Source organism: Eucyclogobius newberryi, unplaced genomic scaffold (genome assembly GCF_026437365.1).
Source record: "Eucyclogobius newberryi isolate DKJ021-1_F unplaced genomic scaffold, fEucNew1.0.hap1 SCAF_10, whole genome shotgun sequence".
In the NCBI taxonomy this organism is placed as follows: Eukaryota; Metazoa; Chordata; class Actinopteri; order Gobiiformes; family Gobiidae; genus Eucyclogobius; species Eucyclogobius newberryi.
The window spans coordinates 32,796,024-32,938,866 of NW_027315724.1; the positions used below are offsets into that span (position 1 = coordinate 32,796,024).

The 142,843-nt window shown below is 40.2% G+C and overlaps 9 protein-coding genes across 12 annotated transcripts in view; 5 read left to right on the plus strand and 4 right to left on the minus strand.

Moving 5' to 3' along the window:
* Window positions 1–84, minus strand: part of LOC140368244 (eukaryotic translation initiation factor 4 gamma 1-like) — a 44,930-nt gene extending 44,846 nt beyond the window's left edge. The window contains exon 1 of one of the 2 annotated variants that reach the window (XM_072455217.1): window positions 39–84. The gene's annotated coding sequence lies outside the window, so the exon portion shown is untranslated. The remainder of the gene's footprint in view (window positions 1–38) is intronic. The other variant, XM_072455223.1, reaches the window with a different exon arrangement.
* Window positions 85–6,518: 6,434 nt separating this feature from the next.
* psmd2 (proteasome 26S subunit ubiquitin receptor, non-ATPase 2) lies at window positions 6,519–15,808 on the minus strand. Its single transcript, XM_072455261.1, has 21 exons — window positions 15,596–15,808; window positions 14,973–15,029; window positions 14,709–14,873; window positions 14,464–14,585; window positions 14,102–14,326; window positions 13,851–14,009; window positions 13,626–13,770; window positions 13,487–13,547; window positions 13,230–13,376; window positions 13,045–13,151; window positions 12,846–12,973; window positions 12,669–12,756; window positions 10,909–11,071; window positions 10,192–10,293; window positions 9,957–10,108; window positions 9,516–9,599; window positions 8,607–8,775; window positions 7,974–8,068; window positions 7,732–7,858; window positions 7,234–7,352; window positions 6,519–6,981 (listed from the first exon to the last, which is right to left on the minus strand). The coding sequence occupies exons 1-21, from the start codon at window positions 15,716–15,718 to the stop codon at window positions 6,799–6,801; spliced, it is 2,721 nt and encodes a 906-aa protein (XP_072311362.1). The 5' UTR covers window positions 15,719–15,808; the 3' UTR covers window positions 6,519–6,798.
* A 522-nt stretch (window positions 15,809–16,330) lies between these two features.
* Window positions 16,331–32,048, plus strand: prss59 (serine protease 59, putative). The gene is made up of 9 exons (XM_072455459.1): window positions 16,331–16,570; window positions 18,046–18,227; window positions 18,879–19,111; window positions 21,592–21,727; window positions 24,587–24,701; window positions 27,927–28,128; window positions 29,285–29,375; window positions 30,142–30,344; window positions 31,759–32,048. The coding sequence occupies exons 1-9, from the start codon at window positions 16,367–16,369 to the stop codon at window positions 31,866–31,868; spliced, it is 1,476 nt and encodes a 491-aa protein (XP_072311560.1). The 5' UTR covers window positions 16,331–16,366; the 3' UTR covers window positions 31,869–32,048.
* Window positions 32,049–35,416: 3,368 nt separating this feature from the next.
* On the plus strand, window positions 35,417–42,828 carry serpine2 (serpin peptidase inhibitor, clade E (nexin, plasminogen activator inhibitor type 1), member 2). Its single transcript, XM_072455274.1, has 8 exons — window positions 35,417–35,681; window positions 36,302–36,529; window positions 38,142–38,339; window positions 40,508–40,706; window positions 41,478–41,575; window positions 41,833–41,919; window positions 42,024–42,107; window positions 42,781–42,828. Exons 1-8 carry the CDS (start codon window positions 35,423–35,425, stop codon window positions 42,816–42,818), a joined length of 1,191 nt encoding a protein of 396 aa, XP_072311375.1. The 5' UTR covers window positions 35,417–35,422; the 3' UTR covers window positions 42,819–42,828.
* Window positions 42,829–43,903: 1,075 nt separating this feature from the next.
* On the minus strand, window positions 43,904–84,670 carry ngef (neuronal guanine nucleotide exchange factor). Its single transcript, XM_072455385.1, has 17 exons — window positions 84,599–84,670; window positions 82,218–82,314; window positions 79,424–79,693; window positions 74,012–74,096; window positions 67,307–67,522; window positions 64,835–64,890; window positions 60,638–60,885; window positions 59,283–59,443; window positions 58,433–58,585; window positions 50,045–50,174; window positions 48,788–48,862; window positions 48,627–48,716; window positions 47,848–48,011; window positions 47,378–47,536; window positions 47,047–47,129; window positions 46,865–46,969; window positions 43,904–46,254 (listed from the first exon to the last, which is right to left on the minus strand). Exons 3-17 carry the CDS (start codon window positions 79,641–79,643, stop codon window positions 46,025–46,027), a joined length of 2,175 nt encoding a protein of 724 aa, XP_072311486.1. The 5' UTR covers window positions 79,644–79,693; window positions 82,218–82,314; window positions 84,599–84,670; the 3' UTR covers window positions 43,904–46,024.
* Window positions 84,671–84,907: 237 nt separating this feature from the next.
* Window positions 84,908–87,435, plus strand: mrps23 (mitochondrial ribosomal protein S23). Of its 2 annotated transcripts, none has more exons than XM_072455494.1 (5): window positions 84,908–85,021; window positions 85,611–85,796; window positions 86,470–86,547; window positions 86,768–86,895; window positions 87,069–87,435. In XM_072455494.1, the coding sequence occupies exons 1-5, from the start codon at window positions 84,978–84,980 to the stop codon at window positions 87,188–87,190; spliced, it is 558 nt and encodes a 185-aa protein (XP_072311595.1). In that variant the 5' UTR covers window positions 84,908–84,977; the 3' UTR covers window positions 87,191–87,435. The 2 variants fall into 2 exon arrangements, with proteins under 2 accessions (XP_072311595.1, XP_072311593.1); XM_072455492.1 differs by having other exon boundaries at window positions 86,768–86,891; window positions 87,044–87,435.
* A 285-nt stretch (window positions 87,436–87,720) lies between these two features.
* On the minus strand, window positions 87,721–91,151 carry LOC140368305 (gap junction delta-2 protein). 2 transcript variants are annotated; one of them, XM_072455293.1, is made up of 3 exons: window positions 91,061–91,151; window positions 89,361–89,887; window positions 87,721–88,592 (listed from the first exon to the last, which is right to left on the minus strand). In XM_072455293.1, the coding sequence occupies exons 2-3, from the start codon at window positions 89,877–89,879 to the stop codon at window positions 88,032–88,034; spliced, it is 1,080 nt and encodes a 359-aa protein (XP_072311394.1). In that variant the 5' UTR covers window positions 89,880–89,887; window positions 91,061–91,151; the 3' UTR covers window positions 87,721–88,031. The 2 variants fall into 2 exon arrangements, with proteins under 2 accessions (XP_072311394.1, XP_072311386.1); XM_072455285.1 differs by lacking the exon at window positions 91,061–91,151 and having other exon boundaries at window positions 89,361–89,907.
* Window positions 91,152–98,477: 7,326 nt separating this feature from the next.
* LOC140368321 (von Willebrand factor A domain-containing protein 5A-like) lies at window positions 98,478–106,102 on the plus strand. Its single transcript, XM_072455304.1, has 13 exons — window positions 98,478–98,532; window positions 99,069–99,271; window positions 99,634–99,856; window positions 100,308–100,471; window positions 100,667–100,781; window positions 101,265–101,440; window positions 101,507–101,595; window positions 101,679–101,823; window positions 102,371–102,450; window positions 102,514–102,628; window positions 105,339–105,497; window positions 105,569–105,672; window positions 105,866–106,102. Exons 1-13 carry the CDS (start codon window positions 98,487–98,489, stop codon window positions 106,089–106,091), a joined length of 1,845 nt encoding a protein of 614 aa, XP_072311405.1. The 5' UTR covers window positions 98,478–98,486; the 3' UTR covers window positions 106,092–106,102.
* Window positions 106,103–109,198: 3,096 nt separating this feature from the next.
* LOC140370057 (von Willebrand factor A domain-containing protein 5A-like) lies at window positions 109,199–112,697 on the plus strand. The gene is made up of 4 exons (XM_072456999.1): window positions 109,199–109,238; window positions 110,929–111,104; window positions 111,568–111,691; window positions 112,551–112,697. The coding sequence occupies exons 1-4, from the start codon at window positions 109,199–109,201 to the stop codon at window positions 112,628–112,630; spliced, it is 420 nt and encodes a 139-aa protein (XP_072313100.1). The 3' UTR covers window positions 112,631–112,697.
* Window positions 112,698–142,843: the final 30,146 nt, after the last annotated feature.

Here is a 142,843-nt window from a genome sequence, read left to right on the forward strand (position 1 = left end):
ACTGCGTTTGTGCAATAAATGGAAGAGCTAATACTTACAATTAGGACTTTGTAGGTCCAGGTGCTGTTACGCAGAGACGTTTTCCTAAAAAAAAAAAACACTAATGCACAGTATTGTTATTATTAGCAGCAGTACATAATACATTATATTAAAAAGCAGTTAACGGATGGCTCTTGTATAACAGCTATAGACGTTATTCTTGTGCATTGAAAAACACCATGAACAAATATGGCTCTAATCACTGTTTGCTTTCCACACTGAGGGCGTAGTGTCAATAACATGTCCAGTGATTTTTCCAGACGCCATCAGTACAGACCAAGACTTTTATTTCCTTGTGAGGATTTGAGTAGCAGTTAGCAGATTAATCTAAAAAAAAAATGAGCCCTGAGAGGCATAGTGCAAATATACTCAGTTAGGGCCAATATTGTAACGAAATTGAACTTAAAATCAATGCATGAAATTAATCCCGTTTACTGTGCCTTGCAAACTCATCTGAGGCGTTGTTTGAATCTAACTTGGCAGGCTTTTTTGGACATGCCTGGCTTAACATAATGAGATTGCCTTGAGCTAAACCTTCATAATGCAGTCAATGGGTTAAACGAGGACAGTGCAGATGAGGAGGAGCTCAGTTTATTGACATGACTGAATCGTTTCATTAAACTGTGACCAATTCCCCAGCTCAACGCTCAAGACGCATAAAGTTAAGAAAAAAGTAGCATTTTACTGGGCCGTTACCCTACTGATAAAGTACAGTGAATCATGTTTTAAGTGGTGAATCAAAAGTCTCCAAACTGTGCAACACTGATTATCAACACGCCAGACCATTTCCTGATCCAAGGTATTATCGTTACGCAGCAGTTTCTCAATCGTCCTGTTGAAATAGTGACACAGTATTTATAGCATTAGCTCTGGGCCTGACACTGTCCCGGTCCGGTCTTTTCCTGTGACCCACAGAGCGGCCGCAGCGCTGCCAGAAAAAACACTGAGTCATGATGAATTGGGAAATAATCTCGTTTCAAAAGGAGGAGGAAATAAGGCTTTTGGACATGGCTGTAACTGATTCCGAAGAGACAAATTAAGGGTAACTGGAAACCCACAATGCCTTATGAGGGAGAACTGTTGACACTAGGGCAAGGCAAAATGGTGATAAAATGGAACTCATAATCTCATTCCTGTCACAATTTGCTATTCTGAAAGAATGACCATATTGTGATTCACAGATTTCTCTTGTGAATGCTCTATGCGTCAACAAAGTCACCTTTCCTCACTACCATCTCCTATTGATAAAAGGAGTTACAGTTGGATTTAACCCATCACAGTGTAGTCTGAATGGTCAAAAGAAGGATGTTATCAAGAGTTCAGACATTTTTGTAGTATAAATTTGACTATTCTTTGTGTAAAATGGCAACAGAGTCTGTATTGTTGACATAAATATTGAATGTCATAATTTTTATTTAGTAAGAAAAAAAGTTGGTGACTGAGCGGAACTTGTTTTTAATTTAAGTTATGTAGAGAGCCTCCTATAGCATTATTGCAGCACACTGCCTTCTTGCTGAATGAGTGTTAACAGTAGTTGTGTTGATTGTGTTAACTGCTGCAGTTAAATCTGACAAGCAGATATCGAAGGGGCAAATGTCTCTTGTTAAAATGAACTGAAATATTCAGAGTGGTAAAATACTTCATGTAGCTTTAAAGACAGTCACAGGCTCATGAGCCACTGACAGGAGCTATGGCAGTGGCACTGTGCTGCGGCAGAAGTGCTGAGTGCACAAGCTCAAGGCTAAAAGAGGGTCCTGGCCTCACAGCCTGCACTCCCTACAATGACGGCCCAAAGAGACACTGTGAAAAATTACGAGGTGTAGTTAGGGAACACACTGAGAGTATATGTGGATTTTTAAAGCACTGGATCAGTGAGATGAGCATAACTCTGCTTCACTAAACTCTGCACACGTTAAAGGAACAAGCCATCAGCACAAATCAGACACGGCACTGCAGAGTTTCCAAAGGAGCACTCCAGGGGCCCCCGGTGTTTTTAGCTACAAAAGTGGAGGTAAAGAGGCGCTTCAATCTAACACGCTAATCACACACAGGCTGATCATTCAAGCCTGTGTGACATGAAGCACAGAGGAGACCTCGCACTCACACGTACAGCTCCCGTGTGCACTTGTGACCCGCTCGGAGTGAGAGGCGAGAACATTTTCAAGTCTGCAGAAACACGGGGTATCGGGTCACTTCTTGATGATCTGTACTGTACAAATATACTGTAGGACGACATCGTACTAAAACAAATAGTGCTGCCAAAAGTGTGATATATTGAGATAAACAATAATATTGAAATTTCTTTATGCCACTAAAACAATAACCTTAAATGTACAGTATTGCCACAATGAGCTGCAACAAATAAACAATAGAATTAAATAACAATAACAAGCCACAGTTACTTGTCACTCAACAGATTTGTATTTAATGTCGCCATTTTCCCTCTACAGCGTGAATCTTAAAATTGAATAAAAGAAATATCCCTGCTATTGCAATAAATATTATGTTTCAAAATATATGGTTCCATCTATTGAACAATAAGTCATGATAGGCCTAAAAACACAACTTTGTTTCTCAAATTAACTGTAAATCTCAACAACTGATTCAAACTGCATCTGTTAAGGTAATCTGGCCTTCGTTTGATTGCCTTGTGGTCCATGTTTACTTCAGTAAGAGCATCGCTTTGAAAAATTTCAATAAGACTTAAAATTCACAGTTTTAACATCTTAAAATATCCGTTTGATAATTGAACAAACCATCTCAAAATGTAAACTTTAATTTGTTACGGTTAACTTTATTCTCCAGCAGAAAAGCCTGTCCTGTCACACAGACACGGATCAAACTCTGGTGAGCGTTTTGCCAAATCACTAGCACTATGTACATAACACGCTAGGACTTTGAGGTAAAAGTATTTCAAGTCACACTGGTATACAATTAGATCACTGTTTTTGCTCTCTTTTTATTGGTAATGTACTTACTGGTAATAGTACACAAACGACTGTAAGTGATGGCAGATCACAATATGAACATTTCTAACTTGAACTTTAATACTAATGAAAAGGCTCAAAATGTGATACATATTTTGATACCCTGATGACAATAAAAACACTTTTTGCATGGTAATATTTACCATGTGCACTTATACTTGTTCTGATATATTCTGGAAAGTGAAAATGTGTAATATTTGTTTCGATGTTGTTTTCTTTTAGTATTGCACAAATTAGCATCTAGTTTTGGTTGATGTGCTGCCAAAATCTTACTCAAAAACGTAATTGCATTGTTTTATGCCGGTTTCATGTCACATTAAGACAGTAGAGATTTGACAGTATAAAAATAGGTGTAAATAATGCCACCGATTCCACAGCTTTGCTATAGATCTACGAACGCGCTCTAAAATAAACAAACATGATGATGCAATGTTGTAATCATGCAGAAAAAACAGGCACGTCTTCTATGTAATGTGTGAAGAGCAGCACCCATTTTGCGTCCATTCCACAGAGCAGGTCACATGGGTGCTGTCCTCCACAGCAGCAGCACCCCTCAAACACATACGACACTGGCGTCACATGCTACACAAACTGAGGCTCTCCGGCGTGTTCACAGAGCAGCTTCTGCGCTAACACCCCATAAATCACGCATGACACCGGTGTTACGCACGCGCGCCTCGAGTGTGGGTCACTGTGACACAGGGGCGTGTCTGAGCTCGCGCATTTTAAACCGACAAACAACCTCGAGCAAAGCACAAACACGCGTCAGTACATTTAACTCACTTGGTTTGGGCGTAAAGCTGTGCGTCGCTGTGTTAGCCGCGATGCTAACTTTCCTAGGCCCAATCCGGAATAACCACGTGGTGTGTACCGCTCTGGGCGCGATGTGCTCAGCTGCCGGCTTCATGCAGCCACACCTCACCACAAGCGCAACGTGACAACTACACGTCCATGTACAACAAACCCGAACGTGACGACACACACCACACACACTGACGCTTTAAATAGCATTCAAGGGTGAGCTGTAAAGCGTGTGTTGCCAAACTGGCCCTCGGCATCTTAAAAAGCGCAGCTCTCCCGTATGTGACACACGCTGACGGTGAGATCATGACTCTTACGTCATAAAGTCTACATCATAAATTAGATGGCGGTAAATGCACATTGGCAACAACAACAACAACACCACCACCAATATGCGTCGTAATTACACGGATCACGCACAAATATGAGATTATAACATGGAATAAAATGCACATACTTAGCACCTGATCATCAGTGCCACTGGAGCCAGCGTGACAGCTCTTCCAGCACGTGTGACATGTGGCACAGGGGAGACCAGCCCTCTCCCTCCCGTGTATTTAAGAAGATATCCAAACAAGACACGCGGCACTACAATCCACAGTCAAATGCACTAAAGCTATTTGCGCACCAAAATGTCAAAGTATATCTAAAAGCTGCACATGAGCTAACCACATATTTGCCACAAAAAAAAAGAACGATGTCTCACATATGCATTAGTGAGACACATTTCTTTTCATCATCACTAAATTTACATGTATTAGGTTAAATCTTTCTCAATAGAAGGGCTTTGTACAGTCACCTTAACAACCTTTACATACCACAGGTTTCACAAAGGTAATCATAAGGTCACATCAGATGAGGAGTGTGGCGATTCTTCTTCTGTGGCGTTCTGTGGTGGTTGGAATCAGCGTTGTATTACCTTTGTTCTTTAGGCTTCTACCCTTTGGTCTTCTACCCTTTGGTCTTCTACCCTCTACCCTTAAGAGTCTTCTACCCTTTTAGTATTCAACCCTTTAGTCTTCTATCCTTTTAGTTTTCAACCCTTTAGTCGTCTATCCTTTTAGTATTCAAACCTTTAGTCTTCTATCCTTTAGAATAATTCTTTGACTTTAGACTTCACAATATCATGAGTTGACATATTGTGCGTCATAAAGAAATAGTAAGCGTCACATAGAGACGAATATCCAACAGCAAAAGTCTGGAAAATAAAGTCTAAAGTCTAACTACAGTAGATGGCAGTAATGTAACGCTTGGATACCAACCGCCATAAAACGCGAAAGAAGAAGTGAAACGAGCAACCGCCTGAAGACTACAATGCGTAGACATCATGGATGTAGGTAGACATATGGAGCGGTGCTAGCAACATGCTTTGCAACAACCAACTCCTGTCAAACTAGAGTTTAAGCGCGCTCTGTAGCAAAGGTCTCGTAGCACATATTTTAATAAGCGTCATCTTGCTGTTGATGATACAAGTGCCTGTTTACGCCGGGATAGTGAGTTAGCTAAGCGTGCTAACTGAAGCGAAGAAAGAACACCTACGTCGGTATCGTTGCCTGATCTGCGCCGCTGCCTGATCTGCTTCACGTAGCGCTTTACGCATGTGCAAGCCGGTCTGCCATGTTCAATACGGCATAAACACTTGCACAAATATTTGATCACGCTTGATCTCAAAAGTCACACCGACGGTCTTACAGTTATCTATGGATAATAAACCAAAAGCCTGCTGATTATTAAGGACAAATCTGAATAATGGGGCACCTTCGATGCAAATAAAGGAGCTAGTAGGACAGATAATAAAGTATTATGTGATGGTTTTGACACAATTTAAATAAGCAACAGTTCTGCGTATAACATGTACACTATCCCGAGCTGTTACAACATCGATGTTTAAAAAAAATATAAGGATTCGTGTGACTCAAATCGGGCAGTGACAGTTGTAGCTTGGAGTGCTAATGAGCGGCTAGCGGCTAATCCCTGAAAACACAGCCCGAACCAGTCAGCAGAAACCGCGTTGTAAAGTCCACATATTTGCGGTTATCCTTAATCTAATCATGACAGAACCCACTGGTCTGAAGCCTAACGCGTTTACAGCATAACAACACCACAAATAAATGTCCAGCGTGTAGTTTGGAGGAATTTGGTTGAGGACAGCGGTATTACCTTTCTCTCCTTGAGTCCGCAGAGCCGGACGGACGGAAAGTCTTCCCGGAAGCCGGTAGAGGTAATTCCGGCAAAATCCCATCACGTGAAACTGCCCCAGCGTCCCAGGGTTTGAAGGGGTGTATTTTATGTTTATGAAGGCTACATCAATGACTTTGCGTTTTTGAGAACATATAAATTCACCTTCACTGTCTGTTATCTATGTTTAACGTAATAAAACTGTTACTAAATGGGACTGCACACCACTTTCTTACAAATTTTGGTCCTTCTATTTACTTATGAAGCCACATTTATAGGTTTGAATAACCTTTGTACAGGTTTGCCACTATATGTGTATTATCCTTTGTATTATATTAGATCTAAGCAGTAAATCGGGGCATCCACTTTAGTGAGACCTGTTATGGCTACATGGCTCCCCCTGGTGAGTACAGTGAAAACAATTTTCACATCAGATGGAAATAACTTTTATTATACCGTGTACAGTATTGTAACAAAAAAGCAAAACAGAAAAATGTGAATACGTATTTTATTTTAATAACAAAACATGATCAAGGTTGCAAATGTTTGGGCAGAGCAGAAAAGGCTAATCTTGAAGACAAGATTAGAAAAAGGGAGTTTCCCCAATTCCTCAATTGTTTATTTGAACAAGGAACACAGACAAAGTAATTGCAGAGGGAATGAGGTCATACTGTGCTCTTATTGTACCAAGTCCAATTGTAATGGCCTCAGTTTTTTAAACATACAATAAAAGAGTACAACATCTGGGCTTCTCTTCAAACACAGGGGAGATGCCAGTCAGAAAAAGGAGGGTCTAGGTTTCATAGTTGGGATTCTTGCGGAGGATGACAAAGCCCTCTAGGATGGGGGTGACGGGGAGGTACTCTTCTGTGGCCAGCTCTGCCCTCTCCCCGTGCGCCAGCAGCACCGGCGTGGTGTGCGTCTGGAAACCTGTGATGGCCTTAGGTTTACCGGCCTGGCCCACAACATCTACAGCCTGAAGAGAGACGGACGAAACAAACAAAAACTTATTGATTCTCTCTCCAAAGTTCAAACCTCCAAATGCCGACTTAACGATGGGCTGCGAACCTCTCGATTTAAAAATATCAAAAAGGTCAAATGTATGGAACAAATTGTGCAGATGATCTTAATCTTTCGAATATGGAATTCTACACCCCCAAAATTCTTCCCATTTGAATGACTAAAATACCCAAATGACAAACTGAGGCTAAATACTGCTCGAGTTTACCTGTCCGACTCTGACCGACACGGGGAGCGGCCTAAGGTCCTTGTCGAAGGTAACGAGCATCCGTGGCTGCATCGCTGCCACCAGCCCGTAGAGAATGTAGTGAGACTTCCCCAGAATTACTGCAAGAGACGCATCAAAATAAACATTAGCACTCCATCCATTTATTTCCATCATAGACAGTTACGACTCAAAACTATGCATTATATATTTTTTTGAATAACAGGAAAAAGCAACTGGGGCCACATTTGGGGTACATTAAGGATTATACACGTTCTCAGCAGGGGATATTTTAATCTCATTAATTGTACCTTGTATGAATGGAAAAAAAACAAGTTAGTATATACATTGAAGGAATATATAGTCTTCCTTTTTAACCTGCAACGACTACACTTAAGTCTCAACCGTCCTTATCTTTATCTGACAGGAAAATAATATCCACAGTCGAGTCTCGTTTTAGCTCCTGTGGAAAAAAAAAACAAAAGGTGAAAAATGACTCACTGTTTTTGACGTCAAGGAAAGACACGAGAACGGTGAGGAGTCCGGCCACGGCCACTTGACTCATGAGCTGCCGGTCGCTGTGATACGGGCACAGTGTGAGCGTGCCTTTGCCCAGGTGTGTCAGGCCCTGCACGCAGAGAAGAGCCACTTACCACACAACATCTCACCTACTGGGTTTTAATTGTTCACCTGAGGATAGAGGTTATAGATATAGTGCGTGTGTGTGTGTGAGCGTCACCCACCTGTGCCAGACGGACCATGAACAAGTTGTTGGGGTCTTTGGCGTGATACTGAGCCAGCTGCCTCAACATGGCGGCAAGTCGGGCATTATTTGTACCTATTTAAGAAAAAATGATTGTCAGTTTGAGTGCGATGAAGCGAAACAGTTTCATTTCACGACAGTAATTGAGTAGATAAAGAATGCAAATTATATCCGAGCTAGTTTTACTGGCATCGTTCAAGACATAGGAGGACTCGTTACAAAATTAAGGAAACACAGGAATAGATGTTTTGTGTATTGCATAAACATCTTTGCTGGGACTTTCATAATTACTTTACTTTAGTAGTACTTCACGCTCACGAGGAACAATATTTGGGGATTCTTTTTCTTCTTCTAGTACAATAAGAGTTGAACTGCAGAGGGTTGAATGAGGAACTTACCTTAACTCTAGCATCTATAATTAGTCATAAGTACTTATTAATTCTGACAGTTCTTTATTGTAGCTCATGGTTTTTAAATAATACTCTACATTTAGAAAATGGTTTACTGGAATTATCCTGCTTGTACATCAGTGACATATTTCTAATGAATGTGTATTTTGAAGACAGATTAGTAATTCAATAATCTGCTTTGAACCATGTGACCTTTGACTCACCGCTGCCCACCATGCCCATGGCGAAGATGGAGTTATGGGAGACCTCGGCGTCAGCGTCGTGGGAAAACTTGCTTAGCGTGTCCAGGATGTTGAGCCGAGGATTGGAGACGGAGATAAGAGCCAGGGCTAATGGCACGGCTCGCCTCAGTGTGGGCTCACCATAACGGAGCTGGAACACGCGTGAACAGACTGGGTTAAACACAGTTGCCAAGTCTGCTTCTTCTGTGTGTGTCATAGAAGATCCTTTTTCAATTCTGTTTCATGTTAAAAGATCCAGTAATGCTCATATTTGTTCAATGGGTTGAATTTTTGTCATCTTATTAACAACATTTTTGGGTTTATTTTGGTGCTTGGGTCACTTATTTTGGGCTGTTTTACCCCAAAGGTTTGATCGCTTGTTGCTCTATAAAAATCTGGCATCCCTGAACGGAGGCCAAGCAGTACGTTCGAAAGCCGTGCTAAAACCAGTCATTTTAATGACTGGTTCGCCTCAGTCGGTCCCTCATCTGCCTGAAGAGTGGGTCCAGTTCGCCTCAGTCGGTCCCTCATCTGCCTGAAGAGTGGGTCCAGCTCCAGTCTCCCTCGTGTCCGTCTGTGAGAGTCGGATCTCTCCTTCACTGGAACTCCTCCAGGTTTCTACGCTTTTTTCCCAAAGAGGTTTTTTTTGTTGTTTTTCCTGGCCGAGAAGGAGAGTCTAAGGACAGAGGACCCTGGGACATCGTCCCTCGCCACCACAGACATTGTCTGACTTCATCGCCACCACAGACATTGTTGATTCATTTCTCCCTGTGGCCCTCAGAGGCAACTGTTGTTGTGATTTTGGGCCTTACAAAAATAAATTGATCTGATTTGATTGCGGCGATACGAGTATTAGTCCAATTTATGATGTACAAAATGTCTGTTACTCACCAGATGTCCGAATGTCCGCAGGGCCATTTCAGAACCGATCTCTTCTCCCATTGCAATGAGCGCAATTCCAAGAACAGCCACACCCTGAACATAAAGACAGTTTACGTTTTTCTACCTGCTTTAATAAGTTCATATTTAGGAAAACTAATCTTTTAAATTAAACACAAATAAAAAGCAGGCTACCCTAATACGTATTGCCTTAATGCAGCATTATGATTAAACCTCAAACATTGCCAAAAATTAGGACCTAAATGTGTCCCAAAAGTAGAAAAGGTATATACACCGGTGCTACATAATAAATGAAGCAGACATTGAAATAATCCATCAAAATAAAGTCAAACAAACACTGACTGATAAAAAATGGATCTAAACTAAACAAAACTGCTGAATAAATAGACGCCTTTGTACTACAGTTTAAGAGTTACAGCATATGTCACAAACCTGATGTGAGCCCATGTCCGCCGGCGTCTCCTTTTTGTCTTTGTCCTTCTTGTCCTTTTTGTCCTTGTCGTCCTCCTTGTCCTTCTCTTTAGCTTCATAATGTTCACTGCAGATGTGAAGCAGCTGTTGCACTTTCAGGACATTACCGGAGCCTGATGAAAACATGAAGATGAATATGGGCTAAATTGCAACTCAACATTCAACGCACACAATGGTGAGTGTATTCAAAGCTGACCTGCATATGCACAGATGTCCACTAACGTGTTGGCAAAGCTGCGGAAAGGTTCGGGGACGACTTGTAGAGCTGCAAGAGTCGTCTCAATTGCCTCCCCTTTACCTGATGAAGGTAAAACAATACTTATATTACAAGAAGGTTAACAGTATGCAAAAGCATCCATATTGCAGTAATGAGTAACGTAACAATCAATAGATCACAATAACACCCAAGACCTCCACCCTGACAGAAATTTAACTGTTGAAAAAGGCAGGTTTTTATTCATTATTTGCGTTATCTTTATTCAGTTGACGGCAAATTATCCTTGATTTAGTCTTGGGTTTAAATCGGTCAAGTTCTTTCAAGAGCAATACAAAAAGTATATTTAGATACTGCAATAACACCACTATTGCAGTACGCATCAGCCATAATTTTCCAATATTGTGCAGCCCTTATATTCAATTACCGGTAGTTTAATTTGAAGAATAAGCCATTTCAAACAATACTTTTCTTTTATTCAAGCTTTGAACAGTGTTTTTCCCGAAGACTATTTATGTCGTGGCACTGTTGCTACACTTTAATGTCTATATACACTTTAGTAATTAATTAGATGAGCCTAAATAAATACTGTAAAGGACAAAACAAATGCACACCCGAGCAAACCTAAGAACCTACTACTACTGACCCACCTACACTCTGTCCAGATAAATATGGGGAGCTGGACAAGGTCTTGCTTACCGAGGTGGTTAAGTCCCAGACCCAACGGCAGCCATCGTGCGTAGGTGTCCTTCAGCTCCGTCTCGTTCTTCTCCATAATGGTCTGAACGATGGTGGAGGTCACATCCCCGTTACAGGAGCCCACGGCAATCATACCGCACGCAATTGCAGTCACTCCCACAACCTATAAAAAGGAGACGGATGTTTTAAGACAACAAAAATAAAGCAGCTTAGTATTCTAGTCTGTCGTTATAAACCAAGTTACAGAGCTGGATACGTGACAGGGCTCAGAATAAGCGGTATCGCATCGCAAAATTTATCTCAAATGCAATGCATTTGTCAGAAAAAAGTGTTGTATCACAGCTTTTGCGATACAAAAAGTGTGTTCAATTGTATAATCACAGCGCCTAAAAAGCGCTGATCAACAACTGTGCGTAACACAACGTCTGTGCGCGTTACACAACGTCTGTGCGCGTTACACAACGTCTGTGCGCGTTACACACCGGCTGTGCGCGTTACACACCGGCTGTGCGCGTTACACACCGGCTGTGCGCGTTACACACCGGCTGTGCGCGTTACACACCGGCTGTGCGCGTTACACACCGGCTGTGCGCGTTACACACCGGCTGTGCGCGTTACACACCGGCTGTGCGCGTTACACACCGGCTGTGCTCGTTACACACCAGCTGTGCGTTACACAATAGCTGTGCGTTACACAATAGCTGTGAGTTACACAAAGTGTATTGTCGTGAGATTAGCGAGACGCGGCGCTTGTGAAAGCCCTAATCATCGCTCTCTGCGCGCTCTCCCGTTTTCACTCCGAGAACCCAGAGGATGTCGACTTCAAAAGGGGTCAAATACACTTATGTCCAGGATAAAACCAAGACGTGTTGAGAAAAATCCAAACCCGTGAGAGAAGTCATTCTGATACAAACAGCTCATCATCATCTGATGACGAGTCTGGTGGTGATATGCAACTTGTGAGTGTAAAGACAATTCATGTAAATTAGACTCATGCTAATAGTTATCTGATGATGATGATGTTGAGGAAGAAAGTTGTAAATAAAGGCCATCTGATTTGGTGTTAATTAATTTGTTCAACAACTCATTTTATCAGCACGTTTTATTTTATTTTGCAATTATTTAATTTTTTAAGTGTTTAAAAGGTTAATTTGTTAAGTTTTTATTAAAAAAATATATATTTACAAATACATTTGAAACTAGATAATTTGCATCTGCGTTCTTGCGTAAAAGTACATGTATGTAAGAGTACTACATGTGTAAGTACTAATTTGTTGAAGTGTGAACTTATGTAAAGTAGTTTAATTATGTAAAGAAGTGTAATTGTGCAAAATTTGTGGAAAAAGTACTTTTGTGTGTAAAAGTACTTTTGTGTGTAAAAGTACTGCATGTGTGTAAAAGTACTGCATGTGTGTAAAAGTACTGCATGTGTGTAAAAGTACTGCATGTGTGTAAAAGTACTGCGTTAGGGTTAGGGTTAGCCATGAGGCTATAGCCGTGCCGCGGCTTCCAAAACTGCTGGGCTATTTGACCGCACCGCGGCTCTGCAGCCACGGCCAAAGAATAAAGCCTAAAGAATAAAGTATGAAGAATAAAGTCTATAGTGTCATTACGCAGACACTCAATAAATAATCTTGTTACATCAATTGTAAGTCATTTTTGTGTTTTGCTATACAAATTTGAAAAAATTAACGGATTGTTTAGCAGCACTGCTATACAAGAGAAAACCCTTAATCTGAGCCCTGTGTAATAAACTTTACCTCCATGCTAGATTTGGAGTCTCCCATGACAGGAAGAAGCAGAGAAAGCACATCTTCTCTATTGGATCCAGCATAGGCCAAACCCAGGCTAAATTAAAGAAAGAAAATATGTTACTATTCTGTGCACGCTTCAAGAGACAAGCGGTTGTTGTGGAATTAATTGCAGTTGTTTCTTACCCGAAGATGGCCCCTATCCTCATGGTGTTGCTGTTGTGAAGTACATAATCCGAGAGCAGGGCGAGGGCAGGGTCGCATTCATTTCTTACACCAGAGTTTACAATACCACAGGCCAAGAGGGCACCAGACTACAGGTAACAGGAGAAACATTATTCATATTTTGAAATTGATAAAGAAATCATACCGTTTCGATAACCACCTTAATGTAGTCTTCAGAGGAATACAGATATTTGTCTATTTGGGTCAGACCACCATCCACATCCCACAGAAGGATCATTCCCAGTGACGCTGCAGCACTCAGCATGCCTAGAGACATTGGGCGATAATTGAATTCCTTTCTTAACATGTTTGTTATATCTCAAAATAAATGGGCGTCGACTATACCGTGGTCTTTGTTCTTGTAGAGCCATTTGTTGCCGTCGTCTGTGAGCAGCTTGTCTTGCCCAAAAGCAGCGTTGACAAAGCCGTTGACGAATGAAGAGGCCAAATTCATACGAGCTGAGTCCACCTGAGAGCCACTGCCTCCAAATCCTGACAAACAAATAACAGATTCATGAAACAGGGCAAATTGTTTTATAAAATACTACACGAGACAAACAAGAGATCAGATAATACATTTATAGTCTCAAGCCACAACTCACTGTTGTTTTCCAAATGTGTTTTGTAGATGTCATCAGGGACTTTTGGTTCCATAATGTCCAACTATAAAAGAGCATATGATTTATAATAAATTGTGAATTTAAATCCACTTCACTTTCTACTGGTATTTCCATTTCTTACCTCACGAGCCAAAGCCAGAAAGTTGCTGTTTAGCTGCACATTAGACATAATTTCTGTTAGGTCTTCACAATCCTCCACATCATCGTTCAGCTCCAAGAACATGCCATGACGACCAAGCATGAAGGCCAACTGTTTCTGAATTACACTGAAATAAGCACAACTATTACCCCAAGTCCATTCATGAAAGCACACAAGTACAAAATACAATGGACAAATGACTCTTACAGGTCTTTGCAGGATGTGAAAATGTTTTCTACAAGCTCCACGTCATTGAGCATAAGTGCCAGTCGCAGCGCCTCTGGATAACGGTTGAACTTCCTGAAGATGTTGAGCGCACATCTCAGCAGCGCCGAGTTCTCCGGTTCAGGAACATAACTCACACAGCTGAGCAAACAATTACAACAGCAATTAAATCAAGAGGGGACAAAAATATATTTACCAATTATAGCTGGATTCTGGGTCAGATTTTAAAGTACCTGGTGAGATAGAGACAGACTTTGCCATAAGCGTTCTCATCAATGTAGTTCTCCAGCATTTCCAGCCTCTCGATCTCCATGAGTAGATCACACGCCTCATGTTCAGCATTGTGTGCCATGTTGTAAGGAACAATCTCCTTCACCAGTTTGAGCAGAGTCTCCTGTTGGGTCTTGTCATTTTCCTCTACCTCCTGCCACTCTTTAGCAACTTCACCAGAAAGGTGCCTGAGAAAAGAATGTAGAATCCAAGAATTATGAAACAGACTGAAAACCCTAACTACTTCGGCCAATGATGTAGTAGCTCAGTGCATTTATGAAATACTATTGTTTAGCAAGATGCACCAGAACTGTGCATGTTTTACCTGACGTATTCATGTCCCCACGAAGCCAACTCTTCTTGGGAACCCAATAGTCGGTACTTGAGACACTCTCGCTCACCACTCATGGTCATGGCCAACACAGACACAACATCAGCACAGAACCTCTGAAAATGAAGACATAGTTAGAGACCGATTCACACATCAGAAGCAAAAACATGCAACATTTACGCAGCATAATGACAGCCAGAGTTTTCAGAAGGCAGAGCTATAATTCTTTGGGGCATCACCTTGTTCTCTCCAGCAGCCATGCTGTCATATATTTCTTTGAGTTTGCCATAATGAGGACGAAGGAATTTCAGGGGCTTGGGAACTGAGGTCATGGAGGTGGTCGACGAGCGGATTAATCTGCGCAGCTCCTCCAACGCAGGTTTATACAGGGCTGTATTCTTTTCCTGGGAAATGAAACAAATAAATAATTTGTTTAAATGGCATTTCTAAAAAAAAAAAAAAAAAAAAAAAAAGTGCAATGTTTTGAATATTTTAATACTTACACCCAATCGCTCGACCATCATTTCCAGATCCTCTTGTAACTGCTTGTCCTCTTCAGACTGAAAAAAAATAATTTGTCATGCATTTAGAACACTATTTATAACGTGCTTATAATAGTAGTGTGCATCAGTGCATGACATTGACAGGCACCTAACTAACCGTAATATAACTTATGGACTCTACAAAACAAACATCGTGAGACTCCTCAGTCACCTGACATACATACATCATACATCACATAATAATGATCAGACTGTTAATAATGCAGAGTCACCGTTTTGCTGCCGTGTCATACACTTCTAAAGCTACAATGCTAATAACGCTACCGTTTACCCACTAAAGACAACGGTGACAACAACTAGCATGCTAACGTTAGCACACCGGCTCTGTTAGCATAGTTTAAAGTCAACAACAGCACTCATAACGCACATTTAGAACGTGTTCATAAAGGAAATTAAGAGCGGACATCTAATGCAACTCATAATAACTTTAAAATTGATAAATGTCGGTCAGTAATGCTAAAATGTAAGCTAGATAAAGCTTATGGTGGTGTCAAAGCCGCAGTGACTAAGGCAAATATGACAACAGCCTGCGCTTTTGAAAAGGGAAAAGCGCTTGAATTTACCAGTTCCTGCTCCTCTTTCTTGTCCTTATCCTTTCCAGAGGCCTGTTGCCCCTTTTCCTTCTCCTTGTCTTTTTCATCGGTCTTGTCTGTTGGCTTATTTTCTTTGTTTTTTGCCTCCTCCATAGCTGCAAATGTGTGAAACAATCGGCGAACGGAACAAACTGAGAGGAAACGAGTCTGCTTCACCGACAAAACTTCTTCTTCTTTGATCTTATTGGCGGCCCTCAAGCCAAAAAACATGTATGCTGCCACCTACCGTATGCCCTTAAAAGCGTAAAGAATTATGTTTATGTCCTTTTTGATTTAATTTAGCCTGATAGTCCAACTAACTATGACGGAAATCATCGAACTAGAGTTAGTCAGGATTATTTCGATTGATTATTGCAAAGTTGCTAATATCTAGAGCAGTTTCTGGTTTATTTTATCTATGTTTATTCTAGCGAGGACTGTTGTAACTTGACTTGTTCTGTGGTGTTTTATGGCGGTTGGTATCCATAGTGTTACATTACCGCCCCCTACTGTAGTTTGTGTGCATTTATGCTATAGACAAGTCAGATTATCAAAAAATAAATATGAGTAGAAAAAAAAATAAACGTGTGTATTTCTATCAAATGTTACATGTACACACGATGGATGTGTTAAATTATAGTTCCATGGTGCACACACTATCTTCAAGCAGTCAGAATACCGACTGTCTTTGAAAGCAGCACAACTTGTCATATGACCACTTTTTAAATCACATGCTCTTCTACTAGTTCCTTATTATTCAACATGGCTTTTCACCCGAGATGTTTGTTTCTTTTAAAAATATTGTTTCTATTTTCTGCCGTTGCGGTTGCAGTCGGACATAAAGGGTTTGGAAAGTTTTTTCAGCAAAGACATGATGGACAAATCCACAAACCTGAGGCTGAGGAGCAGTGGTTCATTCAGAAACTGGATCATTTTAATGGCCAGGACAAAACAGTCTGGAAACAAGTAAGAAAACAAATGACAACATAATTGAATCCTGTATTTACTATAAGGCACAAGCTAAATTATTATACATTTGGAGTATGTGTAGATAACCCATCCATATTTTAATTTTTTTATTGGCCCTGTCCTGTTTCTAATTGTTCATGGTTACTCAAGGAAATTTAACATTTTTATTAAATGAGTACTATACATTTGTATAAGGAAATTTCGGACTTTCCTTTTAACTTCATGCCTACATTAAAATATATATTCTAAATTAGATCATGTCAACATTTTATAAACTTGTAAGCTTAGGTTTATGATAGTAGAAAAAGCTTCAGTTGTTGTCATCTGGACTCAGTTAGAAAAAATAGACGTTTCGACTCTCATCCAAGAGTCATTGTCAATAAAAGAATTTAGATCGAGAACTCCGATATTAATACTGTTCTGTGGTAAGACCCGCCCATTGGGCGGAGCCTTCCTGAAGTAGCAAGAGTTGTTTGTTTCAACAGAAACTCCCCCCTTGTAACTACCGAGCTAACCTATTCAGAATCTTAATGGGCTATTAGAATCCTCTTTGTCTTTGTGAGACCCTGGCTCAACCACCCTGAGTACCTGATTAGCATCTAAATGTCCTTGTCCTGGTCCTCTACCTTTCCAGGGGTTCAGTATACCATTATAGATACCAGGAAGATTAAACCTTAGCCCTCCATTTCTGTTTAAAGAAGGTCTTTTTTTTTTAACAAAAATAGCTTCCTTGACTCCTCTTTCAAACCATCTTTTCTCCCTGCTTAAAACCTTCACCTCACCCTCTTCAAACGAGTGATTAGAAGCTTCAAGATGGAGATGCACGGCGCTCTGTGGTCCTGAACTTGTATTTCTTCTGTGCTGATAAAGCCTCTGGGTGGGTGCCCAATGGGTGGGTCTTACCACAGAACAGTATTAATATCGGAGTTCTCGATCTAAATTCTTTTATTGACAATGACTCTTGGATGAGAGTCGAAACGTCTATTTTTTCAAACTGAGTCCAGATGACTACAACTGAAGCTTTTTCTACTATGGAACACGCCTGGACGAATGAGGGATTACACCGACTTAGGTTTATGATGTAGATTTAAGAACTAAAAGTTAGCATTAACGTTAGATGTAATGGTTGTTGTTGTTGTTGTTGTTTCTTTGAAGTATTGTGGGTCTGAAATTAGTTCACTATGCATGTTAATTGCATTAACTTTCCCAGTAGCTAAACAAAATAATGAATGAACAATATTCAAAAAAAGACATTCAATGCACTTTTTATTCTTATTATTTATTTATCTTGCCTTTACTCGTGTTGTTAAACAATTTTACAACACAAAAACGGGTTAGTGTTATATTATGTTTAAATTATCACATATAATATGATCACATTATGTTATAATATATTGCAAATAGATTGACTTGTATGCCTAGTTTTATGTTGTAGATTTAAGCACTTCACGGATGCAATTGTTTCTTTGCAGAGGTATTTTGTGAACGACACATTTGCCCAGCTCGATGGTCCGGTGTTCTTAATGATCGGGGGAGAAGGCCCGGCCAACCCAACCTGGATGGACCATGGCACCTGGCTCACATACGCAGAGAAACTGGGAGCGCTTTGCTTTATGCTGGAGCATCGCTTTTATGGGAAGAGTCACCCAACGCCGTGAGTCTCTTGAATAAAGTATATAGTGTGCTCTAATTGATGCATCGAGAAAAGCTTGTCATAATAATAAACCTTGAGGGAGATATCTACATGGACCTGGTTTGGTGATGGATCTGGTTTGGTAAGTGCCCACAATCATAACCATGGACCAGACGGACTTTTTATCAGTGATCAAATACGTTCGTCCAAAGTCTGAACTGCCCTCCAAACCGCACGCTTCAGCTGAAGGAGGATTGACTGTAGATCTCTCCACTAAAAAGACCCAAGCTGATCATTGATGATGATCATGATGGTAATTTAACTTATTTGGCGTGGAAGCGTGAACACAAATATTATTTTGAAAACGAATGCACTCGCACTGATGTCAAAAAGGTTAAACGCTATAAATGCACTATGATATTTATTGTGAATTAAAGTGTGTTGGCCACTAGATGGAGATATTTTACGGAAATTAAATCACAGCCACCACTGTTATACTTACTGAAACTTACAGGTGTTGTTGTTTATGAAATGTACATGATATATTTGCTCAACATTAAACCCACAGAGGCTCTCTATGATATGATGTGTCCTCCTCAGCATAAGACGGTTAATGGATTAATATTGGATTCCCGGTTCAGTTTTAAAGCAGTTACGCCGTCTCCTTTGCAGTGACTTGAGCACAGACAGCCTGCGTTTCCTGAGCAGCAGACAGGCGCTGGCAGACCTGGCACACTTCAGGACGGTGATGGCCGAGACTTTGGGGCTGAGCGACAGGAAGTGGGTGGCGTTCGGAGGCTCGTACCCGGGGTCCCTGGCTGCCTGGTTCAGACTGAAGTATCCTCACCTTGTCCACGCCTCTGTGGCCACCAGCGCACCAGTCCACGCCCAAGTCAACTTTCCAGGTAATGGGGCCAGTTGTGATCAACAGACAAATGTACCGTAAGGCCAAAGTGACTTATTTATACTCTTACGCTCTTAAGTATCTGGATCGATGATAAACTCTCTTTCAACAAACAAACTCACAAGAACTGACGAATAATCTTACAGCCAGAGTGTCATTCTTTTTAGAAATAAAAAAAATATTACTTTTGATTGTCGAAAACAGTTAATCCAGGCAAAATTTCTCTCAGTTCTAGATTATGGTGATACTATATATATGCATTCTACAGCAACAGTGTTAAAACCTCTGAACTTGGTTTATCATTCAGCTCTGAGGTTCAGCTCTGAGTTTCAGCTCTGAGTTTCAGCTCTGAGTTTCAGCTCTGAGTTTCAGCTCTGAGTTTCAGCTCTGAGTTTCAGCTCTGAGTTTCAGCTCTGAGTTTCAGCTCTGAGTTTCAGCTCTGAGTTTCAGCTCTGAGTTTCACCTCTGAGTTTCAGCTCTGAGTTTCAGCTCTGAGTTTCAGCTCTGAGTTTCAGCTCTGAGTTTCAGCTCTGAGTTTCAGCTCTGAGGTTCAGCTCTGAGGTTCAGCTCTGAGGTTCAGCTCTGAGGTTCAGCTCTGAGGTTCAGCTCTGAGGTTCAGCTCTGAGGTTCAGCTCTGAGGTTCATTACAGGAGAATGATACAGGACTCACCGCTGTGAATTATATTCTGAAGTAGAATGGCAATAATTAGATGCCAGAAGAGAACAGCACCGTCTTTTGTTTGTGTATAACAAACAAAATATATTGTGTTTACAGCCAACACAGAGACAGAAAAATAGGCCTTTAGCAACTTAACTCCCAGTCTGTGGAACAAAACACAGAGACTATTTAAATACATTATTTTATGAACCTTTTAATGATTTTAAAACCCGGTTAAGGAAACAGTGCTGGTGCACTTGTTTTACATGATTTTATCTCATAGTGTACCGGTATGTGCAAGTGTGTTTTAATGTATTTGTTAATATTATTGATTGTTTTATTAGCATTTAATTTAATCTGTATTTTGGGCACCCACAAAAAAGACAGCTTTTCTCATTGGGTTTTCCCTGTGTGAATAAATTATAAATAAGATAATAAGTACAGTGTATCAACGGTTGCTGTGGTCCTATACAGAATACATATACATTAAATGTGCACCTACGTGTTTCCATGGAGATGTACTTGCTTTGCCAGGAGGGTTACTTATCTTGCATTTATCCAATTATAGGTCTTTTTATTGCTCCAAAATGCCATAAAAAAACTTCATTGTTGCTGTGAACTGCTGGCCTATAACATGGCCTTGTCGAAGTTTAATACCAGATATTCCAGATAAATAAATACATTGAATTGAAATCCATTTTGTTATTACAACATTTATACATTTATTTAAAAACAAATTATTATTGCATAATGTTGCTGCCCATATTTTATAAATCCTTCTTTGCACTTTTGCTTTTTTTATTGAGGCTGTATTTGTAATTGACTATGTCTGACTGCCCAGACTTTAGGTTATATTTTCTTTGAATGAACTTTGCTCCTCACTGTTTCTCCCACACGCCTAAAAAACTGTCATAACGTTCACACTGTATTTGACGTTCACTTTTTTCACTAATTTAAGCTTTGGGAGCTGTTAGTCATAAGAATTGCATCATAGACAATAATAGAAATTGTCCATGATTTTGCAAAAGGGAGTTTTTACTTCTGTTAAACTTTCACTGACTCATGCGGTTACAAAATGGCATTACACTTGTTTTTGTTTGTTGAAATTCATTTAAGATTCAGGCTGTGCGGCTCTCGCATTGCACAATGAGTTCACCTGCTGGTAAACAAACGACTGTGGAGTTTGTTCATCGTTTAGCTGTGGTGACTCACCGTATTTTTCGGACTACAAGTCGCTCCGGAATATATGTCGCACCAGCCCAAAAATGCATTATAGAGAAGAAAACAACGTATATAAGTCAATTTTTTTGTGAAATTTATTTGATAAAATCCAAAACCAAGAACAGACATTTAATCTTGAAATGCAATTTAAATAATAACGGATTATAGAACATGTCTGAATAGGTGTACATATGCTAACGTAACACCTTCAGCTACATGACGTACAGACAACGAACTATGGTAAGTGTCTGGCATGTTAATGTAACATATTAACAGTTATTCATAGAACTATAGCATAAAGAACATGCTAACAAGTTTACCAAAGCATCAGTATTACCCCAAATCACTAAATCCATTGAATTCCAATGTGTCACTTCTAAACAACTCCACAAACTCCGTGGAAGTTTGGAAGTGGAAGTGCAGATTCTTCTACTGCGTCGCTCAGAGCCTAGAGCGCCCTCTTGCGGTCGTCAGTGTGAAAATAACGTGATAACGTTATCACATATAAGTCGCTTTTGGAGTAGAAGTCGCGAATTATAATTATTAAACCTTACTTTACATGCTACAGAGGCATTTAGACTGTTAATACATATTTTTTACAGAGTACCTGGAAGTTGTGAGAAGATCTTTGGCCTCAGAGAATGCGGCATGCCCCCTTCTGGTCAGAACGGCCTCAGACACTCTGGTGGAGCTGCTGAAAGACCCCACAACCTACGGCAACATCACCAAAGATTTCAAGTACAGTTTAAACAAAATGGTTAAACACTCAGTTAAGATTGCACCCAAGGCTGAGAAAAGCTGTGTTTACTGTCCTACGACATTCACGCTTTTCGTATCAGACGCCAAATATGCCAACAGCGTCCTTGTTCGTGTAAATATATCTCGGTATAACTCATGAAAAGCTTTTTAAGTGACATGAGATAGTAACTCTAATAGAAAACTGCACTACAATCTGAAATCATGATGTGCAATGTCACTTTTTTATAATTTAGTTTGCAGAAGTTGCTGGTATGCTTTGGAAACTGTTTTTAGCTTATGCATAACTGAGAAAAATACAGTCAAAGCTGCTCTTCTTCCTCATAACACTCTTTGTATATTAAAGTGTAAGTGTCTAAAAACTATTGCTATTAACTATAGTCTACTCTGGCATTTAGGGTTGCTGTTTAGAGCCAGGATTAACATGTTTTTCAGGTCATTTTATTGCAAATTGCAGTATAAAAAACAATTGCACAGCGTTCAACACTAACCACAGACAAACACCACAGGCATCTATAAATGCATATAAATGGTAGCAAAATCGATTGTTTGTAGTTATTGAGGGAAGTCGGAGGGAAATGTCACTGACAGGATGATGCAGTGGGTCATTAATAATCTATAAGGCTCCAGAGAAAATAAGTTTGTGTGTGTGTGTTTTTATAAATCTCCTCCAGGGCCATCCGAGCGGACTGTTCTTTGTCGAGCTCTCTTTTCTTTGGCTTTAGCGTTTCCAAATCGCACTGTTATTGAGCTTGTGAGGACCGTTTCAATAGCACGGCGATAAAAGTTTAAGAAAATCTGTTTGTTTGGAGTAAAAACATGCCATTTACATAAAAAGAAAAGCAGCTGACAATCGCACGTGTATCTGAATGCCAATTAAGGTCATTTGAAAAGGTTACATCATATAATGTACAGTTGCACCTCTGTGGTTTTTTTTAAACTAAAATCAATAAACGGCTCACAGGTTTTTGAAGTATTGAGTTTCAAATTGTTCTTTTCACTCCAACAAAGGACTTTTTTCACCTTCAATCTACAGCGCAAGTCACAGTTTGCATTAATAGTACCAATGAGCGCGGGATCATCTGCATAATTTATGATCAGATTGCTCGGATCAGACGCAGCTACGTTTTTTGTTGCTCATTAGCCACAATCGGTGTAATTAAATGAAAACCATTCAGTTCAGTTTAATTTATTAGTGTTGGTGTAACTGAAGTCAATCTTGGGTCGCTGTTAATTCAAATGAATGAGCTCCATGAACAGAATTTGCGTCTGCACTGTCACAACTACAAAAAGACAAATTACCTTTTATTTTTGTTTCTTTTGAATCATGATACAGACATGTCCGCACTCATAAACCACACTGGTCTGAGAACACAATAACTGCGTCATATACTTAACGGTAAGGAAGTAGTTTTTCTATTCGGAGCTAAACATCTGTCTCAAATGTACGCGAGTTCAAGAGTGCGGCATGACTTGCGCATAATAAGTTATTTTAAGAAGGTTATGGACGGAAGGCATTGCAAAACAAAGCACAAACTTGGGTTGCATTCCTGAATTTGAATAGTTTTGATCTTTACTTCGCTGTATAAGTTTTACTATACCAAAAATCCTTAAAAAAATGCTTAATTTTCTTTCTTTTTTTAATATTTGTTGTATCAAAACTAGTCCTGAGGTAGACCTGGTTTGGTTTCAATAATTTTAGTCCTGGTCTAGTCCAGGTTTAGTTTTGTATTTGCTCCGCCTTTAGGTGTAGTGCGTGTCCAAGTGTGAGTGCATCCTTAGATCTCGACTCCACTGGTCCTTTTGCAATGAAGAAAGTTAAAATCTGAAAGAGCTTCTAGTTCAGTGTAAATTCTCCATTGATCCACAAAGTCTTCAAGATATGCAATATATTACTATTAAGTTTAAGTACATTTGGGGCCTTATCTCAGAATGATAGTGTAAACCTGGATCGTTCCTCCCATTCAGGTGAACCTTCTTCTTCATTGTGCCAGAATGGAAGATGCAGATGATGCATGTGCTAAAATCTTTCTGCAAATGTCATGGTTGAGGTTGAAGTACTAAGTCACAAAAATGTGAATGAATCATAAGATAAGATAAGATAATCCTTTATTGTCCACACATGGGGAAATTTCATTGTTACAACGCAGTAGATACAGAAGGAAAGGACAGATAACTAAATAAAATTAACCACAAAAGGGAAGAAAAATAACGTTGTACCTTTTTGTTTGGGAGATTACACTAGATGTCCCTGTCTCTTTTTGCAGTAATTTTAAAAGTCTTACTTTAGATACGTTAAGATAAAACCTCTACTTTCCCACAATGGAGAAATTTCAATGCAATGTACTGGTAAAGAACAGCAGGAGAATAGAAACATGCAATAAAAGACAATATACTGTATTTTCCGGAATAGTTTTGGCCAAGGTGCGACTTATACTTATATTTATACTTCCATACTTATACTCATACTCTGGAGCGACTTACCGGTATATGTGATATTATTTTTTCTTCTCTGTTATGCATGTTTTGGCTGGTGCAACTTATAGTCCGGAAAATACGGTAATTAATTTAAAAATTGTCTTAAATCTATCACAATGTGCAACAAGCGTAAAAATATATATCATATACATTTATTATAAATGAATAAATAAATAATACATTTAAAAATGATTCAAGTATTGCCTGTGCCACCATAGTCTCGTAAAGCCTGTTGGAAACACGGAGAATATTATTATTGCACTTTGTTAACCACATTTTGACAGTGTACCAATGTTTTCTGTATTTAATAAGTTATGTTTAGGACATTGTGCTCATGCATCTTTTGTAATTTCCTCCCTTCAGCTTGTGCTCCAAACTGCAGATCCAGACAGAAAGCGACTCTGCCTACTTCCTGGAAACACTGGCTGGTAACTTCATGGATGTGGTCCAATACAATCAGGACAACAGGGCGTTTGAGGTAGGAACATTGCTGTTAATTGTTATTTCAAAACAGTCACCCATTTCAGTAACAGTGGAGTTTATATAATGACAGAGCTAAACAACTTTCCCTCATAGTCATAACAAGGCACAACGTACTATAATTATACTTTTAGCTCCATTTTTTTTTTTTTTTAGATTCTACAGTAATAAAAAAATATGTTGTCATCTCTGGTCCAAATGTGTGTAAAGAAAGATGATACATTTTGCACATTTTATAGAACTCAGAAAATGTTGTTTTTCACATGAACGCTCGCACAATTCAGAGAAACGACTGGATCGGGTCAAAAGCGGACTTCTACGATTGACGTCACCTGCACCTCATCGTTTGAGCTCTTTGACGACACGTTTATACTGTTAAAAACTAAATAATCTATCCTTAGAATGGGCAAACGTCCTCAAAATATATCACCTCAAAACGGCTGAAATCCGTGAATATTGCGATTTAAGCAGAATTAGCTGTTTATGGTGGAAATAAGACGACTGAAGGGACATTTTGGGTCTGATTGGGGCCCTTTTATGTGTCTGCTTGGCCCACTATCTGGTCTTGGTTGAGTGGAACTGAGTTATGAGGTGCAGGAGGGTCACAGTCTGCCCTGGTAGTTAAGTGTAACATAATAAACCTCCATTATCAGAGCGAGGGGCCCAGGGACGCTGCCTGCAGAGATGAGTCAGATTCTCTCTTCACCATTTTAACAGCGCAACATGTAACTTCTTTGGAGCGTAAACTACTTCTCCACTGTCTCACCTGTAATGTTCCACAGTTTGTTTATTTTCATGGACTATGACCTGGACTATAGTGGACTTCAGCACACATCATAAAAACATCTACACATTTGCACTAAACTTAAATAAAAATACAGCTCTCTGCACAAATCGGAACGTGCACTGCAAAGTATTTAAAGATTGTCGGTTCCATCCTCTTGCATTACAGGTGTTTAATTGCTCAAAACTACTTCTAAAAAAAAATCATGCATTCTTACTGTGAGCGGAGGCACCTCTCCGCAGATCTGACCTGTAACTTGGCCTACTGCTGTCACCTGTTTGCCGCCGTGGACATAGTTTACGTGTAATTCCACGACACCATCTCCAAAAACAAACAGACCGACAGAAAAGTTACATAGTGCACCTTTTAACTTCATTAAATGTCCATTATATGACTTATATGGCCATTTTAGTTTGAATTAAGAGAGCAAAGTATTAAGATAACGTCATTACCAGACAGTCAAAACATAATAGAAAATAAAAGGTCCAACAAATTTATGTCTGATGTGATTTAGAAAGCACTTGAATTGAATTTGAGCATTGTAAACGGTTATTAAACTTGAAATAAACATTGATTTATTGATTGATTCATTCATTCATTCATTCGGCGAGCTCCTCATAATTCCTCTTCTTGCCGGTCCCACGCCTTGATAAATCGCATTTTACTGATTAGATCCGTCTCAGCCCTAGAAAGAGAAGAACATTTTAATTGATCCAAAGCAGAACTAGGCTCCTTTCCTAGTCGTCCATTTCTTTGTCAAAGCCCTCTCCTCCCAGCGCCTCTCGGTGCCTGCAGGATACGTGAGTCCGGTTACCAATAAGCTCTTGTGAGAAAGTAACAAAAGAGCCTTTGGTCTCTCCGGTTTCCTGTCGCTCGGGCTAAAAAGACCCCTATAAAAGAACCGAGAAACTGTCCAGCCACTATACGTCTCCAGTTCGACAACAAACTACTCGGGTTCAGATACCGCTCCGGAATTTGGGTGAAAACAAGTCGGTGCGAGGTGTAACTCAATGAAAGTGTGAGTGCAACGGCTTCACAGTCGAGAGGTTATCAACGGAGAGCTTTATGAGATGCTGAAAAGGACTTTACGTAACACAGAATGCCAGGAAAACACGCATCCACGCTGCTCGTTTCTACGGCCTCGTGTGCGTTGTAGTTTTAAAAGAGCAGCAACATTTAGGCATGTCCCAGCCTGAACGCGTGGCGAACTCGACACGTGTGATTAGATAAAGATAGACTGAACCATTTTGGCAACTAGAGTCGACTTGTCTGGCCCCCTGACTTCTTCATTTGTATTTCTTTTTGTGTTTTTGCTTTGTTTTGTTTCGCCATTTCCGTGTAATTCTTATTCTGATTCATTGACAGCGAAGACGACGGCGGCCTCTGCCTTCTAACTCACTCCAACTACAAAAAAAATCAACAAGGAATTGCTCACAGATGTGTCTTGCCCTTGTACTATAAACAATTACAAGTAACTAGACTGTTTAGAAAAAAATAAATGACTGCTTCACCTTTTAAAATAGACGAAATAAGTGACATTTCTAAGCCGAAAATTGAATAATATTAGTATTTATGTCATTTATTTAGTTAAACACACTTTTCCTGATCAGAACATGCCATTTTCTCTTTTCAGTTTCTTGCATTGCGTTGTCAAACACTGGATTTTATTATTTTTTTAACAGGAAAGTGTTTACTGCATCTCTTTACAGGAAAGTTTAACCGTAAATCCAAGTAAAAGTTACCCCTGTGTGTCATACGCTTCCATGGACCGATGATTCATCTGTTTGTGTTTAGTGCACTAGCTCCTTGTCTAAACATGAGTGAGTTGTGGCTCAACAGATTTACTTCAATGAACACGGTGAGGATTTGTAATAAAAGCACAACATCATTTCACTATTCGGTTGATAAAGAAGTAATTAGCATCCGTAATAGATTTGTTTTCAGCTGCAAACTTTCTAATCAGATCCTACAATAGTTTTTCTTAGGAAATTGTATTTTGCTCATATTATTCCTTTTTCATCAGATACATTTCTATGACAAATCTTTGTGCATCATTTGTTCACGAGATAAAAACGGCCTTAAAATAACCTGAATCAAACACAACATCTAATTAAAACCGTGTCTTTTGGCCTTTCGTTCAATAAATCATAGACAAAACAGTTTGTTTTTCGGGCTCAGTAGTTATCTTTTTTTTACACTTGTCGGACATTTTGTGTTATTTCTTTGTAATATGAAAAGATTTAAACTGTAGAGGGTTGAATAAGACTCATTATAGACACACATCAACTACAATTTAACTGTTGCAGCATTACATTCAGGAAAGAGTTTACTTGGAATATCCTGCTTTAAGAGTTAATGTATCAGTGGCTTTAGGTAGTTTCAATATTATCGTTTTTATCGTGAAATTAAACTGTGTTATTGTGTCTTTTCTCTTTGCAGGGAGTGATCGGGACCAACATCACGATTGAGGTGCTCTGCGGTGTCATGATGGACGTGTCTCTGGGGGATCCTTATTCCCGTTACGCTGCCGTGGCTCGTCTCATGATGGAGACTTTCTCCATGAAGTGTCTGAACGTCAGCTTCAATAACTACCTAAAGGACATGACTAACACGGCGTGGGACGGTCCGGCTGCAGGAGGAGGTGAGCGCGACTGTGGAGGAAGAGAAGAAGCTGCTGGAAAAATAGTCCCTTTACCAAAATGTACTATTGTGTTATATAAGAGAACCTTTATTTGTCCCACAATGGGGAAATTCCAGAACTCTAATCTTGGACATAACCATATTTAATCTACTAAACTCCACTAGTGTTTAAAGATGGGACCAGGACCGGACCAGGACAAAACCAATACCAAAATTGGGCTAAACCAGGGCTAAGCGAGGGCCAGTTGGTGAGGATGACTAAAGAAAGTAAAAATAAAGCATAGTGTCTATTTTTTTCCCTTTTAGATTTGACAATAAAATTATAGCTTCACACTTAGAAACATGATTTACAGGAAGATCATTTTGAGACTAAAATAGTCTAGACCTCGAGACAACTTGGCATTGTCACAATAATAGAGCAAGGAAACTGTGGGTTCTTAAATATAGAAGAGTTGCTGCAAGTATGTAATCACTTTATTGCCCAAACAACATAAGGTAATATTACACTCTGGACCATGGATCTTTTGTCCTTCTAACAGTCAGTATGAATCTCACTGGAACTGAAATGAGTTTAGTCATCGGGTCAGTTCAAGTTAAAGCAGCCACAGCAAACAACAGCTTTGTATCTTTAACCAGATGTTGTCCTGGTGTCCGTTTGTGGCTCTGTTTCCCAGTGTCAGAGGCAGAAGGGCTGAGCGTGGAGGGAAGTGCACTGAGAGAGTGGCTTTTAAAAACAGTGGGACACATTCATAAACATGGACAATCAAGGTCAAGATGGAGCCACTTTATTTTAATTTGTGTGTACCTCAAATTGCCTGCATGTGATTTATGTAGGGACTGGCTACACTGCTGCTACATTTGAGTTTATTTCACATGTGTTTGTCATATGATATGGTTTGTTGAAGTTGATTCTGACTATTTTACTGTTGTTGTTTTTTTTCAATACTGGGGCTCATGTGTTTTTACTTGCACTACAAATAACTACATGAGACCAATGTTCTGTTTAATGGTTTAGTTGCAGACAAATAGTCACAATATGAAATTGTAATAGTCACAATATGAAATTGTTAAAGTAAAAAGTTTAAATAAAACCTTCAATATTCAATAGAACTCTTGATAAACATTTGAATATTTGAAGTGTGTGTTTCTGCCCTTAGGGAGACAGTGGGTCTACCAGACGTGCACAGAGTTTGGCTTCTATCAAAGCACTGATTCACCCCAACAGCCGTTTGCTGGTTTTCCTCTGGAGTAAGTAGACTAAACACACTAATGTCCGATTCCACTAGATACAAACCTGTCGCTGTTTTGCACAACACTTCATACTTTGTTTTGCTGCAGTGGTGGACTAAAGTCTAACCTCATTTAAGCTTTACACTTTACACATTCCATAGGAACTAAACCCAGAACTAGAACAGGATGAGACTAGGACTAAAACCAGGACCAGAAGAGTCTACATCACAACTAAACTGGGACAAAACCAGGACTAAAACAAGAGGAGTCTGAACACAGCCTTTTGTAGGTCTTTAGTTACTGAATTCATCTGCTTGTTCCATGGAGCTGTTATTGCTCTGATGGGCATTAAACGGGCCGCATTTGCATTTATTCAATCACAGCTATTTTCATCTCTCCAAAATACGTTGGAAAAACGCGCATTCTTACTGTGAGTGGGCTAGCCTCTCCACAGATCTGACCCCTAGCTGTCACCTTCAGCAGAACATTTACAAAGTGCACCTTTTTAAATGTAGACTGAATGTCATTTTTAATATTTGCGAGAGAAATAACACACTTAAAGGCATAACACAAGCAATAAATAAATAGATAGTATAATTAAACACTGTTTTAATTTGTTCACAATGGGATCACAGTGAGATTATGTCATATGAACACAAAGGTTTTAGATGGAGAAGTAAAAATTGTTTGTTTTTTCAGATATTTTGGTCCAATTATTATGTGTTTTATCACTTTATTGCTCTTGTATTTGTCTGTTTGTAAAGCGAGTACTTCTTTTTCACAGTTACCAGGTGAAGCAGTGTGCAGCCTTCTACAATGTGAGCGCGCAGCAGCTGGCTGATGCCGTGGCTCAAACCAACGAGCATTACGGCGGGTACGACGTCCGCTCGTCCAGAATCGTCTTTCCAAACGGCTCCATAGATCCGTGGCACGCTTTGGGAATCACCGTGGACATAACGCCTGATCTCCCGGCAGTTTTCATCAAAGGTAAAAGAAACAAAGCCATTGCTATGGAAGAAACGCATAACTGAAAACTATTATGACTTTAGAAGCTATTCCTGTTTGGAGTGAACAGTACGACATTATAAAATCTGATTTGTCTCTGGTACGAAGTGGTTGTTTATCATAGACATTCATTGTATTTCAAGTTAATGTGGCTCAAGCTCACACATGGCATCTGCTTTTCCCCACATGCTCATTATTTTGGTCAGCTGTGTGGTTTAATTTGGCATATGTCACGCTTTTAATGGAGACATATCATGCAAAAGACTTTTAACCGTGTTATAATGGTTCCCCTTTTCATAGAAAATGTACAAACACAGATTTTTTTAAGGCCGATGCCCATACTGATGTTTAGAATCCAGAGAAACGTTTGGCTAATAAGTCCTGCTGATATTTTTGGGCCAATATGTAAGAATAATTAGATTATTGTATTCCAAATTAAATCATTTTAATTTACTACAAATTTGTCCACAATCATGTTTTACTACAAACTTGATGAGAGAGCCATGTTGTCATGTGTTGCGTCACGCCCTCTTCGAACTTAAAGGTCCCATATCATGCTAAATCAACTTTATGTGCCCAAAGTGTTTTTTTGATTGATTCCTGCAGTCTTTAGCTTGAGAACAGTCTCTATCCTTCCCCTCGGATGAGCAGACGAACAGGGCCTACTCACCAGTCAGCCTGGTGAGTGCTGCAGCACGCTTCCCTGTTTCAGCCCATCCTCCAGGAAGCACTCAGTACCTGTAAATAATCTGCAGGGGGCTTAGATCATAACTAAATACCAGAAACAAAGTGTAAAATGACTTCTTTAAGTGAGTGACACAAAGAACCAATCAAACAAAAGTGTGTGGATGAAGCAGTTGTCTCTGAGTACCTTTTATAGCAGGGCTGTCTTTTGCAGTTTAAGTATTTCTTGTACACAAATCTACTTTTTTGTCCACCTTTGGAATAATCAGATATTGGCTTGGGCAGTAGTCAAAATTGAAAAAGCCTTTCGTCACCACCGCAGCAGATTGTCCCCTTGCTCGCAGGGCCTTTCCTCACATTACTCTCCATTTGTTGGGGTAAAACGGTGTTGGCGATGACGGACAAACTGCAATAAATGATTTACTATTGGGAATTTGGTCCAGGTGCTTTCTATTTCTTGGTTTTATTTGGCCAACAGTTTTCTGTAAACCGACCACTACATCCGTGTGGAATTTATATATATATTTTTGTTCATAAACCCGAACTCCAACATAATCATTACTTACGTCGCTGCCAGGAAACTGAAACAATGCTTGCCTCTAAGACAGCGCTGCTCTTTGTCAACACTGCACTTTATTTAGTGGATAATTGCTCTTGTGACGTGGTATTTTCCCTTTTCTAATATTTATGCATGGCCCTCTTTCCGATTCAGGAACGGCCCACTGCGCCAACATGTACCCGGCGCGGGCCCAGGATCCTGTTGCGCTGGCGATGGCCCGTGACCACGTCTTCTTACTCCTGCAGCAGTGGCTCAAGCAGTGACCGGACTCGCCGTGACACAGCTGTTTGCATGCGGAAAGAAATACTCATTTTGGTGGCAGGCATTGGGACACCGCAAGTGATTTTGTTTTCATGGCCACTTCACGCTAGACAAAGCACATGTGCACTATGAATCTATGAAGTTTGAACAAGGAATCAAGGAATCAAGAGTTTCTTTTTCAAATATGATGATGTTTGGCTGTATATTTTGTTGCAATGGATGAATAAAATAGTTCCTTATGCTTTAAGTATTATTTAAATGTTAGAAATTGTTGCCGGGAGATGTGGCAAAAACATTTCAAAGATTTACTTCATATTGCGCACGTGCAATTCTTATTCAATAAAATGTTTTCCACATATTGATTGATCGTAATTTTCCAGTCAACAGTGTCATTTAACACAAACAAGAGTCAAATGTCTTCCTCCAAAGTCAAGATTTTCCCCAAAAACCGAATGTTTTTACTCTTAACACAAAAAACAAAAAAAGTGATCGTATCATTGACACTTAGACGTGACTGAATCTTGATTTAAAATGCCAAAACCGTTCATCAAATCAACAGAGCTCACAATGCAAATAGACTGTATTGCCCCAAGCTTCTGTATCAGTGTTTACTTTCACCAAGCCTCGGGGCCTTTTCCTGACTCGTGCTTAATCTACACTCTCTAACTACGTGGGCTTAAACGTTTTTGTTGTTGCGTCTTAGCAGTAAAATGCCTAGTACAATAACAAGTCCTTTCATTCTCAGCCCAACACTCTGTAGATTTACAATTGATTTTTACTTGCACATTTGAAAATAGTCGTATAGAGGTTAATCCGTGTAATTTATCCCACCATTACTTCCCTATTTGGCAGGATGGAGTGCAACTTGATCTCTAGCCAAGTGGGTGTTTTGGTTCAACAGCCAAATGTGCCACTTGTAAAGGATAGAGAGGATTACATTTAGTGGAAAAGTGACATTTGACGTTTCAATTTGCTTTGGAGAGGGCATGGGAACTGGCTGCACTCAGAATGACAACAAATCAACACAAAACTCAAAGAAAACATTAAAACGTAAGCTGTGTATGCGTTTAACAAACTTAGGTGGTATGTATACATTTCTGTAGTTCAATTAATTGCTGGTTTTAGTGTGAATTGATTGATACTTTTTTTTTTTTTTATCTCCAAGGCCAGAAAAAGTTTGAGAAGCTCTGGGTTAGTCCTTGTTTAGAATTACTCTAGTCATATTGTTTGCTTTATATCTGGTTTAGCTTGTACGTGACCCAGAATAGTCCTGTTTTTTCCCGATTAAGATCAATTTAATTTGGTGTGAACAACTTGAAAACCACCGATTGCACCATCTTTCCCTCAATGTGTTTTTTCTCCATCAAGTTACCAAACCGGAAATGAGCCAATAAACATGCATTACACTGCCCATTACGCTTTAATAAAAACAATTGAACCAACCGTCTATCGAACCCTTCAGTTCATAATGACGACGGCACAAACATTTGAAAGAAGTAAGAGCGCTTTTTTATTTTTTTTATTTTGAAGCGCTCTGGCGCGTTTTAGTTTGAAGGCCAAGCGGAAGTGCAGTGCGCGTCGTCTTCTGCAACAAGAGGCGGAGTTCATTTCAATAAAGTCTCGCCTGGAACCAGCCGCCGCTCACACTGTGGCGTTTGCGGCAAGTTGACGGAGCTGTGCGCGCTTTCTTTTGCAGAGGACGTATGAACTGCGCATTCGGATAAAAGCCACGGGGATAAACAAAGCATTGCACCAAGGAGAAGAGTGACGGTGAGTGTCAAAACGTCCTCGGCTTTTTAACGTAAAAATGTAAACATGACGCAGGCGCTGGGCTCAATTTACCGCAAGCGAACGTTTTACTTCTGCAAACAAAACTGCATTTGCATTTGGAGCTTTCTACATATATGTCAACAGGGTTATTTTTTTAATTGCAGCACATCTGGTATGAAATAAATAAAACACAATTATACATATTTTAAAACATTTGAGTGGAAAATGGTATTAAATGTAAGTTATTTTTTTCTTTGCAAAGGAACAACACTAGACCCTTCTACAGGACAAAACAGTCCAAATGTATTTCGCGAATTGTGTTTTTACTGCTTAGAAATACCTCAAAACTCCAATGTGCAAGGGTTCTTACTGCTCGCCTCTCCACAGATCTGACCTGTAAGTAACCTGACCTAAACGGATACTTTTAAAGGGGCACTGCGGGGGGTCTGAAATTGACTTTTCTCCACTGATATGTTGCCGTTTTGCACAAAATGTTCTGCAAAATGGTGTTAAATGTAGCGGTCACCATGGAGACGAGCAAACTCCGACAAAGTAAACCAAGTATGTTTTGGCGATAAACATGCCTGTAATCGAATCATTAAAATAAGTTTATTCCATGCGATGTGGGACATTCCTGACGGGTTCATGAGACGAGCAGATGAACAACCCTCCACCAGAAAAGTTGCATTGTGCAGCTTTAAATTAATCTAATCTTTAACTTGAAATCGTATTTTGAAGGATCAACATTTAAGAAAAAAAGGACATTGTGATAATTCTATGGTAAACTGACAACCACACAGTCAAATCCTGTCTTTGCTGTAGACTTCCCAATAAACTTGGCGTCTCAATAGCCTCGATGAGATTATTTAGAGACATCGTTTTATGTAAATTAAACTTATTTTGAAGCTTAATTTCCCCTTTTATCTGCATCAGGAAAACAACAACTCTATTTGTATGAACTTTCTGGTCATATTAAAGCATTTTAGGACCTGTAATATTCTACTGAAGGGCATTTTGCGTTATCCACTGGCGGCTTGAGTGCATCATAGACTGAGTGAATCACTGTAATTGTCAGTCCTTGTAATACTTTGTCATCATGAAAGCGTTTGGAGTTTCAGATGTAGTAATCTGAGATGAATCCCACACCAGGTATTTGCACTGCTCAGAGCCTCTGCTTATTACGAAACGCTCTGGACAAACTGAAATATAAAAGCGGCTATTGTGCTCTTGGAAAGTAGTGTTTACGTTTGCTCCAGTTTTCTGCCTCGCTGCGTTTGATTACATTATATTACCGCTAGATTAATCATTAAATTCACCAAGGGAAGTTGAGATTATTAGGTTAATCGATAATTGTGATTTATTTAGGATGCAATATAATCGTAAAGACAAAACAAAATGATGAAAATTAAGGAAAATTGTGTTTTTTTTCTAATTCAATTGATGGAAAAGTCAACATTTTTAAACCAAATTAGGTCATTTTTAGTTCAATTAAAAGGAATTTGACCATTTTATTTGCAAAATCAAGCAATCCTTTCCTCAAAACAAGCTAAACCTAAAGTGCTTTTTTTTTATCTTGCTGTCTATGTCAAATTGATTAATCAGAAAGTGTGATTTCATAAGAACACATATTGAGGAGCGGTAGGTTAAGAAAAAACAAAAAGGAAAGAACAATTCTGATTTGTATCGTTGTTTCGGTCAAATTATCGTCAAAAAAATCGCGATGTTCATCCTCACGCTGACATGATCCCTAAATCCAGCCCCTCTTTGTGCGCGCGCTCAGGTCGAGATGAAGCGAGCGTCTCTGTGGCTGAGCGCGGCCGTGGCCCTGTGCGGCCTCAGCGCTGTGCTGTGCCAGGCGTCGTCGTACGGAGAGCGCGGGTCAGATTTGGGCATCCAGGTTTTCCAGCAGGTCGCCGGCGCCAACCCCCAGGACAACGTGGTGCTGTCTCCCCACGGCGTGGCCTCCATCCTGGGCATGCTGCTGAGCGGGGCCCACGGGGACACGCGCAAACAGATCATCACCGCCCTGCGCTACAAGAAAAATGGTGACTTGGATGCGTCATTTAGTATTTTTTTATTAGTTTTTTTTATAGCTTGACTTCATGAATAATGCTGTTATTTTAGATCAAGAGTATGGTAAATATAGTAAATTATCTGTAGCAACTATAACCTCAAAACACACAAGATAATCAAGGCATTATAGGTTTTATATTATAATGAACAGATGTAAAATTGGGTTCATATGGGCCTTAAATTATGGAACTGGTACACGATTCTAGAGCTGCAACTAAAGATGAATTAAATTGTTGGAGATTATTATTGTTTGATTAATCAACTAATTATTATGACTTTTTAAATACATTATCAACCAAATAAAGGTTGAAATTATGTGACAAAGCTTTTAGATGGAGAACATTTATGAATAATATGTAAATAGCTCATTCTTTTTGGACATTTTGATTTGATAATGCCACTTTCTTTGTCTTTTATGTGTGTTAGAGTCAGATTACGATGATCAAAATACAGTTACACATTTTTAATAGTCACGCTTACTTGACTAATACATACACTACACACAAGTAATGGATATATAGACATACTGATCCAAATTTCAGCACAGTGGCTATGAGAATGTCACTAATCTGAATCTGGTTTTCCCTTTCAGGCCCTTACAAGATGCTGAGGAAGCTTCACAAAACTCTGACAGCCAAGTCGAACCAGGACGCGGTGGTGATCGCCAATGCCATCTTCGCTCAGGAGGGATTTCCGCTGGAGGAGGACTTCGTGGAGACCAACAGACTCAACTTCCAGACTCTGACCAGCAGCCTGGACTTCAGCGACCCCCAGGGGGCAGCGGACCACATCAACCAATGGGTCAGCAACAACACACAAGGTAAAATAAGTGTGTGGTGTACAGAGGGCAAGATTGTGCTTCATTTCCCTCCTTTTTCTATACAAATATTACTTGTATTTAGTGACCAGAGTGTAGGAATGAATAGACTATAAACTTTATAGTGGACATGAAGTTAATTGGCGCGTGTTCATTTTTGTCAACGCAAATGAGCGAAAAATAAATCCTCTTGAAGTGCCTAGTCTGTTCTCTCCTGTTGACGTTTGACTTCTTCCTAAGTCCATCCATTTTTGAACTCGTGTCTCGAGCTTATTATTATCATTGCAGAAAAAGTTGTTGTTGTTGTTGTTGTTGTTGTTTTATGGCGGTTGGCATCCAAGTGTTGCATTACCGCCAGACTGTAATTGCAGAAAAAGTTTCAGTTGCGTCACCTGGACTTTAAAGAGGGGTTCTCTCTTTCAACAAAGGAACCAAAGAGCAGAATAAAAGGGAAACGGAACCAAGACGAACTGTCATCTTTATTCCTTATGTCTCGGGACTGTCGGAAAAACTGCAACACAAAATTCCTGTTTATTTTAAACCAGGCAACGCTTTAAGACAAAAACTGGTTCACCCTAAGGACAAGATGCTGACACAAAAACAGAGCAATGTAGTTTATCTAATGCAGTGAAGAAGAGTGTCATATGAAGAGACGTTCATAGTGAGACTAAGCAGCCACTGCACAAGAGGCTTTATCAGCACAGAAGACACTTGAGTTCAGGACCACAGAGCGCCGTGCATCTTCATCTTAAAGCCTCTAACAACTCTATTGAAGACAGTGAGGGGAAGATTCTGAGCAGGAGAAAAGATGCTTTGAAAGAGGAATAGGAGGCAATCTTTGTTAAACAGAAATAAAGTTTTAAGATTCAATTTCCCGGTTATGTGTAATTGTGTGTTGAAGCCATGGAGTGGGAGACAAATGAGGGATTACACCGAATTATTATAATTAACCTTTATTCAACCAGGTAACAAACTGTTTGAGATTGAAACCTCTTTTTCAAGGGTGTCCCGACAGTGGGGGACTTGCAGCACACATTTATAAACACATCGACACAATAAAACAAGAAACATTTAAGAAAGTACATTTAAAAACACAAACAATGCTGCAGTTCACACATCCTCAGCTCAGACTGGAGAGAGGTCCAAGCTGACGGAGGGACTGTAAAGAAGGGCGAGTCTACCACAACCTGTTACAAATCTAAAGCACGATGATGCAGAGTTTAGAGACTGAAGACATTTAGCTGCTGCATGAACATAAAGAACATCACCATCATCCAGCAAAGGTGAAAGTGTGTCAGATACCAGACATTTACATAAAAACAGAAATGATCCTTTACATGTTCATTCTTGGTAATTGCTCAGTCTGTGACATTTCATGCGATGGCTCTTCTATTTTCTATTAATAAGAAAAGTGAGAATTGAGAAAATTGCAATATGAGGGAAATCTGTGTTCCTTCTTCTTGCCAGCCCTGCTCCATGTCCTGGATCATTTACCCAGTGACCAAACTGAGCTCCTCTTTGTGTCCTTGTGATCTTGACCTTTCCGGCTTCCGCTCACTTTTGTGAAACTGTGTGCGAAGCGGTGGTTTTATTCTCCCGTTTCACTTCCGCGCAGGCCACATCCCGAGCCTGGTCAAAGCGGAGATGCTGAACTCGGCGCTGACGCGACTCGTGGCGGTCAACTCCATCTACTTCAAAGGCCTCTGGAAAACCCGCTTTCAGCCCGAAAACACGAAGATGAGGCCGTTTAACGCAGGCAACGGCAACGTCTCCAAAGTCCCCATGATGTCCCAGCTGTCGGTCTTCAACATGGGTAAGAGTGTGTTACACAGTATGACTAAAGTAACTGAACTAGCAGCCTGCTTGTGTGTGGGTAAAGTTACTAATTATTATAGTTAATCATACATTTATTCATTTTGTTTTTTAAATTTATTTTATTGTATTATTATTTCATTATATGATTATTTTATTTTTATTATTTGATTAATTTGATTAATTTTATTTATTTTTTTATTTTATTTATTTTATTTCATATTATTTTATGATATTTATCATTTTATAATTGTATTTATTTATTTTTGTATTATTTTATGTATTCATTTATTTAAAAAAAATGCTTGGACCTTATGGAATATAGAGAATGGGATGTGTCGTCAGAGTTTGGACCAAGTTTATTGTTTGGCGAGTCTCAAGTAAATCTAAGGTCCAAGTCCTAATTTTGATTAATTTAGTAAATTAAAGAAAGCCCTGGTCACAAATTGAGACGTGGAGACAATGTTCCAGTTTGTTCCCATAAAACTAAGCTCTGATCAGCCCCGTGACTCGATGACGCGTCGAGTCCAAGCTGTCGTCATCAAAATAGTGACTTTAGTCCGACTCAAGTCCCAGTCTCGACTTGTAAATCCAAACCTCTGCTCGTCTTCACATCATCAGCCTGAAGATTGACCAATAGAGATTTTAAGATGACAAATACCAGACTTGGCGTTTGTTCAAAAGTATTCTGACACTAGTGTGAGACATCGTGTGATAGAAGTATTTACCAGCAGTGACCCGGTGTCTTATTGTGTTGTTCTTTTGTTTGCTTTTCAACATGTTTTTCCAAATCCATCTCTGTGGATGTCTGGAACATCCTGTCAGTAATGTTCAAAAAGTATGTTCAATCCTGAGCTCTTTTGCGATTATACTGTTACAGTCCAATCGCTCAAAAGAGTTGGTCATTTTTCCCCGGCTGGTTTAATTTCGTGTGTTTTTATTTATTGACAATGTAAATACAGTTGTACATTTCCAAAAGCAACACTCTGAAGACCACTGCACAATGGAGTTATTTGAATTTCGTGTGCAGTTTCTGTGGCTTAAAAAAAAAACAACCTGCCCATTTAAGTATATTTTTTTTAGGAGAAGTTATGATCAAATCCTTTCTGCGAGCCGTGTGTGAGAAATAAAAGTCTGCACGTCCGTTCTGCTGGTTATATTTAGAAGACTGAACAGCACGTGGTTCACTTACAGTATTAGATAAGAGGAAATGCCACTTGTTGCATTTCATTTTGCTGTGTATTTCTGTCTAATGCTTTTGTCAGACATTTGTGACGCTGTTTTAATCAAGGTGCACCATGTAACTTTTCCGTCTCCATGGAAACGTTATTGTGTCACTTGTGTTCTTTCTGTGAGCGGAGCTGCCGTTCCACAGATCTGACCTGTGACTTGACCTGGTGGAAATGGATAAACGAAAACGCCACATTATGCAACATTTCATGCAAAGTAATTGGGGCTGCAAGGATTAATGGACTATGAAAAATAATTGTAGTTGTATTGTTTGATAATCAATATCTGGATTATACAGACTTAAAACACACATAAGAAAACAGTGGTATTATTAAATATTACGCTTTATTAAATATTATAAAAAATATCTATCTAGAAGCCTTCAGTCTCCATATTTCAACCTTTTTATTTGGTTTGAAATGTATTTAAAAAGTCTATGTACAAGAAATAATTGTTTAGACAAGTAATTGAACAAATATTGGCTGACTTGTACTTAAAGTGACCTAAAAATAAATACAATACGATTAAAGGGGGTTTTATGGAATGACCTAAATGTCTTGTATTCATTTAGTTTTCTAGTCAGTCCAGTCAGTTAAGAAACTAATAAAAGGTAATTTTATGCCGTTTATGATTTACGGGTGGGCAATCTCCAAAAACGAATATCTTTCTTTCTTCTTTTCATCTGGAAAATGGTATCGGGTCATTATTTGAACAGGAATGTGCTAAAATGTGAATGTAAATGTCTCTGTTGATGTTCAAGTCCAATAATAACAGTGAATGCACCAAAAAAAGAACCACAAACATCACTTCATTATCTTAAATGTTTCGATAATTTTTTAACAGTCAAAAACGACAACATTATGATCTTTTCCCTCTACATCTCCCACCTTTTGTTTGTGAAGCTGCAGATAAGTGTTAAACGTGTGCTTCTGTTCGCAGCCGCAGCCAGCACGCCTCAGGGCCTGAAGTACAAGGTGATCGAGCTGCCGTACCACGGGGCGTCGGTCAGCATGTTGATCGTCCTGCCCAGTGAGGAGAACACGGCGCTGTCCCAGGTCCTGCCCCACATCAGCACGGCAACGGTCCACAGCTGGGACAAGCTCATGCACGCCAGGAAGTTCCGCCTCCTCATCCCCAAGTAAGAAATGTCGACCCTCATGAGTGTGAGATTGGCCATTTATGTTTTAATAATGGGATTCTATTAGTTTTAAACATGTCCAGGAGAATCCACTAAAAGACTGAAATGGACCTTTTTAAATGGAAACTAAAAAAAAGAATCTCAGGAGCAGTTTTTATGAAGAATAAGATGAGATATTTTGTTGTTTGTGGCAGCGCTACAGAAACTAATCTTAGTATTTTAATAATCCTGATCATTCTCTGGACTCTAAAACGCATTGAAATGAACTTTTATATCAAACACTGGTATTATGAAATCAAAATGTCCAAAAACGTATTTAGGATTTTCATCAATAAAGTTAACCATATTATATTTCAACCATTTATTCTGTAAAAAGCCTCAATTCCCAGAAATAATCGCTGACTAGTCGAAATACTGAAATAATTGAGAGATAAAAATTGCAGCCTGTTCAAGTGGAGTTTAGACTGATTATACTGCCTCAATAAACAATAATATGGCTAATTGTGATTTAAAAACTGAGTAAAATGTTTATAATACATTTTAGCTCCAGATATTGCTGTAATACAACTCTGTAATATTGTTCCAACACAGAACCTCTCCATAATAAGAAATGATTCATGTATTTTGGTACTTTTTAAGGATATAACCTCAGCAGCTTCGTCATTTATTACAATATTGTTAATAGTAATGAAATCATTGTTGTCCCGTGCCTTGTAGTATGTAGGAATAACTGACTGTAGTATTGATAATGTGATGTCTTTCGTTTTGTAGGTTCACGGCTGAAGCAGAGGTGGATCTGGAGTCTTCTCTGACAGCTCTCGGGATTAGAGACATGTTTAGTCAGGAAAAAGCTGACTTCAGGCATATAAGTGAGTTTAATATGACTGCAGCACCAGCAGAATTCAGTTTATTCATCTTCAGTGCAGTCTACAGACAATCAGTGCTCTGGCGCCCTCATGTGGTGACATTTAAGACGACTGATTTATATGTATTATATTGTATTACTTCAACAAAAAGCAGCAGCAGAAATCCTACGTAGTGAGCATTAAAAGACATTTAAAGACGACGTAAATGTTCTCTAATGTTAATATTTGGTTTGATTAATGATGTCTTTCGTCGTGAACAGGTTCTGAACCTGTGTACGTGTCCAAAGCGCTCCAGAAAGCCAAAGTTATTGTGAACGAAGACGGGACAAAAGCATCAGCAGCAACCAGTGAGTCTCGTCTGCTGTTCACAATGAAATCATTCCAAGTGAAATGGTTCATCATACAATTTAAAATGTATATCGTGTCGTTAAATCTTTCCGTTCTCGTACAGCGGCCATATTGCTGGCTCGATCCTCTCCTCCGTGGGTCATCGTGGACAGACCTTTCCTCTTCCTCATTCGTCATAACCCAACAGGTAATTTAATTTAAATACATAATTCAATAAAAGCCATTAAAGATAGTTATTCACATGTTTTTTAGCTTGATCAGTCGGTTAATACAATACGACGAATTGTTATAAGTTGACTATAAAAAAAAGAATCTTTGATTATATAAGATGAAAAGACATTTTGATAAGTCAGCAGCATTATTAAATCAAAGCATCAAAAAAGAATCAACCAATTCAGATTTTAGTCAATATTACACTTTATTAGTAAAAAATCTCCATCTAGAAGACCTCAGTCATCATATATCAACCTATTTTATTTAGTCAAATGGATCGTTTGACTAATCAAAAATTAAAATAATCGTTGACTAAATACAAAAATTGTTTAGGTGGTTTTGGAGAAAGTTGTGTTTTTTATTTTGAGACAATTGACTAGAGGAAAATGTTTTATAATCAGTGGTGTCAAACATTAATCTGCTCACCGAACATAATAGCCCTGCTGCTTAATATGTCGTACATAAAAATAAAGCTCCACATAGAACTAGGCTAAATAAAGCCATTTATTTCTACTAGACTTTTATTTTTTACATCATGGTCGGCCCAAAATGAGTTAGACACCCCTGTTTTATATCCTCGAAACAAATAGTTTTCATCCGTCCAATGCATGATGTGATTAATGAACTGTGCCTGTCTTTTCCCTTAGGCACAATCCTCTTCATGGGTCAGATAAACCTGCCTTGAACTCACTTTCGGGCCACGACACAAATGTTCACGTGTAGAGTTGTGTACAATGTTTATATTCTTTTGTTTTAAGTGTTCTTTGGTTGTTTTCTCTCCTGCACGAGAAGCATTGTTTTTTGCCAACTAAATGGTTCAACTTTTTTATTTTTTTTAAACACCATTTGTATGTCTGTGAAAACTGTAGTAGTACAATTGGTTTATTTATCATTTTAAGTTCAGTTTTCTCCTGTGTTTCTCAGACAAAGTGTAAACCCTCTTTTCTGGGCTCTTCTGTTGTCAGACTTTTTCAAATAAATACACATTTGTCGATAAAGGAAGGAAAAATGATTTGTATTCTGTCATAATATTGCTTACAGTGTTAATTATAAGCCTCTCATGTCATTATCAAGAATTACATTTTTCTAATTTTGACTTTTCAGTGTATTTGTAACTGTTGTACATATAAATGATAGTTTTACACCAATCGAGCAGGTATTTGTGGAGAAAAGTTGAAAAATCTTTTTAAAATGACAGGAAGTGACACTCATTCCAGTCAGTTTATGCATCATTTACACAAAATATACTTTGACATTATGAACATTTACTGTAATAAACTGAGCTCTCATACATTATTTGTCAAATAAAAAAAATTGGATAATTTCCTAGTGTGATGTCATCGATTACAAACGAAGTGAAATTATAAACCTAAAAATATACTATTTGTTTTGCAAAATTTTAAATATATAAATTATATATTTCAGTTCAGTTAATCAACATGTCAAAGGCACATCAGTAATTTACATCCTTTTTTTAAACTAGACAATCGGGGCATTATAGGCTATGATTTCACAGTAAATAAATGCATAAATCCTGATTAAAATGATCAGGATGTCGATTTTAGAGCACCAATTAGTCAAGTTTACAGGTCCATGATCAGGAAATGTCTCGCCTTGTTCTCTGTAGTAAATCCTTGTGAAACGCAGTATCACACCTTCGCATCGGTCTGCGTTACATCCCTGCACCGCTCGTCTAAAAAGGTTTTTAAATCTTTCATATCAAAACGTTTCATATCTGATTAATACGATTGTGACAATAAAACACTGCACTACAAAGAAGCGCTGGCTTTATTTCTAATAATTTACATCTTGGCATCATTTCAAACAGATTTTCTGCAGAAGACTATTGTACATGCAGTTTTCAGAGATCGTACTTCATATGCTGCGCTTTACAGAAGTGTGTAAAAGGCATTTTCAAAGAGTTACTGTACAAAAAAAAAAGTACTTTGACTGTGGAAGAAAAAGGTGGAAAAAAAAGGTCGACCTGAGAATAAGCCACGATTTAGTTCATAGTTTACATTACGCTCTGGTTTAGTCCTTTTTTTTTTCGGTCAAAGTTTAATCCAGGAAGATCTGTTTTTGGGCATCAATTTACAGGTATTTCACAATGAATTTCACTTTTCACAGAACACATTTGCGTCGTACGATGTTCTCCGCTCTTGTATTTAAATCAAAAGGTGCACTGCGGAACCTTTCCGGCGCGAAGGGTCCGCCAGACGTTTTTGTTCTTCACAGAATGTTCCACAGCACGGCATTAAACCGGCTCCAGGGAGACGAGCGGGCGACAGGTCAGGCTTCTCTGGTATTTTTCATAGGACAGAGGTTTAACGCCCTTACTGTGACATCCCAGACAACGCGTTTACATCTCCATGGAAACGATCTCACAGACTCGATATAAAACCCTGTGTGTACATGGGCTTCAAGTAATCCAAACATGGGGCATAGCAGGACAAAAAAATACTATTTGAACATTTGTGTTTGAGCTTTTGAGTCACATAAAAGTCCTCAAAATGGCGTCCAAAACGGAAAAGTCGTGCAACCAAAAATGTGTGTATTAAGTCTGAGATTATATATTTTTGTCCTTTTTGTCCAAATCTCGGGACCTTTACGTACAAATTACAAAGTATTTTACAGGACGACTCCGGAGTCACAATTTAAATAGTGCAAAAAGCAATACTTTCAGCGTTCATTCAGTGTCACATTTCATATGATTTATACGTTTGCTTTGGAAATTTGACTTTTTTTTGGTTGTTTTTTTTTGCGTTACAACAATTTAACATTGACTTGAACAATTGTTTTTTTTGTTTTTTTTCATGCAACTGATTTTACAGAACATTATAAAAGCTGACCGTCTTTAAAAAGGTCAGTTTCTTAAATATTAAGTTAAGATTAAGTTAAGTTACCAAGTTAAGAGTCAGCGACCACATTATTGTTAAACGTTTTTGGTCCGATGACTTATTTCATTCAATTAGCAGAAGCGTGATGGTCGTTCTATGACGTGTGGGCCGAGTGTCTTGCCCAAGGACACAACGACTGCGCCCAGAGAATAATAAACCACAGTACAGTTCCAACTTTACTGCAGTGATTTCTGGATAAAAACAATGGAAAATATTAGACCAGTTGTATCTAATAATGTGGCCTGTGACTTTTTGCTTCATTTTTAAAATAACAAATTTGAGGAGAAAAAAAAGTCTGGTTCAAAGACAACTACCGTGTTTTCAGGGCTATAAGTCGCACCTTTTTTCATGACAACTGACAACCACAAGAGGGCGCTCTAGGCTCTAAGCGACGCAGAAGAAGAATCTGCACTTCCTCTACCTCTGGAGTTTGTGGAGTTGTTTAGAAGTGACACAGAGGAAGAAGAATTCAATGGATTTAGTGATTTGGGGTAAAACTGATGCTTTGCTAAACTTGTTAGCATGTTCTTTATGCTATAGTTCTCTGAATAACTGTTCATATGTTACGTTAACATACCAGACACTTACCACAGTTCTGTCTGTGCCTCATGTAGCTGAAGGTGTTAGCGTTAGCATACGTCATGTAGCTGAAGGTGTTAGCGTTAGCATACGTACACCTATTCACCATGTTCTCTAATCTGTTAATTATTTTAAATTGCATTTAAAGATGAAATGTCTGTTCTTGGTTTTTATCAAATAAATCTCTTTTACTCCAGTCCGACTTATATATGTTTTTTTTCTTCTCTATTATGCATTTTTTGGCTGGTGCGACTTATAGTCCGGAAAATACGGTATATGAACAATTAAAACGGCTGAAATATGCTCATTATTTTTGGTTAGTGCAAATCTCAAACCTCTCTGTTAAATCTTCATTTTACAAACGGTAATATATTAATCGTGTCATAATTACAAGTCCATGTTTGATCTTGGCGTTTTACTGATCGTTCCACGTGTTAGAGAAGTCCTTGTTTGGCAGGCGCCGCGTGGCTCGCGGCCCAGTCCTGGCTCCCGTCTGCGGGCCGCCCACGCCCTCCTGCGCCTGGTGGATCCGGAAAGCCTCGCGCAGGTTCTGGATCCGCACGTCTCTGCTCTGGATCTCCTCCACGACGCGGCTCGGGAACCAGCCCCGCTCGCCGTCGTGAAGCCGCTCGCCCATCATCCAGCCTGCAGGACAAAACTCAGGGGTCAAAACACGGGCTGTGAGGATTAAACTAGGACCTGAAGTAGATTGGATTTGGAGGCTGAATATTTAAACAAAGACAAGAAAGAGGTCCTAAGAATCGAGGACCAAAAAAGGACCAAAACCACAGCATCATGGTTTGACATTTTGGCTGAAGTTACAATCATAGTTTTGTCACTAAAGCTATAAAGTACTGGTGAACGCTGCCAAAAGACGCGTCATTGCATATGTCACAAAGGTGCCGGTCCAGCTGGCTGCCCGGTGTAACGCTCCGCTCTTTTCTCACACTTTTTTCACACTTCTTGTGCTTTATCTTTTGTATTTTGTAAATATTTTTTCTACTTTACTTGTACGATAGGGACACGCACTGGAATCGCTTTAATTTAACTTGTTTTGACTTTGTTTGGCTGGATTGAGTGTTTTCGTCGTGTCGTCGCGATGTGCCCTGGCTCCGAGCCCCCCCCCTTTTTTTTTTCAGGTTTCTCATTTTACTTCCTGATCGTAAATCACCTCTTCAACCCACGAAGAAATAACTACAACAGTAGAAGGTCATAAGTGTCATACGCACTTTAGGTAAATGAACAGACTTCTTACCATCGTCCGTCCGCTCCAGTAGATTCAACACGTCGGCCATCTCTATGGACAGCTCGTCCGACTCCTGCGAGGAGTACGACTGGATGCACTGGACCTGAGGGGAATCTGCAACAACACCACACCCTTCAGTTTACTCCCTCATCCCCAAAAAGGACTGATTCTTAGTACTGTCGGTCTCAAACCTGATTGATTGACATGGCTGGTGGACATGAAACGCGTGCGGCGACACGGGGTCAGAGCACACATCCATCGAAGTTTGTCACTCCTACACGGACAAGGAAGGATATTTATTATTAGAAACAACAGTATCGACCGGCAGTTTTCACACCAAGCTCTAAACCTGGACTTTATTATGGCTAAACAAGGGCTAAAACCTAAAATGAGACTAAGGAGAAAGCGTCACACATCAAAATGCACAAGCAGGAGACATTGTACTATCTTTATCTCAAACACTAACTTCTGAACCATCTGAACGTGATCCTCTGGTCGGGCTCAGATACTTCAGATACTCACATACTGGTGGTCTTCAGCATGTAGTTGGCCTCCCGATCCTCTTGGTTTTCCAGAAGCCTGAGGTTGAAGACGTTGGCCAAGAGCTGCCCCTGGTCCTCGAGGTCGTCCGTCCTCAACATGGCTCTGGTGCAGGAGTCCAGCACCTGGAACTTGTCTCCACTGGGAACGGAGAGAGACGACCGTTTATTTTGCATCACTCGAGCTGAACATAACGAGCACCCGGACATTGTGGGTGTAAAATATGCTCGTTGGTGTTTTAAAGAGGCAAAATCTGACGGACAAACTAGGAATGACACACAGACCGGTGCACAACACATGGAGGATGGAAGCTTGGAAGCTAAGCAGGTTTTAAAAGACATTTGTTGGCATTTTTAATCGGTTGTTTACAACAGCATCTTGAGACATTGAGCCTTAACGGTGTTTTAATACTTTAACTGGTACATTTAGCATACTCCTCTCGTCCGCTTTACCTGGAGTGGCGCTTGGTGAGGAGCAGCAGGTTGTTGAAGAGGAATAGGTAGACGGGCTGGTACAGTTTCTTGCCCTTTGTGGTTCTGGTGCTTTTGGGCCCCGACATGAGCTGCACCTCTCCTTTCTTCAGGAGCCAGCGCGAGTGGGAAATGATGGGAATGGACTGGGGAGGGAAAGAGGGCGGGGTCAACACAAGGGCAAATCTGCGGTTCGATACGCACCAAACATCTGATTCACATTATGAGTATCTTATCATGAGAGAAACGTCACATACACGACTGAATCTGATGTGAATAATGTGGTTTTTCTTTGGAAAATACAATTAAATGCAAACTAATGTAGAACAGAAAAAGATTACAGGCAAAATGTGACAGATTTATTGTGTTAATTTAAGAATAATTGTCCTTTGAATTTCAAAAAGCAAACGATTGTCACATCTTATTTGTTTTTTCAGCCATTGTTTACTATTAGGAAGATTATAGAAGCAATAATAAAGATTAATATTGAGACTTTTAAAAACCTATATCAATCAAAATAACTAAGCTAAATTGTATTGCCTAAAAAGTGAAAGACATACTAACAATTTACTCCAGAAATGTAAATCTATATAAAATGTATTAGAATAAGAATGTGGCCAGTGTTTCCATAAATCTACAGAGCTTTTTGTCCAAACTCAATGTATTTTCAGGCGATAAAACAAACATCACAGTCACGGGGCAAATGCTCAGATTGCAACTCCCCCTGTGGGTGAAACGAAGTACTGCAACAACTTCCGTACCTTGGACTTAAACTCAAGTGTTTTCTCGATGTTGATGAGCTCTTCAGTGCGAGCCATTTTACGCACGCCTTCATTACAGTCCTTGACAATCTGCAAGTAGATCGTTAGTCTAAATTACCCAGACAACTAGCTGCAGTTGTCGCTCTGACGTCGATTTTCACCTGTTCGAGTCGCTGATGTGCTTTTATGGCGTTGGCCTCACGCTCTGAGCCTTCTTCGACCTTTTTTAGGATATTCTGTGGGAACAAACACGAGTCAGCGTCTCCGTGTGCGGTAAAGTCAGCGGTTTACGGTCTGCTTAAAGGATCTGCAAAAAATATGAGTTTTAAAGCCCAAGGGCAATAAGAAAGGACGTGTATTAGAGAAGCATGTTGGTCACTTGTTGTACTCCAAAATGAAAATATTAGAAGAGGAAAAATAAGACAAACAGAACGGACAGTCAAAGGCACAATGTGTTTAAAATGTGAACCTAAAGGTGCACTATATATATCGCTTCAAATGTTCCACAGTTTGGCATTAAACATATCCATCTTGCATTATTAAATTACCAGAGTTTCCTTTTTCGCTAAATTAATACCTCGAAAAACTGTGGCGCAAAGCAATGACATCGCCATGGAGAAGAGCGGGTGACATCGTTACATACGCCTTTAAGAGAAGTCGAATATAATAATAATATAAATTTAATCTTTCATTTGTCCAGGCGTGGTGCAGCGTAGAAGAGCATTCAGAGGTGGTTCATCTGGACTTCAGAAATCAAGAAGAACGTTTCATTTCCAATCTGTCACCACTGTCCAGATGACTCCCTCTGCAACCTTTTCTATCATCTTTAAGATACAATACGTACGAAAAATATGAACATTACATTGAAATACATAAAGATACACACTATAACCAGCTGCTTACTACATTTCCCCACAAAGGAAAAACACAAATGCAATGTAGATGTGATGAATGTTTAAGTAACATTATAGATTTAGTCAAGTTCCAGCCCACAAGTCTACAGTGCATCCAGAAATCGGGCACAGCGTGAGGTATTGTTTGTTGAATTGTGAGGCAAATAATGAATTGGATCCTTTTTGGAACAAGGCTGTAAGTAAGAGAATGAAATGTGGAAAAAGTGAAGCGCTTTAAGTCAGTTCTCCGCTTTCAAGTCATTGGAACACACACATTGACAAATACAGCTCATGTTTGTGCAATTCATATGTTTGTGTGTAAAGTCTCATACATAATGTCATCTCAAGTTCGAGGCGAGTCCTAAATCGAGACAACAAAATAAGTCAGTGATAGATATTGCTTTGTGTTCATTTCTACTTTCATATATAATGCATTTGAACACCAACAAACAGAATAATGTCCGTGCATCATTAGCAAATATGTAATGAAAAGTAACGTTTGCAAAAGTAGGTTTGACTTCAGACCTGAACGAGGAGTTTGAGTCGGGTAATCCTCTGAAAAGGCAGGATCAAAAACGAAGTGAAGGACAGGCCTCGGACTCGTGAGTGTTTCTCCAAAGTCTCCATGACGTCCCGAAACGCCTGGTTCCCCTCCCTGCATAGGAGAGAACAGACAGGGGCGGATGGATTAACAACACTGGCTAATTAAACATTACAATTGGCGACTAGTTACCTCAACTTGTTAAATAATGCAATGAGAACTGTGGGATTAAAAGTGCTATTTTATGACGATCTAATTAAAAAGCTTATGAAAATAACTAATTGCAGTAAGTGACTACAATTGCACATCAAAAATGAGACTTAACTTAACCCAAGAACTAAACCTGGACTAGAACTGGACCAAACCAAGTCTACATCAGGACTACAGTTTCCATTTTTTGTTTGCAATGAGCTTTTCTTCAATTCCCAACCACTTTTCCAAACCAAAATAATACAATCACTTGATACATTTGCAGATAATGTTATTTTTAAGGACAACACTGAAACGCCTGATGTATTTATCCTTGGGGAATGATGAATAAACAAAGAAACAAACACAAAAAGTCTCAAGAGCACTAAATGCAGTAGAAGTTGTCGCAGAGTCCGTCACACTGGCCCGACAACCACATACGCCACACGTTTTTCACTTAATAAGCAAAAGCCATTGTGTTTTTATCACTAAGTTAATACGACAGGCCTAGCATTATTAAAACATATTTCTCTACACTGTTTATTTATTCATGATGAACCTAAAGCTAAAACATGAGCTAATGACGGACATAATCTCATATCAAATAATACTTAACTTTATAAAACATCTTGAATTGAGAAGCCATTTATTTAGTTTTGTCACCAATATTATTTTTTATTATAGATTTTAAATTGGGCCATCATTAAAGGTTGAATGGACGAGTTTTTTGGCCCAAATTTGAGTCTTATTTCCTCTTTATCAATCATAAAACACACCTACCGCTCACCTGCAGCCGCGTGCGGCTCGTCCCACATTTCCGCGTGTCTAAGCGCATTGATCTATCATAATATAGTTCCCTCAGTGTACGGGGCAAAATGAAGACGGAGAAAGACAGTTCGAGCTGACTCAGAAGTGGACGGAAATCTACGGGAGACGAGAGATGCGATGCGATCTGTCGCGCTAATAAATAAACGCAGGTGTGTGTTGTATCAGTCCACACGGGGGAGTGCACATGCGCACTTCCGCCCGAGTTCTCAAATCGCCGAAAAATCGTCCATTGCGCCTTTAAGTATTATTTTAGTAGTCGACTAGTCAGCGCTTTTTAAAAATGTATTTTTGTTAGTCGACAAGTCAAAATTATTTCTATTGTACATTTTTAAATTCATTATCAACAAAATAAAGGTAGAAATATGATGACTGAAGAATATTTACGAATAAAGTATTATTAATAAAAAGCATAAATAGTTTTTAATTGTTTGACATTTTGATTTAATAATGCCACCGTCTTTGTTGTAAAAAGGTCTTTTTGCGTATTAAAGTCTCTATAGATTTACAGTTAGATAACTATTACCAAACTACGACCACAATTATTTTTTATAGTCAACTGGGCACACTTTTTCCAAGGCACACAAAAAGTCATAATTTTAATAACCACAGTGTATTTATGAGGCGCTTTTCCACCACTTGCCACATTTAGTCCACTTTCTGTCAAATTTGTCCATTTTCAAGTTGTGTTTTTTTATAGAAGGAATACGTTTTGCCACTCGCCACAATAGCGTCTTCGGCTCTGACTACATCTGCAGAACATTGCGATTATCCACAAAGCGACGATATTTTAATCATCTGTTGTTCTGTGAAATAGCGGAATTCCTGTGACGTCTCTCGAGATGTAATCGGAGAGAAGAGGGCATTATTGTTGGCGCGGTAATCCCACAACAACAGCGTGAATGGGCCTTTGTCAAGAACGGACCAATTACGACGCAATGAAAGAAAACTGCATCACATACAGGTAAAACGGTGGCAGTGGTATTCTTTAAAATGCCTCTTGTACTTGCCTCAATGAAATAACAATAAGCAATTTAGGTTTTATCAATATATTGTTGAGTAAAAGTACATTATTTTGGCTTTAAGTTACTTTAAATCTCAGTAGGTTGTCATTTTGAGTACATTTGGCAACAATATTATTCTTTTTTTGTTCTTTATTTGTAGTTCGTTGAAGGAAAATCGACAATATTGCATCAAATCTGGGATGCATTAACACAATGAGTGGAGAGGAAACTGCATCGCATACAGGTGAAATGGTGGCAATGGTATTCTTTAAAATGCCTCTTATACTCAATTCAAACTATGAAACATTTTAATTAAAAGGTCATGAAAATCCTCCAAACCAACAGTAAGAATGGCATCAATAACAATTTAGGTTTTAAATATATATTGTTGAGTAAAAGCACATTATTTTGGCTTCAAGTTACTAAAAAGCTCAGTAGGTTGACATTTTGAGATACATTTGCAACAATATTATTTTTTATTTTTTTGTCGTTTGTTGAAGCTAGTGAAGAAACTGCACCAAATCTGAGATGCATTCTAAGTTTACTGGGTCATAACAGTGAAGAATCGCATCATAAGCTCACTGTATACACTGCAGCCTATTTGCATAATAAGGAGAAAAAGCAGTGTTAGAGAATGTAAGAAAGAATGGGAAACTGGATCAGCTAATCGTCTTTTCTTTACAATTCTCAAAGTAATCCTTCCTGGAATGAACGGCTCTGAAAGTCTTTGTTCGGCAGACATGGCTCCACTGTAAATGTGTAAAAACAGAGCCGACATGATCAGCCACCAATAAATGCAGCACGAGCGATTGATTAGCGGCAAATGAGGGCTGTAATGATTAATCAGACTCGTTGTGACGAATGCAGTTATAGGAAGAAATAAATTCACTAAAAGAGGAATTTCAACACTGTCGAGCTTGTCATGTGTGTTGTTGATGCCTCCTCCTCCTCCTCCTCCTCCTCCTCCTCCTCCTCCTCCTCCTCCTCCTCCTCCTCCTCCTCCTCCTCCTCCTCCTCCTCCTCCTCCTCCTCCTCCTCCTCCTCCTCCTCCTCCTCCTCCTCCTCCTCCTCCTCCTCCTCCTCCTCCTCCTCCTCCTCCTCCTCCTCCTCCTCCTCCTCGGTCCCTAAGGCCCGGATGTGTCAGTCATGTGAGGTTCCTCCTGGTTATGGACTGAGGTTAGCGGAGTCTGCAGCCAGACACCTCTCAATCAATGCTTTATAAACTGTAACTGTAATAACACAGTCCGGGTTAATACATGAACTCAACTGGATCTTTATTTTGGCTGATTGGGGCACTTTCCTGGTTTGTATTACTTGTTTCGAGTCGTTAATATACTTAAACTATAATCCACTGCTCATTGTTTTTGTGATTTAAAACTAGAACACAGAAACTCTGAGAATACGTCTCTTCAAGGCCCGAGGTCCGAGCTCCGAGGACAAAAAGAACACTGCATTATGACCAAAAACATAAAGCCAAGTGCAACAGTCTCCCAGACGACATTCTTTTGTTCAGCTGTCAATCAAAACACACACAGACACAGGACTATGCGACAGAAAGCAGTGCAGCTCGTCCTCCTGAACTCTTAGAACAAACTAAACTATCAAAGTACTTTCCCTAAATCCCACATAATAAGACAATAAAGTAGTTTGGATCAGGCTTCAACCACGTAAACAAGACTGAACCAGAGCCAGAACTAAACTCCATGGAGACAAGTAGGTCACACCACCAGGCCAGTTACAGGTCAGATCTGTGCAGAACAGTGGTGTGTGGGGCAGGGTCGGGTCAGGGGGGACTGCAGAGGCACGGTCAGCTGTAAAATGAATTATTACGATACGATTTACAGAGAAATTAGAGGCGGTGAACTAAGATGCGGGCAAATGCAAAGACACCTGTGCAGTGACCCTCCTCTGACCACGCCCCCTGCTCGGTCAAAAACAACCCCGTGCATCACTGGTGCAGAGGAAACACAGCTCAGAATCAGAAAAGGTGAATTGCCATTGTCAATGAACGGAATTCACAAACATAGGAACTTGCTTTGGTGATACAGATAGCTCACGTTAAGAATGCATTTCATTTATTCTTTAAAGAAGAAAATATTGAAATAATCAGGCCTGACTTGGTTAAACTGGTTCGCAGGTGGTTCTTGTTACGTTCAGCAGTTCACTGATAATGTCAGGTGTAGTTTTCAGCCTAATGAAGTGTTGTTTTCAATGGACATCTGAGCTCGTTGTCCGCAAATAAACAGGACATCATTCCAAAGTCGTGTGTAGATTAACTAAAAGATGTAATGTTAGATCTTATGCATTATTTCAAAATCAAATAAAAGCAAGATAAATGAGTCAAACGGCTATAAAACTCCAATGTGACACCTTTAAACAACAAAAGACTCCGAGTCCCATAGTCTGAATAAGCCATGCTAATAATTTTGCACTATCAGCAGTTAATTCCACACTTAAATCTGATTTCTGATGTAATCACTATAATCCCAGTGTAAACACAGAGATTCAAAATGGCCGCCGCCGCCGTGTGTGTGGTCCAGTGCATTTCAGTAATGTGTTCAGACTTTATACACGCTTTGACAGCTCAACAGGTTCTGAGAGAAGAGCTCATCCCAAAACCAACAAGGACCAAATCTGAGCTCAAATAACAGACAAGCGCTCGAGTCGAACGTCTGAGGAGCCTCTGTCAACACGGACGCGAGCTCAGGAGGTGGATGTGGGAGTCGCTGGGCTCCTTGGTCCCGGTTCGAGCCCGGTTTAGTTCTGCTGTAGACTCGGTTTGGTTGATGTGGCTTGTGCAAAGGGCCGAACACTAGAGATGCGACAATACAGCTCAGGACAGTGCGTTATCGATGTAATTTAAATACGTTCTAAGCGTCAGAGGAACAACAAGTTTTTTCTAATAATCGATAAACAGCTATTTTATCAAATCACACAACAAATCAAAATTTGTTTGAATACAGCAGCGTTAGGCCTTTATGGAGTGGTTTTCTTACTGTATTTGCAAAGGTATGGCACGATTAACCTTTTTCTCCTGCGACAATGTGACGTATTGAACCATCCATTATGATCGTTACATCTCTAGTGAACTCACCACTCTAACAACGCACGAGGAACAAACTAGACATATTTTGGAGGAGTAAACCTATATTTCTGACAAATCAATAACTGAGGCTCATGTAGAAAAGTGGAAACATAAAAATATAATCCCTAATTTGTACTGGAGCTGTCCATGGAAGATAAAGACTCAACATTTTTGAACAAAACGAGTCTAAAACATGGTTGGCAAGAATGTATTTCTAGCGGAGACACCTAAGAGCTATTACCGTTGCTGTCGATGCAAGAGCAATGGGTATTTTTACCTACGCAGACAGACGACGTGCGAAAATGACTGCGTGACAAAGACGGACGAAAATAGCTCGGGCTTATTTTCTAAAAGGGAACAATTTCACTTAGATACTGCAACAGGAAATGTAATAAAGAAATATGCAACTCTACATCTAGGGCTGGGCAAAAGCATAACAATAAGTGTTATTTTTCTTACATTGATTGTTCTGATGTTTTGTTTCAGTTCTATTTTCTCCCCAAAATTAAAACATGTACATAAAAAACATAATATATCAATTTGGCTATTACAGTTTGTGTATAAAGAAACGTATAAATAATCAAATGTATTCCTTTAAATTCTCAACATTTCCCTGGTTATCGTTTGCTTTATTAAGTGGAAGGTCGCGACAGACTTAAAAAATGTGACATTTATACCAATTTTATACACGCTTTTAGCTTTCAAATGGAATTTTAGGTTTGACATTTGTCTAATTATAGATTTTATTAGAGTCCCGTCATCAAAGTTGTGACGCAAACGATAATGAGAACTTAAAACTCCATTATAAGCACTGCGTTGGCGTTGCATAATGCCTCGTCCCGCGCCTCGTCCCGCGCCTGTTGCAGGGTAAAAACATTAGTCTGTTACTCAGGGCTTTCATGACTCAGAGTAATTTATATCCCATTGTTCGGACGCGGAGTGTTTCTGACGGACGGGCTTTGTCCTCCGCGCTCCCTCCTGTCAAACCACTCCTTCCGCACACACACGAGTACTTTGAGCAGGGAAAACAATGCAACAGAAAGTAGCTGATTGTCAAGAGTTTGCAAAATGGGTGTCAATTTTTGTGGTTTAAGTGTCAAAAAGTCCAAATGTGAAGTATTTTTGTTCATAAAAGCACTTCCGACATTCACTCACATGTTCTGGTGTTAGTATTGTTCTTGTGCGTAAAGCCACAGCTGCCCTGGGACGGACTGAATAAGGCATCGCTGCCGGTCTTACACCAATAGCCTCGCCAATCACAACACAAAAGTATAAATACCCGGATATCAATCAATACTAACTCAAAACTAGATATTGGAGAAATTCATACAGAAAAAAAATCCCATAAAAATAACCAAATTTGACAACAAAAAAAAATCGGTCTTAAACTAAATCAGAGCTAGTATAAGATCACTTGATAATATTTAAGAAACTACAAATATTCTGAGTTGAAAATGACTATGAGTCTATTGTCTAAGAAACTAGGGTTTTATTATTATGATTTCAAAATGGGCATTGACTGTTGAACCTTGTAATATGGAAATCAAGTTCAAAATTGTACTAAACATTAAGCAATATTAATAGCAGGTATCGAACAACAAAACCTATGTTAGTGGGGTTTTATTGCAGTTCAAACACTGATTTTATTAGTGTCAGTTTTATCTTCTTTTTGATCTTGTAGCCCAGACCGTCTCATCTCAAATGCAGGAACACGTTTAAGATTTATATCGATTATACTTTTTTGGTACTTGGACAAATTGCATTGATTTATTACGGGTCCACTTTTGTCCCGCAAGTTTCGACAGTGTGTTGGTTTAAACGTGTGCGTGGGAAATGCTTTCAGGTATGCGCCGAGCGTCAAAAAAAAGGCAAGAATATATTCGAAGTGGAACACACCCTGCACATCACTTTTGTCATGGATTAAACCAAACCTGTTTCTAATTCAACAGGCTGCAATCACAATCGAACAAGGAAGAAAAACAACTATTACCGGTATTCTGAAAGCTGCTCTTCCTGCGATCCAGGTCACTATCAAGACTGATGACATTGTGTGACAGAGACCTGAAACGACTCTTAGGAATGTTCCGGCTCTGTCCTCGTCAAGTGGATCTACGGGTTAGGTTTAATCCCGAACAACGCTCACAGGATGGCCCGGGTTATTAGTCGATAGTGTAAACGCAAAGCTGACGTTTCCAGTCTTTACTCACTAGGGTATTGCCTAGTACCTCACGATACGATACGAATCCCGATACAGGGTCCACGATACGATACGAATCTCGATACAGGGTCCACGATACGATACGAATCTCGATACAGGGTCCACGATACGAATCCCAATACAGGGTCCACGATACGATACGAACCTCGATACAAGGTCCACGATACGATAAGAATCTCGATACAGGGTCCACGATACGAATCCCAATACAGGGTCCACGATACGATACGAATCTCGATACAGGGTCCACGATACGATAAGAATCTCGATACAGGGTCCACGATACGAATCCCAATACAGGGTCCACGATACGAATCTCGATACACGGAACTCGATACGATATGCGTCCTGATTCATGGATATCCCTTAAAACCGGTGTTAAAAGTGTACTAAAATGATGTGTTGATCAATTAAAACAACAAAATGCTTTAGAATGTCATGTTCACAGTGTCCTCAATAATATCTGAATACAACTGTTGTATGATTAAGTCACACTTTCAGCTCCTCAGATTCAGCCTTGATGCATCAGGCTGAAGGTTCAGAAGTGTAGAACTTTGCAATTTCGAATGACTTTACGTTGTTTAAAAGTATCCCGATACGCATCTCTGTATCGATACACGTGTTGCCGAGAAGTCCGTCACGATATATCACGATATCAAATTTTAGAGTTACGATAATTGTGAGATTTTTTTTTTAACGATTATTAGCAATTATTGAGACTGTGACCAAACAACAGTGAAATCTTCAATTTTATTTCATTCTCTTGGCCTGTTTGTGACCGGCTTTATGATATTGAACTTTCTGTATGACAAAATAAAGATAAAAGTGATAAAAACAGCCGGATAAAACATTCTTTACATTTAGGTTGACTTTTTGGACTATATATTAAACAAAATAAGGCTTAATTTTGCATCTAAAATGGGCACGATTATTATTTTTTGGTTCTAACGTTTATACTGTGACTTGAATAATCACGATTATCGGTTAACCTGATAAATCTTGACGTCCCCAATCACAATCTCGATATATTGAGCGCAGCCCCGTTACTCACAGTATGCGCCTGTAGTTCTTCTCCTGGTAGTTCTGGTTGATGACGTAGGAGATGAAGACGCCAAAGTGCTCCGTGGCGTGACTGTAAACTATGTCGCACACGTCGGAGATCCGGAGGTTCTCCTCGATGCGGTGCTCCAGGTCCATCAGGAACCTGCGGGAAAACGGTCGCGTCAACCAGGTCCAGGGCCTTTGTTTACCTGGATGTTTTCCGATTTATCGCCGTCGCCAGGAGTAAACGTCGGGTCAAAAAAGTAGGGTTTCTACGATACACGCATTCGGTTTGGATATGCTCGATGTGTCTGTTGTGAGGTTATTATCGGTGCAGGGGAGAATTCAACACGTTTCTTGATTACGGATTGCAAAAATAACAATTTTTAAGCAATAGCAATAAGGAACCAGCAATAAGGAACCAGCAACTTTTAACGCAACATACAACAACAAATGGACTATTACCATATTTTCCGCACTATAAGGCGGAATTATAAGGCGCACTGTCAACGAATGGTATATTTTTGATCATTTTTCATATATAAAGCACACCGGACTGTTAAGCGAAACAAAACAGTTACATAAGTCAGTCAGTTGAACTTTATTAATGCAGTGTGCGCGGAAAGTGGTCAGCTTTTCTTCGTAATCTAACCCAGCGAGATATTAATTAATTCATATATAAGGTGCACTATATTATACGGCGCACTGTTGTTTTTTGAGAAAATTAAAGGCTTTTAAGTGCGCCTTATAGTCCGGAAAATACGGTATGTCACAAATGAGTGGATATTGAAGGCACAGAGTAAGGGTAAACGTATTAGAGAAGAGCCCTTTTGAATGTTGTTGTCCTGTACTCTCCCTACCGTTCGCTGGCTTTCATGACGTCCTCGATGTTGGAGAACAGGAAGTGCATGTCCGATTGGTTGAGCGTGTTGATGAGGACGGGGTTTCGCAGGAAGTGGGTTTCTAAAATCTCCAGACTCTTGTAGTAGGACGCTTCCGAGGTCACCAGCTCAAACATGGCCTGGAGAGGAGCAAATGGACAAGGACAATGGGGGTTTACACATTTTATTTCATATCATAATGATAATAAGAAACTGTGCTCCACCAACAGGAGACTCAAGGACCTAATATTGAAATCATGCATGACCAGAAATGGAGTATATCCAACGGAAAAAATCCTATGAACAAATTTTGCTGCTTTGAATTTAAATGTATATGTTGTGTAAAGTAAATATGAATTGCATTTTGACTTCAGTGTCAAAGTAAATGGTTCGATTCAAAAGGTCCTGAGTTGGTTCGTGCTAGTAGTTATATTAAATACAGTATATTTATATGGTGTAGAAACTCTGATTCAATACTAAAAAAATATTTATAAGGTTTATAAGTTTATACCGAGATACCAAGATGATGATAATAAAATACACCGGCTGTCCAAAAAAAAAAAAAAGAGTAAACACTTGGATTCAACTAAGCAAATACAGTAGGTCCTCTCCTCCTGCTGGACAACTGCTGCATCGGTGATGGACTTTGATGCAGTGAGCGGCTTTTCATTTCTGAAACAAGCATGTGGAAAGACAAATCCCGTGGTCATGGATGAGATGTCAGTACGTTTGAGATCATGTTTGGCATCGAGCAGAGGAAACATCGAAGGAGAAGCAGAGACTAATGTACTACAGATCTGAACCCCAGTGAGTGTTTGGGACGAGCTGGAGAAGGCTTTGTGCAGCGGTCACTCTCTCACATCGTCAATACAAGATCAACTTATGCTACACTGGATGGAAATAAATCTTTTAATACTGTAGAAACTAATTGAATCTATGCCACAGTGAATGTGTGCTATAAGACATACCAAAATATAAGAGCGTGTGTCCCTTTTTTTTTGGTCAGGCAGTGTATTCTACTGGGACTATAGTATGTAATTTTCAATATGTTTTTTTTTATTAACAAGCTGTCTTATCTTAGTTTGGATATAGTGCAAAATCATTCTAAAACTTGCACCTTTGTCATGTTCGTGTATTTTTTTAGAATACGTTAAAAAACAAACAAAAACAAAACAGAAGTAATAGCTAGTGTGCAGCTGCAAAACGTTTTCGAAGCATTTGTGAAAGTAGATTTCTTTACTTCAGCTTTTGAGAGACTTGAGAGTGTCATGTCATACTCCCCATCCACACCAGAGCTCTCAGAGGCGAGTCTCGGTTAATCTGGACCCGCTCACCTCCTGCATGATGACCTCCTTCTGTGGCAGCGTGTCGAGGAGGCCGCTGTTCTGCACCACCTCCAGGTTCTGCCACAGACTGAGGGAGTGCGTGCCATTTCGGAGCTGGAGCTGGAGCGTGGGAGGGGCCGCGGGGCCGGAGTCCGAGCCGCTGCGCCTCACCTCGCACGGGGACAGAGACTCGGCTTGTCGCCTCTGCTCGATCTCCTGCTGCTTCGAGCTGTCCCGGTACTCCTGGTACAAGAACGCTGCACGGGGGGGCGCAGAGGAGCAGGTGGAAGTCAGTGTTTGAAACTCAATTAGGGAAAAGTATTTAAAAATAAACAAAAAACAAAAAATACAAGCAAAAATGGCTTTCATTATTACTTTCCTGAACATAAACACACCATTTTTAACTAATAAAATGGGGAATAGGTTGATAGCAAAAACACGATTGCAAATTGTTCCGTAAATATTTTTCTTTTTTTCTTTTGGCTCGTTAAAAACAAATAAAAATTGATTTCGCCTTTACGTTCCTAAAGATAAACAATGCATTTAATCCGTGCCATTTAATTCAATTAAATTTATTTTTGTAACACCGGAAATCACGACAGCGGTTGCTTCGAAGGGCGACGCTGACACATTTATAACAAATTTGAACACATTTCTTTGAGACAAATTTCTTCTTCCAAAGTCCTGTCCAAAAACATTATTTTACTGACAGAGGATTGGCTGCGGACCCAAGAAATGAAATGACTGAATCTCGATTAAAATGTGATTAAAATGTGATTAACGGCACAACCATGGTCTAACGGCAGAAGATTCAGAAATGTCTCCTCTCTATTCCGTGCACAAAGGAGATCTAACTATTGATCTATCTGCCGGCATTTAAATATAATGCAGCAAGTTATTATATTTTCTATGTCATTCAGTCCAACACTATTACAAATACGATATATAGAAATGGATATACATTTTTTGTTGTGTTCATTACTTTTGGTCTGAGCAACACTATTCCAGCTACTTCAGGCATAAGATAAGATAAGATAAGATAATCCTTTATTGTCCCACATGGGGAAATTTGAAGATGAGATGTATAGATAATATAGTATATAGTAATGGTAATTGTAGGTTTGGTAGAAGTCAGTGGTGGAAGAAGTACACAATGTTGATAGTGACAGAGGAAAAGAAATACTCAAGTAAACGTAAAAGTAGCGCATTAAAAATCCACCAAAGTAAAAGGAAACATTAAAAAAGAAGACCGAATACATTTCCTGTTAAGGCATTTTATAAATAAATCTTGTTGGTTGCTTTTCAAACCGATATTTATTTTTTCTCGTAAATTTTAACCGTTTATTTTTTGTTTGTTCAAAGCTCGAAACCTTCCAACTGAATGTCACCGTGAACGTGCTAAAAATGACTGCTCAAAACCAAACAGAGAGTACCTTCGACATTTCAGTCCAGACGCGCGCTTTCAAATGTAGTGAAGTCAAAGTAAAAAGTATCCAATCACGGATACCTGAAAATGCTTTTTGTACTTTGTTACTTTCCACCACTGGTAGTAGTAGTTATTGTACCACAATGACTATAGATACACAAACCATTATTGACTAAGGGACAGTAATTGGTCTAAGAAGGACAGTTATTATATTAAACAGCCAATAGTGAAAGTAGTCGTAAAAGCAAAGGTACTTCACTTACTTTTATCGTGAACTATTTTGCACCATGAATTCTACCACGCAAGTAAAAGTAGCACATTAAAAAATCGACTAAAGTAAAAAGAAACGTTAGTGTTAAAAAAGAAGACGATGCAATGCAATGATGCAATTTTGAGAACTGTTAAAGCGTTTTGATAAATAATTGTGTTGGTATTTGCTTTTCCTGGTTTTATTCTGGTTCAGTTCTACACAAGAACTGAACCAGAATAAAGGGGCTTTCAGTCGTGCACACACATTGCCTATTGTTTTCAGAGCTACAGAAGCTCAGAGTTATCGACGCATCCGTAGGCACTAAAGTTTGCACTGGGGGCGGGAGGTGGGCTGAAAGTTTCCTGTTAAAGCTCGATTTTCTTTTTTTTTTTTTTGAAGGAAGCTGCTTTGAGTGGCGAGGAAGGTGACTTTGAAGAGAGAGAGAGAGGCAGGCGGTTGCGTAACGCACCTCGGCCTGACACGAGCGGCAGATTGGTTTGTGGGCGTCTGCTGAAGCGCGAGTTACATAAGGAAGACAGGAGCAGCACACTGTGTCCAAGAAGCACCGCAATGCCCAATATAACATCCAACAGCACATCTCTGCAGCTATAGGTAAGGGCAAAGTCCAAAATACTGCTGAAGGCATGGTTTAGAGCTGGTTTAGAGCTGGTTTAGAGGTAGATTGAGCTTTATATGTGTAAGGTATAGTCACTTCTGTCATATAAGTCATTAAACATATACAAGAGAATGTGAAATCTGCCATAAAAATGCTAATGAATGAGGTTTAGTTAAGGCAGCATATAAGTTCAGTTCTAACCAGGTCTAAACCAGGTCTGTACCAATTCTTAAGCAGTATTGTGGACTTTGCTCTAGATTTATCTTCGTACGGTAACGGTATAGTTTATGTCTCACTAAATATACGATGTGAACAAGAACTGCACATAAATTAAATTAAATGCAAAAAAAATTAGGTTAAGTTAGAGCAGCATACAACAGCATCTCAGCCACCATAGGCAGGAAGCAAAGTCCACAATCCTGGTTTAGACCTGGGTGAGACCTGGTTTAGACCTGGTTTAGACCTGGGTTAGACCTGGTTTTTACCCGGTTTAGACCTAGTTTTGACCTAGTTTTGACCTGGTTTAGACCTAGTTTTGACCTGGTTTAGACCTAGTTTTGACCTGGTTTAGACCTGGGTGCAGCACATATTTCAGGCTCCGTGCCGACCTCAGTGCCAAATATCCTCCAGACTCTTTATCCCATGTCATGCGATACTGACACAATAAAGCCTACGTGCCTAAACAAATATGGAAAAGTTTACCTCTTTAGCCACAATAGTCCTCAATACTGGTTTAGAACTTTGTAACTCTTATTTTTTCGAATCATTTTGGTGAGGCTCATAGTCACCTCTAAACTATTTTGGAATTAATAAAGCAATTAAAAGCCATCTCTGCACACACGAGGCAAAATGCATGAAGAATAGACTTAATTTACAAAATAGTGATTAAAGCAATCTTAATTTAAGGCTCAGTTTTATGTTGGTTTACTTTTTTATATTGAGATTTTGCACTAAAGTTAAGGCTTTCTTATGCTTATGTGGTATTATCTTGTTTAGATTTGCATAAACGGCTTTTGTTACTGCAGCTAATTTGTTAAGTTTAGGTTTAAATTGCAGTGCAAATTTCAATTAGTGACACTTTAGTCAACCATTTCCTCCTCGATAGGCGCTACTGCAAACCTGGGTGTAGTTGTTTACGCTGTATTAATCCTGGTTTAGCTCGTTTACAGTGGTGCTTTGGCGCAGTCGTGGCTTAGTCCTGGGTTGGTCCTGGCCTAGTTCCACTTCTAGTTTAGACTTGATGGTTTTGGCACAGGTAAGTCACACGTCGGGCCTGTTGGGACCATTTCCCCATTCTTGTTTGTGTGTTCTGATAAGCGTTTGATATACAGTGTACAGACAATGGACTAGAGAATGATCCATTGTACTAATCAAAAATATATGAACGTTTCCTCCTTTTACAGTACATAAGTAACCTCACTAAAACAGTACTACGGACAAACATCTTGGTAATACATGTCTCAAGGGTTTTATCTTACTTTTAAACACAGTTACTTAAATATATATGAAGTGCAGTTGTACACTTCATTACTTGCAGACTACTTGATTATGGGTCAAGCTGTCGAGCTGAAATGAGAGTCATTCAGAAATATTCACAGTGCCCTTGATGTCAGTGTTTTTTTATGTACATTTTAATAATAAAATCATCAATTCTGTAAACTCTTAAGAACATTTTTAGGTATACGTATGCATTGGGTTGTGTATTATATCGTGAGGTACTTGGCAATACCCAGTTAGTTATAGTAATAATAATGTTCTTGAGGTCTTTTTTTTACTGTCACCAAAATTTGACTTTTCATTACTTTTACTGGAACTGAAATGCCCCAGACAAATATGCCACACTGTCATATTTCGAGGTCAAACTGGTTTTAATGCAGATTCAGTCCGGCGTGCATTTATTTGTCGTTTACTCACCGATGTTTTTGATAATGTTGAGACCCACGGTGTTGCTCTCTCCATTGTTCTGCGGCCTGGGAACGACACACAACGAACTCGGTCAGAATTAGACACGTCGCGACACTTTCCGAATACGTAATCGTTTTCCCCCCTGTCACAGTCACAGTTTGGAGTCAGAAGCGACGCCTTCGTGCGACGCAAACTTTTTAGCCTTCTAAATATCACAGACGGCCTTTTTGTTTGTCGATCCAACATGTGCCGTCAATCATTTTAGCGGCGCCTTAAATGGTTTCCCGCACGGTCAAACTGAGGACGCAGGGTTTTTTATAGTTCCTGCTGAGACTGTGGTGGCAAGTGAACGCATTTCTATTTTATACAAATGTTGGATTATAAATGTCACTTATTGCCTCCACACTTTGAAGACTGCTATTCAGTCTTCAAAGAACGGTTTGAAGACTGAATAGCTTTTTGTTTAATGCTTTTTAATATAATACAACAAGCAAAATGTATTGTTTGTCATATCAGTTGATTGTTTAGTTTGTTTTAGACCAAGGGGGTAAAATTAGACTATGGGGGCCCACCATAGTCTCCTTTATTAATGGGAAACACTGGGAGGTACATACTATTTAAAAAAAAAACTCTAAAAAGGTGACATAGTGCAATTTTAAAGCTTGGGTACCGGATGTTCAAAAGGTAAGTACTTTTATGTGCATTGATTTTTTAGAAAAAAGCACAGTTTTGTCAGGTTCAGGTGACTTTATTTATACCCACAGGCAGAATCGGTTTGCAGTGTGGATGCTGACAGCGTGGATCATTCTGATTTTGTCACAAACTTGGGGGAAAAATACAAAATTGACGACTTTACAAGAAGATTTTTTTTTGGGTACCCCTGCTCTAGTCATTTTAATATTCCAAACAATTAGTGACTGTATAGTGACTGTATATAGACACGTGTGAGTCTTCTTTGTGGTTCACAGCTGTAAATATTTTACTGTGAACATGTTATCACTTGGGAACGGTCATTAATTAGTAACTTTAGCATGGGGCGTTTCTAAAATGAACCTGAATGTATTACTCCAGTCGTGATGAGAAGCAGGAGTTGGTTAAAAAGTCATTGGATCTGCCTCAACATGAAAATGACTCTCAAAATAAAGATGGACTTTCTGTGTTGATGCTTATTTATTGTGGTAAATTTTAGCATTGTGCCGTTCGAGCCAGGAAAACAAACAAACAAAAATTTTAAAAAATACATAAAAGAAAGAAAGAATTTCCTCAGGTTGTCAAAAAATATATACGCAAATATTAAACCCAGACTCAAGTATCAATGCTATAAATAACATAAATCAAAATGAATCACATAAAAAAGACACAAATGGACCTTTCCTGAATAGGTTTCATATGGTCTTCATCTAATATAAGAGCTAGCAAGACCACATGGTAATTTTTCTTTTCTTTTCTATATATTCATGTTTTCAGTTCCACATGGTAAATTTAAAGAAAAAATATTCACAATGTAATGGTAGTAAATCTAAATCATTCGTTCCTGATGCCATCGCCTCACTGAACAGTAATCGACGAGCCCAAGCCACATAACTCTTATGTGTTGACCTTTCACCTGCTGGTACAGACAATAGTGTATCTACAGTATCTGTCATTATATTCTCTAAAAATAGTGTTTTTATTGTCATCACGGTGTCGAAATTGGTATTGTGTATTGATGTGTTTTCCTGAACATTTCCGTATTGTAACAACACTATAACAAAGACCGACATTTTGACCTTGATCAACAAGCGCTTCTGCAATAATTGAGCTCCCGAAACACTGGCAGCTCTCACTTCCAAAAGGAGAATGAGCATTCACCCTCATGTGTTTTTGGAGAGTAGGAGGAGGATCCAAAACAACAACAACAAAAGAAGCACGAGCACGCACTATCTGTAAATGTTCTTTCTGTGCTTTTTTCTTTTGTTTGCCATCTTTTTAAAATAACTAGTCAACTGGTCCAATGTTTCACCGTCTGTCAATCGGCTCGTCTTTTATTGACCCATGACACTTTCATAGTTTGATTTTCTAACGCTCCGTTGGTCAAATCAAACATTTTGTAAAGCTTTGGTGTGATTTTGGGCTCTGCAAAAACAAAACATTTGCATCGAGTTTTCCCTTACTCATTTTAGATTTGCATAATTTAGTCATAGGTAAAGCACATTCAACTATTAATGACACTGTCCATTTAGTTCAAAATTAGTCAAAATGTATACGATTAAAAATAAATACAAATATAAATGTATAAATAGATAGGACTAAGAGGAGAAAGAAGAAAATGATACATGTTCCTGATCATTCTCCGAGGATTCATTTGTTATTTTCTTACTAAAGTCGTAGGTTTGCTATAGTTTGTTAGTTTTAGTTTGTTGCTATGAATAAGTAAACATCTCCTAAAGTCTCCCATAGCAAAATAAGGTTAATATTTGGTAAGTCTTTGCTTGTACTGACCTGTTGTTGTTGTTGTAGCTGCCCTTCATGCCGCCCTGGACGTACTGGATGGGACTGATCGGGTTCTGGGGGGCGGTCGGGGTGTTGCCGGGGACCTCGAGGCTGGTTCTGTTGTGAGGGCGATAGACGATGGTGGTGTGTTGATCGGAGCTCTGCCGCTGCTCTTTGCTGCCCACTCTCTGTCCGCTGTCGCCAGGCAACGGAGGCAGCTGCATGCTGACAACGCGGAGGAAAATATACTTGAGAATCACAGGCAGCAGTGAACAGAGCAAATCAAGACTCAAATTAGGAAGTAAATGTGGTATGTGTGTGTGTCATTGTGAGACTGTAGGGTTTAATATCAGGGGAACGATAAGGCAATAGTCAAATACAAACATAGATAAGGCTCTAAACTAAATAAATCAGGGTCAAACAAGGACAACCAAAATTCATAAAATCTTAAACGGGCTGCACACATTTTTTTCATGTAATAAGTAGATAGATATATTGTAAAAGTGGCTATTTATTGATTTAACAAGCACTTCTTGTTTGAGGTGGGCCTATTGTACATGGGGGTAATCAGAGCATTCCGCGGAAACCTACAGAAAGGCCCACAACCGCATGGGAATCAAACCCAGGATCTTTTGGCGGTGAGGCGAGAGAGCTAACCACTGTGCCATCGCTTCTTTAGGGTCAGAATCAGATTGCTCTGCGCTGTCTGCATCCGGTTATGGCGTTTAAATATCCGAGAAGCAGGAAGTGCACTGTCTATGAAAGTAGTGTAAAGCGCTTTTAAACTAATCGCAGAGAATAATTGTGATGCTTGGACTGCATTAAGTGAGCAAAACATTTAAATACATCTTGAATTGAAATGGTTTTAGAATAGGATATTTAACAGCAATGGCAATAGTGGGACTAACTGTTAACAGAGATTAATAATAGGAATTATTTAAGTATATTTGTTGATCTACAAAAAGCGTCTGATGTTTTAATCATTCAATTCAATCGTTATGAAATTTCCCCATTTGTGGACAATAAAGGATTATCTTATCTTATCTTAAGATTGCTCAATAAAATGTACAAATATGGAGTTTGAGGCGCAGCTCACAAATGGATTAGGAGTTATTAAAAAACAGAAAGCAATATGTACGGATAAATGACACAGAATCAGAGATATGATATGATATGAAATGGGGTGTGCCTCAAGTCTCAATTCTTGGGCCATAAATTATTTTGTAAATGTATCAGATGATGGGAAAATTATATTTGCTGATGATACAACATTATTTTAATGCTGGAAAAAAGAGGTTGCAAAAATTGTAAATGAGCTCAAAAAAGTTGTGAGCTCAGCAAACAGTGATTTGAGTTTAAATGGATTACTTCTGCACATTAATAAAACAAATGTTATTTTGCTCAATGACAACAACAAATATATATATATAAATATATATATATATACAAATATATATATATATACATATATATATATATATATATATATACACACAAATATATATATATATATATATACACACAAATATATATATATATATATATATATACACACAAATATATATATATATACACACAAATATATATATATATATATATATATATATATATATATATATATATATATATATACAAATATATATATATAAATATATATATAAATATATATATAAATATATATATATATATATATATATATATATATATATATATATATATATATATATATATATATATATAAATAAATTGGAAATTGATGAAGAAATTCAAAGAGTAAAAGAAACAACATTTCTGGGAGTCATAATAGATCTCGCATAAATTGAACAAAAGAAAAAATAAGCTATTGCAATGTGCAATGTTGCATGAAGTACAGTTTTCACTAAATAATACAGCATTATTAAAGTTATACAATTCAATAATTGTTCCATATTTACTATTTATATTAAAAAAAGAACAAGTCACTATAATCTAAAAGGAACAGACATTTTGTGATGAAGTGAATTTATGGAGTGATCTTGACAAATAAAAAAATCAAGAACAATAACTGCATTTAAGAAAGACATGAAACATTATCATAATAAGTAAGTATGGAAAATAAAATGAGGTTGTTGAAAGGACCGGAGATCTGTTTGCAGTGTAATTTTGAATGTAATTTCATAGCAAATATTTGTTGTAATGTGTTTTAAATATCAGCATCAAGTACAAATTGAAAAGGGGCAGATATCATAAGATTGTTCTTCTTTCTGCTCCTTTTCATTCATTCTTTGTGTAACTGTCGATAATGTATGTTGTATATATGTTATGAATTAAATAAATAAATCAAAAAACAAATAAATAATATTAAACAAGTCTGCTTTTCATGTTTATAAGACGGTAAAAGAGAAGATACATGGATGAATATTAAGTTGGGCTCCACATGTCACAAAAGTATTTTATTGGCTGAAGCAATATCACAACCAACTAAATATATCGCTACTATAACACCGAGGTCCTTCATCTGACAGAATCTTTTTGAATGAAAACATTGAAAAGGGCTCATTTTATTCATAATTTGCCTCTACATTATCCTTGAAGTTTTTGTTTTGACAGACTTTGACTAATGCGTTAATGATATATTTAACTTAACTGAAATCAATGTGTCAAAAAGTAGATTAAAATATTTCAATAATTCTATTGAAATAATTTATATTGCTGTACTTAACAGCTGTTTTGCGTATCGCTATACTTTCCAATATTCCAGTATTGTTGTGCATGAAATGTTTACCCCAAAATAAAGATATAACATTTTCCCATTAATGTATTTCATGTTAATCAAAAACAAATGATCTATGAATTTGAATATGCTTTACTTTAAAAGTCTTTTGTCATATAGCTATTTTTAAATCCATCATTTGTGAATCTGCAGGATAAAACTTAAACGCTTAATGTTAAATAAACTTCAGAAAGATCTGAAATAAAATGGGGGAAACATCAAATATATATATATATATATATACACATACATACATACATACATACATACATACACACACTATAGATTATTTAATGTTTCCCCCATTTTATTTCATGACCAGTTTATAGAAAACGTTGATGGGACTAAAACATGCAGTTCAAACAACCATTATTTAAAACAGAAGAAGAAAAAAACATTTAGATCATTAAATACACTGGAGACAGAAGCCAAACTGAGAGTGTAAAAGAAATGTAGAAGAATCAATGTAGAATCTATATGTACAAACCCATAGTAAACAAGCTAAGATTAAAAAAAAAAAAAAAAAAGACATAAAAGACAGAATAACCTTGCAGATAAGTGTTCAGTTTAACATATTTCTTTGGACATTACATTATTGAACTGTCCAATAGGAGTCTTAATTATTTAAATCAAGTTGCACGCTTTCCGGCTACTATCCACTAGCACTAGATCAATACTTCTCACGATCCTCTCGCTCCGGAACTGATGACACTCGATTGTTGTCCGTTTAGCTCATTTCCTGAAAACCGAAAACGCACACACTACCTTTTCTGTTGGTTTGGGCCGTGTGAAGACTTAAAACGGCAGCGGAGAGAGAACCCACACTGGAGCTTTACCTCAGCGCCTCAACCTTCCAGGAACAACCCCTTATCACATGAACGATAAGACATATAAAAGTACAGATCAAGGACCAAACAGAAGATCCTCACGCACAACTCAACTGCAACTAAACTAAAGTAAAAAAAAGAACATTGTATCAAAGCGATAAAAAGCTAATAAAAAAAAAAAGACTAAATCCGTTGCCACCAGTAACAACTGCGCAATTACATAACACAGTACAAAGTGGCAAACAGTAAACGCAGTGAGGCCATGTTGTTCCACGGATCATTTTTTATCTATATGATTGAATCGACCGTAAGAATAAATCGCAATTGAATCAAAATGGCCGCTTGAACAGTCACAATGATCAAATCACAAAGGCTGCAATTACACTATTTACATAATGTCCTCCATAGAGAACATTGTGAATATGAAAATAAAACCTGCCACTCCTGAAGGTTAGATATCTATGTTCTCAAAGCCTTTTGTCCGTTTATTAGTTTTGCAGTTCATATTTCTCTCAAATGCTAACGCTCCTACATATAGATTTTCTTTTGTTTCATTTCCTTTTCAGTTCTTGTAGTTCTTGTTCTTGCCAATGACCATTTTTTCCACCAGCTATGGTAAGGCACAAGAATATAAAAGTTAAAATTGAATTCATCTGGTAGAAAATGCTATTTGTTGTACCACAATACGGATCTATTAATTAAGATATAGAAAATAGCTAGTAATAGTCATGATCTTAGCAATTGAAACGGGTCCATTGACTTGAAAACTGTTATTTTCTGAGTACTCGAGCCTCAGATGCAGGACAATACAAGATTACTCACATAAGGATCTACTGTATTACTCGAAATACAACTCTGAGAAACTCATAACAAAGCTGTACAAGATTGATTGATTGATCCATTTGAACTTAAAAAAAAAGAAAAAGACGCATCTGATGCCAACAAACTGGGAATGACTCACAGAGACTGATTGTCTAATTGTCCATTCCCATTCAGAACTGTAAAATCTATCTTGATTTAAGAAAGACTAATCCCATGAACTTGAAGTGCAATATACAGTATAGCTGGAAAATATCATGATTAATGATAATAATGAAAGGAAAATCCCAGTAGAGCCTTTTCTAAAATGTATACTTTTTTTTTTTTTTTTAATAATTCAAACAAAAAACAACAACAACATGAGCTGCAACAAATAACTGGCATAACGAAACACTTTTAATACTTATTTAGTATCTATAATTACACAGACGTTTCCTATTTGACCCTCTACAGCTAAAATCTTGCCTTATAACAAAAATAAAAACATGTACACGGTAAATAAAAAGTAAATAGCCCCAAAAAAATATAGTTCCACCTTTTATGTATTGACTGATAAGTTGATAAAAGTAAATATCGTGACAGGCCTGAGCAACACTTATCGGGGGAAATTTGACAATTTGACATTTCTCCCTTCGCTCGTCTCGATCGCAGTGCAAAGCGCACATTGGCGACAGTGATCTGACTTTCACTTGGCCTCGGGCACTCGAGTCTGAAGTGTTTGTGCAGCAGGGCGTGCCACAGGCTGAGGGCAGAAAGGCGGCGGCCGCGGGCACTCCTACTTCACACAAAGACGCGTTCCTCCTCCGCGGCGTTCACACGTGCACTTTGGACAGGCTCGGCAACGTTTCCAATGCGTCGATCGACCGCAATCGTGTCACGTACGATCGCTTTAAACGTACAGAACATGTCACGGACGAGGCTGAACTGAACCCAAATCGACAGACTTTCATTTGGACGATTTCACTAGCCTCTACCGCACAATAAATTTAAAAAAAAGCGTATAGAATTCAAATAACTAGCTTTGAGTTTCAGATCACGCCGCCTGACAATTAAACAGAAGTACGTGGCTTGTAAAATGTCTGGCGAATGGGTTGCCAATATTATCAGACAGTTCCCACAAAGAATATGCTGTCACTGCAGTCACTGGATGATCTTTTTAAATGAGAGAAATCGTAAAAGAAAACATGGTCCGTGTTTAATAATTAACCCAAAAATAGACTGTCACAACTTATGAGAAACATCAGAAGATACAGGGCCCGAAGCACAAAAGTAACAGTACTGTAAGTGCATAACGTTTTTAGGTATCTGTAAGTCATTTAGAGTGGATGCTTTTTTTCTTTTACTTCGCCACGTCCGAGAGCAGGAATCTGTGTTTTCTAATGCACTGCACTGAGTATTAAGTACTTTCATGTGATTTAAGGATTTATTTTGAGCATTTTTGTGGCGACATCCTGTGTAAAGCTCTGATACAGCAAAAACACGTTCATAAAAGTCACTAGAAAACATTGATTGACATTGCTGCTGACCAAAAATCACATTTAACGCTTTAACCGTTCTCAAAATCTGTGTAGAATATTTTTACTTTTTACTCTTAAAGTACTTTTCAAACAGGTACTTCAATACATTTACTAAAAGGGCGTATGACAGGTTTTTATGATTTTCCAATGTTGACTTTATTTGGTGTATTTATTCCTGTTGTGCATATAAATGATAGTTTTACACCAATCGAGTGAGTAATTGTGGAGAAAACATTGAAAAATATGTAGAAAATGTCAAACTTTATGCATAAATTACACAAAAGAAAATACTTTTTGGACTCTCTAACCATGAATTCAACTAAATAAAGTCACTCTCATACATTTTGTCAAATAAAAAAATCTGTGACATTAAATTAGTTTTTTTTTCAGTGTTTGCTGGGTAATTCCCTAGTGTGATGTCATCAATTACAAACAGGAAGATAAATTATAAACGTAAAAAAAAGTGCTATTCTGGAATGATATTTTAATAATTGTTTAGCAAAATTCAAACTATATTTATCTTAACTGCATTTTAGTTCAATGAGTCGTCCGACCTGTAGAGGGCAGTTTAAGTACAGTGAGTTTGACAATAAATTTATCTATTTGTTTTATATGCTGATTATTTTTCCCCCTTTATCTGTACTTTTACTCAAAACGCAGTACTTCCACCACTGCATATAACTGCAATGGAAATGAATGAAAAGGAACTCCTGTACATGAACGATGAAGCAGATTAAATAAATAAAGTCTTGCTTATAATACAGATTCTACAGAGTCCTCGCAGACTTCTCTTACTCACCGTTGCGTCCTCAGAGGGGATTTCGAGGGCAAACCGTTGTTCGTGGAGGAGCCCGGTCTGGACGGGCTGTGGTCCAGACGCTGAACTGCAGGACACAAAAACAACACGGAACAAATCAGTACGTATCAGCACCAGGTCTAAAGACGCACAAGTACACACAGAAGGAGACGCGCTTTAACTCACACGGGACGACGAGGATTTGAAGTTATTCTTCTAAATCAGATGTTTAAAGTGCTGACTCATTTTACACAAACTGATCAACAGTTTCCCTTTTTTTCTCCTGACCCGCTTCATCCATTGATACAATCTAATTCAGACCTGGGCATTTGTGGCCCCAGGGGCAAGATTTGGCCCTCGGCATGATTTAATCTGGCCCCTAGAAAGATTTTTGTTTCTATTTTTGAACTGTCTGTAACATCTGTCTGCACTTGTATCCTTAAAAAAGATGAAATGAATTAATTAAATAGATTCAATAGCCTATATTTGACAGAAAAGTGATATTTTATTTGATTTATATATATTTTTTTCACACCAATGATTGCGGGCCGGCCCTCCGCTACTTGCCTGGATTTAAATATGGCACTCGGAGGAAAATAATTGGCCACCTCTGATCTAATTAAAAGCTTAATTAGTATTGTATTTTCTGGACTATAAGTTGCAACTTTTTTCATAGTTTTGGCTGCGGTGCGACTTATGTGATATTATTAGTTATTTTCACACTGGCAACCGCATTTCACATGTTGATAATTTTCACACTGACAACCACAAGAGGGCGCTCTAGGCTCTAAGCGACGCAGAAGAAGAATCTGCACTTCCTCTTCCTCTGGAGTTTGTGGAGTTGTTTAGAAGTGACACAAAGGAAGAATAATTCAATGGATTTAGTGATTTGGGGTAAAACTGATGCTTTGGTAAACTTGTTAGCATGTTCTTTATGCTATAGTTATCTGAATAACTGTTCATATGTTACGTTAACATACCAGACACTTAGCACAGTTCTGTCTGTGCCTCATGTAGCTGAAGGTGTTAGCGTTAGCATACTACACCTATTCACCATGTTCTCTAATCTGTTATTATTTAAATTGCATTTCCAGATGAGATGTTTGTTCGTGGTCTTGGATTTTATCAAATAAAATGACGTACTGTGATGTCCTCTACAGAGATAATATGGCCTGATTGTGTATAAAACCTGTAAATGTTTGGAAGTTTAGACCTCTACAAACATGTTCTGAAGCGCATGTGGGTCTTATTATATTAGTCAAGTTAAAATGTTGACTTTGTTTACTTCCTTTTTGAAGACAGCATATTATGGATAGCTATAAACTGGTATAATCATGTTAAATAAATTAAACGTTTCAAATTTGCTCGATCGCAATCCAATGACATTGCAAGTTGACACGGAGCAGTGCAATTAATTGAATTCTAAACAAGATCGAGATGGGCTTTTCCAATCGTCAGTGTTTATCAGTTTGCGTCTTTTAAAATCCACATCAATCATTTGTCATGTGTTTTTTTTTTTTGTGAAATCTGATCTGGTGAATCAGCCATGGGCATAAACACCGTTACCTGCATTGGATTATTGTTAATCTGTGTCGAAATATGTCCCTGATAAATAAAATAAAATAAAAATAAGCTCTATACAAGACTGATGCATTGTTATTACTTTGTGTGTGAAATGGCAAAGATTAAAAGTCTGTATTGTTCATGTGCAGGCAAATAAAAGTGAATTGTAAACATTTTTTGAATTGTAAATCAAGATCGATCAATGTGATGACAGGAAAAAAGAATTTTGCGCTGTTGTTGTTTTGTAATATCATGTCACCCACACCCAGAAATGTAATTAGACATTTTCACAATTGCTTGGCTCAAACATAAAGTATATTATAAGGATTGTAGTGAGTTACAGCCCTTAACACACTGCCTTGCCTTTGTCACTGTCGTGTTCCGGTGAATTTTATGGTTTTATTCATGAATCCTGCCTTGTGCAAATGAAACTTGCTGTGCCCAGACACAGCTGCAGCCTGGACTTTCACATTGTTATTGCTATTTTATGACTGACATAAAAAGATTACAGATCTATAGGAGACTGATCGATTGAAATTCCTTCCGCCTTTGTTTAACTTATGCAAACTAAACTATCCATCCATCCATCCATTTTCTACCGCTTGTTCCCTTTCGGGGTCGCGGGTGACTGGAGCCTATCCCAGTGACTTCGGGCCTTAGGCGGGGTACACCCTGGACAGTGGCCAACTTGTCGCAGGGCCAACACAGAGACACAGACATTACAGACAGTTCACGCTCACATTCATTCACTAGGGCCAATTTTAGAGTCACCAATTTTTACCTAACACATGCATGTCTTTGGACGGTGGAAGGAGCCGGAGAACCCGGAGAGAACCCACGGTAACAAGGGGAGAACATGCAGACTCCACCCAGAGAGATCATGTGATGTTGGTCTGGTCCGACCCCACGATCTCCTTCTTGGGAGGCAAGAGCGCTAACCGCCTTTGCCACCGTGCACCCCCAAACTAAACTATTAAATGTGCAAAATGGTTTTCTGTGCATTTCAAGAACAGTTCATGTCTAGAATGTTTAGGATGCTGCTCGTTGTTTTTGAAAGAAGAATTGTGTTAAAAACAATAGATAAGAGTTAAGACAAGGTGCTGAAACTGAAAAAAGATTATGTCTTAAATAAGTGAAGCATTTATAAACAGTATCATGGCTGTTCTGATGTGTGATTAGATACAGTCTAAATCTGCAGCTTCTCTTTTGAACTCAAGCATCTCATTCAAGAAGTTACTGCACTTGAACGATTCACAGAGAAATAAAAGCTTTTACGACACTGACAATGTTGTCTTCTATTACGATGTCCACTTTGTTATACAGCATGCCATTTTATTTATTCACAAACAGTGCACAACTATAATTATATCCATAGCACCATGACAACAAAACATTCATAATGATAATTCAAGCTGCTCTTTGAGAAGAAGTTTCTCACAGTAGTCCACAGTCCCATTGGCAGCTCACACAGCTACAGCTGCCCTGGGGCAGACTGATGTAACAGCTGATGTTCAGACTGACTCACTGACACAATAACGTGCAGATCAGAGGCAGAATCTACTGACGGAGCTACTGCTTCTTAATGTGTTTACATTTACTATTATATTCAAGAGCAGGTTAATGCATCTTTAAAACATTTAATGTACAAACAACTCAAAGTCCTTCACAAAGATACTTCACTGCAACGTACAATACGCCAACTACACAACTACATTATGTAAATGTTACGTTGCTTTCGCCGGACCAAAGGCCACAAAGAGCTGGACCTTAGACCGGGTTTGGCCTCGGCAGCTGTAAAATACAACTGCCATAAATGATGAGGCGACTGATAAGACCAGACCAGGACTCGGTCATGAAGCAACTGCAGGACACACAGACTAGTGGAGAAAATCACTGCAGTGGTTTTGGTCATCTGAGGCCAGCATGAGCTCATGCGGTTTGTGCGTTTGTAAAAGTTACTGAAAAAGAAATGACAAGTGCTCGCTTGTGTTTACTGTTGGGAGGGACAGATTGTAGAGTCAGTGAGAGAAAGGCTCACTCTGGAACCAAGATTTGAAAATATCAGCCATGTTTGATATCAATTGCTCTTTAACATTTATATAGAATTGCCTTTGAAATTAATACCCGATTCTATCTGTCGGTCTGTTTGATACGACTGGTGTCATTTTAAATCCAGGTCTCAGCCAATCCTCTGCCAGTGAAAGGATGTGGTTTGGAGTTCTGACTTTAGAGCAACAAATCTGACTTTTTTGTGTCTTATTGTCAATTATTAAAAGTCTATATTGTTTATGTTCAGGGAATTAATATTGAAGGAAACATTGTCATCGTTAAATAGTAATAATTCTACAATTCAATGAGATTTAGACGGAAGTAAACTCCAGTCCAAACGACAACAAAACCAGGAATAATACATCTACAAAAACCCTATGGTGACTATTGAGGTGTAACACTTCCTTCCCTTTGTCGAGCCTTGATCAAATCTAGCACTAAACCAGATGGTGGAGAGTTCATTTCCCAGCTCTCCCCTCTGTGTGTGGGACGACGCTGATGGACTGACGTCGAGTGATTCAGTCAGACACTCGTAATGACGTAGAGCTTTTTACCCCCAAACCGAACTGGTCCATCAGGTTTACATCTGCTCAAAGCTCCACGCCTTTGTCCTGTGTTCAGTGGAACAATAATACACGCTGCGTCCGCTTTTGACATTCGACACAGAGCCATTCATTAGGAATTGCTTTGAAAACTGGTCCGGAGACTGTGGCGGAAATGTCAAAAAGAATCACTGCACGCTTCATAACAATCGCTCTAGACGCCGCAAATATGTGAATATAAGTACAAAATAAATAGGTACTTTGGTATGTTCTATCCAAATGTGTGGGGTTGGATAAGATAACCTTTATAAAGTCCAACAATTCTAGTGTTGCAACATAGAGTAGGTACAGAAGTATAATAATTAAAAACAGGTAACTTATAATCTATTCCACTTGTAATTTCACTTAAATTCCCTTTTCTTTTCATTCTTCTTTTTTAATGTGGAATTTATCAGTGTCAAAATAAGTTTCTTAACTTTCAAACAAGACTATGACTCACTACAAAACTGAGTGTTATCGCTTTTACACAAACAAGATAAATACCGTATTTTCCGGACTATAAGTCATAGTTTTTGCCGAAGTGCGACTTATACTCGACTTATATGTGATATTATTTGTTATTTTCACAAGTTGATTATTTTCACAGTGACAATCATAAGAGGGCGCTCTAGGCTCTAAGAGACGCAGAAGAAGAATCTGCACTTCCTCTTCCTCTGGAGTTTGTAGAGTTATTTAGAAGTGACACAGAGGAAGAAGAATTCAATGGATTTAGTGATTTGGGGTAAAACTGATGCTTTGCTAAACTTGTTAGCATGTTCTTTATGCTATAGTTATCTGAATAACTGTTAATATGTTACGTTAACATACCAGACACTTACCACAGTTTGTCGTCTATGTGTCATGTAGCTGAAGGTGTTACGTTAGCATACGTACACCTATAAATTTCGCCAAAAAATGCAACTTATACTCCAGTGCGACTTATATATGTTTTTATCTTCTCTAATGTGCATTTTTTTGGCTGGTGCGACTTAAACTTTGGAGTGACTTGTAGTCTGGAAAATACGGTACTTCATTAGAGGCCAACTTGTTCAATATTATGAAGCAATCAGGCAAGACAAAACTACACGAGTTGCAGATAACTGTGACTTATGACCAATATTTATCAAGAATTAATCTCGCCTATAAAACATTCAATAAGACCAACTTCCCACAGCGTCTCTCTCGTATTTGTCTTCACGTCTGGATGTTCTGTCGTACTTACGGTCTGTGGGCTGCTGGGGCTCGGGCAGCGGTTGCTTCTTCTTCCTTATGACGGACTTGCGTAACACGGACTTGCGGGGGTTGGCGTCCCGGGTGAACTCGTGGCGGGACTCGTTGTCGTCCTCGTCGTAGTCGTGCACCGGGGGCACGGCGGGCGGGTGCTTGTCCGGGTGGCGGTCCGGGCCCTGCCGCCGGCGGAAGAACAGCGTGATCACGGACATCCTCCTCCGAAAACGGGCCGGTCGGAGGGGAACGAAAACAGACAAAAAAGCTGTGGAGAGAAAGCAACAGAAAGATAAATACATTATAAATAACAAAAAGACAAAATTCTTCATTCTTGGCACGGATGAGGTATGATCAGGCCATGATTGGACTTGCAGAAAGTGAAACATCTACTTTGGTTTGATTGGGGGAAACCCTGGATTTAGTTCATCATGATAATACACCACATATTATACCTGCACTTAAAAAAAATAGATACAATGTCATGTGATTATTTATCTTATTTTAATGTTTTTTATGCACTTACGTTGCAATTTTATATTATATGTCCAAATGCCTGTAAAACATTTTGTAAGAATTGTGCTCTACAAATAACAGTTGACTGAATTATATACCATTTTGATGGAATTACATAATTATACATTTTTCCTATGTCCTCTGCAAGGTTCTGTAAGTTTAGTTTAGTTTTAGTTTAAACTCATGTCAGTATTACGTGGTCCTGCTAACCAATCTGTCAATTTCACGCCAACGTTTGAAGTGTAAATGTGGGTAATAACTTCAGTTCAGGCCTGTGTTTGAAGGCCGAGATCAAAGCCAGAGCATAATCTCCACAGGGACAGTTATCTCCGTGAGCTGATAAAGTTTAAACATTCAACACTTGCTATTTTAAGTCACGTACGTCGTAAGATTGTCTAAAGTCCAATATCGACTTTTCAACCGCTCTGTTTACGCCAATATTTGTTATATTGTGGAATTGTGAACATGATTTTAGATTTGTCTTCTTAAAAACAAATACAATAAAAAGGCTTTAATATGAATTTACTGAACATCAGACTTATAATCAAACCGTCCAAGTTCTTTCACCAAAGTCTGAACTCTAAAATGTTAAATCTAATGACACACTGTTGTAAATTCCCCTCAGGCACACATAAATCAGACTTATGCTCATCACACAGCGGTTTTATCCATTTTTTTGTAATATTGTGTGGCTAATTCCTGCGTGTCCGTGTCCCCCGCAGTCGCAGGCTCGATCCGTGCGTGGCACCAAACACAAAAGCAGTTCAAAAGGACGATCTGTGGACACTCTGTCAAGGCAAAGCAAACAGACACCGCACACCACAACGGAGCCGCACAATAAGAGTTGTCAAGGCCTTTGTACGTTAAAATAAGACATTAAAGTGCTTCAAAGCTGCATCATAACTGTGTAAAATCGGTTTTCTTGTGTATCGTATTTTGTAACCTGCGTAACCGCTGCCTCTTGACCAGATCATGGTCGAAAATGAGAATTAGTTTTCAATCCTAGATAAATAAAGATAAAGGTTGAATTTAAAACAAAATAGTAGTCCTGACTCAACAATATCAGAAAAGCTCAATATCTGGACTTATTTGGCAACGTAAACGGACTAAATTAAACCATCCAGAGAGTTCAGACAAGGCACTACTCAAGTTACTAACCCTTTGTACCTTGTATGTATCATGTAGAACTGCCAATGCCGAAATGGGATTCTTGTATTAATTTATCAGTTCAGTCGCCTATCAAATGTTAACGCTCGTTTAAAATGTCAAATCGCAATTGCAATATTTGAAAAAAAAAAACATTGCACTTGGATATTTTGCAGTAATCATTCAGGCCTACTTTGCTCGTGAATAAACTTACCAGGGAGTTATGTGAAACAAATCTTACAAAACAAATGTAGCTTGTGTATTTGACAAGCTCCGTGTTTTGCGAGGACGCCTTTTGATTAGCTTTATATCCATGTGAAATGCTGAATATAGGGAAAAGCCTTAGTCATTAGTCATTACTCGAGAGGTTGACTCATTTATTCACAATTCAATTTCCAGTGAATTTTAATAAACATTCTTTTTACACTTACTGCATTTTGCTTTAAACAATTAGTGTTACGATAACAGTTTTTGTATATGGAAAAGATGCATATATTTAAAGACAAATCATGTATTTAAATAATATGTTTGCCTTGAATTTGGTTTAGCGCTTTAATCCACGTTTCAAGTTTAGGTTTTAGCACATGGATTATTCCTAAGTGTCATTATTTCATCTTAAACAAATCTTTCAATTAAATTTTCAGTTTATTCTCGTAACGCCCTTGGGATTATTCCTAAGTGTCATTATTTCATCTTAAACAAATCTTTCAATTCAATTTTCAGTTTATTCTCGTAACGCCCTTGGATCGGACTGTATTTACACTTCATATTTAACTCAATTTAAGTTTCATTTTGAGTTTAGAGTCCAAAATTGTAGATACAATTCCTTTTTGCTTTGTAAATCTATCGACCTCATTATCAGTTACTTGCCTTCTCTTGTTTTAGTGATAGTTTAGATACTGACAATGCATTTGGTTGCGTCTAGTGTTATTCTATTTCCTATTTTTAATTAATTTTGCATACTCATTTTAATACACTGTACCAATAATAACAACTGCAACAATAAATAATAATAAAGAAAATTATGATATATACTATAATACACAATAATACGTAATAATTTTCCATTTCTTCAATCTATTTTTAATCCAAAATAAAGTCGTATAAGTTAAGTAAGTTCACGTCCCCACTCACCTTATATGTATTACTGTAAAATATAATCCACTTTAGCCAGAGTCCAGCAGCCAATCCATTCTTAGAAACGATCCACTAAATCCAAAATGAAAACTGAGAATATCACACACAAATATCAATAAAAGAGTTGTGTAGTTGTGGTCAGAGGCGTTATCCTTCTGTTGTTAGGGCCCAGATATGGTTTTGAAATGGCAGTGTAACAGCAGCGCGAGCAGGAGCGCCTTGTGACTGCCTAAGCCGTAATTATGTTCTGTTTATGACTCTCCCTCTCAGAGCTCAGTGCACTTTGGCCCTACCTCCTCGGCACATACCTCAATGGAGCTAGACTTACCAGAACAAAAAAAAACAAAAAAAGAAAAGAAAAACTCACCCAGGGCAACCGGAAAGTTCACTTCATCAGCGGATCAATCTGTGCAGCTATTAGCCCAAGACAAGAAGGAACTCTGTGAGCAAAAGTGGATTTCAGATGAGCGAGATATGACATGGATTTGAGTGGGTCTCAGAGTAATAAAGCAGGTGCACGGCTTTGCATTTGAGCCGCTTGTTCTGCTTTTTATACCAGATTAAATTCAGACTTTAGATGGTTTTGGATCTGGTTTGTTCATAGTTCACATTTTGACCTGATTTGTAATGCATTTCCTTGATGCTGACAATGCTCTACACTCAAAGCAGCTCTGTTTCTGCACTCTTCTCTTTTAATGTAAATTTCATAATGATTTATTTGCTTGTATTGTGATGTGATATTCATCATCTTTTACTGTTCTATAAAAACACTCTGTAGTACCGGTACATGGTATTTTTTTCCTTCTCTAAATCGTGACAAAGGTTTTCTTAATTAATAAACAAAAGCATAAAAACCTGTGAAACAACAACAAAAATCAGTTTAAATCCTATGTTGTGTCTTCACATTATAATACAATGCAACTCAATATGAAAGTCTTCTAAGTATTCAGAGGTATACAGTCCTCTGATTGGACCATTTAACAGAATACATGTCAAAATACATTTTAATGTAGGGATTCAGTATTAATTCAGTAACTAAATATATTTTCACAGTATTCTTCCCATCACTGTTTAAGTGCAAATTCATTCTCATCTTATGTGACATGGTCTAGGGTTGGTTTAGTCTCAGTTTTAGTCTAAAGGGAAGACCCACAAATACAAAAAGCCTCAACAATCGTGCAGGACAAATGAAGAACTGCAGCTCTACATGGATCTACCTTTGTGTTTCAGATGATGCACCTGCTGTAGCTTTAACTTGTCCTGACTCGTTTTATCCTTATATTACTCTTGATGCACAACATCTTAAATTATAATATTACCAGTTCATTAATCCTCATACCATAGCTTAGTTCGTGGCTTAGAGGTTGCACTTAAGCCCCACATGTTGGTTCCTGTCAGCTGATTTAGGTAAACGTTCACTTTCACTGTCCAAGTCCATCGTAAAACATACAGTGTGTGGTGCCAAACTCAACTACTACCTTCTTTTACGGCCTCTCATACTCTAGTCCTTCAACAAAGGCAAGAAAAGAATAATCAATTCAATGATGGCCTAAATGGATTCCAAACGGGCTAAAAATGCTTAAAGTTCATTTTTTAACTTTTGAATGCAGAAAATTTGAGAAAATTTTGATTGGAGGAGACTGGGGTAAGTATAGGCACTGGGTAACTGGAGGCTCCCTTTAAATTCTATTAAAATGTGACATTTTAGTGCTTGCTGGTGGTGCAGTTGGATAAGGCATTGCACACGTGTAGTTTCTACATCCTTTAATCTGGGCAGAGCAATTAATTACGTTTTAACAGGGATCGAGAGTTCAGACTTTTGAGTAAGAAAATCTAGTTGTTTGTTTTAAAAGGCAAGTATTTACATGTAAATGATTAAAGAAAAATTTAATTGGTATTCGTTGGTACGTTATTTTGCAATTTTGCAATTTGTGATTATACACATCTTATAGGTTTAGGTAAATGTAAAAACGATTATCACTCAATGTATCGAGTCCCTGTGGGTTTGGTTGATGCACCTGATTGCCCTGCTCTCTTAAAAAAAATAAAGTCTCCTTTAGAATGTATTTTGCGGAACTGAATTTGCAAGGGAATAAAGGAGAATTGAAATTATAGAATTGTTCTAAAATTTTTGTTACTCTGAGGGTAATTTCTTATGCAAAAGTTTTATTAATAGAAGTCAAAATACCTCGCACCTGGGATAAGTTGAGCCAATTTCTCTCAAACCAATGTGTCACAGAACACTTCATTCAAACAGTTGGGAAACGTCCTAAAATGTATTTAGAGCGTTTGATTTTATTCAGATTGCCATTGTTCAGTCTTAAAATCCCACCAATGCAACTTACCCCAGATCTTTACTTTCATAGTTACTTACCTTTATCTAATCATTTTCTTTAAGATACATCCGCAATAATTTGACTGCAGCCTTCAGCAAATACTGATTTACTGCTTGTCAATTAACACCTGTTGTTCCTCCACGTCAGGGAGTAACTGCGGGAGAAACGCCACAACTAAACATAACAAAACACGAAACAGAACAACAGAATATTGAATTAGGCAAGTCAACCTCACAGCTTAACCTTTCTCACCTTCAAATAGTCAAAAATATTGCACGTGTTTTTCCCCAAAGCGCCATTTTTGGGGATTTTGATCTCATAATTGTGATTAGACGTGACTTGGGTGCAACAGCAGGGGGCGCTCGACTTTTCATGACAAGCCGGAAGTAGAAGCGGTTTCCTTTACATGAGAAAAACATGGCGGGCAGCAGGTTAGAGAAAATCGGGACTGTTTTTACCCGGTAAGATTGTACTTTTATAACAATCTGATGAGTATTTTACTGCTTTGATCAATTCAAATAAACTACATATATTCGTAGTCTCCTGTCAGTGTTGAGAGCGTTGTTGACATTATCTGTAGAAGAGTACTATGGTTCAAAACAGCTAAACATGAGAGTGTTAGCGGTGTATTTTTGATTCAAACTTCAAACGTCCCCTTGATATGCGTAAGTGCAAGTGAAATATTCAAAGTATGAATTATAGAATAAAACTTTGGTCGCATCCGGGCTTATTTTTAAACGTTTTTTCGGACTAATGCAAGTTATGTTGACATGAAGGTCAGCAACACATCAATGACCCCTGCTGAGTCTTAATTGTTTTTTTAAATTCCAATTCCTGATACTTTTCTTTAACCAAACAATCAATCAATCAATGGTTGGCTGTATTATTTGTCCTGATTGATTGGTGTTTATTTGAAAATAAAGCTCCAATCATCTCAGTAAGAAACGACAACATACAAAGATGGCAGAAACATGTATCAGGTATTGTTTATCCCTCAATCATCCAACATATTATGTTTTTTAATTTGCCTTATGCCCTTTGTTGTTTCAGAGTCCGAGACCTGATGCGGTCTGGGGTAATGAAGCCCCACGAGAAGCCTGTTTGGTTTGACGTTTACGCAGCGTTTCCCCCTAAAAGAGACCCCCTGTTTGTGAAACCCGCGTCTCGTCCAAACGCCGGACCGAAAAGACAAGACTCTGTACCTGAGATTTTCTACGCTGAAGACGCCATCAGAGCGTGAGTACAAACTGATGTACTCACGAGCGGATGCTTTGCCGATGTTGTGAGGCCGATGTATGAGACCGATTTAGTTAATGTCCCCCCCCCCCATTATATGATTATGTAATAACAATAAACTGTTCAGTTAAAGGGCATAGCTCTATATAAGAAAAGTAAAACAAAGAAAAACTGTCCCACTGCAAACAGATGTGCGTAAAAGTCAAATTATCAGCCTGAATCAGAAGATAACACAATGTACAGCTGGAGAAGTTTTGGTTTTCAGTTTATTTTTTTCAGATTTTTTGAAATATCAACAGTAAAAAACAAAAATATGAGACAGAGAGAGAACATGCATACGTACACAAAACATCTATAATAATTTCAGCCCAGTCCTTAATCGTCGGTATAATTTGTGTCATCCATGTTTTTGTGAGGGTTTTTTTTCTGCTGCCACGAGTTTGTTCCAAAAATATCTGCTGATAGTGTCCATGGCAGGAGTTCTGAAGCTTGATTACATAGTTCTGAAATCCAGTGGGATGGCAATTTCAAAAACCGTCCGGAGCACTTTATTGATCCTCAATCCCTTTTCAAACTTAAATGAACTTCTCATTTTTTAATGGCCCCATTTTGGTAACGACAATAATTAAACAATTTGTCATGATTTATTTTCTGCTGCTCTTCTGCTTTTCAGAAAATTTTATGAAGTCTATGGAGCTGGACCTCGGTCATTGGATCTGTCCAGATCTAATTTTGTGTCCGTCTCTCAAAGGTACATATTTAAAAGAAAAGCTGTGTTTCTCATGTCTCATGTTTCATATTTAAGACACTGTTCAATCGCTCTGTTTGCAAACTGGTTTCAAGAGACTACCTGTTTGTGTGTGATTTAGTTAAATACTAGCTGAACATCAAAATTACTCTATGTAAAAAAAAAAAAAGCTTATTATACAAGGTCAGATAAAATGGTAATGTGATGTGTTTATTTTATGCAGGTTTGTAGAGCAGTATGAAGAGATAAAGAGCAGCACTGACCTGGATGCAGATACTTTATTTGAAGAAACAGGAAAACGATTACTGGCTCAAGGCGTCGTTTTGAGACGGAGAGGAGCCGTTGCTGTGAGTAACTTTGTCAAACATTTAAAACAAATACTACATAGTTGAATATTGCGATTTATTTTAATGAAATCAACATGTATTTACGTAATGTACACACGCTTTCAGTTTGAGAGTTATAAGAGATGCTAAAAATCTGCTGTTGTGGCCTGCAGGGGGTGCCAGAGAGCAAGGAGTCAGTGCCAGAGCGCAAGGAGTCAGTCCTGGATCTGAAGTTGTCTGATATGTTGGCAGAGCAGCAGTCTCCTGACACAGAAGAGGAAACTACATCCACCAATTCAACTCTACAAACTACTGTATGATCTGAACGAACCACCCTCATGAACTGTACGATATTTCAATCGTTTTATTGCAAAATTGCCACAATACCAGTCGCAATTTGTTCTTCGAAGGCTCAAAATGTCAAGATATTTCCCATGATATGCGCTTTATGCATCCTGATCCAAGCTTTCATAAATAACCAAAACAACACTTTGACAAATTATTTATTTTACTCAGAAGAAACAATTGTGCATCTGTTCTTGTGATAATAAAAAAAAGTGTTGAGCCTATTTGCATTCCTCATTTTTATTTAACATAAACATTAAGCATTAAGCTTAAACTTATGGGGAAAAGACCAAGTCATAATCTTCACAAAAAACACTCCAATCGCTCCCTCTAGTGGCCAATGTTTAAACCTGCTTTATAGACTATTTGTCATTGTTAATTCATTTCATTGACATTCGAAGCAGATAGTGCAAAAAGACAAGCCATGAAAGGGGCTAAAAGAGGTTATTTTAGAATAACATGATCTTTTTTGAGAATTTCTCATTCAAACAACCCCATATCTTAGTATTTCCCTCTGATAGTAGACACCTTCAGTTCTAGAGTTCATCTAGAGTACATTTTATTCACATTTTTGCTTTTCCTTGAGTCATTTATTTGTAAAAACGACTGTGGCAATGGCGTATTCCTACTTAAGACCTGGTTCAGCCTCAATGTAGACCTGGAATAGTTATAGACCTGAAATTGAACTGATGGTTCTCGTCTGGTCGTACGTGGTGGAAAAAAAAAAGTTATTATCTTGGACCATAGACTTCAATGTCAATTAATCAAAAATATACATGCATCACGTCAATGTTTTAATTTTTTCAATAGTCCAATTCAGAGCCATGATTTCTTTATCCGTCCAGTGCGGGCCACGTTGGACAGTTTCACTTTGAGCCTGTCTCGTCTCTCCGGGCTCCGTTTGGACGTGCACTCCACAGTCGAGTCGGTGTGGAAGGAGATGGCCGGAGCGTGGGTTAGCATGCTTTTGTCCGGGACGAGGGCCGGAGTCTGAAGCACCAGCTGTCCTCGCAGTGAATGCTTCAGCTGCAGCATGAGCGGATTGCGGCGGGCGTAAATGTGCCCCTTGTCCCGCTCTTGGCAGCAGCAGGTGGAGCAGGCGGAGCACAGCACCCTGAATATGTAAACCCAACCTAAATAGTGCAACTCGGCCACGTTCAGCACACAACAGCCGAGACTGATGCTGAACATGAAGTTGAGGAAGATGGTTTTCTCCGTGGCGCGGGACACAAAGCAGTCGGTTCGAGTGGGACAGGGGTACGTCTCGCAGCGGAACAGCTGGGGGACCTCGAAACCAAACAGAAAGTACTGCCCGATCAGGAAGGTGATCTCCATGACCGAGCGCAGCAGGACGTGCAGGATGTAGATGAGTAACACCTGGAGACAGACGACAAGTAAACTTTGTGACACGTAACACTTTCATTCGACCAAAAATGTTCCATGGTAGAAAAGTTTCAACGGTAGTCTCTGGACACTGTTTTTGAAATCGAGACGTTTCGACTGCCACCCGGAAGTCATTCTCAATTGTCATTTTGCTCAGATCAGATTGAAATAGTCCAGTTTTTTACCATAATACTTTGGTTTATCCCATAGCATATTTAAATTGTTTCTCTTTTTGACTTATATATAGGTTGTTTTATGTTTGTTCATTGTTTTATGTTGCATCGAATCACCAAAGCAAGTTCCTATGTTTGTGAATTCTGTTCATTGACAATGGAAATAAACCTTTTTCTGATTCTGATTCTGGTTAAAAAACACAAAGAAGAAATAATTAGCTGACATTTATTATTGTAGTTTAGTCAATTATCTTTCATCTTCCCCTGTGTAGCCCAAAACTACTCCCAAACACCAGCTAACTACATTAAAATTAACTTTTAATACCGTCGTCTTAGCTAAGGTGTGCTACTTTCCTGTGTGTTTTGCCTGGAATTTTCCACAGTATGGCATTATTAAGGTCTATCTACCTTTTTTAGCTCAAAACCATGTTCAAACAGTAGTTAAGTACATTTCAAATCTAGTTTCTGGGTAATTAAACGACTGTCCAGTTTGTATTAGGTGTTTTGTGGCACGTTATGACCAAAACAAAGTCATCATTTGATTAATCTCGACCTTCAATTGAGATCGTTCTAGTATTTGTGGTCGGACCTGGTTGGACTGTTGCGTGGGGTCCTCTCCCAGTTCCCCGTAATCCTCCTCCACAAAACTCTGCTCCTCTTTCTCCCTCGTCTCCCAGTACTCATTAAGACACGGGTAATACGGCGACGACACCACCCTCTCCACCTGCCCGCAGCCCTGAGCCGCCACCCTGGCCGCCCTCTCGGCTGTATCGCGAGTCCTTTCCCCGCTCGTCTTCTCGTCCTTGGCGATTTTATGCAGCACGTAAACGATGTAGAAAATGGACGGCGTGGAGACCAGGACGATTTGGAAAACCCAGAATCGGAGGTGGGACACGGGGGCGAAGGTGTCGTAGCAGACGTTGTTGCAGCCCGGTTGTTGGGTGTTGCAGGTGAACTTGGACTGCTCGTCGCTGTACACGGCATCGCCCACCAGCGCCACCAGCAGGATGCGGAAGATGAGCAGCATGGTGAGCCAGATTTTGCCGATGACGGTGGAGTGGTTCTGGACCTCGGATAGAAAGCGGCCCAGGATTGACCAGTCTCCCATCGCCCCGCCTGAGAATCACAGATAGTTAGACAGGAACTCGTGCCTCAATATGTGATATTTTAGCGATCCGGAAGACATTTTCTAAACTGTGTATTTTAAATGTATTTGGTGAGGTTTAAGTATCTGACAAAGGTTAAAAGAAAGTCAAATTAGCCACAAAAATCTGTTCTTTTTGCAACATTTTGAGGTTTTATAAATTGAATTACAACATAAAACATATTGGTGATCATTTGATACTGTTAGGGCTGTTAATAACAATTTATTTTAGTTGTTAAAAGATTATTTTTATTATACATTGATACTTTTTGAAAAGAAGTTTGAAACACGGTGACTGTAGGCTTCGAGATAGAGAATAGTTACACAGTAGCATCCACTTGTATGCAGAATAGATGATGCAACTCTGTACGCCAAGACTTGTGCTTCTAGTGATTCAAAATATTCAAGAGGATTTTCACAACATCCAACAAAACTGTGTTAATTTAAAATCATTAATACATTCAAAAGGAAATGTCCCTATAATGCTTAAGCTGTTGGAAGTATCACATATTATGCACAATCCAATACAATACTTGATCATAACAAAAACTGACCTCCTTTGTGAATTTTAGTGTTTTTAGCCTGTTTATGTATTTTTCTTAATTTATCTATACAAAACCAAAAGGGTTCAAACATGTTTTTAATGCAGATCCTCACAAACCTCCACACATCACATTCAGACCCACTCATACAACATCAAACGATATAGAGCTCAAGCCATATTTAATAACTAAACAGAAGAAAAAGAAGAAAAAAAAAACAATCTCAAAATTCTTTTAATTAAAATATGCTCAAATTCCCTAAATGTTCTTAAGAATCACACCCACATAATCAATTATACTTGTCAAAGCGGTTTAACCCATATTACAATTATCTTAACTATAACTACTTGTCACTGTTTCCCCAATTTCTGAAATATCCTTATAATTTGCATTCTATATGTAATGTCCATATTTTACTGCTAGGGTATTATTTACTCAACTAAATTCTCTTGTATCTTACCAACAAAGTGAGTCGTTGCTGTCATAATGTTGCTGCAAAATGTTACTTTATTATCACAATTTGAAGAGACAGTTTTAGCAGGTCGCACTATTGACACTATCCTTCCGCTCGACCGCTTGACCATAAACGTCATAAAAACCTACCTCGATATGTTCTCAACCTTGCTGGAAAACTCGTCAGAACACGGCCATGTCGTTGTCATTGCTGTCATCAACTCGCTTTTCCTCTAGAACACGTTCTTATTCACCATCAGCAGTAAACACTATTGAGGTAAACGGCTCAAATCCAAACAGCTCTGAGCGGGTACAGTGAGAGAAGGTGACAACACACAAAGACTCTTCCCTGTTCTGCACCAGCGCAAACAATCGGAACAAAAACATTGGAACGAGCTGGAAAGCGGGAACAATGCAGGCCTAGTGTACGCTCACCGCTCACTGACGGGAGGAGCAGAAGTCAAGCCAGGTTTGATACGGTGAGCTTCGAGTCGGGCTTGTTACAGAATAAACCTGTTGAATTACTACTTTATTTATTCTATTAAGTGCAGTAACTTCTCACCACTGGATTGTATTATATACTGTTGCTATAATAAACAACAGAATATTATAGTGATTTGGTATATCGCAAAAACTTCAGGTGCCCCAGCGTCAGTTACCCCAGCTTCAGGTGCCCCAGCTTCAGGTGCCCCAGCGTCAGTTACCCCAGCTTCAGGTGCCCCAGCTTCAGTTACCCCAGCTTCAGTTACCCCAGCTTCAGGTGCCTCAGCTTCAGGTGGTCTAAGTTGCGGCTCTGAGCAGTCGGCCTCAGCGTTGTGAGATTAGAGTGTCCCTCCTCTTCAACCCCATTTCGTGTTACACTGTCCTGTCAATTTTGTCTTTCAACACATTATCTCAAACCGGTTAGAACGTCTCAGTCTGCTAACTGAAATTAACATGCATTAAATCTCTGTCCAACAGTCAATGCACAAATTAACAGATGTTTTCAAAAGGTTTGATTAAAGTATACTTATAGATCAGGGGAAAGCTCTCTTATAAGACCTCTTGAACATGTTCTTTCAAAAAGGTTTAGGTTAGGTCTCTTTGTAACCGAGTCGTGTATGTTTGTTTCACTTGTAGTTGTGTCTTTAGTCAAATGAAGTCCCAAGTATCTAACACAAGATTGAATAGGAATATTGTATGCTTCTGTGAGATCATGTAGGGACATTTTCTGAAACTTTTGGCTGTCATGGTCCGTTGATCTTGTACATTTTGGAGTGCGCTGAATGAATGAATGAATGTGTGTGTGTTTGTGTTACTGTGGCGTAATGAGTAAAATTAATCAAATGTAATAATTCAAATGAACAAACACAGGACTACAACTAATTTACCATTTCTATTGACCCTTTTGGAAATATCTATAATCTGAAAGAATATCTGAGACTAAGCTATGTTGCTTTTTTGAATAGGGCTAATTATTTTCTGTTGTTGTTTGGTTGTTGTTTAGTTGTCTTTGTATGCATTTTAGAGTCTGTATAGTCCAGATAACAATTATGAGTATCAAAAATATAACTATGGTCATGTTTTATAGTCGACTCATTAATCATTGCAGCCCTTTTTAAATGCACTTTAGAGTTTTTGAAAACGTTTGCAAAAATTAAATCAAGTTAACATGTTTCTATGTTCTCAATATTTATTTAAACATTTGTAGAGCTCTTTTTTCCCCCTTCTGTTTCTAAGAAAAACGGTGATGCAAAAAACCCACTTTATCAGCATTAGTAAAACAAATCTTAGTTAAAATGTGTGTTAAAGTTGACAGTTAAAGAGTCATATTCTCATGTTTTCAGTTCTTTTACATGCTGGTCTGTTTATCATATTTCTCCATTATTAAGCCTGAAGAAAGTTCTAAGCTGCATCTCTCATGGACTAAAGTTATGCTTCATTTTCTCAGCAGTGTTACCTGTAGTGAGTGAAACAGTTGTCCCAGACTGTGGCGTGCCCTCTGGTACTCTCTGGCCTTCAGGGAGAGCAGGGTTTGGGTCCACATCTGCCGGAGCGCCGCCACGGCCCCGTCCCACTGCTCCGAGTCAAAGTGGTACACCGGGTCGGACCTGGTGGAGCTCAAGAAGTCCATGGCTGCGTTGGACTTGACCACCTCCCCCACGGCCCTCCAAAACCCCCGACCCAATCTGCTCTGAGGGGGCAGGAACAATGAGGCAATGGTTTGAATCTACAGGTTTCAGAGTGATAAAATTCCAGGTTCAGCAGGAACCCAGAACTGGTCATCCACACTTGAATAAACCACAGTGAAATTTTGGAATAATAAAAAATAAATCTAATTAACCTAATATTTATTAATTTATTTTTATCACTCTTTTTTTTTTAGATCTATTTTGTGACCATGAATTCATCAAAGAACCGCGTGGCTCTTCTCATCACTACTATCACTTTTGTGGATAAGAAGAAAAACAGAACTGAAGCAGAGAAAGATGAAGAGAATATGAAGACATTTCACCCCGGAGAGACGCAGAGACGACGAGAAAGGACTGTTTAGCAAGCTTTATTATAGTTATTATATATATAGTTATTTGGCGCTCAGACCCTGTCGGAAGACGTTGCGATCATGGGCACTCCATGATCTATTTGTATTAGATGTCTCCCCCCGGAGCCTGGAGACTGGTGGTGGTAGATGTGGAGAGAAGGAAGAGGATGAGGGGAATGTAGAGGAGGAGCAGGGGAGGTGGTGGGTCGCAGTACGGTTTGAGCGGTCGAGAGGGATTAAATGCGACCGCCTGGGCGCTGATTGGGAGCGGGGAGGAGTAACTTGAGAGTGTTGATTGGGGATGAGGAGCAGGTGCGAGGGCCATGGTACAGACGCCCCCTGACCTTTCAACCTCCTTCTTGGCCGGGAAAAACTGCATAACCTCTTTGGGATAAGCGCAGAAACCTGGAAGAGTCCATGGTGAAGTGAGGGATCTGACTCTCTCAGACGGACAGGCGGACGCCGCTTGAGTGCGATGATGGCGCTGGGGAGAGGGGTCCTTCCATGGTGGCCGACGCCCGGGCTGGGTGCATTGGTTGAGCTGGGGAGCGGGTGGCCTTGACGTAGATGGGTGGAGTTAGGTCTTCCAGGCTGAATTTACGCAGGCTTCATTACTCACTGATCTGGGATATGACGTGGTCAAGCACACAGACCTCACTGTGAAGTAGTAACTGTGTAAGTAGCAGTAACTCTATATAGAGTATTTATTTAAAAGTATACTTTATTTTTGTTTATAATTATTACTATTTTCAAAGCAATTGAACGAGGCCCTGGTTCAGCATTCTAAGCTCAAAGAGACAGACGGAGTGCTTGTGGTCATCATGTCCCACGGCAAACTAGGCTCTGTCCTCTGTGTCAACTTCAAATCAGACTCTTCTTCAGGAGAGGAACCAGATGAACTGCCCATCGACGACAGGTGAACAACCCAAGATCATCATCATCCAGGCCTGCAGGAGGCGAGTCTAATTCTACAAGACAATACAAGATTCTGTGTGGTTTTCTTATGCAAAATAGACATTATTCCTGTTTCTTTTTTTCATTCACACCTGCTGTTAAATATACTGTAGCTGTCGCAGAAAATGTTTTTATAAAGAATATTATGTGTGTTTGTTTCACCAAAAGGAACGATTATTCTGTGGTCCGCCGCTGACCTCTAGTGGTTTAGTAGGGAAGTGTTTGACACGCTCGTTACGCAGTGACGCACACACGCGGTGGTCAAATAGAGAAAAGGAAACATGTGGCATGGAAACGGAAAATTATCTCTTGCTAAAATCAATGAAAATGCAGAGAAGAAAGACAAACCACTCTTGAATATTTCGGACATAAGGCGGACACGGTCATATTACTTTAGTTTGCTGTATATTTTGATCTGCTTGTTTTGTTTTTCACGCTGATTGTCCGAAGATTCTCACACATCTCAGGTCATCCACACTTAACAAAGTTGGTCCACTTTCACCACCTGTAATGCACATCGGTTTTATTCATTCACTTCATACCAGACGGAAAGCTTAATTATGTGAGTTCGACTGTGGCAGATGAATCTTCTTTTGTAATGCTGATTGATCACACACGCACGCACGCACACACACACACACACACACACACACACACACACAGTTTTTTCTTATTGAAAATGTTTTAAACATAAAAAATTGCAGTTCTTACAAAACAAAAAAATATATTTGACTCAGTTTTGTTCGTGTGAGCATTTGTTTAAAACCTGTTTTTGTCATGTACATCGTTTTTTATTACTGTCTCAGAAAAGCATATGTAAAAGTAACTATTTTGGAAAGTTCTTGTGTCCTTAATAAAAGTATAAAAATGCTGTTTTGCTGAAAAATAAAACAAAAATTGGCACTTTAGATCCACACAGTTATGTTTTTAGAAAAATAAAGGGCATTGTTAAAAAAAAAAAAAAAAAAAAAAAGTGTCTGAGTATTATTCCCCCACTCGTGGCCTGGCCTTGACGTGGTGAGTGGGCTTTAAACTAAGACAGGCCATTTTTTTATGTGAAAAGCTGTATTTGCTGGAAAATATACAAATGGTTTAGTCATTTGGGTAAATGTTAGCATTCAGGTCATTTACTTTAGATTTCAAGGTCATAACAAACTAACATAAGAATTATATATGAAGACACTTGAAATGCAAAAGTAATGACTCACCCACTGTTTACTTTTAGTCAATGCACACAATATTATTAACATATATTTTGTTTGGAATAGTCAGGTGTTTACTTGATGACTCTGTGTCTGCTGTTATCAGGTCTGCAGAGGTCTGTTGTTGTTGTTGTTGTTGTTGTTTTATGGCGGTTGGCATCCAAGTGTTGCATTACCGCCAGACTGTATTCCTCAGACTTTGTCGTAGTCCTCAGACTCTGTCGTAGTCCGTAAAAGTACTCCTTCCATTGCTTTGGTGTTACAAAGCCCATGAGGTCATGATATGTCTTTGTGACTAGAATAGTTGTTGTTGTTTCAGAGACCAACCGGCTTTATTCCAGGGAGACTCTTCTTCATCTTCCTCTCCTTCTTTGACGTTCGGTGCTTCCACCGTACAGCTTTATTCTTTAGGCTTCATTCTATAGGCTTTAATATGTCCACTGATGTCGCTGCTTGGTAGCCGTGCGTCTACGAGACTGGGCGGGTGTCTGCAGATGTCCTTGGCTTAGTGACGCTACATAGCAGCTACATTCCGTCTTTGTTCCTTTGTTGTTGTTGTTGTTTTATGGCGGTTGGCATCCGAGTGTTGCATTACCGCCAGACTTTATTCCTTAGACTGTTGTTGCTGTTGTTATTGTTTTATGGCAGTCGACAGCCGAGTCTTTGTTCCTTTGATCCTGTGGCGAGGTTTATAAGCGGAGACATATGTATGTGTTGTTATGGTGTCTACTTGGCCCGCCATAAAATGGCACAGCACCGTGTGCACTTACGTGCCACCCGCGGAGTGGCTCGAAGAAGGGATCCTGGACAGAGGAAGACGCGTGCCCGCCATGAAACTTCAGAGAGGAGGAAGAAGCATGCCCGGACACCTGCGAGAAGGCTTCGGCTGCGTCGTGTCCAACCGGTTCGACCCGCTATTGGACGATGAGACCGACCCATGTGAGGCCCTGAAGGCGTCGGAAAACAAGAGGGAGGCGGCCGCTGCTGGTCCGGCCGACACCGTTGCTCAAGCCGCTGAGCAGCCGGAGAAGGAGTCTCAGAAACGGAAACGTGACATGTCCTCTAGCTTGTCCGAAGGTTCTGGAAGTGAGAGGCAGGATGAAGCTGTTGATATTGGGGATGAGAGCAAATTGTGTAAGGTGAGCATAAGGCTTGCACAGGATAATGCGTCCTTTAAGGAGTGGAATCCAGTGGGGTTGACAAAGAGCGGAGAGAAGTGAAGCTGTGGGACTGGTCAAGCGTGCAAGTGTCCTCAGGGATGGCTCGCTGCTGGTCGTGTGCAAGGACGCGGCTCAGCAAAGGAAGGCGAATGGAACTGAACGTCTGGGTGGAAAGGACATTCTTGTGTCTGATGCTGAAAGAAACATAGTCAGAGGAGTTATCGTAGGAGTCCCTATGACAATGTCTGTGGATGAAGTAAAGGGGAATTTGACTGGAGCTAAGGTGGTGGACGCTAGGCGGTTGAAGGTGACCCGGTCTGGGGTGAGATGTGACAGCCTGTCGGTAATGGTAACACTTGAAGGGAAGTGCCTGCCTAGTGAGGTGTTCATTGGGTTCATGTGCCATGACGTTAGGCCATATGTTCCGCCCCTGCATTGCGTCAAGTGCCAGCGTTTTGGGCATATTGCAGCGGTCTGCAGAGGGAAGCAAAGATGTGGTAAATGTGCAGGAGATCATGGGTATGGGAAGTGTGACGAAGGGGCAAAACTGAAGTGCTGTCACTGTGGGGAAGAACATAGCTCTGCCTACGGGGATGCAAGTTTAACAAAAGAGCTGCTGAGGTGCAGAAAATGGTCTCTCAAGGTATTTCCTATGCGGATGCAGTCAAGACAGTTTCAAGTAACGAGGTTAGAGTAAATACAGAGAGAGAAGCCAGCGCTGCTCCCAGCCAGAGCGAGGTGAAGGAAGCCAGCGTGGCTCCCAAGAAGTGTGGAGGTTTCAAGTGTGGGGGTCCCAAGTGTGCGGGTTCCAGAATGAATGAGAATACCTTGGTTGTGGACAGAGAGGATTTTGTACTCTTTATGGTGGATGTTATAAACTGTGCTGCTCAGACTCAAAGCAGAACTGAAAGGATCAGGATCATTGCTAAAGCTGCAGGAAGATTTCTTGGAACAAAAGAGCTTGATTGGGCAGATATAGAAAACAGGCTAAAGGCGCTAAATGGGAGTCGGAGTGATGGGGGTCTGCTTTTGGGGATTCAGAGTGATCAGAGTGAAGAAATGGAGGTGGGGGTGGTCTTTTGTCCTCGCCCAGTCTAATAGATGCACGGCTGCCAGGCAACGACATCAGTGGAGCTACCAAAGCCTGAAGAGTAAAACTGTGCGGCGGAAGCACCGAACATCAAAGAAGCGGAGGAAGAGGGAGGAGAGTCAGTCCTGGAATAAAGCCGGTCGGACTCTGAAAGATGCCAAGCAACGACATCAGTGGAAGTATCAAAGCCTAAAGAATGAAGCCTAAAGAATAAAGCTGTGCGGCGGCAGCACCGAACATCAAAGAAAGACACTCTGAAAGATGAAGTCGAACGAATGGAGTCTGGCGGTGCTGCGGCACTTGGATGCAGACCGCCATGGAACAACAACAACAACAACACTGGAAATCAAAGCACTGGAAGAAGAACTTTTAGGACTACGAAAAAGGCTAAGGAATAAAGTCTGGCGGTAATGCAACATTCGGATGCCAACCGCCATAAAACAACAACAACAACAACAACTTGTGAACCTAAGTAAAGCTACCCAAAGCCCATCGTGTCTTCGCATCCTTCTGATCTTCCATCCTGGCCTCAAGTAGTGCTCTGGCTGGCACTCCCGAGCAGTGCCTTCTACAAACCCAGAACTAGCACCTTACAGTCCGAAGTGATCTCCAACAGTTCGACTACAGTTCTTCAAACAAACGGAGAGAAATGGAGAGGTGTTGCTGTGGACTGATGACGCCTGAGAAGCAAGCAGGTAATTCAGTCACGTGTTAAGATAAGATAAGATATTCCTTTATTGTCCCACATGGGGAAATATCAAGAGAAAAAGCATTTTGGGTTTAAAGGTCCAAAGGAAAACTAAAAACTGCCTGGCTTTGTGGCAGAATATTACTACTTTGTGTCCAGTTCAGTTCATTAAAGAGCAAAACTTTGAACTTTTTTTGAAAATTCTTTGTGGTTGTAATAAAAAGTATTGTTTTTAAATAGATTTCTCAAAACTAGTACAATCTTTACCTCTGAATACAATACTCAATAACATGTGTTTGGAACCCTAATAACAAGGTTAACATGTAATAATTTCACAATGTATTCTTTCCTGTTCAGTCTTTATTAAATATAATTTAGAGCATAGTTTTTATAGTAACAGCATAACACACAACAGACTGTAATTCACAGTGAGTTCAAATAAAGGCAGGTTTAAGGTTAGGTTGCTGAAAACTGGACATGTTGGTGCTTTGGTCAGCCTGGTCTTGGACGTCTCCTAATGTCAGGTGTGTTGTTTGGTGTCAGTGCCTCTGCAGAGCGTGGATGTTCAGGTGGATGTGAAGGACCATGTAGCTACAGTGGTCTCAACGCTGCTCTACCAAAACAAGGAGGAGAAACCCATCGAGGCGGTGTTCGTTTTCCCCATGCCCAGTGAAGCTGCCGTCTGCCATTTCAGCGCCAAAGTCGGAGAGACTCTTATTGTGGCTGAGGTGAAGGAGAAGAAACAGGTAAATCCAGAGAGGAAGCTGTCAAAATGTGTAACGCAAGCAAAAGTTATGACCTATGACATATTTACAGTAATGTGAATAAAACAGGTTTATGCTTCGTCCTGGCCTCTGTTAGATTAACAGAATAATAACAGAGTTGTTCCTCTTTGTGACTGGAACAAGAAGTATGTATAATAATCCTAATTTCTTTATTTGAACCAATGATGATGAACATGAAACTGTTAATAAAGTACTGTTAATCTGTCTGCATATTTAGAAAAAAACATATTGGTTATTGTTTTAACTACTTAATGAACACAAATGGAAACATCACATCTGGAGCCAATAGGAACATTGTTTAGAACCTTTAATACCTGTTCCAGGCTCGTGAGGAGTACGATGACGCGCTGAGCTCCGGTCAACAGGCCTTTCTCTTGGAGGAGAGTGACCAGAGTCCAGACATATTCTCAATGAGTGTTGGCAGTCTGCCTCCAGGAGAGAGCGCCTCCATCAGGCTGGAGTATGTCACTGAGCTGGATGTGCAGGCCGATGAAGCGCTGAGGTTTTGTCTTCCTGCCGTCCTCAACCCCCGATATCAACCTGCAGGTCAGATTTCTCTCCTCCAACAACAGAGTCAATTTAGGATGAAACTGATGACAAGACTGGAAAATGTATTATGCAGCACTTCATCTCTGTCAGATTATGGAATAATGTTATTTCAGAGCATCTGAAGTTTAGAGGGATCATGAATCATGTTTTAGGAAACTTTTTATGAATCAGATTCAGACCTGTTGGTCTGTGGTGCATTGTCGGGCTGCAAGATTTATTACATTCTGTATCAGCAGTAGCTCAGTGGTAGAGGGCGTGTCTTCTGAGCTGAAGGTCGGTGGTTTGAATCCTGCTCTCAACATAGTCATCCTTGGTTGAGAGGTCGGATCCACTGGTCCATAGGTTTGACTGCACCTCTACAAACATGTACAGGAATAATTAGAGATGTTTATAATATTGTTCAGCCCTGGTGCAATGATAATGATTATTGATAAAGTGTTTTTTACAGGAACAGAAAGCAGTGTGAACGTGACATCAGTCCCTTCTTCTCTGGTTCCCTATGATCTGAACTTCTCAGTCCGAGTCGAGTCACCACGACCAGTCTCCAAAGTGGAGTCCAGCTGCACCATGGACCCGGTCGAGTACCTCAACCAAGATCAAACCAAGGCTTCGGTAAACAACAGACTTTAACCATCCACTTGAAATAACTTGGCCAACAGTCGCTCTTTAAACACTAGAACGCATAGAATACAAAATATAATTACTTCATATGATTAAAACAGGCCAGAATAGTAGAGAAAATATAATAATTATGTAAATACGTGTAAAATATACATTAGTACATTAACCACAGTTGTTTGGCCGTAGGTGAAGCTGGCAGCAGGACACAAGTTTGATCGAGACGTGGAGCTTCTCATTTATTACAAAGACAGTCACCAGCCCTCAGCCGTGGTGGAGGCAGGCCAGGCCTCAGCCAAACCTGGTGAGACACACACTACTGATACTTCTACACAAATATATTTTTATGTCTTAATGTTGATATCTGAAAAGTTTCAACAAATGTTGTATACATTTCTATAAAGTAGAGGGTACAACATGGCTCTGTCCCACCAGCTCTGGGTGAAATCATGTGTGTGTGATTTGATGTATTTTATGTAGTTGTATCCCACAAAAAAAAATCTCTGCAGTTTTCCCACACCGTTTGATTTGCATTATAGACAAGCGAGCAGTCTAATTAAGTTAATTAGTTTAAATTATGCTATTTTGTATGAGCTTTTTAGTCAAATGTGGGTTTCATTTCTTGTGTTATTTTTAGCTGTAGTGGTCCGGCCATTTTACTCAATTGTTCTTTGCTGAAAAGTTATATTCACTCACTTGACAATAAGCTGCATCTACTCTAATAAAACAGTGATGATGGAGTGAGTGAACAAACATAACGGTTTAGACACCTGCCTCTTGATTTCAGGCTCTCTGATGGGAGACCCAGTCCTGATGCTGAGTCTGTATCCAGAGTTTCCCAAAGACATTATGTCGTCTGTGTCTTCCTCTGGAGAGTTTGTGTTTCTATTGGATCGATCTGGAAGTATGGACTGCTCTATGGGCCACAGCCCACAATCGGGGACTCGGATTGCCAGTGCGCGGGTATGAAGACCATATGAACTACTTTAGAAACACTGAGCGTTTCTCTCATTATTATTATGTTCTCAGGACACTCTGCTGCTGCTGCTCAAGAGCTTACCCATGGGCTGCTACTTTAACATCTACAGCTTTGGATCCATATTTGAACAAATCTTTACGTAAATGATTTGATATTACATGAAAACAGCACAAATTCCTGAGACACACCTAAATCATGCTTTGGCTGCGTCTTATTTTGCAGGAAGAGTGTAAAGTACAATCAGAAGACGATGGAGGAGGCTCTGGAAAAGGTGGAAAACCTGCGCTCTGACCTGGGAGGAACAGAGATTCTGGCACCTCTGAAACACATTTACAGCCAGGGCTGCATCCCCAACCAGCCCAGACAGGTACAGAAAGATTAGCTCTGGTCAAAACAGTCTGAGCAGCCTAAAGTTTGAAGCTCCCACTACTCTAGTCCTCTCCTAGTCCTGCTCTAATCCTGCTCTAGTCGTGCTCTAGTCCTGCTTTAATCCTGCTCTAGTCCCGGTCTAGTCCTGCCCTCGTACTGCCCTAGTCCTGCTCTTGTCCCGCTCTAGTCCTTCCCTAGTCCTGGTCTGGTCCTGCTCTAGTCCCGCTTTAGTCCGAACCTAGTCTTGCACTCTTCCTGCCCTAGTCCTCCTGCACTTGTCCTGCCCTAGTCCTCCTGCCCTAGTCTTGATCTAATCTTGCTCTAGTCCTGCCCTAGTCCTGCTCTCGTCCTGCTCTAGTCCTGCCCTTGTCTTGATCTAGTCATGCCCTAGTCCTGCACTTGTCCTGCCCTAGTCCTGCTCTTAATTTTGTCCCAGTTTGTCCAAGAGTTTTAACCATAAGAGATGTTGTAAAATCTGCTGCGAGCCCTTAAATCTCTGTCACTGCTGCATTATGTAAAACTATGAGCTGAACTGTGCTCTGTAGTTGTTTGTCTTCACTGATGGAGAAGTAGGAAACACCAAAGAAGTCATAAACCTGGTCAAGTCTAATTCGGGCTTTCACAGGTACAAAACAGCATCTATTTTACTTTTGTACAATCTACAAGTCACTAGTACGTTTTATTGCAGGTGTTTTTCCTTTGGGATCGGTGAAGGAGCCAGTTCTGCTCTAATCAAAGGTTTGGCCAAAGAAGGAGGAGGACATGCCCAGTTCATCACAGGAAATGACAGGATGCAACCCAAAGTAGGTTTTTATATTTAGTCTTTTTGTGGGGTTATTATTTTTACTGTGCATGAGAGTTAGAGGACCAGTACCAGGACATTTAGATGCTAATCAGGTACTCAGGTTGGGTGAGCCAGGGTCTCACAAAGACAAAGGGGAGACTAATAGCCCATTAAAGGGTTGAATAGGCTAAGTTTCTGTTGAAACAAACAACTCTTTCCTCTTCAGGAAGGCTCCTCCCAATGGGCTGGACTTACCACAGAATAGTATAAATATCGGAGTTCTCGACCTAAATTCTTTTATTGACAATGACTCTCGGATGAGAGTCGAAACGTCTATTTTTTTCTAACTGAGTCCAGATGACTACAACTGAAGCTTTTTCTACAATGGACACGCCTGGACGAATGAGGAATTACACCGACATGACATAAGATGAACAAATAAAATTGACTCACACTGTCCACGTTTGTTTGTTCTCTAGAAAAGACCATCACATCCAAATAAGACCAGATGTATAAACTAAATGTTCTAATTTATAATATTGTGATAACTATCATTATTTATGTATTACATTGTTACTTACTAAAGTGCACGTAGTGCGCACGATATCGAGCGCAAAGCGCTCGCCCGCTTCCACACACTCACTAACGCACTCCTCCACTCATGCACAGTGCATACTAATTAGTCTAAAAAAATTAAACATTACTGTTGTAAATGGGCGAAGCCCGTGCAAAAGTGCACACTAAACAAGCGCTTTACATGGGGATGACAACATCCCTATGTATCGCTTGTTTGCGCTAACTAGCTCACAAATACGATCCACATCTCTTGCATGTTCCGTGCATATAAACATTGAAGGGGTTTAGCGTCTTGTGCCCTTCTGCGTGTTCATGCATCGGAGAGAGATGACCAGGAGAAACGACTGTTTCCAAATAGAAAGGTTTATTGCCTATTACAGAGGTTCCTAGAAATGTGCAAGAACAAATATCTGGGTTTTGCCTAGGTCAGTTGAGCACACCAGACGTGTGTCTTGCCAGCTGAAACCGAGAGCAAGACAAAGGTTTAAGGGACTATGCAGTGTTATTCATGGTGAAGCAGGCGTGGTTTCTCTCCGAGGCGGTGGGGCGGATGGGATGGATGAGTCATGAACTGGTTACAATCCCAGCTCAGGATGTGGACTCGTTCCTTCGCTCCCACGGTGAGCCGAAACCTACATAGATAAGAGAAGGCCTCCCCCGTGACTCCCTCCGCGTGGGACGGTGTGGTACCGAGCTGTGGTATCAAGGCCGTGTGTGTGTGCCTTCAGTGTGTATGTATATGAGTGTGTGTGTGTGTGTGTGTGTGTTTAAGTGTGTGTGTGTTAGTGTTAGCGTGAGTGTGTGTGTGCCTTTAACATGTAATGCAAAAATTTTACATTATTACTGTATAGAGGGCCAAAAACACAAAGTGGGCGGAGACACTCAAAATGAACGAAAGTACCCGTCAGTGAGCAGGGACCGGGACCCACACCATGACGAAAATGTATAGTTTATGATATTTGAAAAATGGGAAACATTGTTTTCAGATCGGAATATTATTATAATTCCCCCAAATGTACAAAAAATGCATCGAGAGATAGGAAATGGCCAAAAAAAAATCTGATTGTAGAATCATGAAATTGACATGAGAAGTAAAAACTATTATTACGGCAACGCCGTCCGCCCAACCAAATGTCGGCCATATTGGATCAAAATTTGCTAAGCATGACTCGGGAGTTTTTCCAAACGTCGTACTTTTACGAACTCCTCCTAGGATGTTGTTGAAATTTGGTGAAAATGGCGTTGAGGAGTGGGACATCAATAGTTATTCTGTGCGGCAAAGCCGCAAACTGTAGCTACAATTTAGGAAATTTCCCAAATTTTAAATTTGCTGCCGTTTGCGCAGATAAAGTCCGAATCGCGTGAAATTTTAATCAGTTGTTAAACCCTTTGCCCTAAACCTATTTTAAGTTAAATAAAGTCATGTGGCGCGTCGGCGCCCCCTACAGAGTCCCATCAAATTTTATATTGAGGGGAAAATGTTACATTTTTCAAAATTCCATTTTGGCATCCCAATCAAACAAGTCAATGAGACCCATGTCATATTGTTACGGCGTAGCGATGACAGAAACCTTCCATGTAATTCCAATGGGGAAATCGCCAGATCTCTGTAAATGTATAAAGTGTCAGCATGTTAAAATTTCAAACTCCTTCAAGGGCGTTAGCCCTATTAACCTGACATTTGGTGAGACTCATCTTCAGGAGTGGACCATCAAAAGTTATCAACATTTTTATTCTAAGAGCCACAGACTTTGAACGGCGGAGCCGCAAACGTTTCCCTTTATATGTAAAGCAAAGGGGAGAAGACGCAACAGCGTCACGGATTCAGCAGTAGGTGTGGCGAGGGCCGATCATCGCCGCTTGCGGCTATATTTATTAATTAATATTGTACTCTGCACATACAGTTAAGGCCGAAGAGTATTTTATACTTAAAAACAGTGTTTTATTTTAGGGCAGAAGGTGCAGATTGGCAGCCATGTTTCCATCAGTGTGTCCCAGGGCATGTGTGGTTTCAGAAGCTTATCTCTGAGCACAGGGACTGAATTAACAATGCACAACTGTAAAGTGACTATGAGCATTTGGAGTGTATCCTTATTATTTAATGATCCCAAAAGCAGACAGATAATAACAGTTGTTCTTCCTGTCTTCTCCAGGTGATTCAGTCTCTGCGCTTCGCCATGCAGCCGGCTGTGGTCGACATTTCTGTGACATGGGACCTGCCCAAAGGGGTCTCTGCCTCTGTGCTGTCTCCACCTCTCACATCCATTTTCCAGGGACAACGGTCACTGCTGTACGCCCAGCTCACTGGACAGGTGCTCACTGTGGTGTAAGAGGCAGTGCACTTCTGTTTAGAGCCGTGACCTAAAGCTGTGATGTGTTTTAGAGCAAAGAGCGAGCAGAGGCCTGTGTGACTGTCAAGTACAGGCTGGCAAGACGTCCCACTGAGAAGAAGCTTGACTTTAGCCTCAAACCAGCGGAGGACACTGGGTAAGTCTGAACACAGACTATATAGTGAGGAAAGTGAGTATTTGAACACCCTGCAATTTTCAAGTTAGAAATTATGGAGGGGTCTGACATTTTCATCGTAGGTACAGTTCCACTGTCAGTCCATTAATTAAATAATCATAAACACTTTAATGTAGTTGTAAATCTCTGAGCCAAACGTCCTGTTTGTCTGCAGACTCACGGTGCACAGGCTGGCGGCGCGTTCTCTCATTCGATCTCTGGAGCAGGACCAGGAGGGCGCCAGATGGGAGAAAGACAACGTTGTAAAGAAGAAAATCATTCATCTGAGCGTCCAATCAGGAGTCAGCAGCTCCTTCACTGCCTTCATCGCTGTGAACAAAACCAGCGGCGACGCCATTCAAGGCCCTCTGCTGAGAAGAAATGTCCTTTTACCAAGTTAGTCCCAAAACTGTATTTTCATGCATTAAAAATGAACATAATCATAACATAACACACACCAGTGGCGTGTGGTCAGGGCAATCAAGGCAAGCAGTGATTGTAAATAAATAAAATCTCAAATTACCTTGTGTCACTACTATAAAAGTTGAATTTTCTCCTCACTTCTGCTGCTGAAACTTGGCTGGAAGTTACAATGTCTTTTAATGGCCACTGCAGGCCACTGAGCAGTACTGCGGGAAGCTTAATTCTTCTTCTCACGCCCCTTTTCATTCTCAGACTGCGTTCAGAGGCCCTTTCATGTTCCACTTTCTAACATGAGCTTTTACAACCAAAGCGGAGAGCCGCTTCTTTTAGAGGTCTGCACATCTGCTCTGAGGACAAACTCAAACCACTCTGAATAAACCTGTGTGGGAATCTAGGATGTTTGCAGATTGTGCCCTAACTGAGCATGTGCAGAGGAGAAGTGACGCTCGACGCGCGTTTACTACAGACTTTGAATGTAAACTGGACAATTCGGCCGCGGCGGTGTGGACGGGCCTTTAGCTACAACAAAGACTGAAGATCCCATATCATGCTATATTTCCTGTTTTGTAGTCTACACTAAGGGTATATTTGATAATAATAAGTGTTGTGCAACATAATAGTTATGAAATATCACCCATACCTTGGACCCCGCTCACAAACCCGGAAATGCACACGACTTGGTTTGAGATTTGCCCCCACCCTTGCGAAGAGCGATCTGCCTCCCGCCCAACCCGTGACGTAGTCTCAGCGTGGAGACGTGGGAATGTAAACACAGGCCGAGGCGTCGCTACACAGCGCATGACACAGCAAGGCCAAGTTATCAAAGAATAAAAGCAATAATCACATTTCTAGCACTTGCACAGTCATCATAATAAATTAAAAACATCACAAAACAATGTGATAACAAACGCCTCGTCAGGAAATGTGCGTGAGTCGCACATGTACATTTAGCTTTAGTACTTAGCAACAGCGCTCAAATTTAACATAGCTGTAGGTTCCACCCCACGAGTCCGAAGGTTTACAGCGCAGCGGGCTCTCCTGTCCAACGTGAAACTAATTTCACCGCGGTGGCTCTTTTCCGCATTGTGGGCAAAAACACCCAAAATAAACTCCAGACACCTTCCACGTACTGTGTCCTCTTTCTGCAAATTAAACAGAGAGATATTTACAGCTGAAAACACATTATCCAAGAAGACTCAGTGAGTAACAAACAAGCTGTGTCCGAGTTGGAGCAAAAGTCGCTTTGGCACCTCTCACTGACCCTCCCCCTTTCCCCCTCGGCGTGGAGGCGGGGAGCAGGGGGAAGGGGGCCATGTGGTGATTATGACGCGTTGGCGTGAGTAGGCCCCTTCCGTTTGCAGATCCGAGGAAAAGGATATAGACTGTACTCTCGCTAAAAACTGCAGGAATCAATTAAAAAAACACTTTGGGCACATAATATGAGGCACCAATAGCACTGTAAGAAGGTTAAAAGCTCTAAAAAGTCGATTTTGCATGGTACGGGACCTTTAATGGTTAGAAATAGTCATTAAACAACATAATAATAATAATAATAATAATAATAACTTTTATTTATATAGCGCTTTTCAGTGACCCAAAGACGCTGAACATAATAAAAAAGGGGGGGGGGGTTTACAGACAGGGGGGACAACACGTACAGAACACATTAATATACAGATAAAATGAACAAGACAGAAGAAGTAGAGAGAAAAAGATGGGGATGTAACAGGGGGTAGAAGAGTAGGCAATGGGGTAGAGGAGGTTAGGGGTAGGGGAGGTCATAGGCTTGGGTGAAGAGGTATGTTTTTAGGCGGGATTTGAATGTTGTGAGTGAGGGAGAGTGGCGGACAGGTTGGGGGAGGGAGTTCCAGAGTCGGGGTGCTGTTCGGGAGAATGCTCTGTCGCCAAAACTTTTGAGTCGGGATGTTGGTGCAGTCAGGGTGAGAGAGGAGGAGGATCGGAGAGCTCGGGTGGGGCGGTGGGGGATGAGGAGGTCAGACAGGTAGGGGGGGGCAAGGTGGTGAAGAGCTTTGAAGGTGAGGAGGAGTATTTTAAAGTTTATGCGCTGCTTGATGGGAACATAGAGTGCTGAAGTGAGACTATTTAATCCAGCAGTTTTTACAGGTATTGGAGTTTAGCTCAGTAGGAGAGGCATGTGCCCTTCTCGTGGGAGACTAGGTTTTGAACTCACTCTTGCATGTTAGTTTTTTCAAATGTTCCTCTAAATCCATTAAATATTGATGAACACCCCAAGTCTGCTTGCCCATCCATAAAAGTCATGGCATGCTACTAACACACAAAATGTTACATCTTTTGAAACCCAGCAGGACTGAATGCTGTAATTGCAAAGCTGCAACCCTGAACATTAGTCATCTATGGATTTTAATTGAACTTTAATTGTCAGCAAAATTATTACAATCTTAAAGTTTTAGTAAGTGCAATTGGTCTCAGGCTGCGGTTATTTTATTACTTGGTTTACGGATCCGCCGCACTTAGATTATTGATTTCTACAATATAAATAAAATAAATTATTATATTTTTTTTTCTATAAAGTAATGCCGACAACGCAAAATAGCATTAAATGAAATATAAAAAGCGGTATTGAGTCAAAAGATAAGAGCGCGTGAAGTAATTTTTCGCCAAAATCCAGCGGGAGTCTGTGATGGAGCCGCTCCGTCCCTGTGTGCGGTCCCGGCGAGAGCGCGTGCGCCCGTTTCCCCGTCTGCTGCCCGCCATTATATCGCAAATATACATTTTAGACCCGTTAACCACATTTTCTCCAGCGCGTTTTGCCGTAACTAAGGGTGCACACTTAGAAGCGTCAGTTCTACCAATGCAAAACACGCTAAATCTACTGTTACACGCTCATGCGCGTCGCGTCTCCCTCCCTCTCCTCACTTGGTGCGTTTTGGGTAAACCCGGAAGAAAAAATCTTTCTAAACTGAAATTATATTTATAATTTGGCCGCCTGTTCAATATATTTCATTTAAAAATCCTAAACCAAGTAATAAAATAACTGCGGCCTCACTGTCAAACTAAAGATGAACTTATATTTGTTTCCCTCACAGTGTATACATACTTCAGCATGACAAGCCCAGTGATGCCCCGCAGCATGCCAATGGGTAGTAAGTACAATTTAATATTGACACATAAACTCATAGAACATTAGCAGTTCCATGTAAGCAGTTTTTGGGCTGTCCATTAAAAACATGTTCAATAGTGCAGCTGCACAAGTTGGCGGTTAGCGCTTTGGCTAATATTTTTCTTTCAACATTTGTGTCAGGTGCCAAAAATAAATCCAAAGGCATCAGTCTTCCAAAAAAAAAAAGTTGATTATTTTAAAAATAAAATATAGGCTTGTGAGCAAAATGTAGGTTTATGTCAATAACAAACTTCTTTGTGAGAAAAACCGTGTTAACAGGTAGAATTACTATGGCACTTCCTGTCTCCTCTCTCATCCCTCCTTCCAGCACGTTCAGTCCTGCTGCAGGAAGATGGCGCATAGTACACGTTTTCGAGACGGATAATTGAGCCCTATAAATGAATGCTTTATTTTTAATCATTATTATTTATTTATTTTGCTGGGAGAAAGAGGACAGTTGATAAAAGAGAAGGTGTCACAAAGGAGGGTGAAAGCCAAATCACCATCCCGACTATTCATAAATCCATAAATTGATAATTTTACCATTTCACCTTGTTTTCTTCATGCCTTAGGTTGAATCTTATGTCCAAGGTCAGACAGTGCTGCCGGACCAGTCTCACTTGGATTGATGTGTGTGTGTGTGTGTGTGTGTGTGTGTGTGTGTGTGTGCGTGCGTGCGTGCGTGTGTGTGTGTGTGTGTGTGTGTGCGCGTGTGTGTGTGTGTGCTCGAGGCGATGGCAAAATAACATCTGTGTAAAAAAAACCTGGTCATTCAGACACGCAAAAATACTTGAGGCTGAGTCGCCCACAGCCACAGGACTGTGGGGTGGAGGTTTGGTGTCTGCCCATGAACCAGGCCCCAGCAGCCAGAGGGCTCCACAGAGGAAACACTGGAGAACCTACAAGTGATAAAAGGAATTAAAATAAGTTCAAACTTAATACATGTGTAAAAACTAAGAATTAGAATATAAAATGTCAAATTGTAGGATAGAAGAAGCAAAACACTAGAATATAACTAGCTATAAAATTGTAAACCTCAAATAAATCACTAGAGTGCAGAGAGTGTGCACAGGCCGTTAAGCCTTTATGAGATGATTATTTCCAACACTCAATTACGGCTTCTTTTTTTCTCTTTTTTTAATGTACACAAAAACAGAAGTGTATGTGTGAACCTGAATCGAAACTTAACATTTTAATGGTGGTAATATATAATTTTGTATATTTTCTCAGCAGGTTTTTCTGCTCCAGCGTCTTCTTGTGGTAAGTGATTTGGTTTATCGTATTTGCTTTAATTTTTTTCAATTTAAGACTCAGACTTCATTTTGCCCACAATTGACTTGTCCAATATGCTATTATGTACGTAGTCATTATTATTGCAAGATTTCCCAAAGTTTTCAGGCCTGTACCCCCAAAATAACCATGCAACCAACTCACCACCCCCATTGCAGAATGAAACCACTGAAATAATTGTTGACCAGTTTAATAATTGTAATAGTTATCTGCAGTATACAGCCTACCGAAAGACATTTTTAACAATTATTTTGTGTGTGTAAACATTTATCTTGCTAATCTTTTACAAAATTAGTGAATGGAACAGTGTTTTTGTAAACACTGTTTTTAAAATTATGAGAATAAATGTTGCTGGGAAAAGCAGTGATCTTTTGTGTTTTTAGTTAAAGTAGATGGATATCTTGACTCTGTCAGAGCTCCTCAGCCCACAACACTGCGGGACCCTCTGCTGGAGCTGGTGTCCCTGCAGAAGGCCTCAGGCTGCTGGAAGTTAGAGCCGGCTCTGGCCACAGCCCTGAGCAAGACCAGCCAAGATCTGGAGAACAAACAGCCTTCAATGGTGAGTTACAAGGTGCTGCAGACAGAAATGCTCTTTGTGGTATTTTTTACAGGACGTCAATATCATTAAAACACAAACATATTAGTAATAATTGACAAACATTTATTTGCCTAAGTAGCTGAGTTAGGAAGTACTCTAAGTTTGAGAGGAAGTTTAGAGGTTCTTCTACTACTACTTCTCCTTCTTCTACTACTTTATTTATGGAAATAATCTGATGTTTATTCATTAATGTGCATTTAGATACCATACTTATTTACTTTGTTAAAATATTATTAACAGAAGACTAGTTGGAAGGCATTTTAAGGTCTCTTCCTCTTCTTTGGAACCAGAAAACAATGTAAAGCAAAGATGCTCATGATTCTGGTTCTGGCGTGGCCATGGCGTGTACCAGTTCAAAGTTATGGTCAATTCAGCAGTCCATATGCTCAAAAACAAACCTCCTTTTATACTTTGTGTCATTTAGGCAAAGACAGAAGTGTGGGCCACCATTTTGGCTCTGGTCTGGCTCCATGGTCTGAAAGCTGATGCTAAGGACGAGTGGGAGCTGCTGGTCATGAAGGCTGCGACATGGCTGCGCTCACAGAATGGTAACTTCTGTCAATTCAATTACATCCAACAGAACTCCTTAATGTGGGAAAAGTGGAAGGATTGATCAGACACAGTTTATACTTTTTAATATTCAGAATTATTAAACATGGGCTCCATTGCCATATTTATTCTAAATAAAATATACTATCCTTTGAAAGGTGAAAAGTACTCAAATTGGTGTCTAAAGATAGGAATCTGAACCCTGTGAATAGAGCAGGGATGTCTACATTATGGTCCAGGTGCCAAGTGCGGCCTCTGACTAATGTGATCCTGGCGTTTGAATTGGCTCAAATTAGCACAAGTGCTACTTTTTAGTTAAGTCTGCACCATGTGGTGGCAGAATTACATGTAGAATGTGGTTAAATATTAAGCTTTTGTTGAAATAAGTTTGGACACTCTAGAAATGGAGCTTGATTTTGTTAAATATTTTTTGGGCCATGGTATTGATTGGATTGTGTTGTTTACACGTAGACAATGATGCATTTAGGCGAGTATTCAGAATATTTACAGTCTCAGTACAATTTATCACAAACACTTACTGAAGCAATATCCTCTGAAAACAAAACATCCTGTCTTTTTTACTTCTAAAACTTCATAACCCTGTTTAAACTTGTTTCTGAAATCTTGTTTGAGTTTATTCATTTAGTAATTATATCTTCAGTAAAAAAATGTAACGCTTCAGGATGTTTTTTAAAATGTGCACTCTCGAATCCTGATTTAAAAAAAAAGCCTAAACCAAATGCAGCATAGATTTCCCTCTAAACTGTGCAGTCTTTCTGCAACAAATAATACATTATTTTATGAATGAATTGTTTTTAAGATAATAGAGTTTATCATTGATGTTTCCTCTGTTTTCAGCTGCAGGCCTGACTGAGTGTGTGGAAGCTGCCAATGCTCTGCTGGGATGCAGTGTTCAGAAAGAGGCCCTGGGACTCTAGGGCTATTTTACATTTCATTTGGCAGCATTAAATATATAAATGTTTACACAACTGCTTATTAGGAAGGGATATTCAGAATTAAATTGTTCAGCAAATGTGCCTAAAATATATCAAGTGCAATGTGTTCATTTTTAATGTTACTGTTGTGATGGGGTTAATTTTCTTTGCACTCCATGTTTCTTCTGTATAAGATAAGATAAGATATTCCTTTATTGTCCCACATGGGGAAATTTCATTGGTGCAACGCAGGTAGATACAGAGGTAGATACAGAAGAACAGATCACTTATAGGAAGTCTGAAAAACACTTTCAGTAGATCTCCTATAAATAAATAAAAACTCCCATAGACAAATAAATAAATACCATTGCATGTGATCCCGACAGTAATTGCACATGAATATGTGTCACGACAGCACATAGATTGCACATGAATTTCACAGTAATTGCACATGAATTGCACATGAATTCCAACAGCAATTGCACATACGACAGAATTGCACATCAGTATTAGGTTAGGTCAGTATTGCGAGTGTTCAGTACTAACAGTTTTTGTTATAAAGTCTGACAGCAGCAGGAAGGAAAGACCTACGGAACCTTTCCTTCACACATCGAGGGTGGATCAGTCTCTCACTGAAGCTGCTCTCCAGAGCGGAGAGAGTGTCCTGCAGGGGGTGACACTCATGGTCCAGCATAGATGTGAATTTAGCCAGGACCCTCCTGTCCCCCACCTCCTGCACCGAGTCCAGAGCACAGCCCAGGACGAAGCTGGACTTCTTGATGACTCTGTCCAGCCTCTTCCTCTCCCTCTCTGTGATGCTGCTGCTCCAGCAGGCCACACCATACAGGAGGGCCGATGCCACCACAGAGTCGTAGAAGGTCTTCAGGAGTGGCCCTGTCACTCCAAAAGACCTGAGTCTCCTCAGGAGGTAGAGCCGACTCTGGCTCTTCCTGTACAGTGCGTCTGTGTTATGAGTCCAGTCCAGTTTGTGGTTCAGATGAACACCCAGATACTTGTATGAGTCCACTCTCTCAATGTCCCATCCCTAGATGTTCACTGGTGAGGGGGCAGCAGAGTGGCGTCTGCGGAAGTCCACCACCATCTCCTTGGTCTTCCCCGCGTTGATGAGGAGGTGGTTCCGCTGACACCAGTCCACAAAGTCCTGCGCCAGTCCTCTGTACTCCACGTCATCGTCGTCCGTGATGAGTCCGATGATGGCAGAGTCGTCAGAGAACTTCTGCAGGACACAGCTGTCCGTGTCATGTCTGAAGTCTGCAGTGTAAAGGGTGAAGAGAAAGGGCGCGAGGACAGTGCCCTGGGGCGCCCCCACACTGCAGGTCCGAGTGTCAGACACACAGTTCCGGGCTCTCACAAACTGGGGTCGGTCTGTGAGGTAGTCCAGGATCCACTCTGCCAGGTCATACTCCACACCAGCCGTTTCCAGCTTGTCCCTCAGGAGCAGCGGCTGGGTGGTGTTGAAGGCGCTGGAAAGATCGAAGAACAGAATCCTCACAGAGCTGCCAGGCTTTTCCAGGTGAGAGAGAGAGCGGTGCAGCAGGGAGATGACGGCGTCCTCCACTCCGATGCCAGACCGATATGCAAACTGCAGCGGGTCCATGGCTGAGCTCACGGTGGAGCGGAGGTGGTCCAGGACTAGCCGCTCCAGTGTCTTCATCAGGTGGGACGTGAGAGCCACTGGCCTGAAGCTGTTGAGGTCTTTGGGGCGCGGTGTCTTAGGCACAGGTACCAGACAGGAGGTCTTCCAGACCTGTGGTACCACCCTCAGCTTCAGGCTCATGTTGAAGACATGCTCCATAACTCCACACAGTTCATCTGCGCAGGACTTAAGGAGCCTGGGGCTGATGCCATCAGGTCCTGCTGCCTTCCTCACTTTAATCCTCTTCAGCTCACTCCTCACCTGTGCTGCTGTGACAGTCAGTGGTTGGCAGGGGGACCGTGTGCTGGGGGGATGGGTGAGTCCAGGCGAAGTGGGGAGCTGATGGTCCGGGGCAGATAAGCGAAGAGGAACAGATGCAGGGCATTGTCCAGCTGTGGAAGAGGGAGCATGCAGCTGTGCAGGGGGAGGGGCGGGTGACCGATCAAACCTCAAGAAGTGAGCATTTAAATCATTCACCCACTGTAGATCCCCCTCTGTCTGGGCAGGGGGGGTTTTGAAGCCCGAGATGGTTTTCAGGCTCCTCCACACTCCCTGAATGTTCTTTTGCTGAAGCTGCTCCTCCATCCTCCTCTTGTAGCCGGCCTCAGCCTGCCTGATCTTCCTCCTCAGCTCCTTCTGCACAGTCCTCAGCTCCTCCTTGTTCCCTGACCTGAAGGCTCTCTTCTTCTCCTTCAACAGAGCCTTCAGTTCACGGTTAATCCATGGCTTGTTGTTTGGAAAACACCGCACCGTCCGGGAGGGAACAATGTTCTCAAAACAGAAGTTGATGTAGTCCGTGATGCACTCTGTGATGGTGTTGATGTCCTCCCCATGTGGGTCATAAAGCTCAGTCCAGACAGTGGTGCTGAAGCAGTCCCTCAGAGCCTCCTCGCTCTCAGCAGACCACATCCTCACCTCACGGGACACCACAGGCTGCCTGCGCACGATGGGTTCATACACAGGCCTCAGATGTACAAGGTTGTGGTCCGAGCTGCCCAGGGGAGGGCATGTTACATAGCTGCTCCCTCACTGTGCAGTGTTCGGGTTTGGACCAGCTCGTGTTCACATACACCGCCAGACCTCCACCTCTTTTCTTCCCGGATTCTCTCGTTCTGTCCGCCCGCAGCAGGTGAAAATTGTCCAAACCTACAATAGAGTCTGGCATTTCTGCTGTTAACCAGGTCTCTGTGAAAATCAAGACGCTGCTGTCCCTATAAATCCTCTGGGACCGCATGAGGCTCGCTATTTCCGTCATTTTATTTTGAAGGGACCTCACGTTACCCATGACTACGGCGGGAACCGACTTCCTGTTTGTCCCTCTCTTCTCTCGGAGTTTACGTCCAGCCCGTCTGCCTCGTTGCGTTTTCCTTAGGATGTCCGCCGGGATAACGTGGCGATCTCCGGGTAAGACGACTGTTCTCCGCAGTTTCATGAGTTCCTCCTTTGTGTAAACGCGGTACGGCGCCGGCCGGGGGGCGGGGCCGGAGCCGGGGGACTCAGAGCCAAGACACATCGCAACGACACGACAAAAACACTCAATCCAGCCGAATAAAGTCAAAACAAGTTAATTTAAAGCGATTCCAGTGCGTGTCCCGATCGTTCGTGAAGTTCCTCTTTCATATAAACGTGTAGATAAACGTGTACCGACGACACGCCGTACTTTAGCGCGGCCGGAGGGCGCGGCCGGAGGGGCTGGTGGGCTCGCTCGGAGCTAGTTCACGTCACAACAACACAACGAACGCAACGAAAAACGCTCAAATCCAGCCGAAAAAAGTCAAAAACAGTTGAATTAAAAAACTATTCCAGCGCGTGTCCCTATCGTACAGTAAAATAGAAAAAAAATATTAACTATATTTACAAAATATAGGAGATAAAGCACAATAAGTGTGAGAAAGAAGAGAGAGCGTTTACACCGGGCTGCCAGCTGTACCAGCGCCAATATCCACTCCAATAAAGTTTTTAAAAAAACTAGATCAATTGATCAATCACGGAGTTCTAATTTTAGCACATCCGTTCTTGTTTACTACGATTCCCGGATACAATCATACAAGTCTGTCAGCTCGGCCCTGATAAACAGACTTTCAGGAATTTAGTAGAGCAGCAAAATACCACCACTGTGACATGAAGTCTCAGTCATATATGACTATATGGATCATATCATAGATCCATGTCTCAGGCCGCTCACCCCGAGCATAACCTCTAGTGGCCGGTGGTAAACACTGCGAAACCCAAACTGCTTCGCTCACAGAAAATGTTTGAGTGATTGAATTTCTATTTGGTTTGATTGAAAACAAATGTTCAAGTGTTTGCGGAGAATTTTGTTTTGTTTGGTATAATATGTTGGTAAGGAGCAGAGAAACTTCAAGTCCATATTCTCAATGTACTGTTTTTCACTTTGAGGAACTGCATTGCACACCTTAAATTCTAACTGTTTGCATGTCATGTTGTGACTGGAGCAGACGTTTTCAAACCAATTGCCCGTCTCATCCACCAGGGGGCATATGGACCACACGAGTTTATCCATCCAGTTCTGCAAGAAGAGCAATTTTCTGTTACAAAGCACATGTTGTCCCATATTGGTGTTTTATGTGGAGTAAAATGGTGCTTCTGAATGCGTTCCAGCACAACAGAACCTGCTTATGAAAGGATGACTGATACTTGACTGATAGTTTTTATTTATTAAAATCACAACTCAGGACAAACTCAATACCTCCCATTTTTTCAAACAACCCCCTGGAGAAGAAACATTCAAAGTCTATTTTCTGAAGGCCACCTACTTCATAGCCTTCCACAATTTCAGATGTTTTGATATAATGTACTCTATTCTAAGTTTAACTGGTTTATTGTTTTAATTGATTTAACTGGTATAGACAGAGAAAAGGCTGGATACATACATCTGTCTAGGGATTCCATTTTAGTAAACTAAAAAATAATACAAATAATAAAACAACAAAACATGTACCAATCTTTTTTATTTCAATATTCTAACACTAGGTTAGTCAGTACCTAAATAGTGTTTATTGTTGCCTGTATCTCCAGTTCAAGGAGTGTGAACATTCAACATGTTTCCACCCTTAAACTTACCCTCACATAAAGGAATGTGTGGCTTTTGCTTCCCACCGCTGCGTCTGAGATCAGCGTTTATTAAAGTCAGGAGAGGTCACTAGGGTCGCAGCCCTGAACTAAACCAGCCCCAAATCCAGCCTTAAGCTCCAGCTCTGCTCCCAAATCCAAGAATGCCCCTCATATGGACGCCGCGTGTACAAGGTTCTCACGTCAACAGCAACACACTTGCAATATACAAAACCTGCAGTGTTTTCTCTGGATACACATTACAGAGTGTTGCATCTTAAAGGCGCACTAACTATTCTGGTCAGGGGTCCACTACCTGCTTTTATCTATTTTTTACTGCTCGGACATTAAAACATTCTTTCTTTCTTACTGGGATTGTTCCGCATTCTCACAGATCGTACCTGTTACTTCTGTCTGTATCTGTCAGTTCATGATCTTAAATTGGACTCAGTAGCGCTCAGTCCACTGTCTGGACTGAGCTTTATGACCCACATGGGGGTCAACTTCTGCTTCGAGAACACTGTTCCCTCCCGGACGGTGCGGTGTTTTCCAAACAACAAGCTGTGGATTAACCGTGAACTGAAGGCTCTGTTGAAGGAGAAGAAGAGAGCCTTCAGGTCAGGGAACAAGGAGGAGCTGAGGACTGTGCAGCAGGAGCTGAGGAGGAAGATCAGGCAGGCTGAGGCCGGCTACAAGAGGAGGATGGAGGAGCAGCTGCAGCAGAAGAACATTCAGGGAGTGTGGAGAAGCCTGAAAACCATTTCAGGACCTGCAGTGTGGGGGCGCCCCAGGGCACTGTCCTCGTGCCCCTTCTCTTCACCCTTTACACTGCAGACCTCAGACACGACACGGACAGCTGTGCCCTGCAGAAGTTCTCTGATGACTCTGCCATCATCGGACTCATCACGGACGACGATGACGAGGAGTACAGAGGACTGGAGCAGGACTTTGTGGACTGGCATCAGCGGAACCACCTCCTCATCAACGCGGGGAAGACCAAGGAGATGGTGGTGGACTTCCGCAGACGCCACTCTGCTGCCCCCTCACCAGTGAACATCCAGGGAAGGGACATTGAGAGAGTGACTCATACAAGTACCTGGGTGTTCATCTGAACCACAAACTGGACTGGACTCATAACACAGACGCACTGTATAGGAAGAGCCAGAGTCGGCTTTTGGCGTGACAGGGCCACTCCTGAAGACCTTCTATGACTCTGTGGTGGCATCAGCTCCTGTACGGTGTGGCCTGCTGGAGCAGCAGCATCACAGAGAGGGAGAGGAAGAAGCTGGACAAAGTCATCAAGAAGTCCAGCTCCGTCCTGGGCTGTGCTCTGGACTCGGTGCAGGAGGTGGGGGACAGAAGGGTCCTGGCTAAATTCACATCTATGCTGGACCATGAGTGTCGCCCCCTGCAGGACAATCTGTCCACTCTGGAGAGCAGCTTCAGTGACAGACTGATCCACCCTCGCTGTGTGAGGGAAAGGTTTCGCAGGTCTTTCCTTTTGATGCTGATTTTTAAACTTCCTATAACTTATCTGTCCTTTCCCCCTGTATCTACCTGCGTTGTAACACCAAAATTTCCCCATGTGTGGACATTAAAGGCTATCTTATCTTATCTTTACAACCTTAAAAAATAGTCCCGACACGTCTTTTAGTGTTTAAAATGTCAAGAAAAAAATGAGTCACAGAATAGTCTGTCTGTCAATTAACAATTAACATCAAAAAACCCTAGTCTACACATTTGAAACAAGACTACTCACCACAACTTTTTTTGCTTGGAACCTACCGCCAGCGTGTCTTCCCAGGCCAGTGAGACGGTCCTCTCTTCTCCCAAATGATGAGGAATGAGGCTGAAAACTTGTGATCGTTTCAGGTGGCCAAACACCGCGTCACGGCCCGCGAAGACGAGTCATTGGACAAAGGATCCCACTTCTGACACCAAAACTATACTGCAACAAATGACAGAGAAAATGAGGCGAAATATAACCAAGTTGTCTTGTCCAAAAGTGATTCTTTATTTTAGCCCAGCACAGCCAAAATGTTCTCCCTGACAGTTGCCTTTTCTCTCCCTGTTCTGAACCAGAACAAAAATTTTGTTCAGCTTATCAAGGCACAACAAGTGCCACGTATGCACAAAACCAGTCTAAACATATTGCAGAAAAACACACTCAATGTTCTACCGCCTGTGAGACATCCTTGGATCCTTAGCTCTCAGTGTGTTTTCCCAGGGACGTCTGCAGAGCCACAATAAGTGTGACCCGGATGTTACACACATGTTAACCTAAGTTTTATGGCATCAGGCAAAGGCATTACGTTTTTACATCACAAGCGTCACTCGAGAAGAAAATTGTGTTACATTACATATTTTTTCTGGGCAATGCAAGTACGTAAAAAGTAAAATAATGTGCAGAGTTCCATAAATCAACCGGATGAAAAGCGGGCGGAGTTCTACTTGTATCCTAGAGTTAGATTACACAATACAAGAAGTATTTACAGTGGACTGATACAGAGAAGGAGAGTAAGGAAAAAGTACCACTTGAAGGAACAAATAAACACAAGTAAAGTACACAAGACTTATTATGTTGTGTGCAGAGGGAGCACGGGACAGTCAAGGCCCCAATATGGTTTAACACATAAGACTTTATATTTGCCACGATGACAAACTTCAATAAACTGTATTGTACTGTTTTTTGTGAAAGTGCAACACAAAGTGGCACACAACTGTGAAGAGGAAGGAAAATTGTACATGATTTCCAGATTATTATTATGTTTGAATAAAAAACTGAAAAGTGCAGTGTGCAAAACATTTCTGCCACTTTTCCCTGCGTTTCTGTCAGAAGTTTCCTGATGAGTACTGAAAGATTGAACGTTGACCTAATGATCCCCCTGTGTGTAATCTAATCTCAGTATAAGGAGGTGCGGCATCATGCTGTGGGGCTGCTTTCTTTCAGCAGCTGCTCAGAGTAAAGGGAAGATGGCTGGAGACAAATACAAGGTGATCTTGGAAGAAAACCTGTTGGCGTCTGCGAAAGACTTTCAGCAGGACAACGACCCGAAACATAAAACCAGAGCTACAATGGTTTAAAACTAAACATATTCATGAGTTAGAATGGCCCAGTGAAAGTCCAGACCTAAATCCAATTGCAAATTTGTGGCAAGATCTGAACACAGAGGCAGATGCAGTTTTCAGATCTTGCCACAAATTTGCAATTGGATTTAGGTCTGGACTTTCACTGGGCCATTCTAACTCATCTGCCTCTCCATCAAATCTGACTGAGCTCGAGCTGTTTTGCAAAGAAGAATGGATGAAGCTGGTAGAGACTGTAACTGCAGTTAAGTATCGACTCGGAAGCTGAATATGTGACGTGACAGAACATGGAAAAGCTCCAGAGTACGAACACTTTTGTGGTGGTTATGTTTTCAGTCGTCACAATAAAAGCATTAATGTTTCTGTTGGTGATGAACGACATCTGAAACCTCACCTGCTCCAGGTTGAAATATGACAAAGGCTTTTAGTAGATTTTTTTTACAAATAAAATGTATTATTCATTAAATTATTTGCCTTTTTTGTCTAATACTGCAGTTGTCTTTTATTTTTTTGCATGTGTTTTAAACTCTGAATAGTGCAGATAACAATAACGTTTATCAAAGGATTATTAAGATTTCTGATTAATTGTTGCAGCCGTAGTAGAAGCCCAAAATAAGTCATTTTTCTGTCTTCTTATTGCCTCCTAAAATCAATCTTTAAAATGCTAACTTATTGGTATTAAACCCCCGTCAAATATTTTAGGCCGGTTTCTGAATTTCTTTTTCTCAACAAACTCAAAAAATACACAATAAAGTTCCCTGACACTGACTTTCATGTAGTTTCTCATTGCTCATGTTATATACTATAGCTGCAGGTCTTTGTAAGGTCTTTGTAAATAATACTCCAACTGGCAATCGTGGGCGATGTCCCTCATTAACCCAAATGGCTCCATCAGACTTTATTGAGTCCGCAGTCAGCACTGGCAGCTCTCATCAGCAAATCGATGGGACTTTTTTTTAAACTCACTCACTTTTCCACCAATCAATGCGGCGCTGGAGAGACACCGCGGGCAGCAGCACATCAAACCAACTGTTTTATAATAAATCGAGTCACCACTGGGAAAATAACAGGGCAGTTACCGTTTGGCTTTCAGCGTTCGGACCTGAAGCGGCTAAAATGTGTACAACGTGGAAATGCTCTGCAGACGGTATTAGTATTTTACAGTGGATACTTTTTGCTTTGACTTCACTACATTTGAGAACCAGTGTGTGTACTTTCTTCTCCACTACATTTTTGAACGGGACTAAAAAGTAACAGTATTTCATTCGCCATCTTGCGAGTTCCAATGTATAAATGACCAGAATGACTGATGACCAGGACAAATCACAATTTTACACTTTAATAGTTCATTTTACATTGAGTGTTTAGGGTTTACTCTAAAAGCAACATTTTAAAAAAGGTGTACTGCACTATTTTTATTGACGTAAATGTTTAATGTGATACTTTTACTGTTACTTGAGTGAATTTTTTGTTCCTGCATCTGTGTTTTTGCTGAAACCACCACTGGTCAAAAATGAAGCTAGAGAAGCTTCATTTCATCTCAAATTCAAAGTATGGCAACCTCAAAGGGTCACATACAGTTGAATGATATATAAACCTATTTGTTGTATAGGGAGAAATATGTATTATTTTCTTTCCAGGCTGAATTTCTCATTGGCTCAGGGCTTTCCACGAACTTTGCAGCATTTGCGTCAGCCTTGTGTCAGGAGTGAAGCCCACGGCAACAACAATAACCTACTGTTATTGCGTTATAAAGAAGGTCTTATTGGGCTTTTGTGCTCATATCTATACAACACAGTAAAGATATGGTTTTGCCTTTTCTGTTTCACACTTTTCTTACATTTTTTTTAACTTTCCCCTTTGTAAAGATGAAAACAGACGAAAGTAAAAGCAGTTACCTCATAATAACATTACTCTAGTACAAAGCAGTGGTCCAAAAAATGACTAATGTAATCGTAAACACTGCTAAGAAAAGTATTCGCAATTGTAAAAAATAACTGCTTAACATTTATATAATCTGACGTAATTAGTTAAACAAGACATTACTGTTACTTACAAAGGATCGACCAGGAAAGAGAAACCAGAACTTGTACTCGGATAAGAGTATTGTTACACCGTACAATGTATTATATAGACTGTGGGGAAATGTACATCTTCAATTTCACACATGACACAACATTTTAACGTTCAGATAAACGTCGGTTCAATCAGGCGCAGTGACGACGTAGAGATTCAGAAATGTATACTCGTGGATCGAATGAAAAGGTGGACTTCCTAAACAGAAGGCGCGGCGGCCGGACGGCAGGAGGACAACCTCAGAGGACAGAGGGTGTCTAGGGGTCAGAGCGGATCTTTCGGGCCTTATTTGCTGTTCTCTCTGAAAAGAACGTTGAAGCCACGATCACATTCAAGTGCTGTTCCCAAACCAAGACAAGGCAGAACATTAAAAACGCCTTGAATCAAACTAGAATGACTCAATTAGAAGTAAAACGTGGTCACGACGGCACTGTGACTGAGCAAGACGGTCCCGGGTTCGATTCTCACACCGCGCGGGGCCTTTTCGCCGACCCCAAAAAACACTATCGGTCTAATAATCCCGAGCTAAACCTGACCAACATCCCGAGGCGCTGCGTCAATCTAATTAGTGTTTTTTTGCAAACTTAATGTCCACTTTTACAACCTCCATAAATCCCGTCTTCCGTCTCCTCCAGGCCTCCTCCTGCAGCTTCAGTCTGCTCTTTCTGTCCTTATATTCACCGTTCCTCTTCAGTACCAGCTCAAACCACATGAATCTGGTCCTGACTTTCATTAGAGATCCAAAATGTTACTTTACACAACAAACTTTTGTGTTAATATTATGATTTTAATTGGTTAGGCCTGTCTGTTTGCATGTGTGTGTTAATGGATGCATGTGTATCTTGTTTTCTGTGTTGTTGCATGGATAGTGTGTAAAAGTCTGGCAATTTTCAAATGTAAGCTAAAAACTGTTTTGTTTAGCTGTGCATATGACTTAAATGATTTTATTTGCACTCTTCTCTTTTATGTCTTTAATCTGTTTTGTGATTTCTGTCATGTCTTTGTGATTTTAATATATTTTTTCCCTGTTGTGTGAAGCACTAATTGGGCTGTGCAAATAAACTTGCCTTGTGCACGGTGGCAAAGGCGGTTAGCGCTCTTGCCTCCCAAGAAGGAGATCATGGGTTCGATTCCTGGACCAGACCAACATCACATGACCTCTCTGGGTGGAGTCTGCATGTTCTCCCCGTGTTACCGTGGGTTCTCTCCGGGTTCTCCGGCTTCCTCCCACCGTCCAAAGACATGCATGTGTTAGGTAAGATTGATGACTCTAAATTGGCCCTAGTGAATGAATGTGAGAGTAAAGTGTCTGTAATGTCTAATGTCTCTGTGTTGGCTGCGACAAGTTGGCCACTGTCCAAGGTGTACCCCGCCTAAGGCCCGAAGTCACTGGGATAGGCTCCAGTCACCCGTGACCCCAAAAGGGCACAAGCGGTAGAAAATGGATGGATGGATACATCTGAGAGAGGGTATTTGTATTTTCTACTGTATTACATTTTTGAGCTGGACTGAAAAGTAAAATACTTTTCTTAGGGGTTGTTACCAAATTGTCATGGTCTCATCCTGCCAAAGATTTAGAGACTTTTACAAAAATATATATGAAATATAGCCGCAAGCGGCAATGATCGGCCCGCGCCACGCCGCAAGAGGAGGGGGCGTGGCTAACGCGCCCCAATTGTCCTTTTATTACGCCTACTGCTGAATCTGTGACGCTGTCACATCTTCTCCCCTTTGTTTTACCATCAAAAAGCAATTTTATTTTGAATTCTTGGCAAAATGTGCGGCTTTGCCGCACAGACACCGTGACTCTTAGAATAAAAATGTGGATAACTTTTGATGGTCCTGAAGATGAGTCTCACCAAATTTCAGGTTAATAGAGCTGACGCCCTGGGAGGAGTTCATGAAAGTCTAAAGTGTAAACATGTTCTGGCGATTTCCCCATTGGAATAACATGGGAGGTTTTGGTCATCGCTACGGCAACGCCATAACAATTATGACATGGGTCTCATTGACTTTTTGATGGGTATTCCAAAATTGAGTTGTGTGTCAAATTTCATAAAATTTCGCAAAACTAAACATTTAACCTCCATATAAAATCTGTAGGGGGCGCTGTGGCGCCAAATTAATTTCTTTCACTTCAAGTATGTTTAGGGCAAAGAGTTTAACAACTGATTCTAATTTGACCGTGACAGGTATCAATGTAATTTGAATAACTTTTGATGTCCCACTCCTCAGTAGCATTTTCACCAAATTTCAGCTTTTTAGGGCCAACGCCCTGGGAGGAGTTCGTAAAAGTACGACGTTTGGAAAAACTCCTAGTCATGTTAAGCCATTTTTGAAGCAATATGGCCGACATTTGGTTGGGCGGACGGCGTTGCCGTAATAATATTTTTTACTTCTCTTGTCACCATCTACCTCTGCGCCAAATTTCATGATTCTACGATCAGATTTTTTTGGGTCATTTCCTATCTCTCAATGCATTTTTGGTACATTTGGGGGCGCTGACGCGCCAATTTTTTTATTTTAGAAAAGGGAAATAGCCAGAATGTAGAGAGGCACGATTTTTAGAGGTGTGCAAATTTTTGTGACTTTTCGTCAATGTTCACTGGGTGAAAAATAGGGGGGTTGGTCCCGAGAAGAAAGAAAGAAAGAAGAAAGAATAATATTCCGATGCGAAAACAATGTTTCCCATTTTTCAAATACCATAAACTATACATTTTCGGAAAGCACTCGCGCTTTCCTACCTCATGGTGTGGGTCCCTGGTCACTGACGGGTACTTTCGTTAATTTTGAGTGGGCTCCGCCCACTTTGTGTTTTTAAGATAAGATAAGATAAGATATTCCTTTATTGTCCCACATGGGGAAATTTTGACCCTCTTTACAGTAATAATGTTAAATTTTTGCATTACATGCTTATATGCACGGAACATGCAAGAGATGGGGAACGTATTCGTGAGCTACTTAGCGCAAATGAGTGCTTTATATGGGGATGACGACCGCGAATGTAAAGTGCTCGTTTAGTGCGCACTTTTGCACGGGCTTCGCCCGTTTACAACGGTAATGTTCCATTTTCCTACTACTAATTAGTATGCACGGGGCGTGCATGAGTGGAGGAGTGTGTTAGTGAGTGTTTGGAAGTGGGCGAGCGCTTCGCGCACGATTTCATGCGCACTACGTGCGCACTTTCGCAGCCGTGCTTTGCACGGCCTTACGAGACTAATAGGCCTCTCGCCAGCTTGTGGCGCTCGGGCCTAATTATATATGAATCAATTCAGTCAAATACATTCTTTATCAAGACTACTATATTTGACACTTTAACACTTCTCAAAGTCTGAATGACACACTTTTTTACTCTAAAATTACATGTTTCAGTACTTCCAAACCCCTTTACTTAATCCTTTATGCAATACTTTTTAACTTTCTTTGCCCCTTTCTTTGTATCTGTATTTTTTTTACTGAAGTAACCAAACTGAGTACGTCCTCCACCACTGTGCACCTTTAAGCACAGAATAAAAACATCTTTGAACACAATAAAAGCTTTAATCCACCACATTTCCCCCTCTGAAGCGATGTAGCTCATCTAACATTGATGAAAGTAGCTGTAAAGCAGAAAATCGCCGCCGCGGAATATTTTCAGTCCTACACGTTCCACTAAATGCCAAACACTACTAATTATTTCCAGGTTTTACGTCCGGTGCTGGTCCCATAGGAAATTACAGTGTGATTTGTGTTCTTTTTAGTTTACAGAGGTCAGACGAGGACACAGCAGTCCGACACGAGAAACCCACTTGTCCCGCACTAAAAGTTTTATAAAGCAGCTTCTGAAATGTATTCGGGGCCAGTGAGTCACACTTGGGTTACAGAAAAAAGCAAATCTATGTTTCCCTGTTTTTTTTCCTGCACTTTTGGGTCCAATGTTAAGGCCACAGGGAGAAGAGCGTGCGAATTTAAAATGAAAAGAGATGATGAAAAATATAGCAAGCGTATCCTGCTGCTGGTGCATGGGCTTTAGTGAAGACGCGCATGCACAGTATAAGAATATTGTCCGGGTCGTACGGGTTCAGCCTGGATTCGGCGCCAATATCAAACTGATGAAATATGAATGCGTCGAGGTCAAAAAGGACCCAACAACAATCACAATATCAAGTTTTACCGTTCTGGTTCCTCTGAGACGAAAGCATCACAGTTTGATGAAAGATTATTTCTAGTTATTGACACCGGGGTAAAACAGGGACTTCCTTAACTCACTTTAAATCACATAATCAATAATACAATGAGTTTAATAGATTACCATTCCTCTGTGGCCAGCTTTTTAAGATTAAACTATCTGTGTTTACTGTTCAGCAGCAATGCACTTTACATTTACTTTTTAAAATTGATCATATTTCCTTTTTTTTCATATCTTATTGTTACTTGAATACCTAAATAATAACCGAATAATCTGGACATCCAAATGCTGATTATAAAGGTTTATTTCCTTACATCATTACGAATGCAAACGCCAATACGCAAAAAGTACACACAATACTTTAATAATTCATCTGCCTTTGTGAAATGTTTGGTTCTCCAGTGGGACTGAATGATAGAAGTCAAATGTAGAATTCCCCTTGGCAGAAAATACCCTTTACTTTACCATCACCAACGCAATATTTCCATTACAGATCAAATTAACCTAATACTTTTCGTCGTCTCATTACGCAGTATTTTCTGTATCTGTATTTTACAACCCTAATCATGTTTCTAGCCCTCGCGCTTTCTTACCCTCCACAACATGAAAACGTGTTGTTTTGTGTGTATTTGCATGTTTTATGTTCACGCTATTTTTCTATGTTTGAAAAAATAAATACTGTAGTTTTTAACCTGAGGGTAGAACAAGTGCTAGAAATCTTTTCAACCATTCAAAATAAACCTAGCTCTCGTTCACAATACTAAACATTTATAGGCTATTTAATGGTTTCAGAGTGAGGAAAATTGCCAAAATAAGGTATTTTAAATGGGGCAGAGCAAAATAATATGTCTGTTTGCCGTAACCCGACCGAGCCGTCAAAATTATAGCCGACTGAAAAAAAAATATCAGCATTTTGTCAAAATTATGCCAAATTCTTTTATTTTTCTTATATTTCACCGAAGGAGCCAGCTGAGGTGGCTCGGGCATCTGTTCCGGATGCCTCCTGGGCGCCTCCCTCGGGAGGTGTTTCAGGCATTTCCCACCGGGAAGAGGCCCCGGGGAAGACCCAGGACACGCTGGAGAGACTATGTCTCTCGGCTGGCCTGGGAACCTCTCGGGATCCCCCCGGAGGAGTTAAAGGAAGTGTCTGGGGAAAAGGAAGTCTGGGAGTCCCTGCTCAGACTGCTGCCCCCGCGACCCGGCCCCGAATAAAGCGGCAGAAGATGGATGGATGGATATATTTCACAGACTCACCGACCGTTTTTTTCAAAAAAGCGCTGTGTTGAAAAATGTTGTATCACTGGAACTCGCTAAAAATATTACGAAGCCGAATAAGAAATAAAAATGCAACTTAACGCGAGCGGAGAATGTTCAACTCATTGTCTGTTGAAGCCTGACTCCTGGCGGTCACTGCGTGTCACTGGCAGAATCGAAAAAATGGGATTTGACAGTGGCTGAAATATGCAGAATTTGTCACATATGATGACCAAGACGTCGACGATTCTACGACATGAAAATGGCCAAAAAATAAAATAATTTGTCCTGTTCAAAAATAGTTTATTGGGTGGACTTATTCATTTTTTTGTTTTGTACATTTACGGTAGCATCTCTTTTGATAAATGATAATATTAACTTAATTTCATAGGCAAATTATCATTAAATTCTATATACAAATTTGGATTTTTTTATGCTTTAAAGGAAAAAAGAAAGAAAAGAATTTACCTACCTACCCACTTGAAAAATGGTGGGTCGGGTTACAGCAAACAGACAATTTATTTGGGGCAGCCTGGTCAGTAGTCCATTCAACGTCCTTTAAATGGGAAAATGAAACCCATGAATACTTTTGGGACACGTTTTGGGATTTCGACCCCTGCATGTATCAAATAACAGAGCCTAAAGAACTAATCATTTTTCTCACAAGCTGCCGTCCATATGGTTATTTGGCATTGATCGTTTCCATGATGTTTGCTTTTAGAGAGACGAAATGGAGACACAACTGGCCGCACATTTGCATGTTTTTGTCTCCTTTTCGAGAATAGAATGTGATGGCATGTTTTTGATTCTTCCTCACTTAAATTCAAAGAGATCAATGGCTTTTTCCTGGCGTCAGTTTATACTTCACGTACTGTATGAGCGAGATACTTTCCACGGAGCAAAATGAGCACACACAGAATGTCACACCAAACCAAAAGAGATAAATAAATCATCATTGCAAGTGCATATTTGTGAATTTAAACTACTATTGTTTCATTAAAGGTGCCATAACATGCTTTTTTTCCACGTTTCGTAGTCTATCCTAAGTGATGATGCGTGCTTGCCCTTATGACGCGGTCTTGCCCCACCGCCCGTCAGTTTGGAGATTCGAGGAAAGGAGATAGTCTGTAATATAGCTAAAAACTGCGGGAATCAATCAAAAAAACACTCTGGGTACATATATGAAGCACAAATAGCAATGTAAGAAGGTTAAAAGCTCTGAAAAGTCGATTTTGCATGTTATGGGACCTTTAAAGAGTAAATCCAGTTTGGACAAAAAGCGCCCAGTTCATTCTCAATTACGACGTGAAGCGATGTATAACAAATTAAACTTTTAAAAGCTCGTTAAAGATGCTTATGCTCTTTTAAAATGTATTTAATTGCAACATTGATCAATATTTATTTTGTAAACTGCAATATTGTGAAATAAAGTCGCTCCGTTGATTTCCTTCAACGTCCAAAATGGCAAAACTGGTACTGCACGCCTCTTCATAGTGGCATTTTACCATAGGAAACTTATAAATGTACATGTTTATAACTTTGAAAATGGAAATGGGACTTTTTTTTAACCTTTATTTGACCCGGCGTCTGATTTAGTTTGAATAACCTCAAGTAAGAATGGGCTGGTTGGTAACTGTCCTGTTTCTTATAAGACGACGAGTGAATTTATCTGTACATTTGAATGGTTTGTGTGGTCATTTTAATATACTTTACCATTTTTACTTTGAATTCTTAATCTCTGGTCACGATCAATAACTAGTCTATACGCCTACAAAATACACCATATCACTCAGTTAAAATGGTTTAAAGACGCAAAAATAGGCACGTCGCATGGGATCTGGCTCAATCTCAGGTGATTTTGTGAATACTTTCAGAAACTACTATTAAATTGAGTTGAAAATGACATAATACTGTCTGTAAAGAGTTTTTTGTGGTATCAAAGTATCAAAGTCGGTATCGCTTGTCAAGCCTTTTCCTTAGAATCAAATAAAAGTGTTCAAACAGTTCAAAAGTTCAAACAGGCTGATTATAAAGTGTCAGTTCCAGTATTGTAACTATAAATGCAGGTCCACAATTTGTCTGGACTTAACCGCAAGTTACACCAAACAATAAGATCCACATTTAGCACTTTTGGCCCATAGACTCGAGCCCGTAGTTCTAAATATAGCGGCGTGCAGTGGTTTGTGGTTCATGTGCACTTTGTTCACAGCTGTCGTCAGTATTTCACACTGACGTGACAGAATGTGTTTGCAGCGAGAGCGGTTCTATACGGTGGCCCTAAAGGTCAAACGCACGGCTTTTCAAGATGATGTGCACCGATTTTGGGTTTGATCCTTGGTCAAGGTAACTTCATTGCAGTCTGAATGTCTTCCCTCTGCTAGCAACGACACACAAAAAACAACATTGCTTTATTATTACAAAAAGTGTTATATATAATATAATTTGTCTCATGCTTTTTCTCTTAGATAGGCTTAATACTGATACTGATGTTTATGTGTATGTGTACATTAAGAAGGTGTTACATGTGTCTTAAATATGAAAAAAAGACATTTGAAATAGTTTGCAGCGGTTCAAATGCATTGCTAACTTATCTAAAACCTTCTGAGCGTCCTAATTATTCACTGTCCTGAGTTTAGTAAAGTTTTTACAACTTTCAGAGTTTTGCCGTCACAGTAAAGCTAATACATTAGCATGCTAACAGTGCACTTCCTCAACTGCAATGTCCAGAATGTCTCAGTATTTATAGACGATCGCTGACACAGTTTTTATATCAAAACAAACATGGCTGCGTCAGATTGAAAAAAGAAAAGCACAAACATATCACAGGGATTGAAAAACATTGCAGAGTTCTACCCAATCAATGAGCAAGGCACAAAACTTTGAGGTAAAACGTTAGATTTACTGTATTTTCCGGACTATAAGTCAAAGGTTTTGGCCGGGGTGCGACTTATACTTATATTCATACTATATATACTATATACTTACACTCCGGAGCGACTTATGTGTTTTTCTTCTCTATTATGCATGGTGTGACTTATACTCCGGTGCGACTTATAGTCCGGAAAATACGGTATTTCTAAATGATATGACCCATAAACTCCTCTGTTCGGTCACGTGCGTCATGGAAACAAACTAATCTGATTGCACAGTTCAAATAATATTTGTAAGATGTGTTCTGGCAATGCACTTCCTGCTTCGAGGGGAGTAAAATCCTTCATAAATTTGATGAAGTGGAGGCATACAGACCCCACTTTGGGAACCACTGTAAAATTGTGCAACAAAAACCACACTAAACACACTACAGTACATGAAGAACACATACATTCAACGTTCAACACTACTTTTCATAGAACAAGTGGCATTTCTACAACATTGTATATCCCACTGAAACAAATGATGAATAAGAACAAACACAAACTCTTAGACATAAAACAGCAAGAATAAATACATCAAGTCACAGAATCATAAAAAGAAACAGTACAGACCTTGCAGCTGCTGAGAAATGCAGTTGAATTGTGTTGTTTTTGTAATAAATTCTGCCATTCTCTCTTTGTCTGTGTGTATGGTTGTATGTGCGTGTGTATGTGTGTGTGCGTATGTGTGTGTGTGCGCATGTGCGTGTGTATGTGCGTGTGTGCGTGTGCGTGCGTGCGTGTGTGCGTGTGTGTGTGTGTACAGTGGCTTCAAGTTTCCAGCTCCATAAAACCCTGATTGTTTTGGGGAAAGTGAAGAGCGGCAGTGACAGCGCAGTTTGACCTCGTGTTGGCCCTGTGTAAACCTGGAAACTTCTCTCCATCTCTCCGTCTCTCACAGCGTTTGTTTACTGATAAGGTTTAAACACTTCCACCACCACCAGGGACTTTTACAGGAGACTTCCCCTCACACTTGTCTCCACACAACGCTGACAAACTGTGTATACAACGGACCAAAACACTTATATCTGAGAACATAGTCGTTTCTTTGTAAATCCAGAAACAAGAAAAATGTCATTGACTAAACAGTGATTTTTCCACATTTCTGACCTTCTTTGTACTAGAACCTTTGATTGAATTGTACCGGTAGTCCTATTAGTCCTTTTTTTCTTCTTCCAGTTTTCAAATGTTTATAATATAAAAAAAAATATCAACCAAAAACATACGAAAACAAAATTAAGGAATTTTCAAATTAAAGAAACGCTCCCAGCCAAGTCCAAAGTCTGCCAAATGTGTCCATTTCCAAGTTAAAGCCGTAATTAAATGTAATATTTTCACATTTGCTTTAATATACGTTTCTTTGTCCGTCCAGTCCTTGGTCGTAGGTGATGTTTGTGTCAACCATAATTTCGTGATGGCCTTCTGCTGCCAAAAGGACATTCCAAAAAGGCATATTCTGACTTACAACCCTTGATTCAAAAAATGTCAGTGCAAGGGTTATTCATTCATTCATTTTATTTATTTATACAGGGAAAACCCAATGAGAAAAGTTCTTTTTCATGGCCCCCGGTTAAAACACAGCACAAAATAACCAACACAGGATACTAAAACACAAATAAAACAATCAATAATATGAATCAATACATGAAAACACATTCAAACATACAATCTGAGATACAATTATGTAAAACAAGTGCATCGGCACTGTGGGTAGTCCTTGACCAGTAATTTAAAATTATTAAAAGGCATACAATGATTTAATTTAAAAAGTCTCTGTTTTGTTCCACAGGAGCAAAGTTGATGAAGGCCTTTTTTCCTGTCTCTGTGTTAACACGATGGGATTGTAAGATCAAAATGTCCTGAGACCTCAAACAGTGAATACTTGAACCAATGTGCAATAAACTTGGTAAGTAGAGTCTTATTCACAAACAAAAAGGCATAAAATGTGTGCCTTTTTGTTTGTGTACAAGGCTCTACTTACTTACTTACTTAATGTCATTACTTTGTTTCATTTGCTGGTTATAATAACTCCATTAATCCTGTTTTAGATCTGGTTTAGCTCTAGTTTAGACTTGGTTTAGGTCTGGTGGAAGACATGATCATAACATTGCACAAAATTGACCTTGAATTAACAAAACATTCACATATCAACATGATTTAAAAAAAAGTGTGTATCTCATCATTTACTGTGGCTACATTCAGGCATACATTATCAACATTTAATTATTTGTTTGATTGAAGAGATTAGTGTTGCAATAGATCAGGGGTGGGCAATTATTTACCTCTGAGGGCCATATTCGAATCCAGGCAAGTAATGGAGGGCAGGCCATTCTAAAAAATGAAATATCAAATAAAAATTAACTTTTCTGTCAAATATAGGCTATTTAATCTATTATTTAATTCATTTCACGTCATATTTATTAAGGATACAAGTGCAGACAAATGCCTAAGGGCAAAAAATAAATACAAAATGTATTACACCTTGGTAAAGTACATGAATTCCAACTCTTTTAACTGTATTAATGAAAAGAGGAAACATTTACTATTGCAACACAACAGCACTGCCACGCATAAGTTATTTGCCTTCATTTTATAGTCGTGTCAGTAATTATCTCACAGAGAGTCACTCAACTAAATCTATGTTGTTTTTTTACATTTGATAAAAAAACATGAGCATTTATTTTCAGGCCTAAAAATCACATTCAAATCCCAAAGCGACTCCTTCATAGATTTTTTGGCCTAATTTTTCCCACCTGCCTGGACTCGCGCCCTGCCCCGGGCCTCAACGGGATCCCAGGTGATTTTAGTGAGAGTTAACACGCTTATCTTTCTGGGAGGAGACAGTCGTGGCGTAAAGGGTATTTATGACAGCTCATTTAAAAAGTAAGGAACAAGGCCCCGGGCTGAACACGAACGAAAAAGACAACACAGAACAAAAAAAACATACATCACTTATAGCAAATCTGATCAGGCATGTTATAATTTATGTCAAAATGATATAGCAGCTCAAAGAGGGTGAGACGTATAAATGTAGATAATACTGTAGGGCTTTTCATTTATATTTTTCAAAAGGGCCATTGTCTGGGGGCCGGACTACAAAAGCACCACCATTTTATTATTTATATCGTACTTATTGTATTTATAGTACTGTTCAAAAGCAATCTATTGTTTCCCTTGAACGGGACTAGACCACAGAATCTGGACCTGGACTAGACGACAGAATCTGGACCGGGACTAGATCACAGAATCTGGACCGGGACTAGACCACAGAATCTGGACCGGGACTAGACCACAGAATCTGGACCGGGACTAGACCACAGAATCTGGACCGGGACTTGACCACAGAATCTGGACCTGGACTAGACCACAGAATCTGGACTACAAACTATCTAAACTATAAAAGGTCTTAAATATAAATGGCATTAACATCTGATTCAGTTGATTTTACCAAGCATCATGGTCCGACCCATGGCCCATTTTACCATGATGGACCGGACCGATGTGCTTGGTGCTAATTGTGGCAACTTTGCTGCTGCTCACGACGCGTTTGCCAAGCTTCATTACAATGTGGTCCATTTCTTGGTGAATATTATTTGGGCCTAGTATCTAATTAGACAGGGACAGAGTTTAATGACTTTTATGATGGAATTTTGCCACAACAGGACAGTATGTGAAGTATTATCATGGCGTTTTTCAATTTCAAACAATAGAATGTATCACAGGGGTAAACTCTGAACTCAAATGCAACACAAAGAATGAGCAAAACGTGATCCCTTGTCATGGTGAATATATCTTTATTGACACATGTCGGTATAATCCCTCATTCGTCCAGGCGTGTTCCATAGTAGAAAAAGCTTCAGTTGTAGTCATCTGGACTCAGTTTGAAAAAATAGACGTTTCGACTCTCATCCAAGAGTCATTGTCAATAAAAGAATTTAGATCGAGAACTCCGATATTAATACTGTTCTGTGGTAAGACCCGCCCATTGGGCGGAGCCTTCCTGAAGTAGAAAGAGTTGTTTGTTTCAACAGAAACTCCCCCCTTGTATCTACCGAGCTAGCCTATTCAGAATCTTAATGGGCTATCTCATCTTGAAGCCTCTAATCACTCGTTTGAAGACGGTGAGGTGAAGGTTTTAAGCAGGGAGAAAAGATGGTTTGAAAGAGGAGTTAAGGAAGCTATTTTTGTTAAAAAAGAAAGACCTTCTTTAAACAGAAATGGAGGACTAAGGTTTTAATCTTCCTGTTATTTATAATGGTATACTGAACCCCTGGAAAGGTAGAGGACCAGGACCAGGACATTTAGATGCTAATCAGGTACTCAGGGTGGTTGAGCCAGGGTCTCACAAAGACAAAGAGGATTCTAATAGGCCATTAAAATTCTGAATAGGCTAGCTCGGTAGATACAAGGGGGGAGTTTCTGTTGAAACAAACAACTCTTTCTACTTCAGGAAGGCTCCGCCCAATGGGTGGGTCTTACCACAGAACAGTATTAATATCGGAGTTCTCGATCTAAATTCTTTTATTGACAATGACTCTTGGATGAGAGTCGAAACGTCTATTTTTTCAAACTGAGTCCAGATGACTACAACTGAAGCTTTTTCAGTTGTAGTATTTGTTGTATTTATTGACACAACTTAAATATCATCAAAAAATGTGGAAAATCTCTAAACAGAAAATCAGACGGAGAACAAAATCAAAAACAGGGAGTAATGCAAAATCCAATTTCAAATACAAAGCCGGAAGATCAGATATAAATGCAGCGCTTGAGTGTCTCTCTTGATTAGTGAACAATCTAGCAAAGACTGAAAGGGCAAAGGAGGCATGTATAGGTGACGCTGGGATGATCAGGGAACGAGAGGCAGCTGTAGAGAGCAGGAAAACAAGAGAGGAAGTAAAAGATGGACTGGATCGGGCTGAAAAATGGAACTGGACTGAGGATAAACAAAAGGGCAAAGGCAGAACGGGACACAAAGAGACATAAAAAAAAAGACAAACTCATGGCATATATTGTCCGACATTTAAGTCCCATTTTGTCCAAAGTCTGCTAAATATCCACTTCTTTAAATTCATTTTTTCACATCGGCTCTTCTCAATGTGCAACTTAAATAATTGGTTCAAAGGATTTCTTCCTCTGTCATCATTTAGTAGAAACACAACCCAAAGACAAAAGGATGAGTGCTCTACCCACTGAGCTACAGAGGCCTTTTCTTAGTTAATGTTGGGTGCTTATGAAAAAGTTGAGCGTTTGTGTAGAATTTAGTTGATACTGCAAAGGTTTTCTATCTTTTGTAACTCAAGCCCTATAAAAAGTGAATGAAAGTGCACATTGCAGCACCGAGCTAAGCGTAAATTCAGCCTGGAAGTCATAACTGTGGCTCTCTATCACCAGTGTGAAGGGTCCCTGGAGGAAGACATCGCCTACATCATCTAATCTAACCCCATGCCCATCATCGCAATGTCTTCTGCCGGAGTCTCATTCAATAAGCTCTTCTAATGCTTCTCCAAGTTTCTGTCTGAGGGTGAAATTGTATTTTCAGTGTCATTAGTGCACACAGGAAACACTGCGTCATAATGAGTTTGGATCCTGTTTTTACACAAACTTCCTGCAGCTGCACTGGGGCCGTAAACGCACAGGTCTGATGGAGATTAGTCAACTCAGATGTGAAGAACATGTTGTTATAACTGTTGGAAGTGATGTTTTTGGCCCAGAGACAAAGAAATGGAACGCTCCACCTCACAAGACCTGACCGAAAAGCAATATTTAAAGGTGCACTGTGTAACTTTTCTGGTGGAAGTCTTCAAATGGATGTTATTGCTTTGCTGCTTCATCTTCCACAGTATGACATCCAATGTATCTATCTCCACGGAGACAATCGGGCGACGCCAGCAGATGCCAATGTTTTTTCCAGCTGTAAAAGACACCTGGAATTAAATAAATGCAAGATGTGTAAGTTTAATGTATCTCTAAGATATTTCAGGCAAAGCTATGGTCATTTCACATAAATAAGGACATTTTAACAATGGTTTACAGATCATCATAATCAATTTTAGTCTGACATCATGGTTCCAGTTTTTGACAGTAAAACACAAATCCAAACCAGGCCAGAAAAATGACCTCACAGAGGACTCTAGTACTTCATGATTCCAGGCACTATAACGTCCCACTGGCCTGAATGAACTATTATATATCAAAGCGATGACATCTCCATGGAGAAATGAGAAACATTTATATTCATTGCAATGAAAAGGTCATTTGTGACAGTATGTAAATGCACAATAATATTGCTGTTGTTTTTGTTTTGTTTCAGTACACTAGAGGGTGCTGTTGTTGTGTAAGTTAATGTCTTGGGCGCTTACTGTTGTTGTTGTTGTTGTTGTTGTTTTTATGGCGGTTGGCATCCAATTGTTGCATTACCGCCAGACTTTATTCCTCAGACTTTTCGTAGTCCTCAGACTGTCGTAGTCCGTAAAAGTACTCCTTCCATTGCTTTGGTGTTACAAAGCCCATGAGGTCGTGATATGTCTTTGTGGCGCTTACTGTGTTCTGTCCCTTTAAGAAAGTGAGCGGTAGTTAGGTCATGTGACACTATCAGGAAGTTTCGTCAGGAAGTGAGGCTCCGAAGCACATTGTTGTTCATCTAAGTTATCCAACAACATCTACATGCATCTTATGCCTTTGTTAGCATCGTGGGTACGTATGGATGTGTTAGTTAAAGATCTTTATGTGTATATGATTATTTTATTTCATGTGTTTGAAATGAATGTGTCTGATTGATATTTGTACATGTTCCAGTTTCACCATATCTTGAACCATTAAACCTGTGGACAAAGAGCTACTGTCTTCAGAGTCTTGATGTCAAGAAGGAGTTTAGCTGGCTGTCTAGTTATATATCGCACGTATGGCGAGGGCAGTACAGTGAAACCACGGCTCTCAAGCGGGCAGGATAACGCAGTCCAGGCTGGAAAACGAAGACAACACTGTCCCACGCAGTAAGTGGAACATCATCAGAGTAAAGAGGAACATTATCATCACACAATGGATGAGAAATCAGCCTCATACAAAACACGATCATGTGCTTCAATAAGATCAAGTGTGTCAAATGGATCGGCTGCGGCAAAGGCCAGAGCAAAGGCAGAAGCAGCAAAAGCACGCTTTGCATATGCTGAAAAAGAAATGAAACTGAAGTTAGAAAAGGCTAAAGTGGAAGCATCCATGGAAATGCTCAACTGTGAAAAAGAGACTGCTGCAGCTATAGCAGAAGCTGAAGTGCTTGAAGCTGCATGTGATTTGGAAAGTGAAAAGCACAGTCTTGAGCTAAAGTTGGACTCAATACCTTCTCTTGAAGCGGCAGAACGCACCGAAAAATATGTTGTTGAGCAAGCCAAAGCTGTGGAGGCAAGAACACAAATGTGGGATGATGAAACACCTGTAAAAGTGGAACAAGACCCCACTCACAGCAAATTGGATGTAACTTTAAAACCTGAGGCCAAACATTTTATTCCACTACAAGCAAGCACTGATTTGCCATCACTCCATATTACCCCGCATACATCCCGCTCATACAATGATGAGTATTTCTCCAGGCCACGTGAAGTCAGGTTTCAAAACGACAATGCTACACATGTGCATGCTAATTCACCAAAGCTAAGCGGTGATAGCCAAAATGTGAATTACTTTGTTAGATTCCTGGCCCGTCGTGAGCTTGTGGCTACAGGCTTGCTCCAATTCAATGATAAGCCTGAGAACTACAGAGCTTGGAAACGTTCATTCCTAACTGCAACTGATGGTTTGAACCTCTCGGCAAGTGAAGAGATGGATCTTTTGCTGAAGTGGCTTGGCAAGGAGTCTTCAGAACACGTTGAACGGATAAGAGCAATACATATCAATCGCCCTGAAGCAGGCTTGGAAATGACTTGGCAAAGACTTGAGCAGATCTATGGTTCAGTTGAAGTTATAGAAGAAGCTCTGTTCAAAAGACTTGACACCTTCCCAAAGATGACAAACAAAGATTATTCAAAACTGACAAACTGAGTGATATGTTGATGGAGCTGCAGTCTGCTAAGGATGAAGGGGACTTGCCCGGCCTTTCTTTCCTCGACACGTCAAGAGGAGTTAATCCGATTGTACAAAAACTCCCTTTTCGTCTGCAGGAAAAGTGGACAGTAGTTGGCGCTGCCTACAAGTGAAAAAATCAAGTGTCTTATCCTCCGTTTTCCTGTTTTGTGGACTTTGTCAGACAAGAAGCCAGTATTATCAGTGATCCAAGTTTTAACATCATCTCTCACGCTGACACAGTCCCCAGATTGGAGAAAACAATCTGGACAAACAGACGGCGGGACTTTGCCGTGCACAAAACAGGTGTCTCTAGGGGGAGCCACAAACACTGGCCAACCTCCAACAAAAGCTGATGACTGTGACAAAATATGCCCTATTCACAGAAAACCACACCCATTGCGCAAGTGTCGTGCATTCAGAGAAAAGTCTATTGAAGATCGCAGACGGTTTCTAAAGGAAAATTATGTGTGCTTTAAATGTTGTTCTTCATCATTTCACATAGCAAAAAGTTGTAAGCCCAAAGTTCAATGCAGTGAATGCAACAGTGAAAGACACACTACTGCAATGCATCCTGGACCTGCACCTAGCATTTGAAAGACTGAGCCCCCTCCTGAGCATGGCGGGGAGGAGAAGGAAACCGAAACTCATTTGCAAGACACAAATGAATCTCAGCCACATGTCACCAACAACTGCACAGATGTGTGTGGTAGAGGCCAATCCGACCGCTCTTGCTCCAAAATATGTCTTGTTAAAGTGAATCCAACTGGCCAAAAGCACACAGCGGTAAAAATGTATGTCATCCTAGATGAACAGAGCAACCGGTCATTGGTTCATTCACAATTCTTTGATCTCTTCGGTGACCAAAGCTCAAGTGCTCCTTATACATTGAAAACATGTGCTGGAATTAAGGAATCAAAAGGAAGGAGAGCTAATGGATACGAGGTGGAATCTCTTGACGGAACTTTCAACATTTCATTACCAAGTCTTATTGAGTGTAATGAGATTCCTAACAACAGAGATGAGATTCCAACTCCAGACGCAGCTCTTAACCATCCACACTTAAAGTCACTGGCTCCTCAAATACCAGACATCGACCCTGAAGCTGAGATCATGCTCTTACTAGGGCGAGATGTAATCCGAGTGCATAAAGTCCGCAAACGAGTAAATGGTCCAAATAACGCACCATATACGTCATAAGGCGCTGGTACAGCTGGCAGCCCGGTGTAAACGCTCTCTCTTCTTTCTCACACTTATTGTGCTTTATCTCCTATATTTTGTAAATATAATTAGTATATTTTTTCGATTTTACTGTACGATAGGGACACGCGCTGGAAGTTTTTTAATTCAACTGTTTTTGACTTTTTTCGGCTGGATTTGAGCGTTTTTCGTTGCGTTCGTTGTGTTGTTGTGACGTGAGCTCCCTCCGGCCGCGCTAAAGTACGGCGTGTCGTCGGCACACGTTTATCTACACGTTTATATGAAAGAGGAACTTCACGAACGATCGGGACACGCACTGGAATCGCTTTAAATTAACTTGTTTTGACTTTATTCGGCTGGATTGAGTGTTTTTGTCGTGTCGTTGCGATGTGTCTTGGCTCTGAGTCCCCCGGCTCCGGCCCCGCCCCCCGGCCGGCGCCGTACCGCGTTTACACAAAGGAGGAACTCATGAAACTGCGGAGAACAGTCGTCTTACCCGGAGATCGTCACGTTATCCCGGCGGACATCCTAAGGAAAACGCAACGAGGCAGACGGGCTGGACGTAAACTCCGAGAGAAGAGAGGGACAAACAGGAAGTCGGTTCCCGCCGTAGTCATGGGTAACGTGAGGTCCCTTCAAAATAAAATGACGGAAATAGCGAGCCTCATGCGGTCCCAGAGGATTTATAGGGACAGCAGCGTCTTGATTTTCACAGAGACCTGGTTAACAGCAGAAATGCCAGACTCTATTGTAGGTTTGGACAATTTTCATCTGCTGCGGGCGGACAGAACGAAAGAATGCTTGAAGAAAAGAGGTGGAGGTCTGGCGGTGTATGTGAACACGAGCTGGTCCAAACCCGAACACTGCACAGTGAGGGAGCAGCTATGTAACAAGGATATTGAACTATTGGCTATTGGCATGAGGCCATATTATCTGCCCCGGGAGTTCTCACATGTGATTTTGATCGCAGTCTATGTGGCCCCGTCTGCCAATGCTGAAAATGCTTGTGAAGCACTGCTCTCCTGCACTTGTAGGCTGCAAACAGAGCATCCACAGGCTCTCTTCCTCATCTCTGGTGACTTTAACCACGCTTCCCCCTCTTCTGTTCTACCAACATACACCCAGTATGTTACCTGCCCCACCAGAGAGAATAGAACATTGGACTTGTTTTTTGCCAACACCAAGGAGGCTTATTCTTCTTCCCCCCTCCCTCCCCTGGGCAGCTCGGACCACAACCTTGTACATCTGAGGCCTGTGTATGAACCCATCGTGCGCAGGCAGCCTGTGGTGTCCCGTGAGGTGAGGATGTGGTCTGCTGAGAGCGAGGAGGCTCTGAGGGACTGCTTCAGCACCACTGTCTGGACTGAGCTTTATGACCCACATGGGGAGGACATCAACACCATCACAGAGTGCATCACGGACTACATCAACTTCTGTTTTGAGAACATTGTTCCCTCCCGGACGGTGCGGTGTTTTCCAAACAACAAGCCATGGATTAACCGTGAACTGAAGGCTCTGCTGAAGGAGAAGAAGAGAGCCTTCAGGTCAGGGAACATGGAGGAGCTGAGGACTGTGCAGAAGGAGCTGAGGAGGAAGATCAGGCAGGCTGAGGCTGGCTACAAGAGGAGGATGGAGGAGCAGCTGCAGCAGAAGAACATTCAGGGAGTGTGGAGGAGCCTGAAAACCATCTCGGGCTTCAAAATCCCCCCTGCCCAGACAGAGGGGGATCTACAGTGGGTGATTGATTTAAATGCTCACTTCTTGAGGTTTGATCGGTCACCCGCCCCTCCCCCTGCACGGCTGCATGCTCACTCTTCCACAGCTGGACAATGCCCTGCATCTGTTCCTCTTCGCTTATCTGCCCCGGACCATCAGCTCCCCACTTCGCCTGGACTCACCCATCCCCCCAGCACACGGTCCCCCTGCCAACCACTGACTGTCACAGCAGCACAGGTGAGGAGTGAGCTGAAGAGGATTAAAGTGAGGAAGGCAGCAGGACCTGATGGCATCAGCCCCAGGCTCCTTAAGTCCTGCGCAGATGAACTGTGTGGAGTTATGGAGCATGTCTTCAACATGAGCCTGAAGCTGAGGGTGGTACCACAGGTCTGGAAGACCTCCTGTCTGGTACCTGTGCCTAAGACACCGCGCCCCAAAGACCTCAACAGCTTCAGGCCAGTGGCTCTCACGTCCCACCTGATGAAGACACTGGAGCGGCTAGTCCTGGACCACCTCCGCTCCACCGTGAGCTCAGCCATGGACCCGCTGCAGTTTGCATATCGGCCTGGCATCGGAGTGGAGGACGCCGTCATCTCCCTGCTGCACCGCTTTCTCTCTCACCTGGAAAAGCCTGGCAGCTCTGTGAGGATTCTGTTCTTCGATCTTTCCAGCGCCTTCAACACCATCCAGCCGCTGCTCCTGAGGGACAAGCTGGAGACGGCTGGTGTGGAGTATGACCTGGCAGAGTGGATCCTGGACTACCTCACAGACCGACCCCAGTTTGTGAGAGCCCGGAACTGTGTGTCTGACACTCGGACCTGCAGTGTGGGGGCGCCCCAGGGCACTGTCCTCGCGCCCTTTCTCTTCACCCTTTACACTGCAGACTTCAGACATGACACGGACAGCTGTGTCCTGCAGAAGTTCTCTGACGACTCTGCCATCATCGGACTCATCACGGACGACGATGACGCGGAGTACAGAGGACTGGCGCAGGACTTTGTGGACTGGTGTCAGCGGAA

What these genes read in the sequence shown, in the direction of transcription:
- psmd2 (XM_072455261.1), bottom strand. Translation starts at nt 15,718, where the DNA reads ATGGAGGAGGCAAAAAACAAAGAAAATAAGCCAACAGACAAGACCGAT. An exon ending in CGGACATGGGCTCACATCAG is followed by an intron (nt 9,600 to 9,956) that starts GTTTGTGACATA and finishes CTTTATGTTCAG; the next exon opens with GGTGTGGCTGTTCTTGGAAT. An exon ending in TGCGGACATTCGGACATCTG is followed by an intron (nt 8,776 to 9,515) that starts GTGAGTAACAGA and finishes CGCGTGTTCCAG; the next exon opens with CTCCGTTATGGTGAGCCCAC.
- prss59 (XM_072455459.1), top strand. Translation starts at nt 16,367, where the DNA reads ATGGCTTTTCACCCGAGATGTTTGTTTCTTTTAAAAATATTGTTTCTA. An exon ending in AACATCACCAAAGATTTCAA is followed by an intron (nt 21,728 to 24,586) that starts GTACAGTTTAAA and finishes TCCTCCCTTCAG; the next exon opens with CTTGTGCTCCAAACTGCAGA. An exon ending in CCCGGCAGTTTTCATCAAAG is followed by an intron (nt 30,345 to 31,758) that starts GTAAAAGAAACA and finishes TTTCCGATTCAG; the next exon opens with GAACGGCCCACTGCGCCAAC.
- serpine2 (XM_072455274.1), top strand. Translation starts at nt 35,423, where the DNA reads ATGAAGCGAGCGTCTCTGTGGCTGAGCGCGGCCGTGGCCCTGTGCGGC. An exon ending in CCTGCGCTACAAGAAAAATG is followed by an intron (nt 35,682 to 36,301) that starts GTGACTTGGATG and finishes TTTCCCTTTCAG; the next exon opens with GCCCTTACAAGATGCTGAGG. An exon ending in CATTCGTCATAACCCAACAG is followed by an intron (nt 42,108 to 42,780) that starts GTAATTTAATTT and finishes CTTTTCCCTTAG; the next exon opens with GCACAATCCTCTTCATGGGT.
- ngef (XM_072455385.1), bottom strand. Translation starts at nt 79,643, where the DNA reads ATGTCCGTGATCACGCTGTTCTTCCGCCGGCGGCAGGGCCCGGACCGC. An exon ending in TCCCCTCTGAGGACGCAACG is followed by an intron (nt 67,523 to 74,011) that starts GTGAGTAAGAGA and finishes CCGCGTTGTCAG; the next exon opens with CATGCAGCTGCCTCCGTTGC. An exon ending in AGGAGGTCATCATGCAGGAG is followed by an intron (nt 59,444 to 60,637) that starts GTGAGCGGGTCC and finishes GCTCCTCTCCAG; the next exon opens with GCCATGTTTGAGCTGGTGAC.
- mrps23 (XM_072455492.1), top strand. Translation starts at nt 84,978, where the DNA reads ATGGCGGGCAGCAGGTTAGAGAAAATCGGGACTGTTTTTACCCG. An exon ending in GCTGAAGACGCCATCAGAGC is followed by an intron (nt 85,797 to 86,469) that starts GTGAGTACAAAC and finishes TCTGCTTTTCAG; the next exon opens with AAAATTTTATGAAGTCTATG. An exon ending in TTTGTGTCCGTCTCTCAAAG is followed by an intron (nt 86,548 to 86,767) that starts GTACATATTTAA and finishes TATTTTATGCAG; the next exon opens with GTTTGTAGAGCAGTATGAAG.
- LOC140368305 (XM_072455293.1), bottom strand. Translation starts at nt 89,879, where the DNA reads ATGGGAGACTGGTCAATCCTGGGCCGCTTTCTATCCGAGGTCCAGAAC. An exon ending in CCACGCAACAGTCCAACCAG is followed by an intron (nt 88,593 to 89,360) that starts GTCCGACCACAA and finishes GTCTGTCTCCAG; the next exon opens with GTGTTACTCATCTACATCCT.
- LOC140368321 (XM_072455304.1), top strand. Translation starts at nt 98,487, where the DNA reads ATGGAGAGGTGTTGCTGTGGACTGATGACGCCTGAGAAGCAAGCAG. An exon ending in CTCGGATTGCCAGTGCGCGG is followed by an intron (nt 101,441 to 101,506) that starts GTATGAAGACCA and finishes TTATGTTCTCAG; the next exon opens with GACACTCTGCTGCTGCTGCT. An exon ending in ACGCCCAGCTCACTGGACAG is followed by an intron (nt 105,498 to 105,568) that starts GTGCTCACTGTG and finishes GATGTGTTTTAG; the next exon opens with AGCAAAGAGCGAGCAGAGGC.
- LOC140370057 (XM_072456999.1), top strand. Translation starts at nt 109,199, where the DNA reads ATGACAAGCCCAGTGATGCCCCGCAGCATGCCAATGGGTA. An exon ending in AGAACAAACAGCCTTCAATG is followed by an intron (nt 111,105 to 111,567) that starts GTGAGTTACAAG and finishes TGTGTCATTTAG; the next exon opens with GCAAAGACAGAAGTGTGGGC. An exon ending in ATGGCTGCGCTCACAGAATG is followed by an intron (nt 111,692 to 112,550) that starts GTAACTTCTGTC and finishes CTCTGTTTTCAG; the next exon opens with CTGCAGGCCTGACTGAGTGT.